Source organism: Phycodurus eques, chromosome 10, assembly GCF_024500275.1.
Source record: "Phycodurus eques isolate BA_2022a chromosome 10, UOR_Pequ_1.1, whole genome shotgun sequence".
NCBI lineage: Eukaryota > Metazoa > Chordata > Actinopteri > Syngnathiformes > Syngnathidae > Phycodurus > Phycodurus eques.
Window position 1 is genome coordinate 4,832,555 of NC_084534.1, and position 144,179 is coordinate 4,976,733.

The 144,179-nt window shown below is 40.7% G+C and overlaps 1 protein-coding gene across 1 annotated transcript; it reads right to left on the reverse strand.

Moving 5' to 3' along the window:
* Positions 1-19,459: 19,459 nt before the first annotated feature.
* On the reverse strand, positions 19,460-113,452 carry chl1b (cell adhesion molecule L1-like b). Its single transcript, XM_061687656.1, is given in 27 exon segments — positions 19,460-20,797; positions 28,596-28,668; positions 29,474-29,605; positions 36,922-37,063; positions 37,065-37,102; positions 40,542-40,664; positions 40,785-40,989; positions 41,212-41,327; positions 47,379-47,601; positions 48,209-48,279; positions 48,515-48,712; positions 48,983-49,084; positions 49,940-50,064; positions 50,174-50,339; positions 50,423-50,589; positions 51,675-51,786; positions 53,512-53,652; positions 54,388-54,519; positions 55,117-55,298; positions 55,509-55,620; positions 55,743-55,772; positions 55,976-56,146; positions 59,396-59,518; positions 61,303-61,493; positions 61,688-61,796; positions 68,041-68,229; positions 113,314-113,452. Coding segments are annotated over 26 exon segments (3,498 nt in total). The 5' UTR covers positions 68,150-68,229; positions 113,314-113,452; the 3' UTR covers positions 19,460-20,592.
* Between the last annotated feature and the right edge of the window lie 30,727 nt (positions 113,453-144,179).

The following is a 144,179-nucleotide window of genomic DNA, read 5'->3' on the forward strand; positions in this document are numbered from 1 at the left end:
ACCCCACTGTCTTAACTCTGTGTACACCTTTGGACTGACATGTTTTCATGTCAGTATTACGTATCGTGGTTCGACTGTCTTTTGTCCATTTGCTTTGTTCTGGATTTACAGGGGAATCCAAAATGACCCCAAACATCCGATTTAAAAGTAAAAGTCACTTGCTTCCCACAGACAGTTAGTGCAGGCTCCTCCTGTCACCATTAGTCACCGTTTTGTTGTTGTTTGGTCGAACGCGGCTTCCATCCATACACGAATCACACGCAAATCACTGGCCAGGAATTGAATCGAGTCAAAGGATTTGCTGAATCGATATTGACACCTCCCTTGATATTCCTCTCACATCCCAAAAACATGCATGAATTGGAGACTCTAAATTGCCCGTAGGTGTGAATGTGAGTGTGAATGGTTGTTTGTTTACATGTGTCCTGCGATTGGCTGGCAACCAGTTCCTGCCCGATGATAGCTGCGATTGGCTCCAGCACGCCCGCGACCCTTGTGAGGATAAGCGGCTCAGGAAATGGATGGATGGATGGATGTATAGCCAAACCTTAGTCCTTAAACTCTGACGAACTCAAAGGGACTAGGGTTGCACACTTGTGCAAACTGCAAATATAGCTACCTAATGTTCTTAATATTATTTTTTCAGGCTATATTGATTTTATATGCTGGTTGTTGATTTACAGAAATCAGAAAAATTTGTTCACATATTGTAGTAAATCTGTAGATAGATCATATTCTGCATTCAGTGTAAACGACTTATTTTCTTCTACAAATTTTATGAACGCCAATGTTGGATGACCAGGAAGTGTCCATGATGCCAGAGTTCTGAAGGTTTCAAATATGAACCTGTTGGCAGTGAAAGGAGAGCTTTTTCCACCAGCGAGTTGATATTAAATTCTGTTAATCATTTACCCATTCTGTTTTTGTGAATAACTTTCGTTTAGTTTTACCTTGATCTAAAGATACTAAACTGATAATAGAAGTTTAAGTATCAACGATGCTGCTTGTTGACCCCACTTACCCCACTCCATGAAACTGGCTGTTCAAAGGGTACACAGACAAAGGGGCTTTGACAGCTGAGCAGAGGTACTTCAATAAGCGTCACTGCAGAGCCAGAATGACTGTACATTGTGCATTTGGTTGTCTGATGGGACAGTGGAGGTGTTAAATGCATGAATGAGGACATATCCACTGTCCCCACCATTATAGAGGCATGCTGCACACTTCACAACGTTTGTGGAAGCATGGGGAAGCTTTTGAGGAATCTGGCAGAGCTGCACCTCAAGAAGAAGGACAAGCAGGTGGAGGGGTCTTACCAGATGTGGAGCCAACAAGAGGACTTACTCAATTATTTTATAGCCATAAACAAGATGACAAGAATACACAATGAACTTAAGTGTCACATTACAAGTCAACAGTTTTGAGTTCAATAGACACAAACAGCAAAGAAATGGGGATTTAGTGTGAAACTTATTGTGAAATATTAGGTGTAGAAATGTGATACTCAAAGGTCTGGAAAGCATGAAAATCAGAGGACATATTTTTGTTGTATTTTTCCATTCAATCCCATTGTTCAGCGTGTGGCAGCGGTGGGACCAGGCCATCACATCGCAAGTCATAAGTCAGTCTCCAGTCTTTGCTCTCAAGTCCCGAGTCAAGTCCCAAGTCGAGAATGGCAAGTCTCGAGTCAAGTCCCATCTCAAGACAGGCAAGTCCTGGTTCAAGTCGCAAGTCCTAGACTTTGAGTTTCAAAATCTACGACTTATGACTTAACTTTGAGATCAAAGCCTAGGACTTGTGACTTGAATGCAACTTGAAGTTGCGACAGGTAAGTCCTATGTCAAGTCACAAGTCCAGTTTCAAAGTCTGGGACTTGACTCAGACTTGCCTGTTGTGACTTGGGACTTGACTCAGGACTTGAGGGCAGAGACTTGAGAGTTCCTTGTGACTTGGAAAGCAATGAATTGATCCCACCTCTGGCGTGTAGCACGTTAAAATTTGTCAAAATATAGTGGATGAGGCTGGCTTAATTTTTAACTGAAACCGTAATAAAATTCCACCCCAAAAAAGGTTGTTGTTTGGAAAAAATCATAAGAAAATACAGCCCTCCCTCCAGCTGCAGGACTGTGTGGGCGTGCTCGCTGAAGGCACTGGAAACACGCCCCACTCATTTTTCAACTCTCAATCAAATATCTATGTAATTGTACAGTATGTACTCAAACTGTAGTCAGCTACAGGCTGAATAACATGTGCAGCTGTGCAAACACTGTGTGTGTATGAACAGTTAACTTTCCTTCAAGTATCTTTGACCCACATAACTCAGAGAGGCGACATATTACGACCACGCCACCGGTCTGCCTGGCATGTTAGCTCACAGGCTCCAGCTGTATTCACCGGAGGTCAAGGTTTGCTTTTTTACTTGTCTTTTTGTTTGTGTGCAACTATGTTCGTCATCTTTGGGTGATTAGAAAAGTTATTATTATTACAGATTGTAGATTTCACCAAGCAGCAAGATCACAAAAGAACACCATCCTCATTTCATTGATGACATAATTTTTTCGATCATAATTAGATTCCTAACAACACTATTGATAGTACTTTTCCTTTTCTTAAGCGCCATTCAGAGAGCTAATTAAAAGCAAAAAACAAAAACAAAAATAGACACATATTCAATGATGGCTACACAGCTCTAGAAGAAGTACAACAGATCCTACCGCTCGTCCATGCCAAGAGCTTCCTAACATTATCATTATCAATTTTCTGTGTCTTATATGACATTCTGAGGGCTAATTAAAGACAAACCACATAGCTGTGCAGGAAAAAGCACAACATATCCTCCTGCATGTCCATGCCAAGACAGTTTCAAATAAAAAATAGTTTGTAAATCAAGGTAATTTCTCTTGAAAAATTGTGTCATTTGATTTGTTCAAAATCCAGGTCATTCATATCCTGGGGTTTCACTGTATTTATGCATAACCTGCATATATAATTACATACACACCATTGTGGCTGGCAGGGGAAAGTAATTACTGTGTAAGAAGCTAAGTTCCGTCACAAATTTTAGCGAGGGACGAAGAAATTTGATTAAATAGTTCTGGCCAGTGATGAACTATAAAGAAAAAGCAAAATGTTCATGTCAGATGGATAGTCACTAATCTTGGAAAATGTTCACTCCCTGAACTGTACTTGACGGAGCGAAAGCGAAATAACATTTTAAAAGTATAAACATCTTACATTGAAAATGAAGCCTTAAACTCCAAGCATATTTGATTTCATGCACAATTTCCTTTATTACTGTTTCACCCATTGTCTTTTTCTGCTGAAGGCCAATCATAGACCTAATCTGTTATGACTGCAGAGCATTTTATACGTAAATGAAAATGGAAGGATATAAACCACTGGGTAGGGTAAGCCACATAATTGGACAAACACCACAGTGCTCGCCGAGTATAAAACAAGACACATTAAAAATACCTAGTCTAAGGACCTTATTTTTTTTCACTCAGGTGTCATTGACAGTGGAGGTAGACTTGCGAAAAGACATCATACTTCAGCATCTATTTTTGTATGCACTGTATAACTATATTTTATGTCAAGCCTAGTGAAATCCATAGCTGATAAATACATGCAGTTTGATTTTATAGCAGATGTAATTTTTTTCAGGATTTCTATGCTTGTAATCTACTGCATTTTGTAATCTACTGTAGCCTTCTTTGAAGAACTAGTCTATAATAATATAATATTTTATTTGGAGCAAAAATCATGGTGGCGTGATACATCTTGAACAAAATACCAAGATGAAACAAGACAAACAAGATCAAAAGGGCAGACAGTATCACATAGGGCATACACTAATTATTGGTGTCGTGCCCCTCTTATGCCCTGTGGCTGCTCTCTAGGTTGTTCCCCCCTTATCATTCCCTTGTCAGATGCCCCTATCCGCCCTCCTTTCCACCCATCAGGGGACCCAGTCTCGCCTTCATGCTGGGCGGGGACTGGCTACATTGTGGGCCTAGCGGGTTGGTGGGGGGCGGCGGTGGTGTCAGGGCACATAGGGCGAGGTGGAGGGGTTGGCTGGGGGGTGGAGTTGTGTCACTCCAGCCTCCTCCGGGTAACTGCCCTGGATCCCTCGGTGTGGGAGGTGTCCCGTGCACCGGGCCGCTCTTGGTGGACTCCTCGGCCCAACCCCGCCTCTCGATTGGGTCGGGTGGGGTCCTCAGCCACTGCGGTGCAGGCACAGCAATTACAGGACACTTCTGACGGGTATTGTGCATGCGAAACGGTGTCAATTCACTTACATTTTGTCTGGAGACACATCCGCCTGGGACTTATTTGCTGGGTGCGGAGCCCCTCACTCATTGCGACAAATAACATAACTATGCAAATTTCTTGGGTAACACCTCACTTACAGTCTGGTCCTAAAGATATTCATAATTTACATAGCCACTCCCACCACACTTCAGTTGTACAGCCAGGTCCACGACCCCTGTCCTGCATGCTTCCCCTCCTGTCCCTGTCCTGTCCTATATTGTCCTGTCCTTCCCTCACAGGGAGTAGCACTGCTAGCCCATACAACATTCCAATGTGTCATTGTACTAGTTATATAATGCTTTACTTTCCTCATCTTGTTTACAGCCAGTGCTGTCTTTTATTGTCTTTTTTTCCTACATGATTTTTTTTTTTTCTACATGATTTATTTACCTTTTCACTCTCTGTCCTGTGTTTTTTCTGTCACTCTCCTTTAAAAACTTTGTTCTCTTTGACTGAACGACTGTAAAGGCTTCTTTATACTCGTACTTTATACGACATGACGTCACTGCGGCTATCCCACGCGCAGTTTCCCTTTATACTCGAGTGCAACGCACGCGTGCCGTTTTGAAAATGTGCTGCAGTTCTCTTCCACGTCGGGGGTGTTGCTACAGCTGGTATTGGCTAGGACACCACCACAGGGTGGAGTTTTCTCTGCATTTATGGCCATTTCTGGTAGCCGTTTTTCATTTCCTTTACAGAACATGAAACAAACCAACAATGGCGACCGTGAGACAGTGCCTGCTAGAACAAATGGACCTAGATGACCAGATGATACATTTAATTATCCTGCAAAATCGATCAAGAAGGCAGCGGCGTAGGTGGTATGTGGAATCAACGGGAACGCTGAGTACGTCATCACAGCATGTGTCTAAAACGGACCAATCACAAGAGATGATCTCCGCGGCATTCTGCGCGCGGCGATAATTTGTGCCGTGTGCGCGTCAAGTGCCGCTAGGGGCCTTGCAGCCTTATGCGTCGGTCACGTGATGCAATGCAGGCGCTGTTGGCTGAGCGAGCGCAGGAGCATAAAGAGGCATTAATTCTCAAAAAATATCCATCTAAAGCAAAGTAACCACAGTGGCAGCGTAAAAAGGCCACTGTTCCGGTATAAAAGGGATATAGATCTTCCTTTCTGCTTGACCTAACACCTGAACAGGACAAACAAATAAATAAATAAATAAAATTAAAATTTAAAAAAGGGGTGCGGGCACGGTGGTCGACTGGTTAGAGCGTCCAGCCTCACAGTGAGGACCGGGGTTCAATCCCTGGCCCCGTCTGTGTGGAGTTTGCATGTTCTCCTAGTGCCTGCGTGGGTTTTCTCCGGGCACTTCGGTTTCCTCCCACAGCCCAAAAACATGCATGAATTGGAGAGACTAAATTGCCCGTAGGTGTGAATGTGAGTGTGAAAGGTTGTTTGTTTGTATGTGCCCTGCGATTGGCTGGAAACCAGTTCAGGGTGTACCCCGCCTCCTGCCCGATGATAGCTGGGATAGGCTCCAGCACGCCTGCGACCCTAGTGAGGAGATGCGGCTCAGAAAATGGATGGATGGATGAATTCAAAAAAGGTGGGGGGTCATCACTTGCCAACAGTAATCTACTAAATACCCCAACCAATACTGTGTATTATCTGTGTGACTGTATACCATCACATTTACCTATTCCCAGATAGATTCACATTTCACCCCCTTCATCATATTTCACCCTGTGAAAACACTATTAGCTGTATCTGTATAAATTGAATGGATTCAAATTGGAAGGACACGTTTGGAGGGTAATTGCAACACATATGGCAATGGCACATGAATACACCACCATTTTTCTAACCCGCTACCACCTTGAATGCATGATTAAATTTAGGCACAAGAGGGATAAGCAGTCTTGCCATGTTATTTTATTTTTTGGTTTGACTATTCCCCGTACATAATACAAAATACAGATTTCGTCTATTGAATGTGGTGTTTTCAAACCTTTGTTGGGTGCTTTATTTGTGACTAATTGTATGAGTGTTAAGCAGAAGTGGAATTAAGTCACATCCACTATGTTTCCAAAAGTATTCGCTCACCTGCCCTTGACTCAGAAATGAATTTAACTCATTCACTGCCAGCCCTCCCAGTTAACATGGATATTTGCCTTCTAAAGCCGTCATTAAGTGACATCCCATTCTTAATCCATGGGGTTTAATATGACATCGGTCCCCCCTTTTGCAGTTATAACATCTTAAACTCTTCTGAGAAGGTTTTCCATAAGGTTTACGAGAGTGTATATGGGAATTTCCGACCATTTCTCCAAAATGTGTGAGATTAAACACTGATGTTGTGCAAGAAGGCCTGGCTCAGTCTCCAATTCATCCAAAAGTGTTCTATAGGGTTGAGATCAGGACTCTGCAGGCAAGTCGAGTTAGTGTCGGAGGATGAAAAGGTTACACACTCAGTTTTATGAAAACAACCCCCCTCCTAATTCTCTTGTTTGGTTATAATTGGATTGCTCTAACACTGTATATAAAGCAGACATTCATTTTTGCCAATAGGTGGTGCAATAGTTCAGCTGTGGATCCACGAGGGAAGATGTCTCTCCTGCACAAACTCGGATTAGTAACACGCTAACTTTGTGTCCTCTCTATATTGATCCACAGGTAAGATAAAATGTAGCGGTGGGCAAGTGAAGCCTCATGAAGCAGTGAGGCTTTCCTAACAATTGTGCCGAAAAAGATTCAAAGCTTCAAGGCTTCAGTAACAGTGACATCTTGAAGCCATACTGAAGCCATAGGACAACTGAAGCCATAGCAACCTTTAAAGCACACGACTGAAGCACTGGCACTGTTTCCCATGACAGCAATAAAAGTTCAGAAAAGTCTGTATGGTCATTCAAGTGTTTTGTTCATTGATACCAAATAATGATTATATCGTCATTACAATAAAATATGCAGATGCTCTCTTCCATACTCTAAAACAGATTACAGATTAACCCAAAGAATAAATGAAATGCCATGAGCCAATGACACACACTGAAAGACTATGAGCCAATGAAAAGCTTTGAACCATTTTGAAGGAATGAAGCGCAAAGCGGGCGGCACGGTGGACGACTGGTTAGAGCGTCAGCCTCACATATCTGAGGAGCGGGGTTCAATCCCCAGCCCCGCCTGTGTGGAGTTTGCATGTTCTCCCCGTGCCTGCGTGGGTTTTCTCCGGGCACTCTGGTTTCCTCCCACATCTGAAAAACATGCATTAATTGGAGACTCTAAAATTGCCCATAGGTGTGACTGTGAGTGCGAATGGTTGTTTGTTTGTATGTGCCATGCGATTGGCTGGCAACCAGTTCAGGGTGTACCCCGCCTCCTGCCCGATGACAGCTGGGATAGGCTCCAGCACGCCCGCGACCCTAGTGAGGAGAAGTGGCTCAGAAAATGGATGGATGGATGGATGGATGAAGCGCAAAGCGTTACAGCGATGGCTTCGAATGCCATCGGTCACGTGACACTGGTGTTTTGATACACAGCGTTACGAATCACTCCGCTTCAGGCAAGCTCCAAAGCCTCGGTATCATTTGCCGATCACTAATAAAATGCAATGCTCTGCTTTGAAAACACTTAATTTAGCGAATGTTAGGACTTGTTATTGTTGGGTAATGCTGTGATGTGGGAATAACAGGCTGGTTTAGAATGTTATTGATCCAAAGTTTTTTGGCAAACTACATGTTTTTTTAACCAAATTCGGTGGGAATACAGTGTTGATAGTATGACTCAGCCGAACATCATCCTTGGGTAACAGCACGAAAGGTGTTAAGTTATTGTTAGGAGGATGAGTTAGCAATGTATATTCGGTTTCAAGAGAAATGTGGTGTTCCATTGACATTCCTCTTTACGGAGCCCTCTCACCATTTGGGCAATTCTTGTACGTACATTGTGGTGTGAGAGAGCAATCTCTTAAGATTTTGGAATTAAATTTGGTTCTAAGATAATATAAAATAAGAGTAAGCAACAGTATATGTGGATAAAGTCCATTTCTGTTATAGCACAAAACTCCATTTTATTTATTTTTGTAGGGTTTATTTATTGTTGTTATCTTGATTACACTGTATTTTATTTAATTGAGTCCACAATATTATTAATTGAATGGATTGTAACTGTCAAAAGCAGATTAAAAGTGTTCACGCATGAGTAACGCTAACTTTGTGTCTTCTCTATATTAGTCCACAGAGTTATCAAATGTATTCAGTGGTTACACAGTGCTTCCTAGCCAATGCAATCCTTGCTGCCAGTCCAGATTTCCACTAAATCTGAGGCCGATAAGAACTGTGAGCTCATCCGCGATCGGATATCTTTACGGTCGGGTGAATTGAGTCTGCGACAACAGGAAGCGGTGCTAAAGCTTCAGGGAAGCCTGAAACCCAGTGCGTCCTCCAGAGCAGAGAAGCCACCAACGTCACGTCAGAATGACACCAGTGTCACCCCACGGCGTATGCTAATCTACAAAATCCAGAAGAGTCTTTCATACTTTAGTGTGGACCATCTTTTGGCAGTCGTTAGTTCAATTGACGATGGCAGCACAATTTACAGTGTCAGCGAGCTGAGTGAACCAGAACTGTTGAAGGCCTGGGCCAACTCCTTCTTCTGGAAGATACGCTGAATGACCTGCTAGCTACAAACAGTGGAGTAAGTGGAACAATCCAGACCATACATCCAGAGTGATCATTCACCTTAACTATCCATGACAGTCACCTTTAAGTTGGACAGCAAAATACAGACCCTCACACCCTCTCAGAGCACAGAAACCTTCCCATGACTTCAGCACCTTTAGGAAGAGACATTGGATCGCCAGCTGGGAATTTCGCCTCTTCTATCGGTGCCAAGCCACTCACCACAGGAATGGGTGGTGTTCCTCATGATAGAGTGAATCTGTCTTCTTGCATTGAAGAGCAGGTACTGAGGAACAATGATTATTACCCCCCTGCTTCCAAGTAGAGAGTTTCACCTCGATGATCAGACATGTCTTACAGTAACCTTTGAAAACAAATAGATGAAGGATTCCAAGAAGGGTTTACTCAGAGGGAGGTAATTCGTACTGTAATAAAAGTTCTAAAAGCCAGTACAATCCAAGAGATATTAACAAGTAAGAGTGACCTAACTACTTATGATATAAAATGGTTCCTCCCTGAACACATCAGAGACGAAAGTAGTACTGAGCTTTTCCAAGAACTGAGTAATGCTAAACCACAAGATAAAGAGATTCGGCATGACCTTAAACCCCTTGTCACCGACTTCTCCTCGATCTGCTAGCGATGAGGCAGAAAGGTTTCAACGGCCCTGGCATGATAGATAAACACAGACCAGTGACTGTAAACCCTGCTCAGCTAGACTGCTCGACACAGTGCAGTTGACACTGCCATCCATCCATCCCTTGTCTTCTGCTTATCCGAGGTCGGGTTGCAGGGTCAGCAGCCTCAGCAGGGAAGCCCAGACTTCCCTCTCCCCAGCCACCTCCTATAGCTCTTCCGAGGGGATCCCAAGGCGTTCCCAGGCAAGCCGAGAGACATTGTCTCCCCAGCGTGTCCTGGGTCGTCCCCGGGGTCTCCTCCCGGTGGGACATGCCCGGAACACCTCACCAGGGAGGCGCCAAGGAAGCATCCTAAACAGATGCCTGAGCCACCTCATGTGGCTCCTCTCAATGCGGAGGAGCAGCGGCTCTACTCTGAGCCTCTCACAGATGACCAAGCTTCTCACCCTATCTCTAAGGGAGAGCCCGGATACCCTGCGTAGGAAACTCGTTTCGGCCGCTTGTATCCGGGATCTTGTTCTTTCGGGCACACACCTTGTTCTTTCGGGCACACACCCACAGCTCGTGAGGGTAGGAGCGTAGATCGACCGGTAAATTGAGAGCTTCGCCTTTTGGCCCCAGACCTCAACCCCAGAGATAGGAGAGCCCGAAATGAGGAGGTCTTCGAAGTATTCTCCCCACCGATTCACAACGTCCTGAGTCGAGGTCAGCAGCGCCCCATCCCCACTATACACAGTGTTGATGGTGCACTGCTTCCCCTCCTGAGACGCCGGATGGTGGACCAGAATTTCCTCGAAGCCGTCCGGAAGTCGTTCTCCATGGCCTCACCGAACCCCTGGTGCATTGGCACAAACAACAGTCAGGACCCATCCCCCGACCCGAAGGCGGAGGGAGGCTACTCTCTCGTCCACCGGCTGAACCCTAACGTACAGGCGCCAAGCTGGGGGGCAATAAGTATACCCACACCTGCTCTGCGCATCTCACCGTAGGCAACTCCAGAGTGGAAAAGAGTCCAACCCCTCTCAAGAGGACTGGTACCAAAGCCCAAGCCGTGTGTGGAGCCGAGCCCGACTATATCTAGTCTGAACTTCTCAACCTCACACACCAGCTCGGGCTCCTTCCTTGGCAGAGTGGTGACATTCCACGTCCTTAGAGCCAATATCTGTAGCCGGGGATCAATATCCATCCATCCATTTTCTTTACAGCTTATCCTCACTAGGATCACGGGCTGCTGGAGCCTATCCCAGCTATCTTCAGGTGCAAGGCGGGGTACACGCTGAACCGGTCGCCAGCCAATCGCAGGGCACACATAAACAAATAGCCATTCGCACTCACATTCATACCTACGGACAATTTAGGGTCTGTAATTATCCTACCGTGCATGTTTTTGGGGATGTGGGAGGAAACTGAAGTACCCAGAGAAAACCCATGCAGGCACAGTGAGAACGACTGTGGTGTCCTTGAGCAAGACACTGATACCCTGAAATGCTCCCCGGGTGCTTCAGCTGCCCCCTGCTCCAGTGTGTTCCACTAACATGTGTATGTCCTCACTGTGAAGGGTTAAATGCAGAGAATAAATTTCGTGTGCATGCATGCATGTTCATGACAATACAAAGTGATTCTTCTTCTTCTTCTAACATGCAAACTCCACACAGGCGAGGCCAGTGTTACGGGTATTGTCCACCGTGATTGTGACAGCAAGCTCAGTGTGTGTGGGCATGTGCGTCGATGTGTGAGTGAGATGGGACTGAGCAGGCGTCGTGCGGAGGGGGCTGTGAAGAAGGACCGCGTGCAGGTGCGAGTGTGTACAGTGGCAAGTGTAGTGACGGCAACCGGGGAAGAGTAGAGGACCAGTTCAGGGTGTACCCCGCCTCCTGCCTGCAGTTGGCTGGGATCGGGTCCAGCATATCTGCGACCCTAGTGAGGATAAGCGGTTTAGAAAATGGTGGATGGATGGATATTCTGTGACTATAGTCCATGACAATAGCAATGTCAATGGCTTAAACATGCTTCATTGTGTGTCCATAAATTCACAGGAATAGCAACGAGCCGCTGTACACGCATGGACATCTACCAAGTGATGGATGGACAGAAGGCTGGGTCAATGACTGAAAGAGAAATATTGCCTTTAAAGTGTACCAGTGATTTGAGAGAACTTTTCACCATATCAAGCTCTTCAACTACAACCCCAATTCCAATGAAGTTGGGACGTTGTGTTAAACATAAATTAAAAACAGAATACAATGATTTACAAATCATGTTCAACCTATATTTAATTGAATACACTACAAAGACTAGATATTTAATTTTCAAACTGATCAACTTGATTGTTTTTACCAAATAATCATCCATCCATCCATTTTCTGAGCCGCTTCTCCTCACTAGGGTCGCGGGCGTGCTGGAGCCTATCCCAGCTATCATCGGGCTGGAGGTGGGGTACACCCTGAACTGGTTGCCAGCCAATCGCAGAGCACATACAAACAAACAACCATTCGCACTCACATTCACACCTACGGGCAATTTTGAGTCTTCAATTCACGCATGTTTTTGGGATGTGGGAGGAAACCGGAGTGCCTGGAGAAAACCCACGCAGGCACGGGGAGAACATGCAAACTCCACACAGGTGGTGCCGGGGATTGAACCCCGCTCCTCAGAACTGTGAGGCTGACGCTCTAACCAGTCGGCCACGGACGGTGCCGCCCAAAAAACTAATTAACTTAGAATTTTATGGCTGCAACACGTTCCAAAAAAAGCTGGGACAGGTGTCAAAAAAGACTGAGAAAGGTGAGGAATGCTCATCAAACACCTGTTTGGAACATCCCACAGGTGGACAGGCTAATTGGAAACAGGTGGGTCCCATGATTGGGTATAAAAGGAGCTTCCCTGAATTGCTCAGTCATTCACAAGCAAAGATGGAGCAATGTTCACCTCTTTGTGAACAAGTGCGTGAGAAAATAGTCAAACAGTTTAAGGACAATGTTCCTCAACGTACAATTGCATGGACTTTAGGGATTTCATCATCTACGGTCCATAATATTATGAAAAGGTTCAGAGAATCCGGAGAAATCACGGCAAGGCCGAAAACCAACATTGAATGCCCGTGACCTTCGATCCCTCAGGCGGCACTGCATCAAAAACTGACATCAGTGTGTAAAGGATATCACCACATGGGCTCAGGAACACTTCAGAAAACCAATGTCAGTAAATACAGTTCGGCACTACATCCGTAAGTGCAACTTGAAAGTCTACTATGCAACACAAAAGCCATTTATCAGCAACACCCAGAAACGCCGCTGGGCTTGAGCTCATCTAAGATGGACTGATCCAAAGTGGAAAAGTGGTCTGTGCTCCGACAAGTCCACATTTCAAATTGTTTTTGGAAATTGTGGACGTCGTATCTTCCGGGCCAAAGACGAAAAGAACCATCCGGAGCGTTATGGACGCAAAGTTCAAAAGCCAGCATCTGTGATGGGATGGGGCTGTGTTAGTGCCAATGGCATGGGTAACTTACACACCTGTGACTGCACCATTAATTCTGAAAGGTACATACAGGTTTTGGAGAAACATATGCTGCCATCCAAGAAACACCTTTTTCATGGACGGCCCTGCTTATTTCAGCAAGACAATGCCAAACCACATTCTGCACGTTTTACAACAGCGTGGCTTCGTAGTAAAAGAGTGTGTGTACTAGACTGGCCTGCCTGCAGTCCAGACCTGTCTCCCATTGAAAATGTGTGTATACACATATATATATTTTTATATATATATAAATACAACAACGGAGACCCCGGACTGTTGAACAGCTGAAGCTGTACATCAAGCAAGAATGGGAAAGAATTCCACCTACAAAGCTTCAAAAATTAGTGTCCTCAGTTCCCAAACGTTTATTGAATGTTGTTAAAAGAAAAGGTGATAAAAAATGATACCACAGTGGTAAACATGACCCTGTCCCAGCTTATTTGGAACATCTTGCAGCCATAGAATTCTAAGTTAATGATTATTTGCCATAAACAATAAAGTTTATCAGTTTGAACATTAAATATCTTGTCTTTGTAGTGTATTCAATTAAATATACGTTGAACATGATTTGCAAATCATTGTATTCTGTTTTTATTTCAACTTAATTGGAATTGAGGTTATATATCCATCCATTGTCAACACCGCTTATCCTGGTGAGGGTCGCGGGGCGCTGGAGCCTATCCCAGCTGACTTCGGGCGAAAGGCAGACTACACCCTGAACTGGTCGCCAGTCAGTCGCAGGGCACATATAGACACGGACAACCATTCGCACTCACATTCACACCGTCACTGAGTGGGAACTGATTGTTCTCTGCTCTGAAGGCTTTATATAATTTATAGAGCTTCTAAGCTCCTGTGCCAACTGTTATAGAATGTTGACTCTTGTTCATCAATGTTCATCTTCAGGGACGTCTAACTGAATTGGACCCAGAGATCTTTGGAGCTACCAAAAAATCACTTTTCCATGTGAGATTCATTCATCACTGAATTTTTATTTATTTTTTTGGAGAAGAAACTTTTTTTGTGGAATTGTTTTATCTGTCAGGCTCATACATTCCTCAAGGTATAATACTCCTGCTCTCACCTCCAGCAACATCATTTTTCACCACTGGAAAATTAAATATGGCATGAAAATACAAGTGTCTCAGAGCTGATACCTTTCAGTATACTTCACACAACGTTCAGGGGAGGCAGGGTAGTCAAAGCCTCTCCTGCATCATTGAAGAGTAAAAAAAAAAAAAAGAGTAAATAAAATGATTGAATAAAATTCTTTCCCATTTTTGTTCTCATATCTGTGATTTAAATAGATTTTTTTTTGGAATCCAATAATGATTTCATATTGAAAATTGCTGAATTTGAGTATTTCCTATTTAATTACATGGGTGAGTCTTGAAGTGAGAGGCTCGCCTCACCTGAGATTGCCCAATCTACTGACTAAAAAGCAGAAATAACACAGAGCAACTGCGTTATCTATTTGTAAAATTATTATACCACAACAAAGGAGGCAATTGACAAGTGCCTGTTCACATCTCCAACATAATCTTATCAGACTCTTTAACTTTGCACTCTAAATATACATAGTCAGGGTACTAAAACATTTCATATGTTACATAATTAGTTTTGTTGCTCTTTACAAAACAGCTGCTCAAAGCACAATTTAAGGCAGACAGTATTCTGCCTCACAAAAGCGGAATACCATGAGGCAAACACAAGCAATTGCCTGGGGCCTTGAGATTTTCAGGAACTCCCAAACGTCTCATAAAAACTGATGGGCAATGTTTTCTTGATTTATTTGAGTCTTAATTTACATGCTTAAAGACACAGGAAAATGGTTAATCTATCATGATCACTTCGGCTTTGTTCGGCTCGTACTGTAAATTTGTAAATGTGCTTCACCAGACCCCACTGGCACATCATTGTATACAGCTGACATATTAAATGGATTTATATTAATTTTCTAAATCTCACTTGTTCACCCATAATAACACTGACTAAAGTGACTCAAGTGAACAAGATCTCTCACAACAATTTCTCGTGTATAATGTGTAATTTTTCCCTCAAAAAATTGTTAAAAGTCAATAGTGCGCATTGTACATAGGAATAGGGGAAAATGAAAAAGCTTTCACATTTTATAAATTTAAGCCGCAATTTAGATGTTATCAAAATGTTGTACACTTTAATTCCAATATGCCACCGCCACCTAGAGTTTACGAAAAAGGTGTACACTTTCATTTGAGGATTAACTACTATACCTTTGATCACCATTAAAGACAGTAATTATTATTTTAATGTCTTTATATAAATTCTACCTTTTTTAAAAAAAAATTATAATATTGAATAATGTCAAATGTTACTTAAAACATTCCCTGTACAAGTAGTACAAGGTTGTATGATGGCCACAGTTTTACCCTGGGTTCTTAAAAAAAAAAGAAGAACAAAGAGGTTCATATATAGAGGGCCTAGAATTGTTCATGTTCTATTTCACTGTTAACATGTATTTTATTGTAACAAATACAACACTATTTAAGACGTGTGGAGTATGTTTAGATATAATTCTTACAGTATAATCCTTATGAATTCAATATTAACAAGAATTCCCCTAAAATTATACAATGCATAAGCATGTATGGGGGTTGGCTGGGGGGGGATGGCATTGGGTCCCTGCGGCCTCCTCTGGGTGGCTGGTTTTTGGGCGCCTTGGTGCGGCCGGTGGACCGCCCTGGGTCCCTCGGTGTGGGACATGTCCCTGTACACTGGGCTGCTCTCGAGTGGACTCCTGGACCAGACCCCAGCCTCTCAATTGAGTGGGTGTGGTCCTCATTCCCCGCGGCGCAGCAATTACAGGACACTTCTGACGGTCATTGTGCAGACGAAACGGTTTAAATTCACTTGCAAGTGTCCGCAGACACACACCCGAGGGACTTATTCGCTGGGTGTGGGCCCACTCACTCATTGCGACAAATAAATAACTATGCAAATTTCTTGGGTATCCCCTCACTCACACTCTGGTCCTACAGACATTGATAATTTACATAGCCACCACCACCACACTTCAGTTGTACGTCCGGGTTCACGACCCTTGTCCTGCATGCTTCCCCTCTTGTCCTTGTCCTGTCCTATCTTGTCCTTCCCGCACAGGGTGTAGTACTACTGCACTCATATCTAATGTGTCATTGTTCTAGGTATATAATGATTTACTTTCCTCATCTTGTTTACAACTAGTGCTTTGTCTTCTGTTGTCTTCTTTTCTCACTGCCCTCTAGAAACCTTGTTCTGTTCAACTGATCGATTTTGATTTTCAATAAATTGATTCTCAATAAATACGTCATGCCTTGCCTCTCTCTATCCCCAGCAATCAGCATTACCTTGGCCGTGCATCTGTCTTCAATCAGCACTTATCATTGCCTGCATATAAGACTGCCAGATCCAGGATTTCACTGCCAGAGCATTATCACTCAATTGTGGCACACAGCCCGACTCTCACACTCTTGTTGTAAGTTGCTCGACTTCCTGCAATCACACTTCCCTCCTTGAGTTCTTCTATGTCTCCAGTGCTCCTTCCGTGCCCCTCGCTTCGCTGTCCACTCCAGCCACGCTGCCAAGCTCTCCCATAATATAATAAAATAATAAACCATTCTCCACTACTCCCTCCGCCGCCATCTGCTTCTGGGTCAGTCAACATTGATAAGATTGTATCGTGACAGAATACTCTGGTGCTCGTGGACCCAGCAACCCCAGAAGCATTAAGGGAAGCGCTCACCCACCAAGGTGCCCACATTGGTAGACAGGACACAATTCTTCGTAAGATTATGGACTCTTTAAACACCCTCTTCCAACAAGTATCCTTCATATCTTCCCAAATGCCAATTCCTCTTAAATTGTTCCTTAGCATTCAATCTGCTACCCTATTGAACAATCCAAAGTCGCATTTCTCACCAATCTCCTACGCGGTAAGGCTGCCAAATGGCATAATTCCTCCCCGGTACTCGCATCATTCAACTACTTTTTGGCGGAACTTAAAAAGGTCTTCGACCACCCCGTTCAGGGCCGGGAAGCTACTCGACACCTCCTTACTCTCTCTCAAGGCTCTAGTTCCGTGGCGTCCCTATTCTGTAGAGTTTAGAATTCTGGCGGGTGAGTGTGGGTGGGATGATGCTGCACTAAGGGGTATTTTTTAAGTGGCTTTCTGAGCAGCTCAAGGACGACCTCGGAGCCAGGGACGAGCCCTCCTCACTCAAGGACTTAATTTTTATATCTATCCGACTTGACAATCGCTTAAAGGAATGAGCACGGGAGAGGGAGGTGAGAGCTCCCAGACTAGCAACCTGCGCGGGCACATCGCCGTTAACTATTCTGCCGCATCCTGAAATCCTGACCACCTCCTCATCACACCCACTGCTTGTGAACCAAACTAACACTTCTCCCGGCTCTCCCTCCCGCCTGGCCGTTTCCTCATTTATCTTGGGCCCTGATTGCAATACTCCGGTTCCCGCTTTTATCGACTCCGGCGCCGACAATAGTTTTATTCGTGAGGGTTTAGCACCTCAGCTCCATCTTCCTCTCAAACCCCTCCCTTCTTCAAAAAAGGTCACAGCCCTGGACTGGCGACTTATCTCCCCTGTCACCCACCAAACAGCTCTGTTTACTGTACTCATCTCAGGTAATCACCGGGAAACCTCCCCTGAGACTCTGTTAGTCCTCAGGATCCCCTGGCTCAAAAGAAGCATAACCCCATCATCAACTGGACCCACCTATCGATCACCGGGTGGAGTCCTTTCTGCCATTCATATTGTCTACTTTCTGCCATTCCCCCCTCCACCAAACCTCAGCCACCTGCCACACCTGTCGATCTCTCCCGTGTGCCAGAAGAATACCACGACCTCTCTGTGGTCTGCAGTAAAGATCTTGCCATCTCACTACCCCACCACCGCCCCAATGACTGAGCTATCGATCTCCTGCTTGGAGCCCCTCTCCCCTCCAGCCATCTCTTTAACCTTTCCCGCCCTTCGAAAAAATCTGTGGAGGACTATAATCCGTGACTCCCTGGCTTCTGGAGTCATCCGGCCCTCTTCTTCCCCCGTGGGGGCTCCCTTCTTTGTTGAGAAGAAAGATGCCACTCTCCGCCCCTGCATCGATTTCCGTGGACTCAATGACATCATCGTAAAAAATAAATCCCCCATCACCCGCACCATCCAATTCGTACAACAACACTTCTAGTGGCCCAGCCTGGTGAAAGACACCCGGGAGTTTGTCCAAGGCTGCTCTGTCTGTGCCCGAGGGAAGACTTCACATCTGGCCCCAGCTGGTCTGCTGCACCACTTACCTATTCCGAGACGCTCTTTGTCCCACATCGCCTTGGACTTCGAATCCGACCTAACTCCCTCTGAAGGTAACACTTTCATTCTTACCATTATTGATCGGTTCTCCAAATATGTCCATTACGCACCCCTCCCCAAGCTACCCTTTGCCTTTGAAACCACTAACCTCCTTGTCATTCATATGTTTGGCTTGAACATGCCCACAACTCCCTCACCAGCTCCGCCACAGGTATGTCTCCTTTCATGGCATGTTACGGTTTCTAACCTCCGTTGTTTAAGGAACAGGATCATACAGTGGCGGTGTGTGGACACCTGTGACGGGTCCAGTCTGTTTGGAAGGACGTCAAGGTGGCTTTGACTCCGTCTGCCGAGAGGAATACGGGGCTGGCGGATCTTCGGCGCTCTCCCACGCCTGAGTACAACGTGGTTCAGATGGTTTGGCTTGACCTGTTATTGGCATCTCAGGGCGGTGTTTGCACCCTCTTAAACCTGTTGTACATCAATTCCTGAGAATGCCGGCGATACAGGTGTTATAGCCTGCGGCTTTAAAACTCTCGCTATATTCTGCAATATTATTGCCCGCGAGGATGTTCAAGATTTGAGCTGGTTCACTGGACTCTGATGGCAGGTTTGGCTGTATCGCTTTGTACTTATGGTCTGTTGGTTCCATATCCCTTAGATAGTACGTTTATGGGTCCTTGCAAATGTGCTCAAGATTGTTTTGACTCCTTTTGTTATGACTCCTTGGATTTCTCTTCCTTTCTCATCCTCTGCATGTACCCATTCCCATAAAGATAAGTTTGAGTGCAGCTGGGTGGAGCTGTTTGTCTGAGAATGTTCTGGTAATGAGAGGGGTGTACTTTTTTCTTTTCTGTTGCTCATTTTCCGCACAATGAAGGTGATATTTTGCTTGCTCTTGACGGGTACAAGTCGTGACGACTTGTACCTTTTCCTCTCTTTGCAAAGATTTATTTCTTGTAACAAAAAAACACAAAAACAAGATTGCTTCCTTCATTATTACTTTCCGAAAAATATTCACCAAAACATTGGTTACAGTAACACAGCAAAAAGGAAAATCTATCTTCAATTTAAAAATAGTCATCTTAATTTATGCTAAATCCTGCCTCTTTTATTAAAGATACGTAGCTCTAGAAAGGGGAGATTTCTATCCATGTTGTCATCTAAAGATAGTACATGGGGTGCAATGTACCAAGTGCATCTGACCTCAGAGAGTCAACAGGTGAAAAAGAATTTTAAAAATGCAGGAAAAGGCAATTTAATACATCAAAAATCACAAATTAATCTTATCAACATGCAAAATGGCAGATTTTTTTTAATAAAACAATGCAGTTACTATGGTGGTATGTAAAATATCAAAATCAAAGTGTCAACTGTAACAGTGTTTCTTTTTGTTAACACTAATTTTTGTAATATTTTGACACATTGATATTATGTGAATTGCACACAAATTTTGAAATCAGTGTCATGAATTTGTAATCAATAACTATTCTATACAATCATCATGTGACATTTTGTAAACTGGGCTGTTATAGCAAACAAACAATAATAACCATATTCCCTATGATGCATAATGACAAAATTTTTACTATCATCACAAGAGAATAAGGACTCACAAATATTTAAATGTCCAATAAAATATCACTGGAAAATGAACGACAAAATATTTTGTCTGTATGTCTGAAACAAAACAAAAAAAATAATCACAAATTTCTCTGACAAAAGAATGAATTTGAATTGATATACAGGTATTTGTGTTTATCAAAATAACATTGAGGGCAAAGTTTCCGCAGGGAGGTGAACTTATTGTAGATCCAACAAAAACAACAACAATAACAATCATAATAAAAAATAGTAATTAAAAACAAGCCCTCTATATTTTATTGTTGTAATAATGATAAGCAATGACACTTCACGTGCAATATATTATACACCATATATACACAGGTATTTATTAATGGTCATTGAGCTGCAATCAAACAAACAAGGGCTTTATAAAATGAGAATGGCAGTACCATTGGCAATGACGCATTGCATGAGACACAAAACGTGTGCTCTGCATCACTAACGTCTGTGTTCACTTCCATTTGTCCCTCTGAGCAGATTTAATGAAAACAGTGTGCATGGTGGAAGATGGATGCAAGTTGAGCTGCTCACGCCGGGCTCTGAGTGGTGGCTTTGATCTCAGATGACACCCTCTTCTCCTTACGGCCCGCATACTCGCCTATAAAGGAGCCATCTTCGTTAAAGTGAGTGTCTTCTTCAGCGTAGTCTACCAGGCTGTCCCCGCTGTTTCCTGCTTTGATCTCTCTGCTCAGAGAGCGTTGGCTGCCTTTTAGTGGTTTCTCATCGTTGTCGCTGTTGGAGAAGCACAGTGGAGTTAGATTTCTGCCATGACTGGATTTATACTGTATGTACATACAAAAGGCTTCAAGGAGAGCAATTTTTGTTTTACCATTTCCAAAAAACGCATCAGTGCATTTGGACAAAGTATTGAATGGGTGCAGTTTTAAATTGTTTGGAGATAATTTATTATGTGGTCCCATGATTATGTATTCTCTCCGAATACTTACGAAACTTAATAAGTAAAAATAAGAATAACATGTTCTTAATTGGATAGTTGTTAATAGTTTTCACAAAATATGATAATTTTTCAAAAAGTAAAATTTAAAAACAATCAATTTCAGAAAAGTAATGTATGACAGTTAGATTTAAGTAGCTCCATAACATATTACCATAAATTAAGATCTTGCAAAGAAAACATTTTCAGCTAAATATTGAGTCTTAGCCGGCACGGTGGACGACTGGGTAGCACATCTGCCTCACAGTTCTGGGGACCGGGGTTCAAATCTCGGCCCCGCCTGCCTGTGTGGCGTTTGCATGTTCTCCCCGTCCCTGCGTGGGTTTTCTCCGGGCACTCCGGTTTCCTCCCACATCCCAAAAACATGCATGGTAGGTTGATTGAAGACTCTAAATTGCCCGTAGGTGTGAATGTGGGTGTGAATGATTGTTTGTTTCTATGTGCCCTGCGATTGGCTGGCGACCGGTTCAGGGTGTACCCCGCCTCGTGCCCAGAGATAGCTTGGATAGGCTCCAGCGACCCTAGGGAGAATAAGCGGTACAGAAAATGGATGGATGGATATTGATTTTTATTAACTTTAATCTATTTGAAGTATCTATCCCAATACTATTAATGACCTAAAAGCAGAGCAGCCAGACTATAGAAATTCACTCCCAAGACAAATCTGTTCAAAATTTTGTCAAGAACATTACCGCGGAACAGTAGTATATTTTGGAATAAGATCAAAATAATTCTGCATAATGTTAAATTGCACAACATGATCATTACTCTATAATCGTAATCGTTAATAAATTACAAGTTCAATATTTGTTATTTTAATGTTTTTATTGCAGCAACCTTGTAATGGCGGACACAGTTGCATCCTGATTCAAAGTAAATAAGATTTCAATGTGCCATTGTCAAAAATATATGTGTCTATGGATTAATTTGCCTTCACAAATTCTGTTTTCAACCGTGGTGAGAAAACAAAATACAAAAAAACCCTCAAGTCTATAAAGTCAGATTAATCAGATCTCAAAAGTCAATTGAAACTCAGCACTCTATTTTGTAAACAAACAAATAACATTGCCGATAGATTAAATTGGATAGTTTATGACAATAGTTTAGATTTTTGTTTTGTGAATGTACTTGTATAGATGTCTGCTCTTGCACGACTTTATATATATATATATATATATATACACACACACGCACACACACACACACACACACACACATACAGTATATATATACTGTAAATATACTGTGTGTGTGTGTATATATATATATATATATGTGTATATATATATATAATATGCTGTATATATATATATATATATAGTATATGCTATATCTATAAACACAAATAAACTTGAAAAAAATATTTACTACTTACATAATCAACAGTTCACCAATAATTTAAAGACTTATATACAAATTGCTCATGCAGTGGAAGTGAAAATTCTCTCACACCAAGACACATTTTGCTTCATACTGCCTTTGTGATGTGTAGATCCCACTGATTGGGAAATTATAGTATACCACAACCCATGCGGTGGTAGTCTGTTATGAATTGGACCACTACAGGATTAATGAAACGTGCACAGATAATCAAACACTGATTGCTTTCAGCTTCCTGCTGTGTACTGGGCACTCTGTGCCCTGTGCCATCAGAACAGGAAATGGCAGCATTTCAACACTGCAACAGCTCCCTTCAGGATGCAATGTCTATAAAAAAAAAATTGTGCACACCACACTGTTAGGCGCTTTGTGACCAGAGGAAGTTTTTATAGTTTGAGGAAGTGTTGGCTAAACTACAATCCTTTTGCGTGTGTCCAGCAAAAACTAGGGAAGATACTTTTTGCACAACATCCCCGTTTCCACCAAGCAGAACCGGTCAGATTAGCCACAATTTACAGATTAAGATAGATACTGCCAATCCACGTATTCCTGTGCATTCAAATAAAAGGTCAAGAAGAAAGAAAGCTAAATACTAGCGTTCCTTCAATGTTGCTTTTTGATTACAATCACATTTACACTTCGTTATCAAATGGGTATGATTTCCTAGTATTTAGATTGCTCCTTTTGCTTTTACACTCCATTCTTCAAGATACATGTAATAAATACAATCCAGTTCTGCGTTCAGCGTGTCAAACCATACAGTAGCATGCTGAATTGAACTGTACCAGTTGGTGGAAACATCACTCATGGCTTGAGGGATGTTGTGGCATCCTCCATCTTGTTGTGTAACACTTATAAATTGAGTACAGAGCTTTTGTGTGAATGCAATCAGAACTACAGTGGAAGGAAAAAGTATATAAACCCTGCATAGATTGGTAATCAAATGTAGTCTGATCTTCATCTAAATCACAAGAATAAACAGTTTTTATATTTTTATAGAGCTTACACTATAAACGTTCACAGGAGAGGGAGGAAAAAGTAAGTGAACCTTTGGATTTAATAACTAGTTGACCTTCCATTGGCATCAAGATAGAGATACCAGGGATTTCTGGTGTGAATGGCTCTCTTGAAGTTATGCCACTGCATCGCTATTGGGTTGAGGTCAGGACTTAGACTGTGCCACTCCAGAACACATATTTCCTTCTTCTGAAGCCATTCTGTTGTTGATTTACCATAATTTATTGTGCATAATGCACATTTTTTCCCCTTCAAAATCTTCTTAAGTCAATAGTGTGTATTGTACATAGGTATAGTAAAAGTTAAAAAAAATGAATTCATAAGTAAATGAGGTGTACAGTATTAGTAGATATGTGTTTTAGAACGGACAATTTTGTTTTAAAATCATATGACTTTAAAATGTTGCATTCCATTTAAGTATATGTTTAAAAATACTATAATTTAACTACCTCTATATTACATGTTTATGAGACTGTGATGCACCCTTGTATTTCATTTTCATAATGCGGCTTTACGGAGGTATTTTCCACCTGGTACGTGGCTATCAGCACGTGAGCCGTCTAGACTCTGGGAAACCCCATTAAAACATGGCGGCTAGCTATCAGAGGATTTCCCAGCGTACTTAGCGGCGTTGTATAATTTCTAAAATTCTGGTTTATGTCAGTTAGCTTTCCTAATTCCATGAATAGTTGTAATAATGTGAACGTCGTGGGCGGTGTGGTTGGGTGTCCCTGGGCAAAACACTTAACCCACATTGCCTATGAATAAATGTCGTTGGATGTTTGGTGGTGGTCGGAGGGGCCGTAGGTGCGGAATGGCAGCCACTGCTTCGGTCAGACTGCCCCAGGGCAGCTGTAGCTACACAAGCAGCTTACCCCCATCAGAATATCATGTATATAATATAATAGAATATCATAGAAACATTTATTTATTTCCATTTGCCGTGACTCTGACCCAATTGCCATAACCTCCCCCCACGTGATGGGCTGCATTATTCCAGGCTGCCCTGCTGTGGGACTGCCGCAAGATCACCTACTGGACCCTAAACTAATTAACATCCGACCAAGAAGTCTGAACTCACAAGCATGAAAGGCCCCCAGAACGTTCCCACCGGACCATCTGTCTTTGAATAGGAACAATTACTGGGACAAGGCAATACCCGCTGGCGCTGAGAGGAACTGCAAAGCCAAACCGTGAACTCGCACTTGATGTTTAACCAAAGGAAAATTTGTGTTTATTCAAAATGTATGCCTTAATGTCTGTGTCAGTGTGTCAATGTTACAAGCGCAGCTGCGAGATTTTAAGAACTGTTTATCTTGATTTGACTCCAAGCAGCATAAAATGTGATTTGAACCATAAGCAGTTGATTTGTCAAGACTAAAGTATAAACATATGCTATATATATATATATATATATATATATATATATATATATATATATGCTGGACCTCTGAGTAGAGAGTACAAAGTTGAGGGTATTTTATATTAAAATATGATTTTAAACCCATTTTATGGGTCAAAGTCGGAAATGAAATTCACGCTGATGGGGGTGGGCTTGTCTGGTCCTCGGTCGTCTTCGACAAGCCCCTGGGGTATCCCACCTTCTCGCTCTCTTGTGTCTGTTCTCTCTTCGTGTCCTGGTTGGCTAACATCGCCCCCACACCTCTCCTTTCCTTGTTCGGGCTACGCGGCTCGGTAACCGCGGGCCTTGGGGATGGAGACCCGGCTCTCGAGCCTCAGGGATCGCCGCTCCTAAGCCTCTGGAACAGTTGCTGCTGAGCTACCAGATACCCTCCCAGCCAAATGTGAGTTCTCTGAACTTGCTAGCGGATGCTGGAAAGCAGGCGGGAAGAGAGACAATAACAATCCCCCAACGAGGCATGACGAACAACGATTTTTTTTCTTCCGTCTCTTTTGTTATTGTTTCATTTTTCTGCATCCTTTTTCTCATTCGACCAAACCTGTCTCCGTGCTTCCTGAGACAACTGAGACAGACGCCCACCACCCCATATACCAGCTGATCTACGTTCGTGAGTAACACACCAGTGTTTGCCAGACTGCACAATATTAGTGCCTAATAATTTTGGGGAAATTACAAGCTTCACACCAAATCCTAACTTTGTCCTCTCTCTCCCTCTCTACCATCCAGCCGCTCGTGTTTTCAACATGCTGCAACACGTTCCAAAAAAAGAACATGCAAACTCCACACAGGTGGGACCGGGGATTGAACCCCGCTCCTCAGAACTGTGAGGCCGACGCTCTAACCAGTCGGCCACGGACGGTGCCTCCCAAAAAATCATTAACTTAGAATTTTATGGCTGCAACACGTTCCAAAAAAAGCTGGGACAGGTGGTAAAAAAGACTAAGAAAGTTGATGAATGCTCATCATACACCTGTTTGGAACATCCCACAGGTGAACAGGCTAATTGGGAATAGGTGGGTGCCATGATTGGGTATAAAAGGAGCTTCCCTGAATTGCTCAGTCATTCGCAAAAATAATGAACAAGTGCTTGAGAATATAGTCGAACAGTTTAAGGACAATGTTCCTCAACGTACAATTGCAGGGAATTTAGGTATTTCATCATCTACTGTCCCTAATATCATCAAAAGGTTCAGAGAATCTGGAGAAATCACTGCATGTAAGCGGCAAGGCTGAAAACCAACATTGAATGCCCGTGACCTTCGATCCCTCAGGCGGCACTGCATCAAAAACCGACATCAATGTGTAAAGGATATCACCACATGGGCTCAGGAACAATTCAGAAAACCAATGTCAGTAAATACAGTTCGGCGCTACATCCGTAAGTACAACTTGAAACTCTACCATGCAAAAAGCAAAAGCCATTTATCAACAACACCCAGAAATGCCACCGGCTTCTCTGGGCCCGAGCGCATCTATGATGGACTGATTCAAAGTGGAAAAGTGTTCTGTGCCCCGAAGAGTCCACATTTCAAATTGTTGTTGGAAATTCTGGACGTCGTGTCCTCTGGGCCAAAGAGGAAAATAACGATCCTGACTGTCATGGATGCAAAGTTCAAAAGCCAGCATCTGTGATGGTTTGGGGCTGTGTTAGTGCAAATGGCATGGGTAACTTACACATCTGTGAAGGCACCATTAATGCTGAAAGGTACATTCAGGTTTTGGAGAAACATATGCTACCATCCAAGCAATGTCTTTTTCATGGACTCCCCTGCTTATTTCAGCAAGACAATGCCAAACCACATTCTGCACGTGTTACAACAGTGTGGCTTTGTAGTAAAAGAGTGTGGGTACTAGACTGGGCTGCCTGCACTCCAGACCTGTCTCCCAGTGTGGCACATTATGAAGCGTAAAATAGGACAACGGGGACCCCAGACTGTTGAACAGCTGAAGCTGTACATCAAGCAAGAATGGGAAAGAATTCCACCTACAAAGCTTCAACAATTAGTGTCCTCAGTTCCCAAATGTTTATTGAATGTTGTTAAAAGAAAAGGTGATGTAACACAGTAGTAAACATGACCCTGTCCCAGCTTTTTTGGAATGTGTTGCAGCCATAAAATTCTAAGTTAATGACTATTTGCTAAAAACATTAATGTTCATCAGTTTGAACATTAAATATCTTGTCTTTGTAGTATATTCAATCAAATATAGGTTGAACATGATTTGCAAATCATTGTATTCTGTTTTTATTGATGATTAACACAACATCCCAACTTCATTGGAACTGGGGTTGTACTCGAGAGCATATTATACACGAAAATTTGCAATACTTATGTGTTTTGGATCATTGTCCTGTTGCAACACACATCCTGTTTTGAGCTTCAACTGTTGGACCCCAGAAGGCCTCAAATTCTGAAAAATATCTTGATAAACTTGGGAATTCATTTTTCCATTTTTGATCGTTAGCTGTCATGGTCCTGAGGTAGTAAAGCATGCACAAATTCAAAAGTTCCATTTTGCCTCCACACATGGCAGTGTATTCCTCCCAAACAATTCAACTTTGGTTTTATCTGTCCACAGAATATTTTCCCAGTAGTGCTGTGGAACATCCAAGTGCTCTTTAGCAAACGTCAAATGTGCAGCACTTTTTCTTAGAGAGCAACGGCTTCCTCCTCGGTGTTCTCTCATGAACTTGTTTTATTTTTTACGTATAGTAGATTTGTCAACAGAGATGTTGGCATGTGCCAGTGATTTCTGTAAGTCTTCAGATGACATTCTGTTTTTGTGTGTGTGTGTTTTTTTTAATCTCATTGAGTATTCTGTGCTGTGCTCTTGAAGTCATCTTTACAGGAAGGCGACTCCTTGGAAGAGAAGTAAAAATGCTGAACTTTCTCCATTTAGAGACAATTTGTGTAAATGTGGACTGATGAACATAAAGACTTTGAGAGATAATTTTGTCAATGAATTTTGTCCTGACCTCAACCTGATTGAGATGCTGTGCCATGACGTCTAGAGACCTATTTACACCAGAGATATCAGGAATCCTGCTGAACTGCAACAGTTTTGTAAAGGAGAATTGTCCAAAATTCATTCTAATCATTGTGCACGTCTTATCTGCAACTATCAGGGAACGTTTGGTTGAGGTTATTGCTGCCAAAGGATGGTCAACCATTTATTAAATCCAGGGGTTCACTTACTTTTTCCTCCCTGGCCTGTGAATATTTGTTATTTTCACTAAAAATATGAAAACATATCATTGTTTCTGTCGTTTAGTTTAAGCAGACTCAGTTTGTTTAGCATTGTGATTTAGATGAAGGTCAGACCACATTTTATGAACAATTTATACAGAAATGTAAGAAATTGCAACGGGTTAACATACTTTTTCCTCCGACTGTATTCCCAAATGTTTGCTTTTGGGAACGTTAAACAGCATGCTATTCAACAGATAAATATCTTTCCTCGCTCTCAATGGTCAGAAACCACCTTGTGTCTAATGATAGACCATAACTACAGTAGATGCAACTACAACTGCAACAACACTGATGTGCAAACGGCTAACAAAGCTATTGCTGTTTATCACGTACATTCCAGTTCCCCAGCACCATCAAAATTCTTCCACAGAAGAAGTATGAGGCTCCGTAGCAACCTCGTGAGTGTTACGTTCTCTTTGCAGCAATAGGGGAAATATAAAGAGTAGTACTGAGAGAGGAGGAATAGAGACTTTGATAGTGAAATACTGCTCTAAGGGTGTCACTTACCTGTATTCGCAAAATGTGTCGTCATTCATACCCTGGGACTCCACGTCTGGATGAAGGTCCTCTTTTTCTTTTACTGCTCACAAAATGAGGAAACAGCGTCAGACATATGCTTAAGAGCTCTGCAAATGCGCTCCCATCACAAATTGCAGCCAAACTCCGCACATTCAGATTGTAGTGAAACTATATACAAGATTGAAAACAGGTCAGAGAGAACTGTTCTTTGAGGAAAAATTCTGCCTCTTCAATTTAGATGTAACAGACAATTAAGTGATTTACACTGTACACAGGGGCCTATTAGTTTTACACAAATAATACCAATTTGAGACAACAATAATGGGATCTTAATGAGAGAACAAACAACTGAGCTGTGTATCCCTTTTGTTTTCATGATTGGGTGAATGCTACCCAGACACCAACCTGAGGGCCATTAGCTGAGGCTGTGAATAATAAAGGCAATTACAGACTCTCGAGATCCCAGTAGAAGGACAAAAAACATGAGATAACCATAAAGCTTATGTCATTATTAACTACGCACAAACAATATGCAGCATTTGCATCTTGGGCAGTGGGCTCTGTATGGAATGCTGCTGGAAAATCTGAGTGTGTAAATAATGCAACATTCAAATGCAGGACAGAGAAACTAATTTCCTATCACTACACAACACGCAACCATATTTTATGTATAAATTTACATAGTTTTGAGACCTAATACTTGTTCTACAAAAATAACATTGCTCTATTCATTTTTTGCATAGCTTCTGTAATAAAGAAGATATTTCCATAGCATCATATATGCCAACAGAAATGCAATAATAAAGGAATAATCAATAGATGGAGTAATGGTAAAAGTTTGTGTGTACATGTACGTGAGCACATACCTGAATACTTTCCTCCTTTATTTCTGTTGACAAAACAGGCAATCAACACACTGAGTGTGAGTAAAGCGATGGCACACAGCAGGCCAATAAACCAACCCTGGTTAGATATTCCTCCGTGGATGCTGGGAAGACCTGAGGAGAAGAATACTCAGTGACTTTGACACGCCTTAACCTTTTTATCGGACGGCTTGATTGAATGTTTACATCGACAATGACGTCCAGTATTAATATTAAACAGCTAATTCGCCTGTCTAATTAATCAAGTATGGAGCACTACACAAATGGAATTCCTTGATCCATGCCGCCAAATTAAATCCTTCAGACAATGGAGGACCACGATCCTCAAGGACGCACCTGTAGTCAGTAAAAAAGGAGAGGTCATTTCACTCTACTACTTTTTGTTTGATTAATGAATGGATGGATATATATTTTTGGAATCCTTAAATGGATCTTGTAAAGAAAACATTATTAATTAAATCCAAGGAGCAGAGTGTCAGTGGGTAAATGGTTAATCTTAGGTTTCTACACATATATTAACCTGTGCATCGGTCAGCAAAAGATGCTTGGAAGAAGAGCAGAAAGGATGTCAGAGGAAGAACCCCATTCTTACAAATGCCTGTGATGTTTACAGTTATACAGCTGACACAAGCCAGAAAACTCAATTTTCTCTTAGCTTTGTGCAAAACTGTCAGTCTAAAACAGAAATGTTGACTCGCAACATTCATATCATGCAAACATGGCCTTAGTGGCATGTTTGGCAGGATGGGGTACACTTTCACACGTGCAATTTGCTTTATTAGGTTTAAATAAGTTGTCAACAGTCTACACTGGTTCCATTCGTCTTCACACAATACAAATTGCAAAGCGTACCAAAATGTGTCAGAATAAACTGTGCGATATTTCTTAGCAGTCACAAGAATATAAACATGATGTACGTTTATTGGACTGATCAGGGAAGTAATAAGACAATTAAGCAACAAAAATAAACATCAAATAAAGCAAAACTGTTCTGTTGATAACTTGGGCAATCAACCAGGCTACAATACACCAGCAAATAGCACTTTCAAAGCACGACTAGCGCTTATTATACTTGTTTGTTAAAGAAGACTGCTATCAGACATCCATGTGGGGTGCAAACTACAAACCAAAGACAAACTTTAAACTTTGGTAAAAAAAAACAATAAATGTTGCTTGTGGGAAAGCAGCAGATGCAGTACATACTTTACACAAGATCAAATTGTGCAGAAATGCTTTCCATAAGTTTTGTTAGCATCTGTCAAAACATAGTACTGGGGACTGAGCAATAGTGTCATGAATACCTTCCCACAAATAGAACTACAGATTTTGGGAAAAATGGTCAGCACAGAGAAATTAGTGTTATACAAGTTATAAGTGTTATGAAGTTATACAGATAGTACATATACTGGCAATCTTAGCTAATTGAATCTCCTGTTGTTCAATAAAATAATACAAATTCTGCTTAAAATGTATAAACTGATGGAGAAATAGCAAGTTACCTTGGGCTTTTTAATCACATTTAGTTATACATTTGCTTTTTGTAAAATTAAAGTAATTCTTTATCATCTTCATTAGAATTGACATTGACAGTTTTTGTCTGAATCTCTTCTCTAATTTGCACCATCAAATTTAGACATATCAACTAACTTGGCCGTTTGCTTGCCAACCGGGGAGGAACAACTTCTAATAATGTAGTGAATGATGTGCATCATTAGTATGCCTTGACAGCTGCTGTCTGAGGAGGTTGACATCAATCCACTTCATTTCCCCATGGCAAACATGCAAATCTTCTGTCGTGCCTTCAGCTCAGGTGCTTTATTTACTCAGGTGATAATTCAGCACACATGAACACCTGCGTCTGTGTAGCCCATCCCAACCAGTGCAAATGACACTCTTTGACTAATGTTGATGGATTAGTCTGCGACTATGGTAATTCCAATCATTGGACCAGCACAAGTTTGACTAAGATCAGACATCAGACCCTGGGCTAAAAATATCCCTGGGCTATCTCCTGTTTATTTTATTTATTTATTTTCTTGTCATTGCACTTCTTCTGCACTTCACAGCTTGTTATAAAAATACTGGCGAAAGACCACAGGGAGTTGTTCAGACCACAGGGAGTTGCTATATAAGATACAGCGTCAAAGTCCAGGAGATTTTTGAATAAAGAGATGCCACCAAATATTCTGATATGACTACTTTTAACATGCCTTCACATATGCATTTATCTCACTGACCTATAAATATCACCCTTCCCAGTACGTGCTCACATGAGGACATTTCTCCTCATTTTCTCTCCATTCAGACAACTTCTTGTCTCACTGCGGTACTGCTGCTTAGGCAGTTGAGGATGATATGGAGATGTCAGGTGACTGTTGGGTCAATACACTGCCGTGTAGAGTGGGGACTGGGGCCCAACAAATCAATCACTGACAATTAGATGTGTTTGTCCCATTCAAGTGATGGCACTCTCCAGCTACACCGTCTGGCTAGAATATAGATCTTGTCTCTTTTAATTCCCATGGTACAGCAGTGAAATGAAAAGTATTCGAACCAAGTGATCCGTAAGTATCAGTTCTAACTCTGCTCATAATTACTTACGGCAGTAAATTATGCACACAAGGGCTGCAAGTAACGATTATTTTTAATAATTGATTAGTAATTTTTTTTCAAATAATCGATGAATCGGATTTAAAAACATTTTAATTTACATCCCTTAATTAAAAAACTGAACATTATTCCAAATCGACTAGTTGTTTGTGCGTATGCACCAAACAGCAGTTCAGAGTACCCACCCTTTTTGGAGTCCTTGGAGGGGGTGCTGGGGATCGCTCCTGCTGGGGACTCCATAGTTCTGCTGGGGGACTTCAGTACTCACGTGGGCAATGACAGTGAGACCTGGAAGGGCGTGATCGGGAGGAACGCCCCCCCCCCACCCCCCTGATCAGAACCCAAGTGGTTTTCTGTTATTGGACTTCTGTTCTCATCACGGATTATCCATAACGAACACCATGTTCAAGTAGAAAGGTGTCCACACGTGCAGTTGGCACCAGGACAGCCCTAGGTCGCAGTTCGATGATTGACTTTTTGGTCGTGTCATCGGACTTGCAGCCGCATGTCTTGGACACTCAGGTGAAGAGAGGGGCGGAGTTGTCAACTGATCACCACCCGGTGGTGAGTTGCCTCCGATGTGCGGAAGATGGTGCCGGTACGACGTGGCAGGACCAAACATATTGTGAGGGTCTGCTGGGAATGTCTGGCAGAATCCCCTGTCAGAAGGAGTTTCAACTCCCACCTCGGACAGAACTTCGCTCATGTTACGGGGGAGGCCGGGGAAGATCGAGTCCGAGTGGACCATGTTCCGCGCCTCCATTGCTGAGGCGGCCAACTGTAGCTGTGGCCGTAAGGTGGTTGGTGCCTGTCGTGGCGGCAATCCCCAAACCCGTTGGTGGACACCAACGGTGAGGGATGCCGTCAAGCTGAAGAAAGAAGTCCTATTGGGCCTTTTTGGCCTGTGGGACTCCTGAGGCAGCTGATGGGTACCGGCTGGCCAAGCGGAATGGAGCTTTGGTGGTCGCTGAAGCAAAAACCCGGGTATGGGAGGAGTTTGGTGAGGCCATGGAGAAAGACTTCCGGTCGGCTTCGAGGAAATTCTGGTCCACCATCCAGCGTTTCACGGGGGAGAAGCAGTGCACCATCAACACTGTGTAGAGTGGGGATGGGGTGCTGCTGACCTTGACTGGGGACGGTTGTGAGTCGGTGGGGAGAATACTTTGAAGACCTCCTCAATTCCACCGACACGCCTTCCAATGAGGAAGCAGAGTCTGTGTTCTCTGATGCGGGCTCTCCTATCTCTGGGGTTGAGGTCACCGAGGTGGTTAAAAACCTCCTGGGTGCCAAGGCCCCGGGGGTGGATGAGATTCGCCCGAAGTTCCTAAAGGCTCTGGATGTTGTGGGGCTGTCCTGGTTGACACGCCTCTGCAACATCGCGTGGACATCAGGGACTGTGCCTCTGGATTGGTAGACTGGGGTGGTGGTCCCCCTTTTTAAGAAGGGGGACCGGAGGGTGTGTTCCAACCACAGGGGGATCACACTCCTCAGCCTCCCAGGTAAGGTCTATTCAGGGGTGCTGGAGAGGAGGGTCCGTTGGGAAGTCGAATGTCAGCTTCAGGAGGAGCAGTGTGATTTTCGTCCTGGCCGTGGAACAGTGGACCAGCTCTACACCCTCGGCGGGGTCCTCGAGGGTGCATGGGAGTTCGCCCAACCAGTCCACATGTGTTTTGTGGACTTGGGGAAGGCATTCGACTGTGTCCCTTGGGGAGTCCTGTGGGGGTGCTTGGGGAGTATAGGTCAGACTCCTTTGTGGTGAGGGTTGGACTCCGCCAAGGCTGCCCTTTGTCACCGATTCTGTTCATAATTTTTATGGACAGAATATCTAGGCACAGCCAAGGCGTAGAGCGGGTCCGATTTTGTGACCTCAGTATGGCATCTCTGCTTTATGAAGATGACGCGGTTCAGTTGGCTTCATCAAGCCGTGATCTCCAACTCTCACTGGAGCAGTTTGCAGCCGAGTGTGAAGTGGCTGGGATGAGAATCAGCACCTCCAAATCTGAGACCATGGTCCTCAGTCGGAAAAGGGTGACGTGCCCTCTCCAGGTCGGGGGTGAGATCCTGCCCCAAGTGAAGGAGTTCAAGTATCTTGTGGTCTTGTTCATGAGGGAGGGAAGAATGGATAGGGGGAAATTGACAGGCGTATCGGTGCAGCGTCTGGAGTGATGCAGACTTTGTATCAGTCCGTTTTGGTGAAGAAGGAACTCAGCCAAAAGGCGAAGCTCTCGATTTACCGGTCGATCTACGTTCCTACCCTCACCTATCGTCACGAGCTGTGGGCCGTGACCGAAAGAACAAGATCCCAGATACAAGCGGCCGAAATGAGTTTCCTCGCAGGGTGTCCGGGCTCTCCCTTAGAGAGTGGGTGAGAAGCTTGCTCATGCGGGAGGACCTCAGAGTAGAACCGCTGCTCCTCCACATCGAGAGGAGCCAGATGAGGTAGCTGGGGCATCTGATTCTGACGCCTCCCTGGTGAGGTGTTCTTGTCACATCCACCAGAAGGAGACCCCATGGACGATGTAGGATACACTGGAGATACTATGTCTTTCGGCTGGCCTGGGAACGCCTCAGGATCACCCTGGAAGACCTGGATAACGTGACTGGGGAGAGTGAAGTCTGGGCGTCCCTGCTAAAGCTGCTGTCCCTGAGACTCGACCTTGGATAAGCGGTAGAAAATGGATGGATGGATGGACATAGGCAGTTTGCTTTCATGGAGGACAACAGAAATCAGAGAATATTTACTGTTGAGAGAAGAAGATTTGGACCATTTTAAGTTAAATAAGATCTCAAAACGATTAATCGATTTGCGAAGTAGTTGTCGAATAATTTGATAATTGATTAGTTGTCCATTAATTGATTAAATGTTGCACCGCTGATGCACAGAAACCCGTAACCATGCCGATGTTCATAAATTATGAATAATTCACTTTACAGGAAGACAACATAAAGGTCCAGTAAACAAGTAATCATGTTTCAAAATGCCCTGACAAGACTTTTGTTACTTTTTTTGGAATTTTTTTTTTTTTGGAAGACTTATTGTGTCAGTATGTCCTGAGGTTCTACCTATGGTGGACTGAGTGGATTTGGTCATGGGAGACTTGGGAGTACGTGGAGGTGAGGGAGAAGCTGATTTGCCTGAAAAGAAATATATACCTTAAGGTTATTAATTGTGATAGGGCTCATATTACTACTTTCTAGTGTTGCAATGCATGCTTTTTAACTACCCAATGGCTTCTCACTAGATTAGTGACTAATCATGCTGCTACAGCGGAAGACAAAATGAGAATTATACATTTAATGTTGTTTATTTAGTCTGGTATGATTCTTTATTTTTTCAGTTTTTCAGACATTTATGTATCACTGCGGGGACAAGGTTAATATCATAAGAGAATTAATTAGCATTTAGACTGCTAAATATAAGAATTATTAGGAGGTGATTAGAGGTAAGAAAAATATGTTATTATTTTCTTCATAACAGTATGCATCGAGTGCTTCCTGCTGATGGCAAGGACAAACAAGACACAAAGCCAATTATCTGCACACAAATTATGTTAAAAATACATTTTGTCCAAATAATAGAAACAAGTCAAGTATGCCCTTGAATAAGGTATAGCAGGATTTTCAATATATTTAGAACTATGCCCAAAGTTGTGGATTACTATTAATATTATAATTAGCTTTAAAACAGTGTGTATGTGTATACATGTATGTGTGAAATGCCATATATCTACACTGCTCTACATACTGGGGCCATCAGTGGGAGCCCGAGTGGGAGCTGTAGGGGCGGAAAAATAAATGAAAGAAAAAATACAAACGGGGCAAGCCAATGCATTGCTAAGCAAGCGTTGGCACACATTAGACATTGCATGATCAAAGGTTCCGCTTCGAAGCGATTCAACTTTTACTGTAAGCAGCACGACAGCGAGAAGACAACAAAAAACAAAGGTGCGCTTTCACAAGGCGGTAGCGAATATGGAACTAATACCTTTAATACTTACTGTAGTTGTTACACATGCAATGATGTGATAAATTGAAGCATAACACAGAAAAGACAATTCTAGTAATCATTTATCTTTGCTTTTCAACATTGAAACAAACAATCACAGACAGAGAGACAATTGAGTTTCTCTTCGCAGGATTGGCAGCCAAATAACAATAACGTTCATTATGGCAGAGTGATAGTAAATTAAAAGCACCATCTAGTCATCTCGGATGCCTACGGTCTGTTTTTATTGAAACTTAAATACATTTCTGTTTCATTTCCTCTCTAACTGTTCACACCACAGTCGAGTCCACAGATTGCTTTGACTCGAGGTGTGCCATGTAATCCTCAGCAAATGATATGTCATCACAAAGACACAATTACATGCTACAAGTTGGATCATTATGCTGACTTACCCAGCGTCTCTTTCATGATTGCGCAATTAATTATCTGAACCTTCAGTTACTCCCTGCACAAAGCAATTTTCTTTCTTTCCTGATTGTCTCATAACTTGCACTTTTCATCCAATCAATAAGCACTTGCTCTGACAGTGACAAACGAAAAGCGACAGTACATATATTAAATTGCTTGTCCACAAATATAACTTAATAGGACATAAGAAAATCTTGGCTTCCTAGGTTTCAGCTTTTGCAGACTGAATGCTGTTTGGAAAACAAAAACAAAAAAAACAAAAAAACAAACAAACAAGTCTTTGTTAAGCGCCTCACTAAACCCTGATTATAGTGAACCAGTTCTCTGCCATAAATCTAATGTAACAGAAGCACAAAACATTTTATTCAATCCAGTTTAAACATTGCTGCTTCCACATTTGACTTACTTGCTTCCAGGGTGGTGGTGCTCTCCTCACTGATAATGGGCCCACAGCCTACTGTGGTGCAGGAACGCAAGTGGAACTTGTATTTGCTTAAAGGCTCCAAGTCCCGCAGGGTCCACTTGGTTGTGTCGGGTTTGCTGATGTCGAATAGTCTGCAGTTGTCCGACATCCTCTGTGTTGTTAACTACAGTCAATGATAAATTGACAAAAACAAATGTTCCACTTGGAGATTTAATCCACAGATGAATTGTAAAATACTGACACTAAAAGATGTAGTTAGGAAAATGCCCTTTCATTAAACGTATTGAATCAAATTTAGTTATGAGCTTTAGAAAGTGTTGCAAAAAGCTGCCAAATACATTGTAGAGGCGAGTACTATAGGTAAAGTAAATAGTATATGGCTGTGTGTTTTTTTAAAAAAATCCAGTATTTTAGAAAGGATTGTTGACATCTCAGCTGGTAACAGCATTGTTTTATGTGTTTTACATGTTTTTTTTTTCAAGGGCAACGTTTGGTCCAATGATAAAAATGCCATTGTGAACGCAAAATGAACCAGGACCAAGTATGTGACTCAAAATAAAAACAGTAATCCGGTCTGAATCAGTACACTAAACTACAAGTGCGATCACAGCTTAAAATCAACTGACACCAAGGATAACAGTCAAATCTATCATTGAATGTGATTGTTTTGGGCATTAAGTTTTGGACTAAAAAGACATTTCTGACCCTTTTGACCTTTTGGGGACACTTCTTTCTCGTGAAAAGCAGCAAAAACTGTGAACATTCTTCAGCCCAACTCACCAAATGGGTTCCTTTGAAACATAGACTTACATATGTCGAGGTCATAAATCTCCCTAACATCCACTAACACGCTTATGAAAGCAAGAGGAAGTACTTGAACCAAACTCACTTTAAATACAAAGATGGGTGATATGGACAAGAGCACTGGAACAATTAGCAATTTCATCTCCACATACCAAATATGGAGTCACATTCCCCTTTCTTCCACAATTCTGGGAATACTTTGGACAGGATTCTGTGTCTACATTTGTACGGACACAGTAGTTGACCTTGTGCAGATTACTTTTCCATTTATTCTTTTTTTTTTCTCCTTGTCCCAGTTTACATTTGCTGGTTGTCATTTGATTCTTGACCGTATATATTCTTTCAGCTTGACTAGAAGAGGGCCTTTTCCAGTTGACCTATTAGATCACGTCAAGACAAGGGAGCAATGGGTTGCGAGTAATACATTGGCACCACGCTGAGCAGGGAAATGGATCAGCTTTACTGCTGTATGTATTGTTGGTGATCATTTTACTCACTGAAAATATGTAAATTTTTTTGTGTCTTTAGATATTTAGGGGCACATTTGTCATGGTTTTATTGCACAGTTGATACAAGGTCAACTGTGCTAAGGAAACCTTCAGGAATATAAACATTAACTATAAATAAACATATACCATATGTCATAAGGCATCAGATAGTAGCCCATAAGCAGCCAAATGGGAAAATGTAATTTTTTGTGTTTATTTTGATGTGGTTGAACCTAACATAGATTTGCGTAGGTGTCTACTTAAACCTGCCGTTCTTGTGCTAGTGATACATCTACATCATTCATTTTCATCTGTTGCAGCTTGAAATCTCATTGTTTTTTTTCTGTCCATCTTGAAATGTTCATCTTTCGATGTAGTTTTTGCCATAGTGTCACCAGATTCATCCTCGTTTTCTCTTGTGCATTTAATGATACTGGTTCAAATGCAGCTCATTTCGGTGAGCTGGGGACAGGAGCATGCGTAGAGAGACTTATCCAATTTAGGGCCCATCTAACCTTGCACATTCATTCACCTCTCAAAGCCATGCTTTTTACACTGGGGCATAGTTATTCTGTAAAACAGTTTTTGCAAATTTGGAAACATAGAATTGTTCAAAATAGTTTAATGAAGAATTTAGAGTCAGGGGGAACTTAAATGTCGAACCCAACCCATGATTAATGTCAACTTGATTAAGAGGTGTCTCAAGACTTCTATTCTATATAGGACTGGTCAGTTGCTGAATCACCAGGAATACTGATTCAAATATCTGTATTTAATCAGGACACACGAGTCTGAGGTCTCTATTAATTGAGAACACGAGTCTTCGGGCTGGCTGCCGCTAAGGACTCAAGGCGAGTTACGGGCTCACAAAAGGCAGCAGACTTTCAGACGATTTGGTTTACTGACGCACTCCAGACATACTTGAATTAACGAACTCATTGCAAACATGTGACTCGAGTCATTGCAATGAACCGGACGGTGTGATTCACTCAGAGTAAAGTCCATAAAATGAGCAATCTGTTTCCCATCACTACATCAATATAGCACACTCAATGAGTCGTCCTGAAAAGATTAGTGTCTGAAATGACTTGCTATTATCAAAAGGGAGGTAGGCAGCGATTAACAAATGTAATGAGGAAAAACAACCATCACTTCCACAGCAGCTGCTTGGATGCTTTGGATTGATAAGCCAGTGATGATTTGACATTCATTCATTCATTCGTTCATCTTCCGTTCCGCTTCTCCTCACTAGGGCCGAGGGCGTGCTGGAGCCTATCCCAGCTACCTCTGTGATGATCAAAATATTTTACGCAGTATCCGTTCTACTCCATTGCATCTTCAATGTTAAAATCTAGACACACTAATATTCCTGCATATAAAATGATGTTACAGCAGACCTGCCAGTGAAACTTTAGAGATGTAAAGCCATTAAAGGCTGACGTGCGGCTGGATGTAGCCCTGTAACAGCTGCTGCTCAGTTTCAAATTTCACTTGTGTCACTGAAGGTACCTTGGCAGCTGGCTGCATTATCACGAACTTTTCGCACATGGCTTCCTTCAAGGGGACTTTAGCATAGTCACACTTCAATGAGTCCATCAGCTTTATCGCCGAGGCACACTGAAAGTGTCCTCTCCTGAAATACACTGTGACATTTGGCCCTCTTCCCCAGCTGCCAAATCAAACTCAATTAGCCAGGAAATGTGGCAATAAGATGATGTTGGAAGTTACTCCTGAGCTTTACTTTTACTTTTGTTTGAGGACAACAGTGTGTGTCAACACGTGGGATGTGCTCTGTGAATCAAATCCCTTTGGGACTGGGAGCTATCGCGGTGATGTGCCCTGTCGACACCACAGGCTCAGTAAAACGGAACCCTAACAGGCTATGACATAGTGGCCTTGCTCTGCATGAGTCAAGGAATGATCAGGACATACAGGCAAGCAGACATCACCCTGACATCCACCTGACATGTTCCTATACACACATTGTGACTTCAGTCCCATTTATAGGACAGAACGATTTCCCTTTCTGTGATAGTAATCATGGGCTAGATGACAATCAACAACATAAAGTGCTGCAAATATTTTATGTGATGTGGACGACAAGCCAAGACGTTCTAATGCTGTGGTACACTGTATACAAAAATTGCACATTTGTTATGTCTATTGATTTGCTTCCTTGTTTAAATATTGTAATGCAAATAGGCCAGGGACATTAAGATTATCAATCAAAGGGAAACATGCTCTATTTTCTTGTGGTAAGATCATATCAAAGTCCCTTATTATTATGAAGTGATTGGATACTGTACATACCTAGCTGATATTCTAAAAGATATCCTGTCAAAATCCCATTAGGCTCTGATGGTGGGGCCCAAGCCAGAGAGACAGTGTGCTTCTGTGTATGTGTGACTCTGAAAACGGGATTTTTCTCAGGAACTGCGGGGGAAAGAAAGTTGATAAACACAGTAATCAGTTGAATTCTGCAAGCCAGTTTTCCTTTTATGATATTGTGTATTTAAATAAATATAGCTTTGTGTTGTTTTTCCACAATCCTACCTCCCTCTGGGGTTTTAAAGTTGACAGGATGGCTCCCGGGACCGTTGCCACGACCGTTAAAGGTCATGACGATGAGACTATACTCGGAGAAGGGTTGCAGTCTGGGTATGATAGCATGGTTGCGATCGCCTGGTAATGTTAATGTCTGTTTGTCTCCGTGGCTTTTCTTCAAATCCACCAGACTCCGCAGACGCCACCAGTTTATCTACAAAAAGAAAGAGAGGCCCAGTACCACCTCAGTAAATATCCAACATCACGTAGTCCCCTTTGTATGTGTGACATAATGTTGAGGAAGGTGTGCAGAAGTGCATTGTGTTGAAGAGGATGTATAGGAAACAGAGGAATGAGAGCACCAAACGCTGAGACCAGGTCAGGGTCATTTCTTTTAAACTGTGGCTGAAAACAAGGGTCTGTTTTGAGGTATTACCCTGTAGCCTCCCAGATGTCCATGCAACTTGTCCTTGTTTACACGAGTCCAGCTGACCTTGACCACTGAGCTGTTGATCACCACCACAGCTACATCATCAGGTGCTGCGGACGGAACTGCAGAAGCAAACCCAATAGAATACTGTATATAGCATGCTGCATGTACATAAGACAGGAAGAGCTACGAATTTGGAATACAGACAGGTATTGTGACAAAATCCAATTTAAAAGCTACATCACAAATGAAAAACAGACAATACAGGTATCGATACAGTATATTGGGAAAACACATAACTACAGGGATGGAGGGGCTCTACCATCAGCCTCAGAGATGTGTATAGTAACATAAAGGACCATTTATCTTGTAATCTAGAGGTCGTGACCTGTGTTGGTCTCCTGGCGACAAGTCCAAAAGAAAGCTACCGGTAAACACAAGAAATACAGTTGGTTGGTTTTTGTCCAGAAAACATCAAAGTACATAGCCTTGAAAGCCAAACCCATACTAAAATATTTCAATCAAATGTTAATGAATAGCTAAATAGTACTGCATACAGATTAATTAGTGAAGGTGAAATAAAATGACTTATTTATACATAATCTTTTTCTTTATCGTCCTTTTTATATTCAAACAATAGATCACAAACACACTGGCTGTAAAAATTTGAATTAATTTACACAAAGGTAATCATAAACAAATATAGCAATGCACATTTTGCTTTGTAATTGGCCAACATGCATGAAAACTACTGAAATTTAAATTACAACAATGACATTTTGACTTTATTTGTGAATAGTGCATCTTTCTTCCATCTATCCATGCTCTACCACTCCTGTTCTGGGTCACAGGGAAACTCCAAGCTATTGGGTGCCATTTGAAAAGCCCCATACTCTGAAAATATTGCAATCACAATACCATAACAAGAACAAAAACATTTTCTTGCACATTTAAAATATTTGTAATTGTAAAGATATATTGAATAGTTCAATCCAAATAATAAATGCTACACCGAAATGTTTAAATACAAATGTTACATCTAAATATCATTATATATGTTAGAAGATAGCTGGGATAGGCTTCAGCACCCCGCGACCCTAGTGAGGATAAGCGGTAAAAGAAAATAGAAGGATGGATGTATCCTAAATGTAATTGTAAAAATAATACGAGAGGAAACAGGTGAAAAAAAAGGAGAGTGGCTATTTGAGACATTCATTGACTACTGTTGTGCATTTTAGCGAATCTCCCGCTTTTTAGCCACAAGCATATATGAAATTCTGAAAATAGTTAAGTGCTATTGTTATTTTCCACATGATCCCCTTCACAAATGGCACTACATACGCAGCTGACTTTGGGGAAGAGGCGGGGTACACCCTGGACTGGATGCCAATCAAGCACACAGGTGATATAAACAAGCAACCATTCACACTCACATTCACATCTATAGGGAATTAAGATTATTCAGTTAATTTAGCATGCATAATTTTGTAGTATGGGAGGAAACTGGAGTACAGTACTCGGAGAAAACCCACTTAAGCATGTGGATGCATTAATGTATCAATTATGGTTGTTTTAGCCAAGATTATTTTTGCAAGATCATTTATTTTCAACCACATTAAAGTCCCCTGTTACAGACTAACAAAACTTTTTACACGTTGAGAGTGATGGTAATTTCTGAAAATTCCCATTCATCCCTGTCAACGTAAATAGTGGGTCAATATCTTTAAATACATTATTCCACAGAACGCAATGTTATCGCTGTATAAGTTTGTTCTGACGCAGTACCTGTATGTTACAATGTGCAAAGAAAGAGTTGCTTATTACAGTACATCCAACAAAGCTATGTTTCTAATGTTTGAAAAGAAAAAGACTATGTTTACAAGTTGTGATCTCCCATATGGTTTACATGTTACACTGGAAAATCTCAAATGTCATGAATGCTGCTGCTTCTATTAAAACTAAGACAATCTTGAGGTGACATAGAACACCGAGGAGGAGCACAATGATGGAAAAGACCTCTAAATCAAAGTGTAGGAAAGCAGAACGTAAGTGGAGAAAGACTACACTCCAAATTGCACTACGACCTCTACAAAGTCTTTGTAAGTTTAACCAAGAGTTAGTCAGGGCTGGACAGCAACACCTTTCTGAAATAATCAGTAAGAACTTCAACAATACTAGCCCTCTGTTTGCTGTGGTTGACAAGCCACCACCCGAGTCAGATCGCTCCAGAACTCCTAATAGGGGATAAAAGCAATGAATTTGCTTCTTATTTTTGTGGAGAAAAATACAATCCATCAGGTTAAATACCAGTACAAATCAGCAAAATGATAAAATGATAAAATGATAAAAATCTACAGTTGACCAAAAATCAGTTCAGCAGCTGAAACCATCAACGAGCTGTCTTGACTCAATATCATCTGACTTTTTCAAAGCTATTGCGAAGTCTGTGCTAGCTGATTTACAGCATATATTGAAACGCTCACTTCCGTCAGGCGAGTTTCCTAAAGCTCTTAAAGTAACTGCCATTAAGCCTCTTCTAAAAAATAGAATGCTGGACGCTTCCATGTTAACAAGCTGTAGACCTATCTCAAATCTCCCTTTCATAACCAAGATTGTTGAGAAAGTTATTTTTAATCAACTCAGCAATTTCTTAAACCTAAATGGACTTTTGGACAAATTTCGATCAGGTTTCCAAACTCATCACAATACTGAATCTGCTCTTATCAAAGCGCTAAATAATATAAGGTTGAATACTGACTCAGTAAAGGTGCCAATTTTGGTCTTGTTGGATCTCAGTGCGGCTTTTGATGTGGCAAATCATAATATACTGCTGAACAGTTTGGAAACGTGGGTAGGACTAAATCGAACAGTCCTTAATTGGATCAGGCCCTACCTGGAGGAAAGGAGTTATATTATAACCATTGGAAGTGTTCAATCTCATCAAATGGCAATGACCTATAGGGTCCCTCAAAGGTCAGTTATTGGACCCCTCCTGTTTAGCATGTATATGCTACCCTTAGGTCAAATTCTTCAGAACTTTAATGTTGTAATGGACACGCTCTCGCCCGATGGCACTGTGACCCCATAAAAACTCCAGCCCAAGCGGCACTGCTCCCCCGCCTGCCGAGGTGGACGACCATGGATCACGGCAGATTCAACTTCGCACACAGACACTCAGTGAATTACAAGCCTAAGCATCAAAGCGGAGACACAGATACTGGTTTAGAATGCGGACGCTAAGTGAATTACAAGCCCACGGAGCATCAAAGCTGAGACAAAGCCATCGGGTTTCACACTAGAACGCAAAATTAATTAACTTCCACCACCAGCCAGCCTGGAGAGCCTCAACAACAAAGACTTATCCGTCCTGCTGTGTGCTGTGACACCTCATCTGGGCTGGGACAATGGACGATACATGAGCGACCCCCACAGGTGGCGGAAAGCCATTGCAAACCCGGATTAACTGATCACAGTCTTCACTGGACTTGAATGTGATCTAATATTTTACGAACTTTACATGACTGCCACTAGTGACTGTATTTCTGCAAACTTGAATGTCTGATGTCAAAACTGTTGTCAACTGAACCAGATTAAATGTTTCACCCCCACAACACGAATGCCACATTGCAAATATTAGTGTTCCCAACAATCACATACACTTGAAACATTCATTACCAGGATTAAAGAGGATGGGCGCAGGACAATGCAAAGCGGAACAATGGTCTCGTTATCTTAAATCCAATAATAAATATTTTATTCCACTGATTTTAAACCACAAATTATACTAAAATGAAATGCGATTCTAGAGGCGTGGTATGCCTTCCATCCATCCATCCATCCATTTTCTGAGCCGATTCTCCTCACTAGGGTTGCGGGCGTGCTGGAGCCTATCCCAGCTGTCATCGGGCAGGAGGCGGGGTACACCCTGATCTGGTTGCCAGCCAATCGCAGGGCACATACAAACAAACAACCATTCACACTCACAGTCACACCTATGGACAATTTAGAGTCTCCAATTAATGCATGTTTTTTGGGATGTGGGCAAGCATTGCCACTGCCAGTGCACCGGCCAACCTGCACTTGAAGTGCGTCTTTTTCTCTTTCCTTCCTTTTCCTTCGAACCATCCCTCGTGAACGCTCTTACCAACCCCCAGAAGGTCGACCTGCCTGCCTGAATTGGTCAACACACGTACGTCAAACTTGGGGTCTACTAAAAGTACCGATTTGTGCATGTTCGGGTTTTAAACTAACGAGAACAGGAATTCCAGCTACACGCATTGTCATCCCATGCTCACTACCAACCACACATCACAAGTCAGTTTCCTTTGCCAATATTCGTCTGTCCTTTGTTTGTTTTGTGGGGTTTTTTCTGTATTGTTTCCCTGTAGATTCCCCATGTTTGATCATTAAATTTTCCATCAAATTCACTACCTGCATTGTTGTGTGTGTTTGGGTTCGAGAAAAAACCTCTGGTCGTCTAGAACTCTTATCTAATTCATGTAGCAACCTTCAAATTGCAAGACTGAGGATAGGTTTTAAAAGGTTTGTCGTCACTTTGTCCTGAAATTTTATACATCTAAAAAGTGATGTGGTGCCCCATTTCTATGTAGAATATCTTGATTTATAATGCTGTAATTTAAAAGTACGCAAAACTCGAAGTAACGCAGGTGTCGCTTCCAGCTTACTTTTCTCCTAAATTAATTACATTTTTATTCAACTAATATACGCTACAATGTTGACTATCATAATTATGCAGATGACACACAGTTATATCTTGCAGTGTCTCCAGATGACTACAGTTCAATTGAGGTGTTGTGTCACTGTGTAAAACAGACAATTAACTGGATGAGCCAAAATTTCTTCAGTTAAACCACAACAAAACTGAGCTAATTGTTTTTGACAATAAAGAAAAGAGGATTGTTGTAAGTAAAAACCTGGAGTCACTCTCTTTAAAAACCAAAGCCCAAGTCCGAAACGTTGGTGTGCTGTCAGTCATATCAAATCAAATACTAAAATAGCCTTCTATCATTTGAAAAACATATCCAGAATGAAGGCTTGCATGTGTCAAGCAGACCAGGAGAAGCTCATCCATGCTTTTATCTCAGTAGACTTGACTATTGTAATGGTCTTCTGACTGGACTCCCCCAAAAGAGCATTCAACAGCTGCTGCTCATTCAGAATGCTGCAGCTCTGGTTCTGACCAGAACAAGGATGTCATATTACTCCAATTCTAAAGTCTCTACACTGGCTCCCAGTTAGCTTTAGAATAGATTTTAAAGTTCTGCTACTGGTCTATAAATCACTAAATGCTTTTGGTCCTGAATATATGAACGAAATGCTAATGGCATATAAACCAAGTCGGGCTCTGAGGTCTACAGAGTCAGGTCAAAAAGTGGAGCACAGAGTCCAAAGCAAACATGGTGAAGCAGCATTTAGCTATTATGCTGCACTCAAATGAATAAGTTGCCAACAGAAGTGACGTCAGCCCCAAGTGTCAATGTTTTTAAAACCATTTTTTTCCTCAGGCTTTTTAGAGCATTTCCACTTTTAAATATTTCTACCACTGTACGCTGTATTAATTGTACTTTTATTTTTCTCTTTATTTTAAAGGTTTATAAGATGTTTTTATTCTTTGTTTTTAAATGCTTTTAATCATGTAAAGCACATTGAGTTACCTTGTGTATGAAATGCGCTATATAAATAAATTTGCTTCGCTTTCCTTTGCTGAATTGCTTGAGGACTCTGCATCATTTGCACAGTTGTCATTGTATCAGCATTACCACGTTACTGGCAACCCTTCATTGCTAGGTGACTCTCCGTAGTGTGTTCTTATGTCCTAAAAGTATGTTTTGTCACAATGGGTGTCTGTCATACTAGAGCGGCTCCAACCACCGGAGACAAATTCTTTGTGTGTGTTTGACACACTTGGCAAATAAAGATGATTCTGATTCTGATTTGCTGCAAGGGGTGAGATAATAAAAGTTGCAGCCTGCAGCTGTTTGAAATCAAATTGAAACAGTATAACCAAAACACTTGGTTAAAGCCAGTGTCTTTAAACATTACTGGTAATTATTCTCGTAAAAGCAATGCCTCCACATTAGATACCTTTGCTTGTAAGGATTAAAAACCAATTAGCGCAAGTTTCAAACCAAAATAAAAGAGTGAAGACTCACAATCTTCGCTGGAGTAGCCTGTCACTATGGTTGGCTCTGGGCCCCAACCCTGATTGTTCCTGGCTTGGATCTTGATCTCGTAGGGCACAAATGTGGGTGTATTCTTCACCACAAACGAGTGTCTCTTCACCATGTGTTCCCTCCAGTTGTCCTCCAAGTCCTGCCGTCTGTGGCTTACTTTGTACTCGAGACCTGGCCCGTTGTGTTCAATTGGCAACAAGGGCTAAATAAAAACAGTGAATTGCAAAAAAAAGAGGCAGCTTTTAAACTTGGCTTCCTTTATTGTGTAAAATGCCACTTGTATTTCTCTTACACAGTGTCACTCCTTTCGTTTCATTAAAATGACAAGTCAGTGCTTGAAGCACTTTCAGTGTTTTTATCTTGCAATCTATTAAAAGAATGGACTGAGTATGCTGCTGGAGCGAGGCTTTTCTTAAATTTAGGATCTGGCTACAACATAATACAATTTATCTCTGAATAGAGGACAGTCTGAAAGAAATAGAATGAGGTACAATAATCCACAAAAGCACATTATTAACAGAGGGAGAGCTCATCAATCAAGGACTCAGAAGCCATCTTTTTATGACACAGGAACCAGCTAATCAGTCTGAAGCAAGATTTATCTTGCTGCAATAAAACAGAATAGGAGCGTTGTCTTTCGCTTGGACAGCTTTCAATAGATTCTCATTTAAATAAAGATCTAAGCCAAATAATTGAAATCAATGTATTTTTCTGAAACTTAAAAGGTAGTAGGTGTGAGTTATTCAGTTCTTCCACTCAACAAGATTTGCTGTAAAAGTAATAATGAAAAGCCTATAATCTTTTCTCACCTCCCAGTTGATAGCCATTTCATGCGGCAAATGACCTTCGATTTTGATATTTTCCGGGTTCTTGTCAGGGGCTGTGGAAAAGAGTGAGTATAGATTTTGACAGAATTGTTACAGTCGTGTGAAAGAAATCTCAAGTGAAATAGGCACACAAAAGAGAAGATTCTCAACAAGAGTGGAATCAATTATGTCACAGCTTGGAATGTTTTAAAGTTCACGCAGAGCACACTTTGGGCAGCTTTAGTGGCCTCAGGCTCCTTATCCAGAAGTATAAAGTATAATAAACAATACACGGAGGATGCATTAGACCTGTTGGAGGGGTTTTGTATCTCTCTGTGGGCTCACTGGGAGGGCCCCTCCCCACACCGTTAATACCAGCCACACGGAAACGATAGTCGACATGACCGTGGAGTTTGAGGATGGACGAAATGTGATTCCCCGGTACCCGGAGCAGCTCCTTCCAATTTCCAGGCTCCCACTGGCTCTCCTCGTATTGAATAATAAACTCTGTTGAAAGGCAGAAAGACAATCAGCTCCTCACTGCTGTGGTTCTTGCCAAAGAATTGCTTATCTAACCGCAGGCTGTGCAGTGCTCTCCTCACTCTCTGCTTTGGGCTTGTATATTGTACAGAAACACTGATCACAATTCATGCTTAAATGGATCAATAATTGATACATGTTGTATAACATGTGCTAAACATATCACTTGCACAACATTATAAGAAAAATTAAGAGTGTTGTATTAAAACCTGACCGTAGCATGGATATTCCTTTTACCTGTGGTTGAGCTGTTGTGATCGTCCCCTGGGGTCCATTTCAGTTTCACACTTTTGGTCTTGTGTTCTGACAATACCAAGTGCTCAGGTGCATCAGGGACATCTGAAAACCATGACATGAGTTTGGAAAAATCACAGACACATCAATCGCAGGATGCAGAAAAGACGGCCAAGGGAACAATTTTCGATCAACTCATCACAATAGTGACTAGATGTGGAATAGCCTGCCTAACTATTGCTCATGCTTATTATACACCATGTATCACTATTAAAGCGATGGCATACTCTGCTGTGACTTGCTGAGATGTTGTTCTGTTCTCAAATGTCACACATCAAAGGTTCCATGTTTTACTAAACCAACCTTTTCTAGGATTTGGGATGTTATATTGGCTCTATGGTGCTTCAGTAAACGTGAACTATGAATTTAAAGTCATCCACACATTTCTGAGTTCCAGACGTTTTTCTGCCGAGAGGCCTGAAATCAGGGCATTCAAATTTCTCGAGCTTATCTACGTCACTAGCGAAGATTTCCACCTTCTCTTTCCACTCCCGAGCCAGCACTGTCAACATAGCAAACACATGCTCCCACAAGAGGGTCTTCTGTGTTCACTGTGATGGGTAAAATCCAGAGAACAAATTTAATGTGCATGCATGCATCTCCATTACAATAAAAGCTGATTCTTATTCTTCTTCTCCATGGAGGCAACTAGAGGAAAGGGGGCGGTTTTTGCTAAACATGGACAAAGTGGCTACAAAACTGGGTCAAGCAGAAGTACATAGCTGTCAGAGGGGACAAAACAGAGGTGTTTTTTTTTTTTTAATGAAATTGATACTTTTATATTAAGTTCATGTCAGAGAGTGAGTCTATGAAGGTCTAAATTGCTAAAATATGGGACCTTTAATGTATTATCTGGGTTTTCTGGACTGGATCTGAAATAGTATTTATAAGTTAACTCACCTAATACCATGAGCAATGCAGAGGCAGTGTCCTGGTCCACTGGTGTTCTTCCCACACATGTGTACACACCCTGGTCCCTGTGGCTTACGTTGAAGATTTGAAGGATACCATTCTCCACAAAGTATCTGTCGACAAGAAGATGGAGACACAATATTGATTGACAAAAGTAAGCGCTAGAATTACTTTCCAGCTGGGAATACGTCTGTAATACAGTACATAAATCCAGTACACTACCTTGAATTGTCAGTATAATTTAAGCCTATGTCCATATCGTCTTTTTCCCACAGGAGTTCAAAGTCATTGCTGAAGGACTTGTCGTATACTGCCAGGCATGAGAGCTGGGCTCTGGTGCCTATTAAGATCTGCTGGTCTTCCGGGGCCACCGTAATTCTTGTAGGATCTTTATAAGCAGGACACTATTTAGTTTCCTCCTAAAGGAGGACGAGGAACCACTACAAACACATCAGGTACAAAATACTATACCTTTCACATAAAGGGAAGCTTCAATGGCAGATGACCCTTCTGTGTTTTTGGCGTAACATGTATATTGTCCGGTATCACCTTTTTCTGTGGTGTAGATTTCCAATGAGCCATTGTCATGAACGGTAAACCTCGGTCCCACCACAGATTCAGAGGAATCATCCTTGTTCCTACATACAATAAAGAAATGAAAATACGTCATCCTCTAAACATTCTTTGAAGAACTAATGGAAAGGCGAAATTTTGCATCATTTTAGTTTAAAATCAACTTTACCATTTTTGAAGTGTCTGCCATCACCTTCTCTAATGTTCTATTGAGTTGTGCATAATGATTGCGTAAACTTTGTTGTGAGCTAAAATGAATGTACTGTATGTTGATGGTGATACGAAGACATGATGATATTACAGAAGCGTACTACTGCCACACCAGTAAAAAAAAGTTCAGTATCATGTTATAACGTGATAAATTTCACAATTTAACATGGTTAAAACAATTTTTACAAACCTTTGATATTTGATCAATTTCACTTTGACTTCCACAATCAGCTCATCAAAATGAAACAATGTCTTCCAGTTCAGGTCACTGGCAGTCCTATGAAGGTATGTGTGTCTTCTTTTTAAATCTTAAAAGTTTTTAAATAGTTGGCCGACTTTTGATTTTTTTGACAGTATTACAGAAGAGCAGCGTAATTGCTAACTTTGATTTATAGGACACTAAAAGAAGACACACATACCTTCATAGGGCTGCGCAACCGGAAGACATCGCTTCGTTTTGTATTGCCGAATGCAAAAGTGAAACGCATCACGTTATAACTCGATAATCTAACACATTAAACCATGACACGTATCACGTAAAAATGTAAAATTTATCATCAGAATCAGAAGCAGAATCATCTTTATTTGCCAAGTATGTCCAAAACACACACATGTTACAATGTGAAACTTTCTGATGTTGAAAGGTGAATCCTTAACTTTTTCTCTGGTATCATACGCTTCAGTATGGTACAAACCTGCAGGTTTTCTTATTCTTCAACATGTAGCAATTGGTGTGGCTTGTTAACTACGCACTTTGTCTCTGTCAGTTCTATTCACTTTAAAGGTCATATATGACACTTTACATATGTACAGGAGCACATAAAAACACCCTGGAAAACAAAAGGTTTTAATGAAGGATGTTGATGGTGTACGCATCCAGTGGTTGAACTCTACTGCTCCCTGTTGTTGCGAGGAAGAATAGCCCACCCTGTCCACCCACCAAGTGATCATAGATGGTGGAGAGCTGAAGACTTTGCAGTGCATCATCACTCCCCTCCCTTCGACAGCAGAGTAATCCTCCGCCTCCTTTGTAAGAATCATTGGAGGGAGATCTGCAAAGCAGTAGATTTGAATGAGAAACAGTTTGCACGAGCTTGTGATGGGAACAAAACTACTCTGTGAACAAAAGAAGGCGTGGCATTTATCTGCAGCACTGTGCAGTATCTGGTGTACCGACTAGAGTGAAACAACTAATATTGGTTGGATTTGGGGAAATTCTGTGCCTAATCAGGAGTAATTGTGAGAAGAATACGAGGAGGACACAATAAATCAATGAACATACAGTACACCTAAACAGTTTTAGCCAAGCATCCTACTCAACTGTCTCGCCTAGTTATTTAGCTTTCTGATAGTGTTCACCTTTTTTAACTCCCATATGTCACTCAGAACAACCTGCCCCAAATTCATTTTCCCTCATATAAGTCATTTTCATAAAATTTCATCAATAACGATAAAGACTTGGCCCACTGAATTTCCTTTTAAAAATACATTTGACTGAAATGAGCATTTAAATTATTGGCAGTAGTTTGCCATCAAAATGTCATAATTGTTTCTAAGAAAAACATATTCTGAAGTAATATGTTTCAAACTTTTAATGCCAAAATGTCTCAACTGTTGTTCATCTGAAAAACATCTGAAAAACGTGTCATGATTTGCAACATGTTTTCTGAAGATGCAAATTATATTTTTGGATGCATCGGATTATTCGCCTTTTGCTTAAGATGCCTTTTCCATGAAAATGAATACAAATGTATCTTATTGTTTTCAGGGTTCTGTTTTTGTTGTTGTTGTTTTACAAAGGGTCCTTCTTTGTCACTGAAGCTGTTTTTACCGTTAATGCCACTGGAGAAAGCCTCATTATGTTGTTGCAATACACCAGCGAGAACTGTGAGTTGAAAGGCCAGGATGAGGGAGCCATTTTGCTGTCACACAATAGCAGATAGCAAAATAAATTGTGTTATTTTTTTTTAGATAAAAATGAATTTGTGGAAGTGTTGAAACTAATGCATGTTTTTACCATTATTACCGTTGTATAAAGACAAGAGTCTAATGGGTTTAATGAGTAGTGGGGATCATTTATGCACTTGTATCTGCAGAGTTTGAAGGGCAACACATGTAACACGATTTTGTGAAGTTGTTTGTCTTTACTGTTACGCACTTTTGTCTTTTTACTCGTTATAAAAAGAAGTGTATTTCAACGGGTCACCACCATTTGCTCTGTCAATAAGGGTTGCCTTCACTATGAATGCCTAAAATTTTAAATCATCAATAATGTTTTGAAAACAGGACTTTTAAGCGTGGCTGTTTCAGCATGGGAGACATACATATAAAACCAAGGCGGCATATATATATATTTTTTTTTACAAGTTGTTGATCAAATGATATGAAAATAACCCATATACACTTCTACAACTTGTACTTAGGACAACATGCTCGGCTTAAATTGTGGAATGGGTGGGAACTTGTTAGCATTTAAATGGCAAGCAACAGAACTTGTCCTTCCTCTGGGAGTGCAAATAGCTGCAATGAAGGAGTGAGGCTCATCAACAGCTCTCCTGCCCTGAGCTCCTTTCAGCATTATGGACATATGCCAACATCAGTACCAGCTTTCTAATGAACACATCAGTCAGCAATCTCAACATGACTCACTGCCAAGTCTGGCATTTAATCCAATATCGTATCAAGGGAAACCTTGCAAAATGAAATTACAAGATTAATTTAAAACAGAGGATGTTAAAACAAAACTTTTGAGTCCAGTACATATAAAACATACTTACTCATAACCATGATGTTTGCATTAGCGAGGAGGGTTCCATGTCTGTTGGATGCTTGGCACTGATAGACTGCACTGTCAGATGCTTTGGCGTTGTGCAAAATAATGGTGTCATCAAATACCTTCCTGTTTGCTGCAGGGGCTTCTGGAAGTTAAAATTGAAGAGCAATTGACAAAACAACAGCGCTCTGTTTATTTATTTCGGTACATAAACAGGAAAACATTTTGGGAATAATCGTATTTACTTTTGATTAATGGATTGCGCTGACAATTATGCTGGTGTCAATGCAAGTACATTGTGATGTCAGTGTTTAGCTTCTGACCCAATAAAACCAACCTCTCATTAATTGCATATTTGACACCAGCATAACAAACATAGCACAAATGATCCAATGTTTCTGTTTTCTATTATCTTGTTGTTTGTTTATGCAGTCAAAAAATAGCTCCTCCTTTAATAATGCATATATTAAGATGCCATCTTCCCTCCTTCTCATATTGTATCACTTAAAATCAGCCAGCACATTTCATCATGAGTTGCAACACAGTGCAAAAATAGGTTTTCCTTCATTTTAGATACCATCTTTGTATCGCAGTAGAGAGATTTCTATTTGGCGATTCTATTATTTGACGAGTTGGTGACAGCTCAGGACTAAGCTCAAAGTATTTCAAAGTAAATTTCTGTCATCCTCTGAACATTTGATAGTTCACTACCATTCCAGGCCGCTTTTAAGCACTCTCTCCACCTCTTTGCTCTATCATGCACCTATCAGTTGCGGAAAGTGAAAGAAAAGGGACACATAACTGTTGATGATTTATAAATTCAGATACAGTAGATTAGGTCAAACACGAGACAAGTGACATGAAGATCTGTGGGACAAACCATGCAGAGGCAGACCGTTCACCCTCCAAGATATAGTTGGCTGGGGAGTTCCAGTCGCTGAGCACTTGATGAGCACATTTGAGCCGATCATACTGAGCTGACTCTCAGGCTCCAACACCCACTCTGGAGGCTCTGGGAAAACACACAATCAGGAGGCTTTTCCTCAAACTACAGCACAGATGTTAATCAGTTACAAGGAGAGAAGAGAGGAGCAGTAAAAATATGGTTCATTCAGTACAAGAGCACCGTTGCAATAAAGACATGGGTGTCAGACAGGCAAGGCAGACACAGTGTTGTCATTAGAAAACTAGTTCAAAAAGCTCTATTGCAACTGAAGGTGACCCTCTATTTTTTACAGACATTTTGACTGCTTTCTTGACAGCGAAGTACAATGAAAGTGACATTCATCTACCAGTCACAACAAAATGACCAGTTGTATGATATCATCGTATCCGAGGTATAACTGTATCATATATTCTGCCTTTACAAAGGTAGCAAAACTCAGCTTTTTATTTTTTTTATGCCTCAGATGCTTTGCATATGTGATGTGCCAATAACTCCAGATATTTTGTTTCAATCAAATTCCACACAAACAACTACTTTATCTTATAATAAACTCCATTCGACTCTTTATTAAATCTTGTTGTAGCACTTGAAGAATGAAGAGTGTTTTGATCAGATGAGATGCGACTGCAAAACGTCTACATCATCACGACACATTTTATTTACCTTCCACGGTTATTGTGAAGTAATGGACTACTTCTCCCAGCCTGTTCTTAGCCTTGCACATATACTTGCCGCTGTCTTCTTGTTCAACACTTGGTACAATCAGCAATTTTCCATGACTCTCCAGTTTGGCTTTAATTGGAAGCTTATGACCCATTTTGACCCATTCAACCTGTGGAGTTGGACTTCAAGAAAATGACCAAAAATTAGGCGTGTAAATACACCGCAGAAATTTAAGACCATTATTTATTTTTCCAATTAATTTTACAGTCTAAGAAAGCACATTAATTGATGTCAAACTATAACTATACTGTTGTTTTATATGGCTATATGTTTTCCTAAATGAATGATATATACAATTCTAATCACTCTTGCATACATGTAGTTTAACTCACAATCCCTCAGGAATGCAGTCCAGTTTCATGTCATCTCCCCTGACAAAATGTTTCTCTGTTCTGACACCAGATGGCGTCATAAGCAAGGGTCTCCGCTGCAGGATGGCATTGGCTAATAAGATATGAATAAGGGATAGTAGATCAGGAGTTTATTAAAGATTACAATAATACAGCTGCTGTGTATGTTTCTCTCACATGTAACACGAAAAAGTACACAAGAATCTGAAAACTCACCAATTTCAGGACTCATGCCATGACTTTTTTCTGAAATGTAGCAGGATGGGATGAAAAAAAAATAATCATAACACAAAGTGGATGCAAAATTACGAGCATTACTGAGTTCACAAACTAGAACCAAGGACATGCATATGAATAAGAAAGTATGGCACAGGTATGGCTGTATAATTGCATGACTATGAATGTGCAAATTAATCATGCTGATTTAGGAAGAAAGAGGTGACACCTACTGGTCTTGACAATGACCGACATGGCTGTCTTCTGAACGATGGTTCGTATTCTTGGGAAGGCGGCGAAGCAGCAGTAGTCCCTCCTGCTGTCCTTGTCCACCGCGTGAGAAAAGTACAGATCTCCATTCAAGCCCATAGACACCCTCTCATCTTGTTCTATATGTTGAAGGTCTGAGCGTACAGAATGTACACAAATTATTCGCAAATGAAAACAGTTATTTGGTGTTTCTAATCACACACGTAAAGAAAATTAGGGCTATGGAAAGCCGTTTGAGCCTTTTAATCAATATTCTTGATTCTATTCTTCTTCAATCTCTTGTCCAACATGCTCTTCATCAATTCAGCGCACTAGTATAATTTTTGTTCCACTCACTACCCGTGAGGACACCGCGCATACGAGTACATTGACCTTAAGATGGATATCAAAGATATCGAACAAATGTCTCTCCATTTTATTCTATTTAACAGGGGTGTCAAACTCATTTTTGTCTCAGGCTGCATTGTAGTTATGATTTCCCTCAGAGGGCCATTAGAACAGTGAAACCATATAAATGTTTAATCACCAAATCATATTATTACCATTACACAACAAATTGAGGGATAACTAGTTTTGCAATCAGAAGACAAGGATAATAGATTGTTCAATTAGTACAACCCCAATTCCAATGAAGTTGGGACATTGTGTTAAACATAAATAAAAACAGAATACTATAATTTGCAAATCATGTTCGACCTATATTTAATTGAATACACCACAAAGACAAGATATTTAATGTTCAAACTGATACACTTTATTGTTTTTAGCAAATAATTTTATGGCTGCAACACATTCTTAAAAAGCTGGGACGGTCATGTTTACCACTGTGTTGCATCACCTTTTCTTTTAACAACATTCAATAAACGTTTGGGAACTGAGGACACTAAATGTTGAAGCTTTGTAGGTGGAATTCTTTCCCATTTTTGCTTGATGTACAGCTTCAGCTGTTCAACAGTCCGGGGTCTCTGTTGTTGTATTTTACGCTTCATAATTTCAATGGGAGACAGGTCTGGACTGCAAGCAGGCCAGTCGAGTACCCGCACTCTTTTACTATGAAGCCACGCTGTTGTAACACGTGCAGAATGTGAGTTTGGCATTGTCTTACTGAAATAAGCAGGGGCGTCCATGAAAAAGACGTTAATTGGATGGCAGCATATGTTTCTCCAAAACCTGAATGTACCTTTCAGCATTAATGGTGCCTTCACAGATGTTTAAGTTACCCATGCCATTGTCACTAACACAGCCCCATACGATCACAGATGCTGGTGAGGTGGATGTTTTCGCCTATGGTTCCGAGTCGAAGGTCACCCGGGAGAACTCCGACGTCCATCGGGCATGGGATGAATGAAGATTTCGAGACACTTGGCGTTTGGGCTAATTCGATTTATTGAACAAGCCTTAGTGTCATAACAGCTGCTTACATTGCCAGAACAACAAAAAAGCCCCCGAAAACCCCCTGGACCTCAGTTTATCAAGATCTAATTCTCTGGGCGTGGAATTAGCCCCTCCCTGGGTGCACCCGGCAGATGGCTGTTCCTCATGACCATATTTGGAATCAAACCCGCCTGCTGGCGCCTCACCTTCGAGCTACGCTCACAACCTGGTTCCCACATCTTGTAAGATGCAAAACAATCATCTTTGCAGACCGGGACGCCTGTTGACATGTTATTATCTGGGTGGAGAATGAAAACCCTAATAAACATACAAATGGTTGAAGGAAGTCATTTGATGTAGAATTTCAAAGAAAAGATGGTTGGCTTGAATACAGATCTCCAAACATTTGGCCCTTGCAAAGGAACTCTGATTGTGGTACTACTGAAATATACTACACTGGCTTTTGAACTTTGCGTCCACAACAGTCCGGATGGTTCTTTTCCTCTTTGGCCCGGAGGACACGACGTACACAATTTCCCAAAACACTTTGAAATGTGGACTCGTCAGACCCCAGAACACTTTTCCACTTTGCATCAGTCCATCTTAAATGAGCTCGGGCCCAGAAAAGCCGGCGGCATTTTCTGGGTATTGTTGATAAATGGCTTTTGCTTGGCATAGTAGACTTTCAAGTTGCACTTACGGATCTAGCGCCGAACTGTATTTACTGACATTGGTTTTCTGAAGTGTGGTGATATCCTTTACACATTGATGTCGGTTTTTGATGCAGTGCCGCCTGAGGGATTGAAGGTCACGGGCGTTCAGTGTTGGTTTTTGGCCTTGCCGCTTCCATGGAGTGATTTCTCCAGGTTCTCTGAACCTTTTGATCATATTATGGACCGTAGATGATGAAATACATATATTCCTTGCAATTGTACGTTGAGGAACATTGTCCTGAAACTGTTCGACTATTTTCTCACGCACTTGTTCACAAAGAGGTGAACCTCGCCCCATTTTTGCTTGTGAATGACTGAGCAATTCAGGGAAGCTCCTTTTATACCCAATCATGGCACCCACCTGTTCCCAATTAGCTTGTTCACCTGTGGGATGTTCCAAACAAGTGTTTGATGAGCATTCCTCAACTTTCTGTCTTTTTTGCCACCTGTCCCAACTTTTTGGAACGTGTTGCAGCCATAAAATTCTAAGTTAATGATTATTTGCTCAAAACAAATCAAGTTTATCAGTTTGAACATTAAATATCTATTTATATTTATATATTTGTAGTGTATTCAATTAAATATAGGTTGAACATGATTTGCAAATCATTGTATTCTGTTTTTATTTCTGTTTAACACAACGTCCCGAGTTCATTGGAATTGGGGTTGTATTTAATTTACTGTAGAAGGTTTTGATAACAGAAAAAGGCAATCATTTTAGCAAAAATCACGGAAGTTGACGAGCATGATTTGCTTTCGCGGGCCATAAAATCATGTGGCGGGCTGCATCTGGCCCCTGGGCCTTGAGTTTCACACCTATGCTCGACTAGTATGTAATTACACATCATTAGTGCATGACTAAACACAGCTAGTAGGACATTTCTGTAACATGTATGACATTTCTGCACACTAGTAATACTACTAAAATTAAAAGATTATAAAATCAAGTAATAAATGTCGACGAGCCCACAGTTTTGCCTCCTGAATAATATCTCGTTGTTCAACTTGTAGGCCAAAGTTGTCCTAATAGTGTGCAGAAATGTCATTTTGTAGTTGATGGCAATAGTGGAAAAACATTACTAGTGGAATAAATGTTACTAGTAAGACAATCGTTCCACTAGTGTGCTTAACTGTTTTACGATAGTGAGGACAAAGCGTATGCATGGACAGTAAGCTGGATATCAAGAATTTTAAATAAATGCTCAAACGGCTTTCATATGAAGACACAAATAGTGTTAACCATCATTCGTGGAGATAATATTTGCAGAGGCTATATTAGACTGAAGTATTACTTACTGATTGTCATCCAATAGATCTGCAGAGGGGGTATTCCTTTCGGTGGCTCACACTTTAAAGTAAAAGCCTGGCCTTCCTCCACCACAATAGGATCGAGCGTTTCTTTTGGAAACTTCGGGACATCTAGAAAAGTAAGACAAAGATTGCAGTGAGTCAAATAGTGTCCTATGGGTGGAAATTATTAGCAAAATTTTGTTCTCCCCGACTCCCAAAGCTTTTCTAAACTGCAGGTCAACCGAAGAGTGTCATTTTCATATAATTTGATAAATAACAGTCAGGTGTCAGGAGAGTAGCCCAATATTGTACTCAAGTAAGAGTGCTGTTACTTCAAATCCCACAAAGTGATATCAGTTAGTTTGTGTGTAGTTTTAAATATGTATTTTGTTACAAACGATTCTTGCGGGTTCTGTAAAGTATGCAAGAAGTAGGTTAAATTGATCCACATCCGGTTTGACGACTAAAAGTATAATCCATTACGTCAGTCGGAAGGTTATCGATGCAGTTGAAGGTACAAGAAGATTTGTTGTGATTTTGTGCAAGTATATTGGACATTTTTGAACTCATTCGTTTCCCTTTTGGATATGTGCAACCAGTGAGGTAGATCTTTTGTTTTTGAACATTTATGTTACGTGTATGATGTAGTTAAGTTTTTTTTCCACATTGTTTACTGTAGGTGTAATAGTTCGACGACAGAATTAATGTCAGAATGTGACAACATTAAGCCATTACATTAATCATTGACAATAGAGCTGCAGTGTCCTGTGATGTACAGTATCCACGGGAAGGAGTGATAGTTAATTTCGAATAATATGACTCAAGTAAAAGTAAAAAGTAGTTTTCCAAATCAGAGCATGAACATCAAATAAAATAAAAATAACTGGATAAAATATGAATGTGCAAATTCAGATATTGCTGAACAATATCACTGAATCTAAAACAATAAAATATACTCTTTGCAAAATAACAAATTAAGGCAAATTCAGCTCCAATAAATGGTCTTATACTATATTGTTTCTACTTGTTAAACAGCACAACCAGACTTGTGAATAGTATGTGTGTAGGTGTGTGTGTGTGTGTGTGTGTGTGTGTGTGCGTGTGTGTGTGTGCAAGAGAGAGAAAGAGAGAGAGAGAGAGAGAGAGAGAGAGCAAGAACACAACAGAACGTACCCCAGAAGATGCATGTTTTAAACTTGTGATGAAAAAAAGAGCTGATGTTGTCATATGCACAGTCGAAACAACAGCAAATGTTAAAGCTGTTGTTTTTCGTAGTCTGTAATGTAAACATGAGTCGCGGCGACTGTCACGACTCACTTTGATGGGTCCACGAAGCCCAATACAAGACTTTGTGTGCGGAAAATTTTCTTTCTTGCCTTGTTTGATTGGTGAACTGGAGTCAATCATGGTGGATTGGCGCAACGGCGCCCGATCCGGAAGTCGAAAATGAAAGTCTTAAAAATAGATCGCGCACGCAATTATTGATAAACGAGAGTAGCGTGTGGCATGTAGATTATTGTAACGGAATAAAAGTACTGTTTCTTCTTAACGTAAAAACTTGCGTAAAAGTAAAAAGAATGCTTCATTAAAAATACTCAGACAAGTACAATTTATTCAAAATGTTACTTGAGTAAATGTAATGGAGTAAATGTTGCACGTTACTACCCACCTCTGATAACGGTAAAGACATTGCCCACTGAATTTCCCTTTGAACGCCTTGGAATCCTTTCCTGTTATTGATCAAATTATATGACACTGACCCTTAAATGCTTTCTGCCACCTCAAATTGACTCACAATGGAGAGGGCTAACATGACTGGACTGCTCTGAAAAAGGTGTAACAAAGCCCCCCCCCCCCCCCCCCCACACACACACACACACACACACACACAGGCAAGTGTATATGTTACTCACGAGGGACAATGAATTCAATCTCCTTGGATGTGGCTGTACCCAGTTTATTTGAGGCGTAACAAAGATAGGTTCCCTGGTACTCTGTAAGGTTCCCATTATTGGGTATCACAAAGGTCCCAGACTCCTCTTCTTTCATCAGCCGGGGATCTAAAGAGGGGTCGAATTCCTGGCCATTTTTCATCCATCTGATTCTACACAATGAAAGTTGTGAAAAGGCAATGCCTTCAGATGAGATTGCAGTTTGCATGTTTCCCACTATTTGTGCTGACACAAAGTCAATATTTATCACATTGTTGGCAACATGACATTGTCTTCATTTGGCTGCTATCAAGCTTTCCTTCCTCTCTGTCCTTCAAGCTGAAGTGATGCAAAACTTGCTACTCACTCTGGCTCGGGATTCCCTTTGGCCTCGCATGTCATGGGATAACTCTCATCAAAAGGGAAGGCGATGAGGGAGCTTGGCGACTGGGCAGTGATGGTGGGCAGCTGCTCAACTGGGCCACAAACCAGAGCACATGAACATTTGAGTAACTCATAAAAGGTTATATACAGACATTGACAAGTATCACACAATCAATATAATTTACAGAGCATGTTTAAAGGTTCGAAGGTTGGATCCCAGCACGAACATTTCCCCTAACAGTCATTCAATTTGGTACTTTTTCTTTCCAGATTATTCATTCTATATTCAGATGCAGTGACTTCTTACTCTAAATAATGTCACTGTGTTTTGACTAAGGTGGTCTTTATAGCTATCTCTAATTGTATCGTGAGACTTTTTCTCCAAAACATATCACAATACTGTTGCGCTATAATTTTATTTATTTGAAAAAAAAAAATAACACATCACAACTGAAGTATGGACAATATGGAGAAGTGTAGTCCAATGATAAGTTGACTTGTCTCATTTTATTTCATGAGCAAGAAAAGCAGACTACCATTTCAGAACACACACCACGGAACAAAAAGTCATTTGAATTTACTTAATTTGAACATGTACATTGGTTACACATGATTAAAAGGTGTTAAACTAACATACAGTGTTCCCTCGCTATATCGCAGTGCACCTATTGCCGATTCAGTGCAATGCGGGGTTTTAAAAAAAACATTTTTAAATATTCATTATTTTGAGTGTATGCTGTAATTTTTGTGAATAAAATAAATGCTCCCTAGCCTAAAACATTAAAACTGTAAAAGAAAAAAAAAAAAAAAAAAAAAAAAAAGTTACGTGTTCATTGTAACACATTCCCTAATTTCTCTTTCATACACATTTTCTTTCCTTCTCAAAAAATTATCAGAAGTCAAAAGAGCGTATTACATAAAGTAGGTATAAAGAAAATGAAAAAACTCTTCCACATTGTATAAATGCATAGCAGCACCCAGGGGTTGTGATTTTTTTTTTACTTTCATTCTAATATGATATGATATTTTATGTCTAAACTTACAAATGTATATTGTGGTAAACTTTCACCGCTCAGCCGCGAGAGTCATGCAGCCCTCGAAGTCCATATTGATGTAAAATTCACAAAATACAAAATACTGGGGATTTCGTTCTGATATTTTCAGATGCAGAAGGGGGCATAATTAGAGATGTCCACATAAATTTTGGTGACGATCGGTCGCAGTTTTGTGACTTTAAGAGACGTTAAGATTTTCTCTATCGTGAGCGCCTACGAAGAGGGAAAACGTTTCACGTCCATAAAATCCAAAATATTATATTATTATATATTATTGTATTAAATATTGAATTCTCATATTTTCAGAAATTGAACTTGGCATCGGTAGATGGCCACATACATTTTGGTAACTATTGATCGCTGTTTTGTGACATTAAAGAGACATTGGCTTTTTCTCTATAGTGAGGGTTTATAGAGAGGAAAACGATTAACGTCCATAAAATATTAATGATTTCATTGTGATATTTTCAGATGGGGAAGCGGGCATACTGAGAGATGTCCACATAAATTTTGTTGACAATTGATCGCAGTTTTATGACACTAAGCAACATGAAGATTTTTTACATTAAGCTTGGACTGTCCCAACGCGGGGGATAGAAAAATGCACGCTATTGCGTGGATTTCACCGATTGCAGAGGTAGTCCTGAACCTAACCCCTGTGATATGCGAGGGATTGCTATACAATATTTGATTAGTTTTTAGAAAAATAACATAAAATTACATCAATTTACCACATTTTAATTGTGTGCTACAGAACATGAACTTTTTTCAGTTCATTAAGTGTGGTGTGCTGGCTGAGCCGTGATTCTCTGTTTATTCTTCTCTTTTATAACAATAGTTATCAAAGATTTCTTTTCCTACTTAAACATCAAATCATGATATCAAAACATGACATTCGTTAACCATGGTTGTCTTAAAAAAAAGAGAACCAAGTAGGGGACAATGGAACCACAAAAAGACATTTTCTTTGGTCATGAAAGACTGTTAACAGAACATAAATCGATACACAGAACCAACATCCCATGTTGGTGTATCACTACTGTACCGTGAGTGATAATATTGTTGCAATATTGATATTTTGTCAATATGATGACAAAACGACAGTTACGACATAAATCTAAAAAATAACACAACATCCATTGTATGTTTCAATGAGAAAAACAATCCCACCATGGAATGAAATGGGCTATTGGTGAACTAAATATGGTTAATAACAAATGTGCTGCTCAACAACATGACAGTAGATGAACATATGAGATGGGGATGGAATTCCAATAACACAAAGCCACAGTTTTCTTGTTGAATAGACTTACTGTTTACATGACCTAAAACTAGAAAATCCAACGCAGCAATGGAAAGATATTAGAAAAAGCAAAAAGAGTGAGTAGTTTGGGATTTAGTCCTTGTTCTCACATGCTATTCCCCCTTAAGACTGAGCTGCAAAAAGTTGTTTTCATTTTTAGAAAAACTGTTTGAACTCCTCTTTATCGAACCCTACGAGACAGTCTTGAATAATTTAGAGGGAGGGATTTGCTATGCGTTTCCAAGGAAACTCAAATCCACAAACATTAAAGATACAAGAAACATGATACAAGTGAGATAATAGCTGTAAATATATTCCATTCACGCAGTGCTTGATGAAAGTAAGCGTACTCTAAATTATTCAACGTCTTTGTTTTCCCAATGAGGATGGATTATTTTCCCATTTGTTTATCTGTATATGACTGTGAGCAAAAGGAATTGTAAAAATTATAAATAACCTTTCCTTGTACAGTTATGCATTTAGTTAACATGTTTTCCTCACACCACCACTGTTTAGCTGCAAGTTTTAATTTATTTTGGCTCAAGTCTTTCTGTGTGTAGTTTGTATGTTTTCCCTGTGCTTTTGTGGGGGTTCTCCATGGTCAAACTAATTGAAGACTAAATTGCCTGTAGGTGTGAATGTGAGTGTGAATGGTTGTCTCGATTTGTCAGCTCTGTGATTGAAAGGTGAGAGTTGAGGTTTTACCCCACCTAAATTCAACGACTCCACCTTCCCTGCAAATCTGAACACAATGGAATTTCATTAGCTTGTATGCCATTTTGATATGCATTGAGTTTGATGGCTGCTAGATTCTTCATGTTTTCATCTTTTTATCATCAGTTCTCTTCTGTGTAAAATATATTTTATGTTACATTATTTCTGATGATAATGGCATTTCTAGTGGGCAGCTCCTGCCTTAAAGCTTAATTCAGCGTTGTCAAACTCAAATTCGCATTGGGCCAAAATTAGAAATTGGGACAAAGTCGCGGGCCAAACTCAATATTTATTGTAATTGACTTTGATTGTGTTTTTCCTTCTCTCCAGATATGGTATGCAATGTTAAACATTATCATATGACAAGACAACTTAACTAAATTGAGAATAAGTAAACTTTAATATTATGAACACGAGAAATCAAATGTGCAATAAAAGACCCATCAGTGGTATTTGTTTCTGATTTAAATAGGTAACATCTGTCGATCTAAAATGTAAAATCTGTCGTGAACCTTCTACGAACCTACCTCTCACCTGTCTTGAAAGCTTTACAGCTTTCGTTTGGCAATTTGTGGGAACGGGAAGTACCGTAATTTCTCATGTATAATGCGCTTTTTAAAAAAAAAAAAATTGTACCCCAAAACTTTCAAAAGTCAATAGTGCGCATTATACATAAAAATGAAAACAACTTTCAGATTTTATAAATGTATGCTGCCTTCTAGAGGTTATGAAAAAGCTGTACACTTTCATTCCAATATGCGACCTAGAGGTTATTAAAAAGGTGTCAAATTCTGCCTGGGTAATCAAACATGTGAGCACAACTGTGTGTTTTCTCATTTACTAAATAAAAGTAGGGCTGTGAATTTAAAAATAAGAGCAAGTAATTAAAAAAAAAATATTTCGTGTTCAAATAAAGTGCTTACCTTTAGAATAATTATTTGAAAAAACATCATACATGGGTTCGCATTATCCACGAGAAATTACGGTATATAATTGCTGGAGGACTCTAGTAGTGTAGTTGCTAATAACTAATAACAGAAAAAGAGGGTGCCCTTAACTAAATCTGTAATAATAATAATAATAATAATAATAATAATAATAATCTTGACTGATGCGCTAAAACATTAGCAATGCATTATGGGATTTATAGTATTAGCAGCGCATTCGCTATTAACTAGTGGGCCAGCTTTAATACACATTTGATATGGTCTTGGTGGCCAAATATAATTACATCACAGGCCGGATTTGGCATCCAACCCCAGGGCAAATAATCCTAAACATGTCTGTCTGGAATTAAAAAAGACATTGTGACATGATGTTCCACCCCCAGTACCTACTGCTACCCAGTGGGTAGCAGTAGATACACCCAGTGGGTAGCAGTAGGTACTGTGCATGTGTTGGCTAAGTATTGGTTGTATGGGTGTATTTTTTTGGTTATAAGTATTGGGTGCCTAGTGCCACACGCCGCAATTGTTTCAGTGAAGCTCCCTCAGTTGGATCTGGTGGGCCCCACAAGGCACCCATGTAAGTGGAAAGTAAATTAATTTTTCAATCTGCAGCAGAAATGGTCCGATGCTTTCTTGAACTATTCCATACAATTTTAAACAGTACAGTGGGACCTTGACTTAAGTTTAATCCATTCTGTGACTGTAATAAGAAAACTAGCAATACAGTATTGTACTATATGAAAACATACAAACCATAAACGCATACAAAAATTAAACAATTTCAGCTCATATTTTTTACGCTCTAATTCAATGGATATTGTGCTGCTACTTCTGGTGTACACACTTAAGGCTTCTTTATACTTGCGCGGCCGGTGACCGCGCTGATGTCATTGCGGCTATCCCGCGCGCAGTTTGCCTTTATATTCGAGGGCAACCCACGCGCGCAGTTTTGAAAATGTACTGCAGTTCCCCTCCAAGTCAACGGTGTCGCTACGGCTGGTATTGGCGAGGACACCACAGGGTGGAGTTTCCTCTACATTTTTTGGCCATTTCCGGTAGCCGTTTTTACTGTCCTTTTTTGTAACAAGGAACAAAGCAACAACAATGGCAACCGCGGAACAGTGTGTGATAGAACAAATGGACCTAGATGACCAGATCATACGTTTAATTATGCTGCAAAATCAATCAAGAAGACGGCGGCGTAGATGGTATGTAGAACCAAGGGGCACGCTGAGAAGGTCATCACAGCATGTGACTAAAACGGTCCAATCACGAGAGATGATCTCCGCAGCATTCTACGCGCAGCAACAATTTTTGCCGTGTGGGCATCAAGTGACGCAGAGGGGCCGCGCGGGCCAATGCGTCGGTCACGTGATGCAATGCGGGCACTGTCGGCCGCGCGAGTGCGGGAGTATAAAGAGGCCTTTAGTCACCAGGGGGACATTATAATACATACAGGCACATATAAAACAAGTATTGCATAATTGATGGTGGAACACAAAAAAGATTAAGCTGCAGTAACATTAGTTGTTTCTATTTATAATAATATATGCTTGTGAGTATTGTTATAGTGTCTGTGGTCATGTGTTCTTGTACTGTTGGAGTTTGAATATCCATTGTTAAAAGGTGTAAAACCATTCCAACACTGATACTAGTTTCGTTAGCTTGTCGATGGCATTTTTCATTGCATTGCGCTATGAGACTTTTGTAAGGCAAAGTTATGTGATTTGGTTAAGTACAAGATGTGTCATTCTCTGTATTGTATGTTTAGTTTTACAGTAAACTTGAACCGGGAGTGGCAACAAACTAGTACACTTGCATAGAGTAATGCAGACCAGAGCATAATTTACTCTCCCACACTTCACTATTTGTAAGTTATTGTATTTGGAAGAAGTCTGATAAAGTAGTCCTCTTCAGAAGAAGAACTTTAAAATGATTCATATAAACAGTTGGAAGCAAATTTATGGTTGAAGTTTGGTATTCTTACAGTCCAAGTCTTTTTGGTTTTTGGGATTCAAAAGATATTTTGCACTTTCAATTAGAGCAATGGTACAGTGTTTTGTCACGTACAAGTAGTAATTTAATTTTAAATATTTGATCTAATATATTTGATTTTTCATTTATTTTTTTCATTTTAACAAGTTTACAGAAAATTTCTGTAGTTAAGAATTTTAACAATTTGTTTCTGACATCTTGGATTACTTTAAATTACTTAACATGTAGTCATGATAATTTTTTTTAACCTCACATCAAGTTTATTATATGTGCGTATGTAGAAATAGAAGTTTTGATATAAAGAGTAAAAGATATCACTAACCTTCCAGGGGGATATCAATGGCTGTAGAGATACGAAAGACAGAGATAAAGGTGACTGAGGCAAGAATGCCAATGATTCTCCAGCTTCTCTGTAGTGTCATGACTTTCATTGTTGATCTTAGATGTCAGGAAAAAAGTGCTTTCCAAGGTTTCCTCAGTTTTTGTCTCTGGAGCACTGAAGAAGTTGTACCTTTGAATGTAGAGCAGACGGAGAAGCCCCCATGAGTCCACCCACGTGTTGGCAAAGCAAAAGGCAAACCCCAGACACAACAAATCCCTCGTGACTGAGAGCTCTCTCTCCCTCTCTATTCAGTCATGCATAACCAGGAATCTCAAATATATTCATTTACGGCAAAAGGGACTCTGCTCAACATGTAAATTTTGATGAAATATTCACATCAAAGTCTTTTACCTGCCCACTCAAGTGAGCCACCCACACACATATATACCCTCCATCATTTGTCTCTCAGTATATTTTGTAAGTTTGATGCCTAAACCTGCATAAAGAGTATTTTCTTTAAGACCATGGAAATAAAATGATAGAGACTGTTGATTTAATGATGCTTGACAAATGTTCAACATCATTCTGGTGTTAATTTTACATTCATTTGAAATTCAAGTTAGTCACTGACGGTCTAGTGATTCACTGACTTCAGTGTAGGCACTTCAGCTCTCACTCAGTTGGAATGTGAGTGTGAAAGGTTGTCTGTCTTGACTGGTGTCTTGACCAGGGGATAGTCTGCCTTTCAAATGCAATCAACTGGGAATGGCACCTGCTCGCTGTGACCCCACGCAGGATATCCATCCATTTTCTGAGCCGCTTCTCCTCACTAGGGTTGCGGGCATGCTGGAGCCTATCTCAGCTATCATCGGGCAGGAGGCGGGAGTACACCCTGAACTGGTTGCCAGCCAATCGCAGGGCACATACAAACAAACAACCATTCGCACTCACAGTCACACCTACGGGCAATTTAGAGTCTCCAATTAATGCATGTTTTTGGGATGTGGGAGGAAACCGGAGTGGGTGGAGAAAACCCACGCAAACACGGGGAGAACATGCAAACTCCACACAGGTGTGGCCGGGGATTGAACCCCGGTCCTCAGAATTGTGAGGCAGACGCTCAAACCATTGTCTACCGTGCCGCCACTTCAAATGAAGTCCTGATAAAAGTAAAGTACATCTACACATAAAGCTTTTGTTCAATTACAAAGCATAACATCAGACTTAAACAACTTAAAATCAATGCCAATAATGTGATGATGCCTCTCAAATGTATGGTTAACAAACGAAGCAATGAGGCACTTGATCCTAACACACAGTGGCAGTTCTAAATAACAGGCTAACGGAAATTAGCATCACAATCATGAACATTGTAAATGTACTTATGATCATTTATTTATTCTATGGAAAATGTTTGTTCGTTTGTTTGTTTGCTTGTCCATCCATAGTTTGGTTAGCAGAAAACGTCTGGTTTCACAGAGGCTGACAATGGTTCTGTACCATTTTGGCTTCTACGTGGAGGATGACAGGGTGTTTGTAACTCAAACATAAATATTCCTCTCACAAAAGAAAAAAAAAATGTTTCAGTAGTTTACATTGCTTGGTTTATAATGTGTTCAATTGTATTGTTTTTTTTCTAAGCAATTAAAAAGATATACATCACAACTCATAGTACAGACTATTTTTCCACTCATATCTCCGTCTATTGACCTGATTGCTGCGTTATCACTGTGGCTGTTGTCGTAACATATATCTTTGACCTTGGCTGAGGTCTTCACCAGCCCTTCTGTCTAAACATATTGATATTCATAAAAGCACAATCACTCTATCAATCTGCGAGACAGAGATCTAATACAGTACAATGAAGCAATAATGAGGACAGGATAACCTCAATAAAACATTAAGGATGGATGGCGGAATGTCACATTTAAAATATCATCCATTCATCCTTTTTCTTTTTCGCTTATGCTCATTAGGGTCACAGCTGAGCAGAAGCAACATTGAATCTGGGCCAGAGGGCTACACCATGGACTGATAGGCAATTGCAGGACTTTAAAAGCAACATAAAATTCATAAAGTCTGTTTAGGCGATTTAATCAGAGAGCTGTTTGAGGGTCTCCACATCTGATAAAAAACGTTTCCAAATTAGCATGCAGTAACATGTATCATTGGAGTTAGTATTGCTGCTTGGGGTTTTGAGTGATAGTTAAATTGTTGAAAGACTGAAGTTTGGCTGCTTTTAGCGTCAACCATCTCGGCTGTATGTTCACTTGTCTTCCTCATGTTGACAGTAACCCAGCGCACTATATCATGCTTGAGTAATTAGTTTACCAGATAACGCTCAAAATATGGTAACACTGAAAGGGATATTTATGTTAACACGGATATGGTAACACTGAAAGGGATTTTTTGCGAAATGGCATAAATGTAAGGATTGGATTTATTTATTTTTTCCCAAGTTGCAGAGTTCGAGAAATAGTTTGTTTTCCATCTAGGAAATATGCAAGTGAAACCATTCGGAAAAGTCCAGGCAGGTCAGTGGGCAAATGTGTTTTTGTCCCAACCATAATGGGTGCGTAAATTATAAGGTAATTCTAAACTGCAATAGACATTCTCTATCTTAATGAAAAGAAAACCAAAACAAAACAAATCATTGTAACAAGGATACGCTCATGGAACAAATAGTGTGCGGTTATATCTGATGATGTAAGATCAATTGTAGAGATGCAAGAACAAAAGCCCCTGATGTAAAAAAAATATATATCTTTTTTTCATATGACAACAACATTTTAAATATTTGACAAAAACTGTTGAAATGGGTCTCAAAGTGGAAGTTTTGACAAACCAGCAAGCCTTTCCTTGCATGTGCTATGCTCATGATATTTAGCTTGATGAGGCAAATTTTTCAGTGAAGATTAGCAGGTGCGTGACCAGCTGACACACAACTCAAAACATAACACATGGTACTGGCACTGTAAGCAACATTATACAGTAACATTTCCAGGCGTTTTTTGTTTGTTTGTTTGTTTGTACGTCCTTGTGAACGGGGATACTATTGACGACATTTTAATCTGAACGTGAAACCTTTTTTAAAAAAAATAAATATGTGAAACGTTTGAAAGTTAGGTATTATGTTTTTACTAGATTGTTATTGTGTTAATGTACCCTAAAATGAACAAATCTACATCAAACAATTAAAAAAGAATAATTGAGCATTGCCATTGTATTTCTCTTACAGGGACTGTGCACTTTGTATAATAGCTTAATGCTCAAAGTGGTTGTATGATTTCAGTCGGCTTTTTTCAAATCTGAGAATACACTGGGGTCAAACTGCTATAGATGCAATTTTAATTCATGATTGACCAGAGACCAAAGAGCAAATTTATTTAATTCCACACAGACTTATTTTCAAATGAACATGCCCTCTGAACGTAACAATAATTCCTCAAGTTAATTACCTAGGGTCCTCGTGGGTCAATAGCACAATTTAAACCAGCCTGTGACCTCAGCTCCACCCACATATATCAGCAGCGGGGTTCAAGGCTCTCGGTTAGCATTACATACAACACACTCAATCACAATTCAGTGCTATTGACCTTATCTGGAACTGAAGATTGGTGTTTCAGTGTTATAAGTCACCCTGAAAAAAAGCCTGAGGCATTCTTTTGTTTCAACGTTTTTCACACATTTTGATTTATGTTGTGAAATGCGGAATGAAATCAAAATGTAGAGGCTTGCTGTAGTTGGTTCATGCATTGTTCATGGGTTCGGCATGGTTTAAAGAGGAGGGATAGGAGGAGTTCCAATTCCCCAAAGCCATTGTTTTCTTAATGTCCACATTTGCAATGCAGCAAAGGTCGCTCCCCACCTCACACCACTTTGCATGGTTTACATTTTGTTCAAACTGTGCTTAGTGATTTGCCTTCTAATTTAATTTGTTACCCCCCTATTAAACATTTATTGAGAACTAACACTGCCATCTGGTAGTGGGAGGTTCGCTAAGGACTTGACTATGGCAAGTGATAATGTCTACATAGAAGTCACGTTTATGCTGCCTATTCGACGTATATGATGAACACGAGGGGCCCCCTAAAGCTTGCCTGATTTAAAGACCACAGGGTCTTCTTAATCCCCGCCCCATTCAACAGTGATCAGACCAGCCGGAGATTGATGAATCTGGCAGGAGGTTAAAGGCTGTTCACTGTGGGAAGGCCAATAAAAACCCTAACTTTAGTTAGCCAAGACTCAGAGGGGACAGACGCGCTGCAGTGGAGGGGGCAAGAAAAGGGAAACAGTCGGAGGCAAATGAAATCATTTTCACTACTTTGAAAGTCTTGGCGTGACGCTTGTTCTTGAAAACAGTGTCAAAAAGTCAAGTTGCAGAAAGACAATTCAAATGTCGACAAATATATATAAAAAAAATCTGCTCGTGGGGTGCTTTACTACTACTTGCCTAGTTTATCATTGTGCATCATGCCAGTGGATGGCAAACTACGGCCTGCGGGCCACATCCGGCCTGTTGATCATTTTAATCCGGCCCACCAAAGATTGGTACAGAATCGTGCAATCATATCAAAATCATGACTACATTCATTTGACCTTGTCCTGCAATGCCAAGTGGTTCGACCAGGTTGTGCTGTAATGCCCAGTGGTTTCACCAAGTTATACTGTAATGCTCAGTCGTTCCACCAGGTAGCGCAATAGTTACAGTGATACATTGAGTTGACTTTGGCAGTTCTTTTTTTAATCTGCCACTGCTCTGAACCCTTCTTCAACCATTAGTGGGACAAAGAAAACAAAAGTCGACAGTGAGTGCCAAGTGTTTAATATAGAATGGACTACTAAATACTTTTCCACTGTAGTCCAGTCAAAGGCTCTATGTCTAATTTGTTAAGACACCATTGGGGTTTTAGAGGAATATAACATCTGCTGTCACTTTTCTACCAAGCATGCTGATTATGCTAACAGCCAATCAACGCAGTAACTGATGGCTACGGCTCAGCGGTTAAAATCAAGCTTGCAGGCTCAGCAAAACACCTTTATCTGACAAACTGCCATCCAAGATTCAGTCACTCAAGACCTTGAAACAGCGCCACGGGACCTGCAGATGCAACTGATTGATCTCCAATGTGATGCTGTCTTAAAAGGGAAGTTCAACTCACAAACTGGATGAGTTTCAAGCTTCATTAAGTGCAGACAAATTCCCCAAAATCCAGAAGATGGCACAAAGGATGCTGGTAGTGTTTGGCTCTACATGTGTGTGAACAGACTTTTAAGTGTGATGAACACCAACAAAACATCGTACAGATCCCAGCTGAGTGATGAACACCTCAGATGTGTTCTGAGAATTGCCACAACAAAATGAACACCAGACTTTAATGCAGTGGCGGTTATTAGTGAAGCATAAAAAAATAAATTGGTAAAAGAAAAGTATATTACTACTATAGCTATTATAAATGTACCATAATGATTTTATGCCATTTAAAGTTGATTAAAAAGGACCACAAAATTAACAAACAGTTGGCTGCTCATTTTTCATACATCTATTGGGGACATTTGTTTGAATGCCTATCCGTTATTTGCACAAAGAATTTTTTTTGTCAGAATGAGGTTTCTCTTATTAGTTTCTGTGTAAATACTTTTTCAGCTTTAGTTCATACCACTGTCTTTTTTAGTATATGTATTTTTACATTTTTGCTGCAAATCCTTTATCTCTATGACACACTCAATGACTTATTGACTGTTGAAACAAAAATTGGCAAACCTGTTCTATATTTTTGGCAAGCTCCGTCATCATATTCCAACCATCTGTCCTGGCCTTGCACCTTGGCTTTGACCCTCTAACACCTTACACATTACAAATTCACAATACTGTATCATTACTCACTTTAAGGGGAAAGAACACAGACAAGTTGTTTTCTAGGGAATTCCACACACTTGCGGAAATGTTGTTGAGGGCGGTGTGGGGTCCAAGAGAAACCATGCAAAGTTCAGTACAGCAGTCTCTTTAGCTGGCACCATCTGCTGCTTTCCCACATAGAGACAACAGACAGGCACGTGTGGACCTAGTGTAGTTTACTGTGAAAGCCTGAAATAGGATTAAGCAGCTCTTCATCTTGTCTGCCTGGATTAAAATATTGCCTTTGCTTAAGACCAGTGATGGAGCTTCACACTCTTCTGACATTCATAATAATAGTTCCACACCAAATCCTGTAATCATTTATCATTAAAGAAGAACCGCTTAATAAAGAGCCTGAATTTTCTTCTCTGCAAGCGTGAAGACGGACTGTTTCACACATGGTGAAAAAAAACACATTGTGTATTTATTTACAGTATTTTCCAGATTTTGTCACAAACCAGTCTTTCCTTTGGCAATAATAAGCGCATTCAATTTGCTACTACAAGCTTGGCCATGCAAGTCATCTATTATTAAAAACATTATTGGTAGGACAAAATCTGAAACAAGACACTAAATGAGATTGGGAAGTGGGAACAAAATTGGATAATTTGCCTCTGTAATTGTTCTATTTTGCTGCACTTCAGTCGCGTGACAGTTCAATTATGCCACCATTAATATTTCAGGAATGTGTAGCATTAGTAGGCAGAGGGAACTTAGAGGGTCTGTAACCTGTGTGTTCTGTATGAATTGCTGAAGAGTGACCTCCCCAATCCAATATGAACCCTGGGAGGCAGCAAGAGTCGATAGAGCTGCTGTCACAAAACAGCAAGAAAGCAGGAAGTGTCGGAGAGTAATATCCACTTATTTTGACCCATTACAGGGGTGCCTGAGTTGAGTTCACTGCCACCATACAGCATATCTGCACTCACAATGAAAGCAAGAAAATTGGCAGAATGACAGCTCATATCGCGAAAAACTCGAAAGACTAGTGACTCGTGTCTCAAGGCACCACCATATATGTTTCTGCATACTGCGCGATGGGGTCGAACCTGACTTGGATCGGAAAAGACAGTTGGTGACTCACACCTGCACATTGAGCGATTTGATTTATGGACGCCCCGAACACTTGGATAGACTTTTGAGGCTGCACATACTTACTGTACAGTATATTGTACTTTATCACTTTTATTAAACCATAAAAAGATAGAGTGACAGTTAAGGAAGAAACAGGTTGCTACAGAAAGGATGTGGGCTAGAATAAAAGAGAAGAGTGGGGATATTGAATGGCTCGGCCTCGCTCCCATTCGCTTGAAGGTACTCGGCATGGTACTTACATCACTCGTGTACATTTTGGCGACAGAGACTGCGAGCTTCGTTATTTCATCAAGAGGTAGATGTGGAATTATAAATATAGTTAAGTATTGCTGTAAAACATGTATACTTTATATACTCCGGCTCAGCGGGGTCTCGCCAGCGCAAAACCAGGGAATGTATTTTTAGCGTGCGTGAAAGCTTATATGCATTTTGATTGCCTGCTATCTGTGAGTTGCTACAATGTGCAACTCCGCAAAACCAGTGGCCGAGTGATGGACTATGCATCGCTCGGTTTGCGGCAGGCTCAAGGGACTTTTTTTTGTTTGTTTGTTTTTTGTTTTTTTAACCAATAACAAAAAGAACACAAGAAAAGATGTACTTAGTCTCTTGGTTTGCAGCTGGCCGTATTGGAGCAACACAGAAATCAGGAACATAGCAAAACCTTTCCGCTCTCTTCTCCACATTGACAAAACATTTCCGAATTGAAATATGTAATCTAATTATTTGAGCATGCTGCATGCACGTCAAAACAAAGCCAATGCTGTCCTCACGATAAACCTGTTAATATGTTTAAGCTAAGCTGAAGGTGTGCCGCACCTGGGTGTATCACATCTTACAGCTTTTTTTTCATCATATTGCTTCTGATGTGGTCTCTTTGAAGCACCACAGGAGTGCCCCCTTCCTAGGACAGTAATCACATTAGTGTGGGAGCATTGCCCAGTGGCCAGCAGAGAGATGAATTCACTAGCTGTACTGCACTGACTGGAGTAATATTTTTGGGGAACAAGCACAGCATTCTCCTCTCTGCATTCATTCACTTGGGTTGAGAAATGCTGACAATTTCCCCTGACGTATCTATGCCACAGCAGGACATGATTAATGCCACTTGTATTTCAAATCTTTCCCTACATCAAAACCTGACGCAATGTATTTTAGTTAACCACACTAGATTTCTGATTACAGTCAGAACAAAAAAGAAGAAAATACATACAGTGCTTATATGAAATGCCTGTTCAAAGACATAACATAATTACCAGTGAAACAAAAGCTTCGGTGTTATAATTCAGTGCTTGAATTTCCTGTTCTGGTCCTGAGCAGAGCATCTGGACAATACTACAGAGGGTACGCTGTATAATGCCGCTATCAGATATGTGACCTACTTCCTGTCATAGGGTCAAGCCGAGGTTGTGTTGAGACAAATCCAGTGGAATGATTACAAGACTAGAAACTCAAGATTTACGTCACAGTGACAGTATTTATACTGAATAATACAGGTTTATAAACATTGCAATACTGAATACTGGAGGTTTATATTATTGCAACACTCACCCATTCAGCATTTAGTCAGCATCTACATTTGCTTGTTATATGGAAATTGTTTTCAGGTAAAGAGTAAAAGTACGAACTGTATCACAAATATTTCTGTCAGACAAGAAATTGCATGACATGTTTTAACAGACATACATGGCAAATGAAGTACAACCATTAGAGGAAACATAATTCTGTGAAACCAGTTAAAATCTTCTGGTTTATTTACTGGTTAACTCTAAAAGTAAATGAAATCACAATAATTATCCTTGGAAGATGTCAAACACATTAATAGAAATATTGAATGAGATGGTATAATTATATTTCAGAAAATGTCTATGATTTCTTAGTATCATCAATCCTGCAATTAACGATATTATAGACATGCTGTTCTGAGCAAAACATGAAAATAAAATTAGATAAAGAAATTATTAGTAATTCAACTCTCGCTCTCTCTCTCTCTCTCTCTCTCACACACACACACACACACACACACACACACACACACACACACACACAAAAAAATCAAAATGATCCACCTTGAAGTGAGAGAAAATGCAATGTTTCGGTTTTATATTAGCTGAGCATGGTAAAAAGAAAATATCCCAGACAAACATGAAAGCTTACTGTAAATTTTCATTCATCAATTGAAATTAATTACCAACATATTCCTGGAAATATTAAATTTTATAACGTATATCATTTCCCTCTTAAATACATTACCAATTTGAGGACAATTTTAACACATTGCATTGCAATGATAAATACTTTATATTTGTACAACTAAAACAGACATGTCAATCTCCCAGCCCGCGCGGCAATTTTGTCCGGCCCGCAGGATCAAGTTTGAAGTCACCATGACACTGGCCCTTATAACCGCATCAACCAAACCTGTGCACATAATTCCATGAGCAGTCTTCTTATTTGTATGAACTATACAGTACTCAGTGTTGGGGGTGTACATAACGACTCTGCAAGTGAAGTCCCACGCCGCCACTGTCTCGCATTGGGAGACGAGAACGCTGACCGTTGAGCTAATAGCCCGACCCGCCACCTCAGCGGCCAGTACCCTCTTTAAGGATGGGAGAGTGAGGTTTATTAACATGCATCTGCAAAGCCGAGCTTGCTCCCGTTACACAGGAACCAGTTTCAAAGGAGCCACATGGCTACTTATGCGCCACTCGTGCATTTTAAGTACTAGTAACTGTTACTGTACTGGTAATTTTGGAAGCTCTGTTTGTCGTTGATTGAATGAAGATGCATTGCAGAAGAACTCTGAGCTGTGTCAGCGCAAATCTGACTGCAAATATTTTTTTTCGGCATCAAAAATCAAACGTTTATCGGATTTGGAAACAATAGAATACTATATGGTGTAGCGGACATGCACGCCGCAACTTTGAGGTGTCACAGAAACTCGCAACCACCTGAGAACCCCCACTCCTCCACACTGCCCTGCTGTAAGACGGCAACTAGGACAGGGCCTGGTGTACGTCAAGTGGACCTTTACCTATTTAGCAGCTTCTCGTCAAATTTTGATTCCTGTCTTCAAAAGACTCCTTCCCCGACCAAAAGATTGGAGGGATACTCCCTTCATATTCACCCATGCGCGTGAGGTGCCACCCACTGGCGTTGAGAGGAACTGCAAGCAGATCTTGTGGACGTGCCTTTGATGTTTGTTAACGGAAGATAAAATGTCCGTTTTTGTATCTTGCAAACTAGAAATATTCCAAATGCATGCCTTCGTGTTTGTGTCCCCATTCTCACTTTGACAGGTCCTCTGCAAGGTTTTGAAAGCTGTTCAAGATTTGAAATCAAACAGTACGAAATGTTGTATTGAACAATAAGCAACCCATCTGCCACGACCAAAGTTTAAGCAATGATTATATGCGTGAGAGTACAAAGTTGGAAGTGTTTGAGATTAATGTTATTTAAAAACCCATTTACTCAAATTTGCAGACAAGATTCAGGCTGGTGGGCGTGGTCTTCTCCAAGTCTGCACTCCCTCTTCCTACACCCCGCCCCTGGGGTATTTAACTCTAAGCTCACACCTTTCTGAGGAGGACTGGAGTAGAGTAGAGTTGAGCTGAGTTGGGTTGAGGCTTCTTTTTCCTTCTGTGCTGGGAGCTCGCCAGCTGGGTGGCCTCCTTCTTCTTTTGTTCCCTTTTTGTCCTCGGGGTGCCACCGTGTGCGCGAGCAACCAAGCTGGCGGTGTTTTCGATCGAAGAAGTCGAGCATGCGGGTCCGATTGCTTTCCCTAGCCACGATCGGTCGGCGGGGCCTCAACGAGCAGCTGCTGGCATCCCTGACGGATCTCGCAAGCCTCTGAGGGCCAGAGCTTGGCTCGCCACCAGGTCAACCGGCAGGGAAGTTATGAGCGGATCCCAAACGGGACAACAACTTTCCTTTCCTAATTCTTTTTATTTTTGTGCATCTGGTTTTTCTTCAACCGAACCTGCTTCTTTCCCGCTTGAGGTCCGGACGAACACCACCCCAAAGACCAGCTGATCAGCATTCGTGAGTCGGCACTGCAATCCTAACTATGATGTACAACATCAGCGCGTAATAATTTTGGGGAAATTACGAGCTTCATACAAAATCCCAACTTTGCATTCTCTCCCTCTGACTCAACGCATTAAACGCTCACACGCTCATTTAGTTTAGCCCAGCGACCACACACAATGTCCTAATTTCCATTTTCGTACGCCTTATTTTTTTTCTTTCATTTACCCTTAGTGTTATTTTCTTGTTGTAGTTTGTAGTTGGAGTTGTGTGTTTAATTAAATATACCATAGAATTCCACTCGTGGTCGTATTTCGTGTGTGTTCTGAATTTAAGTAAACCTCTGTAACCTGGGACTCAAAATGCCATAGAGTGTAGCAACCTACAGATCATGAGACTGATTTAAAAAGGTTTGTCGTCATTTCGCCTAAAGTTAAACTTGAAAAATTTGACATTGTGCCCTTTTCGAGACATTAGTTAGATTTTTAATAATTAATTCAAAATTACAATAAACGCCAACGTCGCTCCCGGGTTATTACTTCATCCTAAATTAATTACAATTCTTATTTAATAAATAATCGCACCAATGGACGTGATTCAATATTCTTGTTTTCTGTGAAGTTTAAAGTAGCTCTGACGATGCGCTTGCTCTCTGTGTGACCTGGAAAATGAGATGGATCGAGCGCACCCCACCTTTGTCTGTTGTTTAACGGTAGCTAGCTAAGTTAGCTCGGCGGCAACTGTCGTAGTTACAAACTCAAAATCACTGTGCTGGCGATCATGTTAATTACTGTGGCTATTGACTATGTTTAGTCTTGTAGGAAATTATTTTGCTGAAAATATCAATGACTGTCTCAAGCAGCCGCCGCTGCCGACATCCCCATTAGCTTGTGCTGTAGCAGTTTCCTAATTTTCCTGGGATCCACATATAATCAGCAGTGCAAATAATAGATTAGTACAGCACATAGTACATCAATAGTGTAGTTACACGTTTCATTGATACAGCAGTTTCTCAAAATACATGCTACAGAGTTGAACAAGTAAAAAACACAAAAGACACCAATTAATAATTTCATAAGATATGAAAGCAAATACTGTTAAAACAAATAATATCTTTTAATCCTCAAGCAACACCTCTCAGATGAAAAGAGTATCAAGTGGATAGAATAAAACCAGAGCAGGCATGTCAAACTCGCAGCCCAGGGGCCACATCCAGTCCGCCACATAATTTTATGTGGCCGGTGAAAGCAAATAATTTGCTTCAACATCCATATTCTTGTTAAAATCTGTACCAAAATTTCACATTGTAATATGCAATACATTAAAAATGTTGCAATATTGTAATTATTTTTTTGGTTACCAAACCCCTTTTTACAGTAACTTGAACAATAGTTGAACAAACTATTATCCTTGACTTCTGATTTGAAACTAGGTATCCATCATTTTGTTGTGTACATATAATACAAATGATCAAGTGATGAAACATATGGTTTCACAGAGATAACTACCCTCTGAGAGAAACTGTACTAACAGTGTGTCCCGTGACAAAAATGAGTTTAACACCCATGAACTAAAGCATTTCAGATAATTCTAACACCCAACATTAACCATTAAATACAACATTTTCTAACATAAAGACAGGAGTTTTACAATAAATCCAACATTCCAGAGATAAGCATCATATATTAACTTTTGTAATGCTATGGTTTGGCTTTTCAGTTACAGTCAATTGTAACGCGGCTTTGAGCTGCTGAAGTGTTGATCTTGAAAGCATGACAATTATTAATGGTTTGGTAAATATTACACATACATATTTAAAGTACATTTTAATTAGGTACTGTATATGTCCCTTCCATGCAGGAAAAACTTTTAAAATAATTATCATAAGACAAGCATTTCTTCTATCATTAAAGCTGCCTGATTGTGTTATCCAAGGATGAAATTCCTCAATATACATAAATGTAAACCCAATTTGGCATATATAAATATTACTTACAACAGGTGGCATCATCCTTTGCTCTGGCCCCCATAAGGAGAGTATATAGTCCTTCAAAGGCAATAAAATCCAGTATAAACAAGTATTTATTAGTAAACGACCAGAAAAATGCAGACAGCTGAGCTGGCTTTGTGTTGTGCTATGCAGGCTTGATATGGAGGAACATGAGCACTGAGCACTGTGGTCACATATGTTGCCTAAAGCCTCTACCTTGGTTAAGGCGCTCATTAAGCCTCTGACAATCAATCCCACAAAGCCCCATGTAAAAGGCTATTCACATGGAGCGTACAAAGGAATTGTGGAATGCAACTTCCACTCCCCAATCTCTCCTTGTGGCACAAAACTAGAGATGAAAATGTATGAAATGTCATCACGATTAGAGTGACCAAAATGATCAGTTATCAGTACGATTTTGATATTGCTATAGTAAAAATGAAAAAAATCCAATAAAAATAAAAATAATACAATAAAAACACAGTGCCATAAAAAAGTATTGGCCCCTTTCTCAAATTCTTATATTTTCCCATCGTTTCCCCACTTTAATATTTAAGATCATCAAACAAATGTAAATATCAGACAAATATAACCCAAGTGAACTTAAAATGTAGTTTTTAAATGGTGATTTCATTTATTAAGGGGAAAAAAAACTACCATCACAAAACCACCACCATGTTTGTCTCTTAACTGAGGCAAGGGATGTCTGCAGTTCTTTAGAAGTTGTTCTGAGTTCCTTCGGTCTCCTGTATGAGTCATTGATGTTCTCTTGGGGTAATCTTTGTAGGCCGACCATTCCTGCGAAGGTTCACCACTTAACTACTTAAAATGACTAAGATGACAGTGACTTACACTCCCCACCAAAAAAGAATTGAATAGTGAGGTCAATTATTTCTTTCCTTTTTCTGTAGACCAAAAGCATGTGGGTGTGAAATTAAAGGATGACTATGAGGCAAGAGGTACACATTTCAACTTGTATTTCCATATGTTTATATCTGGGCCTGATGCATACCTTAGAAGACTATTGTTTTAATGAAACCACCAAATAAAAGGGTGAGCAAAAGTACTGGAAAGGCTTTAAGTGAATACGTATTATTATTTTGGAAATTTTTTCTGTTAATTTTTTTATACAATTCGTTGGGTCTCTGGAGTGCATGCCACCCAATCAAGCGAGAAATTAATTGTACATATTGTTATGGTTACATTATGCAGTGGTGGTTACCTTTTGATAAGCTGCACTTATCAAAAGTGATTGCTCTGTTAAATTGACAACTTCTTGTTAAAGAGTTGTTTTTTATTTTCTGAGCAATACATTATGATACCTTAACTAATCAATTGTTTCAGGGTATTTTTTTAAAGCTCACAAAAAGTTCATCAGCTGCTGTTGTTATTATTGGTAGACCTGACCAAACTTTGTTAGTATACATGTTTTTTTCTTCTTTAGGATATTCCTTATATAACCTCAATTCCAATGAAATTGGGACGTTGTGTTAAACATAAATAAAAACAGAATGCAATGATTTGCAAATCATGTTCAACCTATATTTAATTAAATACACTGCAAAGAGAAGATATTTAATGTTCAAACAGATAAACTTGATTGTTTTTAGCAAATAACCATTAACTTAGAATTTTATGGCTGCATCGTGTTCCAAAAAATCTGGGACAGGTGGCAAAAAAGTTGAGCAATGCTCATCAAACACCTGTTTGGAACATCCCACAGGTGAACAGGCTAATTGGGAACAGGTGGGTGCCATGATTGGGTATAAAAGGAGCTTCCATGAATTGCTCAGTCATTCATTCATTCACACCTCGTTGTGAATAAGTGCGTGAGAAAATAGTTGAACAGTTTAAGGACAATGTTCCTCAACGTACAATTGCAAGGAATTTAGGGATTTCATCATCTACGGTCCATAATATCATCAAGAGGTTCAGAGAATCTGGAGAAAACCCTGCATGGAAGCGGCAAGGCCGAAAACCAACATTGAATGCCCGTGAACTTCGATCCCTCAGGCGGCACTGCATCAAAAACCGACATCAATGTGTGAAGGATGCAATAACACCCAGAAACGCCGGCGGCTTCTCTGGGCCCGAGCTCATCAAATATGGACTGATGCGAAGTGGAAAAGTGTTCTGTTGTCCGACGAGTCCACATTTCAAATTGTTTTTGGAAATTGTGGATGTCGTGTCCAAAGAGGAAAAGAACCATCCGGACTGTTATGGACGCAAAGTTCAAAGCCCAGCATCTGTGATGGTATGGGGCTGTGTTATTGCCAATGGCATGGGTAACTTACACATCTGTGAAAGCACCATTAATGCTGAAAGGTTTTGGAGAAACATATACTGCCATCCAAGCAACGTCTTTTTCATGGACGTCCCTGCTTATTTCAGCAAGACAATGCCAAACCACATTCTGCACGTTACAACAAGGTGGCTTCGTAGTAAAATAGTGTGGGTACTAGACTGGCCTGTCTGCAGTCCAGACCTGTCTCCCATTTAAAATGTGTGGCGCATTATGAAGCCTAAAATACGACAACGGAGACCCCGGACTGTTGAACAGCTGAAGTTGTACACCGAGCAAGAATGGGAAAGAATTCCACCTACAAAGCTTCAGCAATTAGTGTCCTCAGTTCCCAAACGTTTATTGAATCTTGTTAAAAGAAAAGGTGATGTAACACAGTGGTAAACCAGACCCTGTCCCAGCTTTTTTGAAACGTGTTGCAGCCGTAAAATTCTAAGTTATTGATTATTTGCTAAAACCATTCAAGTTTATAAGTTTGAACATTAAATATCTTTGTAGTGCATTCAATTAAATATAGGTTGAAAATGATTTGCAAATCATTGTATTCTGTTTTCATTTATGTTTAACACAACGTCCCAACTTCATTGGAATTGGGGTTGTATATAAACAGACACAAGTATAAACATGCATATGAATATGGACAATGTTTTGGGAATGGATGTGATTGATTTTCTTCTCTCAGTTTCCAAATGTTTCTCAGCCATAGACACCTTTCTGGTTTTCATGTCAGTTGGACGTAGAACTGTAAATCTAGCATGGACAGGCTAAACTCAAACCTTAAAATGATTGTAGGCATTCAAAATGTTTTTAGTCTACAGCAAACATAAAGGAATTGGGCTCACTGTTACTTTAGAGGGGAAATGTTAAAAGCAAACTTGCCTTCATGTTTCATTTTGGGATGTGATCACAGAGTTTACAGAAATGTTCATCAAATACAATAGTTATCAATTGAACATACTCTATTCATATTCATACTATCTATCTATTCATACTAGCTACCCTTTTGAAGCACAAACAGTTTGTTGCACGCCAAGGGCATTATGTCGATAAACAAATGAACTAATCGACTGGTTTAGGCTTTTGGAATTAGACAGAATCTGATTGTTGAACTCTGAGGAACAGGGAGCTCAACTCTATGGCTATACAGATGGATTGAGGCCGAGTGACATGTCAACAGAAAGCTCAGTGAAGTGCTGAGACTGTTGATACAAACCTTCCACGAAAAGCACAAGCTCTCTCCCCCAGCACAAAGAGTGGAGGAAGGGACAGCACGAAGGGCGCTCAGTCTGGATGATGTATGATGGAGGGACTGGTCTTATACTTGTGTTTTACCAAGGGGAAAGGCATAAATGAGAAGGGGGGGTTGGGGTCAAGCTTGAATAATGCTGATGTGGGGGATAATCGCAGTGGAAAACCAACCAAAGCTTGGTTGGTTCCCTCACCAGAACTAGCAGCAACAAATAAGGTAATTTTTTAGCCATGTTTATGGATAATGGTTTGGAATATGCAGCAATGGAAAAACTGTTCTATGATGTAGTAATCCTTTAGTCATTATTTACGACACTGTGAAGTTTGCTTTGAATCCTATAAAAAAAACAGACTATTTATTCGACTACCTTTTCTTACAGTGTTTTAACAAGATTAAAAAATAGGTGACACTGGAGCTGGTGAGGGGCTTGTTTATTGTATGTCAGGTTTGAGGCATTTCGGAACTGCCTTTCGGTGGAGGGTGGGGCTCCGAATGAGTGCAGTCAGCCAAAGTCAGTAATTGAGAGCACTCCTACTTCTCTGCAGTGCCAGATCCTCAGAGTTCATGAGCACTCATTAAGCCACAACAGGATGGAGCTGCCATTAAGGCCACACAAATACAGGGAAACCTTGTGAACGCTACACAAATGCTTAATGCTCTGTGGCTGGGCCGCCCTGGAAGCTGAGTGAGATGGGTGACTACCAAGACAGGCAGTTCCGAAATGCCTAGTGTTCATGCATTTGTAGCAGGCAAACCTGACATTGTCCTGGGCACAACTCCAAGGGAAAGTCACTCTTTCCACTCGTTGTGCTACTCTTGCAAGTTACTTTGAATCAATTGTTAAAATACCTGAGAAGAAAGCAGGTAGAATGCATAAGCACTCTATTTTCGAACAGAATTTTCTACGGGATCAATATTGTATCTACCAACCCCACATACATACCTACCGAAGCACAGCTAACCTCATAAACTCTTTTTTTTCTCTCATTAAAATAAAGCTGTCTGATGTCACCACCCTCACAGTCACAGTTCCCCATGCCATAGTTTAATGTAATCTTTCCAAAAAAATAATCTGCTCTACTGCCAGAGAAAATGCTTACAACATCTTTAATTTATGACATGCCTCTTATCTCCCTAAAGCAGCAATCACTAAATATTATCAGAGTGCTACAAGATGGAGGTCCGCAAGTGTATCTTTCTGGTGGGATTTCAATAATGCTCTCTTGACCTGCTGCCCCTCCTCAGGCAAGCAAGCCCAAATAACATTTAAAAAAACAATAACAGGCAAATTCCGACCTGGAGCTATGTTTCTGCCTGTTTTGAGAAACATGCTACACTGCAATTCATGGCTCCAATTAATCGAAAGTGGCCATGTGTTAGTCATCGTGTGGACTGAAATGGTCGTTCCACCTGTCCACAAATGATAAACGCTATTGCCTTGGAGAGAATTTCAAAAATGAGTCAGGGTTCAGCCATTAATATTCCTGACGACTGCTGAGGTAGGGAACACTTTCTCCCTTTTACGTCAGCTGGCAAATGTGCAGCTATACACAGTGTGAGGCTATAAACTGAGCTTGGGGCGAGCAGCCCTTACCAAGAAGAAGTTGTCTGTTACTCCGGCTGTCAAAAACTACCAATAAATCTCAATCCTGGCACATACAGACATGTGTGTCGACCTGCCCTTGGCTGATAAAATATGTTCTGTACCTACCATACTGAATACAGTTAACCTCCGTTTTTATTACAGTCCAGACGTTCTGTGTCGTACAGGACAGCTAATTCACCATCATCACCGCACAAATTTCATATTTTCACTGGTAAGTCAGCTAAATTGAGTTATCATACTGATATTTATTCTTGTGTTCGTCTTTAGAATGCGTATGAGAAGTGTTTTGCGAGGGTAATTTGGGGATTTTATAGATATATATAAACACACACTTCTTTGTTTTCTTTTAAATAACCCCCGCGAAAGACCTACTAAGATCTATTGTATGACTACATACTGAATCAATATGGAAACCAAAATTTTCTGGGGATGTTTTCCATTTTATATACAATAACTGATGTATAGATTAAATGTTCTCCGGTGTTGTTGCCATGTTTAATTACATAAACCTGTGTGAGCTCACTGTTTGTGAAATTACAAAAACTAATTGAAATGAGCAGGCCCAGCAGATCACGGCTTTCAATGTGCATGGTTCTCTTAATGATCTGTGACTGCAAATGAAAAACCAGCAGAATTCAAGCACTATATTGGCCACATTTGGATGAAATGTGCATTTTGTTTCTCATCTGTGATGCTTTCATTGTCTCCTCAATTATTTCCAGATCCGTGTTGACGGGATTTATTCAGCAGCACTACAAATTATCTGATCAGACAAATATCTCTCCTAAAAAGCCACATCAAACAACTTGCTGACATTCTACAATGGATCATCAGTTGCAGAACATGTTGGGTGTTCTGGTTGCGGTTAAGCTTAGCAAGGACTTTGAGCACATGTTGAGAGTTTCTATGCTAAAAGTGTGAATGCAGAGTCCCGATTCCAGTCACACATGACAGACACTTCCACACTTTTTTCCAGCTCTCTCAGCCAGCCGTTAGAGCATCACAGATGGCATACTTAGTGACTGTAGTAGTTATCTGCACTCCTGATACCACACCTATTGAACATCTGCTTCATCTCTTGCAGCACAAAACCTGCACTATGGTAATGATTATATTGAAATGTATGCTATTTTCGTTATAGCACAACTAAAATATCCAAATTGTTGTGGATTGTGGATGGGTAAGAATATGTGTACTGACATTTAATGCATGTGTGCAATAGTAGTCGTGTATTATCCTCTGTCTGTCTTAATTCCTCTATAAAGGGCTACACATTTGCCTTGTCTATGAGTGCTGCTAGACAAATAAACCTGCGTAGAACTCAATTTCAACATGCGACCAGATCAATATGCTATTTTTCCAGGTCAGTGAGGTCACTTTCACAGTGGAAAAGGCCCCTGCTATACAACTATTTGGAGTGTGTACACAGCTGACAGAAAATACAGATGCAAACATGAGCTTGAAAATGAAATCATTCAGATAAATGCAGTGCTGCTTAGTAAAGCAGGGAGGCATGGTAACTGTTTCAGTTGGACAGCCTATGGTGATCAGCATGCATACATTCATACATGCATCTTTAGAAAAAGATAATGAAAAACACACTTACATGGAGAAACTCATATCACCTTTTCTAGGGTAAATTACTCATTTCACTTTTAATTAACAATATAGGCGAGCATGCTGGAACATGTGGTTGCCATGACTGCCTTACAGTCAAAGGTCCTGGAGTTGAAGCTCGACTTGGGCTTCTCCGTGCGGAATTTTCATATTCTCCCTATGCTTGAATGAGTTTTTCACTCGGGTTCTCAGTTTTCCTCTTATATTTGAAAAACATGTTACATTAATTAAAGACTGGCGACCAGTCCAAGGCGTACCCCAGTTCTCACCCAAAGTCATGTGGGATGGGCTGCGGCTCACCTTTGACAGTGGACAGAATAAACTGTAGAAAAGTAATAGATTAAAAATATATAGTAATAACACATTGAGCCATTGGTAGTGTAGCGATTCACAAAGCTGACTACAATGCAGCTGTCAGAATATGCTTAGTTTATGTATTAATTTTTACTTGAAGTGTGAAATATTAAACAAACACTTATAAGTATGATTATTTCCATCAACAGTAGCTCGTCTGTCAAAGAAAGTTTATGAGGAATCATTCAAACCACTGGCAACTTGCTATCCTTAATCCTGTTATGTCAACAAGAAGGTTTAATTATATCCAGAAAACAAGCTTTTTCCTTCTTATGGTCTTATAACAAAGAGAAGCAGAGCTGACCATTTACTTGGACTCTCCCTCACAATGAGCAGTAAGGATCCAACAGCCTTTAAAGGAGTGTCCTTCTGGCCATTTGCTTCCACACACATCTTGGGTCAACCCTTCAGGATCACGAGGGATAAGAGGCCCGTCACACTACACAGCTAATCCTGCAGTGGAAAATGTCGCTGGGATCCGTCTCACATCAGCACACAGCAAGAGATGAAGGCCAGACCAATATTTGAGACCATTTACTGATTGTGTGTGTGCCTTTGTGTGTGGAGGGTCGTGGGTGCGGTCATGTCTTTGTGTGATTTTACACAGATAGGTTGTCAAAAGACAGGCTGGCCAACTTTTCATGCCTCATTCTCATTTCCATTCAGTGGCTACATAAAGGCAACACAGGGAGGTCTATTTTAGACCATGTGTGGGCTAACAGTATTGTTAAAACATTATACAGTATTGCAATGTTTGGGCATGCTTAGAATAATTGATTTTTACTTATTTGTAATTAAAAGAAGGAGTATGTTTGCAGCTTCATAGACCATCTATTTAATGTCCATGCTTTTGAAAAATCAATCTTACTGTTGTGGGAACCCTGTAAATATGTTCTTCTCAGAGCATCTTTGATAGCCAATTACTTCGTGTCAGGTGCCATGGCCTAGAGGCACATTTATATTAAATGCCAGCAACCAAACTAGCATTATGTTTTCTTTCTCGCTCCATTTTATGTGTTACACATGCATGATTATTGTCTTGTTAATTTTTTTTTTGTCATTAAAGCAGGCTCAGGATAGTTGGTATATAGGGCTGTAGAGACTAATGTGAAGTATGGATCATTACACATTTGAGGAACATGTACTTAGTATATGCCCACAACTATATAAAATACATGCTTTGCTTAGGCGGCATGATGGGAGATTGGTTAGCACATCTGCCTCACAGCTCTGAGGAATCTGGGTTCAAATCCGGCCTTGCCTGTGTGGAGTTTGCATGTTCTCCCCGTGCCTGTGTGGGTTTACTAAGGTTTCCTCCCACATAACAAAAACATGCTTGGTAGGTGATTTAAAACTTTAAATTCTCCATAGATGTGAACGTGAGTGTGAATGGTTGTTGGTCTATATGTGCCCCGCGATTGGCCAGTTCAAGGTGTACCCCGCCTCTCGCCAAAAGTCAGCTGGGATAGGCTCCAGCGCACCCTTAGCTCAAGTGAGGAAAAGCTGTACAGAAAATGGATGAATGGATGCATTGCTTAAAAAATCATAGGTTACCCAAGGAAGGTAGAACGGTCACAAAAGCAAACTGTCTTAGTTGCTATCATATGTGATGTCACCAAATGGTCACGTGGTGTCACGTGGTGTCTCGGTTGGCAGAAAGCCTAAGGAAGTCAATAGCTGGACATGAGTTAATTGGGTTATTCATGCTGTCATGCGTATTTCCATTAATTAACAAATGGTAGTGTCGTCTTGCATTATGGACTGTACATACAGATTGTAAACGAAGGATTCTAAGAGCTTTTACGGCGTCCCATAGCAACATGAAGCTCATTGAAAGCTTACGTGAAGCCACATTACGTAACAAATGTAAACCTGCTGATTGACCATGTTGGCGTTCAGCACTTAATATAGTAATGGTAAGACACCTAACTTTATATTAACTTGTTTTGCAATATGTTCCAATATTAGATGCCATATATTGTTCATATTTAATGATATTTGACACTAAGGCAACAACATAAAATTAATCATCCCATATTACGTAATAAATTCCATCTCACTCTTAAATACTTGATACCTCCATTATTTTTCGTGATATTTTACCTTTTATAGTAGTCCTACTATCATATACAAGCTACAAATTGATATGCGATATGCGCCTTATATTTCACTACATACGCAAATGCACATTATGTATGGAGACCTTTCGCCGTCTGAACATTTTCTAATCAACAACTGAATGATTAAAACGTACTTTTGTGAGTCAAGAGACTTGTAGAGTTTCATTAAATCTTTTGTGTTGGCCGAAATTAAAAGTTGTCGATCAAATACACATCCCCTCTGGTCAGGCCAGTAAACGGATTTGGGACATATTTGTCCGTAACGTTGTATTTAAGGCAAATTCTGGTTGCCGCTATTGTACAGACGTTTGGCTGCTAGGTTTGCTTGGCATCAGGTGATCCAAATTTGCATACTGCGATAAAAAGTCATGAAAACGAGGTTTTTAAGCCAATATTATATGGAAGTGAACGGGGCTTCTGCCACTGAAAGTAATGCGCATGTGCCCAAATTATGTCATGATGACGTTTTGTGAACGCTCCCTTTGATAGGAATGGCTGAAAATATTTAGATTCTACTCCTTCTAGTTCCAGTTGTTCAAGGTGGAAATGCTCACACCTGGAAAACTCATATTGATTGCATGACTTCATAGCGCTTGTAGACGTGCAGTATGATTGCTTTGCTATTTATCAATAATACACGATGAAGTTGGATCACTTCAAGGAGTATTAAAGGAATAATATGCACAAAATGTATGAAATGAAATGAAAAAGAGAGAATACCATTCCTTCATTGGCCACTTTGCAATGCTCTGGGTATAGAGTAACACTGTAAATCATGTTGTTAACAGGTTGTTAAAGCACTGGTAATGATTTTGGCCATGATTAACATCTATTACCAGACCTCAGAGTCTGTGTTTCATTGTGCTAGAGTATGCTGCGGTGTTGGTATGTTTCATTCAATGTTTTGATTGAATTATTCAATTATTATTCAGTCAAGAAGCCTCAGGGGTCCATGCTTGTCCATGGTTTGCATTCATCATGCATGCAGAAATTAGATAAATGACATATTTACAATCTGCAATGATTGCAGTGTATCAAGCCAATAGTAAAAAAACAACGGAGTCATTATTACACTAAATAGTATCATATTAAAAAATCTCAGAATTCTCATTGCACTATATGGTTTTTATACTGCATGATTTATAATGAAAATGATGACCATACAAGGACTGGACTTGACGATCAAATTTTCCATGCATCCATTTTCTGAACCACTTATCCTCACTAGGGTCGCGGGCGTGCTGTAGCCTATCCCAGCAATCTTTGGGCGAGAGGCGGGGTACACCCCGAACTGGTCGCCAGCCAATCGCAGGGCACAGAGAAACAAACAACCATTCGCAATCACAGTCACATGTACGGGTAGTTTTGAGTCTTCAATACAAACTCCACACAGGTGAGGTCGGATTTTGAACCCGGGTCCTCAGAACTTTGAGGGGGATGTCCTAACCATTTTTCATCGTGCCGCTGATAAAATTTTGTAACGCATAAAAATCTTTGATCATTTGATTGATTTCTGAGTCACCATTCATATTAAATATTGTACAGTATTCGTTTTATTGTGTATGTGTCAGTATTGAAAATATGTGGTATAGTCAAACAAATGTAATTTTTTATTTATACTGTATGTTTGTTTTAAATCATTAATATGGTTACCTCAAATAATAAAGAACATGTCTGGAATGCCAAGATGTGAGAAGGTAACTACGAAAATGTTTAAGAGAATGTCAATAGTCTTTTGTTAAAATATGGATATGCATCACCTTGAACAATTTATTCCGGGACAGCATATCATATTCGTTGCAGTGTAGCATTCAGGCTAAAATCAAATTGAACATGCATCTCTCATGCGACATTTGTCTTGTACTTTCAGGGGTCGCAATAGAGAGTCACTCACATGATTTGTTTGGCACAGTTTTTACATCAGATGCACTTCCTTATGCAACATTCCCATTTTTTTTGTTTATGTGGGCTTGTGTACTACCAGCTGTGGTTGGGTTTTAGGGCACTGATGAGCAATTGAACCTGTACCAGTACACCAATGTTGTCCAAATCCTGAAGCCATCTAAATTATACCAGCATGAAAGTGTGTGACTTTTAGAAGCATATAGTTAGATTTATCCAATATGTAGGGGTTGCAAAGAAAAAAAATTCCCATGATCCATTTAGGTTCTGTCTACTTCAGCTTGAGCTGCAAACAAACATTGTAACACACCGTCACTCCATCGCTTCTTTCTAAAGATTGCTTTTCAGTCAGGAATGCAAAGTTTAAACAAGTAAAACCAAAGCATAAACTTGAGGTCGAGCAACTAAAAGTCTGCATTTGATCTTAACTTCTAACCTGTGACTGGAAGAAAATTAGCATAGCCACTTGTCCACAAAGGGTACTCAAAAGACTATTCCAGAAAAAAGCATTCCTCCGTGATCCATGAAGTAGTATTCAGGGTCATTGTTGGTGTTGGTCTGCAGAAATACAACAAGCATATACTGGATTCTGGATTGTTATTTTGGTTACTCTCGTCAAGCGTGGAAGATATGAGGTAAGGTTATGATTGGTAAGTTAGTTTGTTTTAATAATCAGCTCGCTCAAGAATATACTTGTGGAACCATTTACTGACAGCACCTGTGCTATCAGTCATTTTATCAGCAAAATCACATTGTTCACGATTACTACCCTTGATAAGACTGTTGTAATATCAGCCCATGCTACATTCTGAACAGATGTTTCATTGTCTAAAGACAAATCTCACTATTCAATGTAGCCATCCATGCTTGCATGCATCTTTGAGAGAGGAAGAACCAGGGTCAAATGCCTGGAAACCATCTGCCTTATTTTCATAGTTCTCATGCTGAGTCATAAGTCTGTCTTTAATGCAATCCCAAGTCAACATCAGTTAGTGTGGACTATTCCATGTCACGAAACGGGAACCATTATGAATGTATTAAGATGCGGCGGCAGTGGTATTAGCATTTTGGACACAAATGAATAGATGGATTTGTTCCTGTGACCCCTGAAAGACTCTATTAAAAGGACGTTTATGAATTACTCTTTGAACTTAGTGAAATTTGGGCACCACAGTAGGAACCATTGACAAGCTATCCATCCATCCATTTTCCGTCCCACTTCTCCTTACTCGGGTCGCGGGCATGGTGGAGCCTATCCCAGCCAAATCCGGGTGGGTACATTTCCTAATTTTAGATTTAGTTTGTCATTTGCCTGAAACCCCTGCCTACAACTCTCAAATAACATTCGGAATTTGTTGAATGAATGCTACTAACTGAGTTGACTAATCCCACATTTCTACTGCATTGTACTCTTTTGGACACCATGGCTCGTTGACAGTTTTTCATTGGAAAAAGAAGGTAGTGCTCCGATTTTTAGTGCCTGTTCAGTTTCCAAGTGTGCCAAATCAATACCATATGGGTAACAAACTACTTCTGATTGTTCATTGGTCAAGCAGAGTCATCACTGCCGCAAAATTGTAACTTTTGAGGAAACACTGCTTAAGAGCGTAGCTTTCATCTCAAGATCCACATTAGTGCATGTGTTATTGAATAAGTAACTGTGCCCAAAGGTTACTCTTTAATTGAATATTGTACATGCATAATTCAGAAATTCAGAATATTTTTAGCATAACTTAGATGGATTCATTGATTGAATTACTTTGCTTGCAATCCAAAAAAATAATCACTATCACTTCCTATTAAATAACTTAAACCCATTTTTCTACAAATTGCAGTTTTATTTCAGAGACTGGAATTGTGTGTGTTTTTGTTGTCCATTTGAAATTGTGAATTGAAAAGAATTTAACTAAAATACATGCACTGATTACTATCTTGGAAGTGACATAACTAAAAAAAGACCAATGGTGTTATAACATTTCAAGACCAATGTTATCATGATATCATCTGAGCAAAAACAGGTCAGGTTTTCATTTAATCATTTAATCTAAAATACCGTGTCTTTTGCTACAAATTGTCAAAGCAAATGAATTTCCAACCATACAACATTTTTACTGAGAATGTTTAACAAACTCAGATGACCAATTTAGGTCAGGCTCCAACTGGGTGCACTACTGGAGATTCTGACCTCTGCTTTATACGGGTGACTGATCCCATGAACAATTGGTATTGATCTGCATCAGGTAGGACAAAGTGTAGCCACTGGGCTGATCATTATCAATGACGCTCTATTTTCCACAATATCATCAAATTCAATAAGATTGATTGATTTATCTAGGAATAAATTCTTGATATACAGCTTTTTTGGTGTGCAGCAAAAGGGGGTTTGCAGAATAGACGCTAAAACAACGCCACTTTGCAGTGTTTTTATGTATAATGAAATAAATGAATTAGTTCTTGTGTTCTGTTCAACCAATGATATAAGAGGTAAATATTGTACCAGAAACTCTCAGGAGCGCATTGAGTTCAGTTACTTTGAAAGCATATTGATTGAAAAAATCAAGAGAAATCTTTGAGAAGAGGGCAATGTACAAAAAACTAGAAAAGCACCCAGAAATATGAGTCCAGGCTCATCTATAAAGAGTTAATTTGGGCAGCTGAAAATCTCTATTTTCAATTTTGAAACAAAAGCGGGATAGTCCTACATACCCATATAATTGGAAAAAGATAACCATGTAGGGCTTGTCATGTTTTCTGAATAAATAAAGAAATGTGATCAATGTTATTGTCCTGACCCTGTATAGATTTTCCAAATATTGCACTCCCATACCTTCCAAAGGAAAATAGGCAATCCATCTTTATGAAATATGGTTGCACACATTTGACTTTGCAAATTTCAATGCAGAAATATTTTGTTTCGAAGATGCTGATGATGCTATTTCAAATCTGAAACACAATTCAGAGTCATTGCCTCCACATCCACAACCCATCAATTTTACCAGGCCCATCCCCCAGTTTAACACTGCTTCCTCTGTTTCCTCCCATCTACTCCCTACTCAATATTGAAACATCATGTTTTCAAGCTCTTAAAAGAAGATAAATGAAGATAAATTCCCTAATTAGTCTCCTTTGTTGATTTAGAGTGGTTTTAAGAGGGTTTATTGTATGTCTACTGCACACCACAGGTTTCTTCTTAAATGTAAGTTATGAACTGTGAATTCGCCTCAATGATTTAATGTGTTCACACCATGAAGTCTTGTATGAGCCATCTGAAAGTGCAGAGCAGGCAGTACAGTAACAGCCATTTGTGTTCAAAGCTCTAATGATGATGGTTGTGGATTTGCTGTGGTCTGCATTGTGGGTACCAGAGCCTCTGACACTGGTCAGTGGAAGTATTCCTCAGCATGCTCTTTGTAGATGCATTTACTGTGCCAAGGCAGGAATCAAATAGAATAAACATGATTTCTTGTGGTTTCCGCTTATGAGAACACAACCTATTCAATAGCAATAAATGTGATTTGATCTGTTGCCTTTTTTCCAGTTATCATGACTTGTAACGCTGTCATTTAATTGACTTTAACACACCATAGTGTGTGTGGCAGGGAAGCATTTTGAGAGGTGCCCATAGTATGGGTAGTATTCTTACAATTTGACAGAAAATTAACAAATACAGTAGATCTAACTCAAATGACAAAACTGAGAAAAAGTATTTTCACACACAACCATAAACAGTGCGCACAATATTGGGGTGCAGTTTAAACAGCAACACTTTCAACTCCATCTGCTGAACTGTATCTGTCAATCCATCCAAGTTTTGAGTTACATGGAAGCCGGTCATAATGACAGTAAATTAACTCACCTGTGGGGATCTTTTACACAAGGTCAACATTTGTTTTTAATAAAAAAAAAGATAGCATTTTATACCTAAAGAGTATTATTTATGTGATAATAGGGTTCGATTCTAAAAATCCAGAAGTAGTACTACAGTATGTTGAGTAGTAACTATGAGGATGAAAAAAATCATAGGGTTAAAAACCTGACAGACTTAGTTTATTTTCTCAAAATACATAGATGACAATTGGATACAGATGAGTTTTTTTATGAGGATCTATTGTCACAGTGTGTTACTGAAACACTTCTTTTGATATACATAAAACACAGTTATTCCGTGAGGATATGCCAATAGATTTTCTACGTAAACTAAATGTTTTCCCCACTATTTCAATAATTCTTTCCATCGCATGGCAAGTTTCACATGGGAGGAAAAACAAAACAGTTTTTTACAGGACTGAGATAACCAAAGACAGTCCCAAAAAGACCCATTTGGGTTTAAACAGCATTGGAAAACGAGGGTTTTGTAAAACATGTCATGTTTGAGAAATTTTTACGCAGAGGAATGCAGTTTGCTATGTTATGAGCAGCAGGAGAGTCTCATGCTTGCTTGGCCTTCACAGAATGACACAATAAACAAGGTTAATACTGAACCTTTTGCCACACTTTTAAGTCTGGCTAAGAACCATCCACACTGCAAGTGGTAAAGGAAAAGAGGCCTCCACGTGGTATTAATGATACTGGCCTCTAAACAGCAGAAACAGACTTTGAACCCGCCACACCTCCTCCACTGGTGAACCACAAGAAAAGGTACAGCCATCTGTAAATTTGCTTGGGGACATAGGGAATGCTCACTGCTTGTGGACATGATGCTAATGTTTCAAAAGCGGGTGAGTTATACCACACAGCACAGCTAAGGGGCCTATAAAGCACCAGCTAAACAAGAATAGACACCCTGGGGGAGTCAAATCCGTGAACAGGCCCTCATGATTTGTGAAATGCCAACCCGCCTCACAGTGTGGAGAGGATAATCACAATTCCATGACATAGGGTGCAAACTGTGGGTTCAGCTGGGGCAAGCAAGTTTTAGAAAGAGATTACTGAGGTATAAAATGGTTTTAAAAAGCAGGTATGCGTTTGTTGTTCAATGCAGAGAGCAGACAACCGTGAATTCAACAACTGTCAGAAAAGTGACAGGCCTCAACATTACTGCCATCAATTATTTTGGCTTTCTGAAAGGATCTTTGAAAAGACAGCTCAACTGTCACTTCAAGATCTCTGCACTCCTACTAATTTATTATGACCCCTGCTGAGACTTTTTCTTTTTTTTCAGTAACTGAATAAATTTTAGGTGTCATCAATGTCACAAAAACATGTGTGATTACCCTTTCAGTGAGACTCAGTACATTTGTTGACATCTGGCAGGACTTCACATCTCACAGAATTTTTAGGCTCAGATTTCACATCCTGCCCTCAAATTGGTATCATAAAAAAAAAATACCTCAGTGTGACACATTAAATAAGCATACAACTTTAGATCCCATGTACAATCGAATGAAATCTCTGCCCGTCCACCACCCACAATAAAACCAGATATTTACAAGCAAAGCTGTGACATGAACTGTCTGACAGTTTCAGTCAGGTGGACTTTATGTTGGTGTTGGTGAGTGAGTGTATTTTCGTCTGAAGAAAAGGGTATGTGTGTGTGTGTGTATATCTTAATTGTAATAAATAAATCTCAATTAATTGTATCACAATACTTGGTTTTACTTACTTACTTAATACTTGGAATTAAGTTCACGACTGAATCAAATAATTGACACAGTCAGGAATATTGTTAACTCTGGACATAATATAAAGCAGTAGAAAAACGAATAGAAAATATCCCTGGCCAAAATTAATCAGACCTAAAGTTGAAGTGGCATTTTAGGACAGTTTTTTTTTTTTTAAAACTGTCTTGCCTTTAAATGGTTTCTGCGTGGTAGTTGAAAGCAGTTGTCGGAGGGTTGAAGTGCTTCAGTGCTAAGAACACCCCTTTTTGCCCAACTTGCACAAAACCACACTGAACAAAGCTTCCATCAGGGAGTATTTTTGTAATGAAATTAGCCGCCAATCAATCCGAGCAACGCTGTTTCATCCAATTCCTAAATTTTTGGTAGAAAAGCTCTGAGGTGTGCGTCAGTGTAATCGGTGTACCAGGAAATACTGCACTGACAAAGGTTCTGCATTGTTTGAAGCAGAAAATGTGATTAAAGTCTGTTATTTTTAAAAAATTATTCATGTTAATGCAGCCCTATGGGGGGCACAAGCCAGCGCAAACTGTAGGCCGGTCCCAAGCCTGGATAAATGCAGAGGGTTGCGTCAGGAAGGGCAACCGGCTTAAAACTTTGCCAAACAAATATGAGCATTCATCCAAAGAATTCCATACCGGATAAGGTCGTGGCTCGGGTTAACAACGTCCGTCACCGGCGCCATCAACCTGCAGGGCGCCGGTGTAAATTCAGCCGCTGTAGGTTGAAGTCGAAGAGGAAGAAGAAGAGGTGGAAAGCGTGTTCTTCGGCAGAAAGAGAAGAGGAAAGCACAGAGCCTAGAACTGAATGTGGGAACTTTGAATGTTGGGACTGCGAAATCTCGGGAGTTGGTTGACATGAAAAAGGACAAAGGTTGATATATTGTGTGTCCAGGAGACCAGGTGGAAAGGAAGTAAGGCTAGAAGTTTAGGGGCAGGGTTTAAATTATTTGACCATGGTGTAGATGGGAAGAGAAATGGAGTCGATGTTATTTTAAAAGAAGAGTTGGCTAAGAATGTCTTGGAGGTGAAAAAAGTATCAGATCGAGTGATGAGGCTGAAACTTGAAATTGAGGGTGTTATGTATAATGCGATTAGTGGCTATGCCCCACAGGTAGAATGTGACCTAGAGGTGAAAGAGATATTCTGGAAGGAGCTAGACGAAGTAGTTGTGAGCATCCCAGACAGAGAGAGAGTCGTGATTGGTGCAGATTGTAAAGGACATGTTGGTGAAAGAAAAAGGGGTGATGAAGAAGTGATGGGTAAGTAAAGCATCCAGGAAATGAACTTGGAGGGACAGATGGTGATAGACTTTGCAAAAAGGATGCAAATGGCTGTAGTGAACACTTTTTTCCAGAAGAGGCAGGAACATAGGGTGACCTACAAGAGCAGAAGTAGAAGCACACAGGTGGATTACATCTTGTGCAGACGATGTAATCTGAAGGAGGTTACAGACTGTAAGGTAGTGGTAGGGGAGAGTGTGGCTCGACAGCATAGGATGGTGGTGTGTAAGATGACTCTGGTGGTGGGGAGGAAGATTAGGAAGACAAAAGCAGAGCACAGAACCATGTGGTGGAAGCTGAGACAGGACGAGTGTTGTGCAGGTTTCGGGAAGATGTGAGACAGGCTCTCTGTGGACAGGAGGAGCTTCCAGAAAACTGGACCACTACAGCCAAGGTGATTAGAGAGACAGGCAGGAGAGTACTTGGTGTATCTTCTGGCAGGAAAGGAGAGAAGGAGACTTGGTGGTGGAACATCACAGTACAGGAAATCGTACAAGGAAAAAGCTTAGCTAAGAAGAAGTAGGCTACTGAGAGGACCGAGGAGAGGCGAAACGAATACATTGAGATGCAACATAGGGCAAAGGTAGAGGTGGGAAAGGCCAAACAAGAGCATATGATGACATGTATGCCAGGTTGGACACGAAAGAAGGAGAAAATGATCTAAACAGGTTGGCCAGACAGAGGGATAGATATGGGAAGGATGTGCAGCAGGTTAGGGTGATTAAGGATAGAGATGGAAATATGTTGACTGCTGCCAGTAGTGTGCTAGATAGATGGAAAGAATATTTCGAGGAGTTGATGAATGAGGAAAATAAGAGAGAAGGGAGAGTAGGAGAGGCAAGAGAAGTGTGGTGGACCAGGAAGTGGCAATGATTAGTAAGGGGTAAGTTAGAAAGGCATTAAAGAGGATGAAAAATGGAAAGGCAGTTGGTCCTGATGACATTCATTTTTTTTTTGTCCTGTTCGGCTGTTAGGTCAAGCAGAATGGAAAATCTGTATCGATTTTATGCTGAAACAGTTTTACTGTGTCACAGTGTAGTTTTTAGGGTTCCGCTGTGGTATTATAATTGAGTTTTATTGAGAATCAGACTTGATCAGTCAAACAGAACAAAGTTTCTAGAAGGGAGGAAGAAACAAAGACAAAAGACAAAGCACTAATTGTAAACGGGATGAGTAAAGTAAATCATTACATTATCTACAACAATGAAACGTTAAATATGAGTGTTGCATGGGGCTGCAGTGCTACACACTGTGAGTGAAGGACAGTAACAAGACAGAACAGGACAAGGACAGGAGAAGAAGCATGCACGACCAGGGTCGTGAACCCAGCTGCACAACTGAAGTGTGGTGGCATTAATTATTTAAATTATAAAATGGTACAGGACGAGAGTATAAGTGAGGGGATACACAAGCGATTTGCATATTCATGAGTTATTTGTTGCAGTAAGGATACATGCAAGTGAATTGACACCGTTTTACATGCACAAAGACTGACAGAAATGTCCTGTAATTTCTGTGGCCGCACCGCGGCGGCTGAGGACCCCACCCAATCAATCGAGGGGCGGGATCAGGACCAGGGTCCACCCGAGAGCAGCCCAGCGGACAGGACACGTCCCACACCGAGGGACCCAGGGCGGTCCGCCAACCCCACCGAGGCGCCCCAACAACAGGGGCCGCGGGGACCCAATGTGGAGGTATGAAGCATCGAGGAGAGGTGGCTGTGGAGTTTTTGACCAGCTTGTTCAATAGAATTGTAGCGCGTGAGAAGATGCCTGAGGAATGGAGGAAAAGTGCGCTGGTGCCCATTTTTAAGAACAAGGGCGATGTGCAGAGCTGTGGGAACTATGGAGGAATAAAGTTGATGAGCCACACAATGAAGTTATGGGAAAGAGTAATGCAGGCTAGACTCAGGACAGAAGTGAGTATTTGCGATATAGAATAGAATAATACAGGACATGTACGAGGGCAGCAGAACAGTGGTGAGGTGTGCTGTAAGTGTGACAGACGAATTTAAGGTGGAGGTGAGACTGCATCAGGGATCAGCCTTGAACCCCTTCCTGTTTGCAGTGTTGATGGATAGGCTGACAGATGAGGTTAGACTCGAATCCCCGTGGACCATGATGTTTGCAGATGACATTGTGATATGCAGTGAAAGCAGGGAGCAGGTGGAGGAACAGTTAGAAAGATGGAGGCATGCACTGGAAAGCAGAGGAATGAAGATTAGCCGTAGTAAAACAGAATATATGTGCATGAATGAGAGGGGTGGTGGGGGAAAAGTAAGGCTACAGGGAGAAGAGATAGCAAGGGTGGAGGACTTTAAATACTTGGGGTCAACCGTCCAGAGAAATGGTGAGTGTGGTCAGTAAGTGAAGAAAGGGGTCCAAGCAGGTTGGAACGGGTGGAGGAAGGTGTCAGGTGTGTTATGTGACAGAAGAGTCTCTGCAAGGATGAAGGGCAAAGTTGATAAAACAGTGGTGAGGCCAGCCGTGATATACACAGATTAGAAACAGTGGCACTGAAGAGACAACAGGAAGCAGAGCTGGAGGTGGCGGAAATGAAGATGTTGAGGTTCACTCTCGGAGTGACCAGGTTGGATAAAATTAAAAATGAGCTCATCAGAGGGACAGCCAAGGTTCGATGTTTTGGAGACAAAGTTAGACAGAGCAGATTTCGATGGTTTGGACACGTCCAGAGGAGAAAAATTTAGTATTTTGGTAGAAGGATGATGAGGATGGAGCTGCCAGGCAAGAGAGCTAGAGGAAGACCAAAGAGAAGGTTGACGGATGTCGTGAGGGAAGACATGAGGGCAGTTGGTGTTCGAGAGGAAGATGCAGGAGATAGGCTTACATGGAAAAGGACGCCGCGCTGTGGCGACCCCTAAAGGGGCAAGCCGAAAGGAAAAGAAGAACGTTAAACGTTAATAATGTTAAATACTTACTTATTTCAGCCACTGTGTGTGTGTGTGTGTGTGTGTGTGTGTGTGTGTGTGTGTGTGTGTGTGTGTATATATATACACATCCATCCATTTTCATTACCGCTTATCCTCACGATATATATCCGCACGTGTGTACACAGTATATACAGAATGTGAAAACTTTTCTGCTCTGGCGAAGAATAATTCCTCTGCAATGTAGTCACGCATGACTGAGTCGAGTTGAATCGGCAGTTCTGAGAAAATTTGTCAAACACCAGTTGTCTGCGCTTTGCCTATAATATGAAAAAAGTTTGACTAACTATTCAATGAATATTAATCCACCTTATGTTATCAAGCAACAGAATTAGAAGCAAAGTCACTGTCAAATCTCTGTCACTCTCTGAAGAATTCAATCAGAGAGCCATGAAGTCAATTTAAATGCAAATGAGACAACAAACTTTCAAGGAGGTGTGGAGCTTCTCTGTGAATTACTGCTTTAATGTCCATGCCAGGAAGATGACACAGTGTGTGTTAGCTCATTGATGACCCACCTCCTGAAACTCTAAGGGTCATAATTAAGCCACATTGATGGAGGCCTCGATACAGAGATAAAATCTTGCGTCATCCATCCATCCATCCATTTTCTGAGCCGCTTATCCTCACTCGGGTCGCGGGCGTGCTGGAGCCTATCCCAGCTGTCATCGGGCAGGAGGTGGGGTACACCCTGAACTGGTTGCCAGCCAATCGCAGAATCTTGTGTCATATATATCAAAGTTGGATTTCACTGGGACCGCTGCTATTGATTTGTTTTTGTCCTTTATATAGAATCACTTCAAGCCCTTAAATGTGGTAATGGTTCAAAAAATTAAATAGTTCAAAGCTGTTTGTGGAAATTGTTACAGTGGAACCTCAATTTACAAATGACACTGTTCACAAAGATTTGCTATTCAATATAAATTTTTGAAGAAAAATTACCTCGGTTCTCGCACTATTTTCGGTTCACGAACAGTCCGGCATGAACTCGAAGGCTCAGTAGTGCTTTTTCTCGCACTGCATAAACATCATTGGCTGCTGATTCAAACATTGCAGGTGTCCGTGTTCTTGTTTTGTTTTTGTTTTTTTTTCTAAATCAGGTGGCACTAAAGCTTGCAGTCTTTAACTTATTACATTTGAATATTTTTTTTATTTATCGAAACAAAGTTTTCCTTCCTTCCTTCGAAAACAAAGTTTTCCTTCCTTCCTTCTTTCCTACTTAGTAGATTCATGAGGATTTATCCGAATTTACATTTCTCAAAACAAAGCACCCAATCAATAATTAGCACAGACATTGCAACTAATTATTATTAATTAAACAGCATTGGAAGCAACCCGGGGATTAGCCTTTTGGTTAAAAAAAAATCATCTCCGCGAATATTGGATATAATTGGTGGTTCACTAAACTAACATATTACAGTACACCAATCATTATTTAGCTAATATGCAATGAAACCTTATTCAGAATATAGCTATGGTATACTGATAGTGATTTAATGTCAAAAGATGTATACCAAACTATAACTATGATAATTATGTTTTCTGATTTTAAATTATTTTCATCCTGACACTAACTGGATGACCTCTAAGAGGCCATAAAAATATATTTTGTCAGAAGCATATTTCTTTCCAGAAAGAATCTGCCCATACAAAACTAATGAGGTCACACCAGTCCGTAGTTCATTGGGGGGTGTGGGGAATGCTCTGCTAAGGAGATGAATGAATTTGGAAATGAACCAGTTTGGCACGACTGTTTCATTCATCAATTGTTCAACGAAGCAGGGAAGTATACTGACCACGAGACAAGATAAGTCTTGCACTTAGTAGGAGATGCTTAAAAATGACTGAACGACTCTTGGATGCTTATCTTACATTGATTAACTGGTTAAAGAAAGTTCAAGGAAAGTACATCTAAAAAGGTCCAAACATATCACAGTAGTGCACTAAATTGTCCCAACTCTGCTACAGGACCCAGCTGGAACGTTTTTGTTGTTAGTAAGCTTTCTACAATCCTCTCTGCCCATTAGGATGAAGAGATTAGGTCGTTTGTTGTTCATGAATTCCCCAATAAATTAAATGAGTCAACAATGGGACTGCTGTTACAGAAAACAAATACGGATTACAGACCTTGTTCAGGTGGTAGCCCAATTAGCAAATTGGCCACTCAGCAGGTCAGCCTTTGGTTTCATGAGTCCAATTCAGCTTGATTTGCTCTAATCTTCACTTTGCAAAACAGTGTTGTGTTAGACCTGAAGTTATCATTGTCCAAATAAATAGCCACTTACTATGCAGACACAAGGACTTGCTCGTTCACACCAAATCAACGTGGCCGACATGGGTCTCTGCCTGCTGCCATCCTTCTACAAGACCCATGAGAGAGCACCACATACATTAATGAGATCCCAGGGGAAGCATGTGGACGCACAACCGACCTTGTCATACAGACACCTACTATACAACTCATTTTAGGCCCATTGTCACAGTAGCTTCAGAATGACATGACAAGTTAGCAACCTGTGATATGGTTCGAATAAATGTTACCTCTACGTTTTCCACTATCAATGGGCTCTTTGCACATAGCATAGTGATATATTGGAGATAATACAGTTGACCGTTTTACGGTTCTGGAAAAGCGGTGTTTTAAGCTACCGCAGGTTTCACAGTGATGTTAAACTCACTCATGATTACGATTACGTGTACTGCACTGCCCCAGAACCTGATTTCCTGGACACAGCATTGCATGAAAAAAATCATTTAAAAGGAGATATAGACTTGTTAAAGAAAGACTTCCGTAAATTAAAAATTAACTCTACATATGAATTGCAATTATTCGCCTCATCCAATGATGATGTTCGATTCTACTGTATACAAAAGCTACCCATAGCATTAAGCAGACCTCCATTTATACTATAAGGTTTTACGTGCTTCTTCAGAGATCTGAAGCAGAAAGCCCAGCCACCTCCCCTGTCTGACACAATCTTAGCTATTTTCTGCATTAATGACTGGAGATGACAATAAATAACTGGTTCGTAATAACATTAATACTGAGGCGTCAGAGACTCTTTTGGCTTGGAGAAGAAGAAGCTTTAATGAAGGGAAGTGGAAGGCCAATGTTTACCACAAAACCCACTGTCAAGGTTTCATGAAACATATCAACCTTGTCCGACATATCGCTAAGACACACACTCATAATACAGGCAGGAACAAATCTGAGTAAAGAGCAACGTTTAGTTTGTTTTACTACAACTACCTACAGAACGCCGCAAAGCACACTGGGACTGCACGGTTTCACCGTCACTACAGTACATTATCACATGCGTATTCTATCACTAATCGGGTTTTTATATTAGCATATTGATAACCTGACTGTATCTAATGTAACCTCAACATCAGGAAGAATATTTACTTATAGCTTCACATATGTGAATGTAACAAGATGCATACATTAAATCCTTTCTCTAATTTGCTGCTCAGTGCTTTGGAGAAGGACTTGCAAAGATGATGTACGTCTAGGATGGTTAGTTTGGACAAGTCCCATAGACACCATATGTAGAATAACACAATTGTTTGAAACTGGAAAAGACCGAACCGAATAAATGAATGATAAAATCTACTATACATTTTTTAAAAATCATGTAACATATCCTGCACATTGATTTGATTGCATATTTGATTAATATGATTTAAAAGATTAATTCAAACTACATTTAACAGTGGTAAAATAGCATTTGTTGCCTGTCCCTCCTTCCTAAAAAATTACTTTACCATGAAACGTAATCATTTAAATCCTTTATAAATGTTGTATTTTTTTACATGTTTGTGTTACTCCTTATCCCAACTATATTTTAGTTTATTTTGTCAATTCTGGTACTTTCATTCCTGTTACTCAAATGAGAAATTTCAGTAAAATAAAAGACTGACCAAAATAATCATAATAATAATAATACGTTGCCTGAGATAGGGCAATACACATTTTCAGTAGTTCAATTGTATTATTAGATTTAAAGTTATAATGAGGCAGAAATTGAACTTTATTTTGAAAGAGTAAGAACAAGCAAATGGCACCGATTCAGTGAAATGGCCCATATATAGTGTATTCGTACATTTCAAACATGAGTCTTTTATATACAAATGGGAATCAAATTGTCTTTGAGATCTGCGCTTGTTCTTGTAAGGAGCAGACTTGTGAGCGCCGAAAAACGATGTGAAAAATTGTATTGTAATTAAATTGTATTTCATGTCATTTGGCCCTTTCTCCAAGCCAAACCAGTGAAGCGAGACATTGTACTATATTGTACTATACTGTACTACTATTCAATACTATACTATGCTATACTATACTCTACTATATTTTACCACACTACGCTACATTAAATTACATTACACAATGAATCAACAAGATATTAAGATGTAATAATGTTTCTACTGATGGAAATTATTTTGAATTAATTTAACTGTCTCAATTGAATGTTAGTAAATGCATGTATTGAGATTAGTGTTTTTTTTAAATGGAATAATTCTGTAATTCAATTTGTTGATGATGATGAGCAATTACATCTGAAGAGTGTGAGAATAATATGAGGTGTGTATAACTGCGGCCCGAGTTCATCCTATATGCCCTCTGTCTGTCACATGTGTCCTCCCTCCTCCTGGGTGCCCTACACTTCCATGTCCCACGGGTCCCCCTTGGATCCTTATCCATGCAACCACACACAATACCCTTCATGGAACACAAAGCTAGTAATACCGTGCTCTTCAGTTCTATTCTTTACATTTGTCACTTTTATTCTATTGCTCTTTGTTCGTCTTACCTCTGTATGCATGAGTTGTCCCAAAGTCAATCTGCAATTGAAATGGAAATTTTTGCTTTTACCAGTGACTTAAGGGCTATAACTTCTTTCTCGTGTGGGCATAGCTGTCATGTTTGTAGTTCCTTGGAGAGTCTGGTGGCAGTGTACAACAATGTTTTTTACATAAACATTGAATTTTATGGATATGTGCTGTCCAGTGCTGTCAAATTTCCGTTTTAAGTCTCAGCTGAGAAACTTGGCTCAAATCTGAAGTTGACAGCAATCTGAGCACATTGGGATTAGAAGTACAGACTTTCACTAAGCATACCCCTTTGTTTCTCTTTTTTTTCCCTTTTTCTTGATTAATCCAGTGATTCCTAACCATTGTCCCGTGACACATTAGTTTGCGGTTCAGGTGCACTGCGGAAATGTATCCAATTTTACTTAATTGGTCAGAAAATTATTTGTCTACAACAAATACTGTACATTTGTTCATCTGGCTATGCCAGTGACGTATAGTGACAGAAAGAACTAATACATGCTCCTCTGTTAGATGGCAGACAGTACATAATTGACTTATGTATCCACTTTTTGTGACATTTTGTCTGGTGGTGTTCCGTGAGATTTTTCCAAGGTAAAATATGTGCTTTGCCTCAATAAACGTAGGGAATAAGTGGATTAATCAACCCCACTGGCTCTATTCATAATTTAGAAAAGTTTTGCAGCATACATTTTTATGCAGTGGAACCTCTGTTCACAAACGTAATCTGCCATAAGACTCTCTTTATGAATCAAAATGTTTGCGAACTGATGTAATGTTTTTCCACCCATTCATTTCCCATATCGCTTATCCTCACTAGGGTTCCAGGCGTGCTAGAGCCTATCCCAGCTGACTCTGGGCGAGAGGCGAGGTACACCCTAAACTGGTTGCCATACAAACAACCATTCGCACTCACGTTCACACCTACGGGTAATTTTAGAGTCTTCCATTAACTTACCATGCATGTTTTTTGGATGTGGGAGGAAAACGGAGTACCCGGAGAAGACCCACACTAGCACGGGGAGAACATGCAAACTCCACACAGGCGAGGCCGGATTTGAACCCCGTTCCTCAGAACTGTGAGGCAGATGTGCTAACCAGCCCAACCCCAGTCCCCTTGCTGGGTTAATGTTTTTCAAAAATGTGCCTCGCCCAACCTCAACCTTGTTTACAGGTCTTCAGAAGAAACAATTCAATAATAACAAAAGGTGGTGGCAAGCACCCAAGCCCACCAGTGAGAGCTGACCAGACGTCGCCGGAACTGCAACACTTTCCAGAGCTTCCTCATTGCACAATCACTTGCACTTTGTACTTTCTTGGGAGCCATCCTGAGGACTAATTTTCAGCAAAAACAAAGATACCTGAAACAGTTGACGCAAAGAACTTATTGTGTTTACGCAGTGTGAGAGAACCTACAAAGAGTGTTGCTTTGGGTTCACCACTATTCCCAAACTGAAGCAATATTCGTCAAATGTTTTTGCTCTTAAACTGATTTGTTCGTGAACAGAACTGAACTCAGGTTCAATTGTACATGCCATGTTTTGTTGAAAGTGTTAAAACAAGTGCTTTTTCATTCTTTATACTACGGATAAAGTAATGGGTGGAAATATGAGCAAGATAAGCATGACTAGTCAAACACAACATTCCAATTAAAAATCTTTGTAAAGTAGACTGAGGTCGGGGCAAAATAGCACGTGTAAAATGTGCAAAGTTTGATGCTTGCGCAACAATAAGAAGAAATGTGTATCTTGAATGGCTTGGTTTGTGGCAAGCTGCAAGCTGTGTAAAATATGTTGTGAGAAAAATATTCTCTGTACCCTAAGTGAAGGACTACCCTCGGGCAGATGTGCATGCACATGAAGATGGCCAGCAACTAACCTTTTATGCTATTCCAACATGAGAAAGAAGTGCTGAAAAAATTGCATACCATTGAATTGCATGCCAGTGCACTGATTAATTTTGTGTGTTGCACAAAAAGCCATTCATCCCATCCAGTGGCCCTGTTTATACAGTATGTTATAATCAGCAAGAAGTAAACCTTTATTCTGCTGGTCAACACCTGTCCTATATTCCCTCCATTCCATCTCATACATCTTTTTTAAAGGATGCAAAAAAAATATATTTTTTTCTGACACCCCTCTGTAGGTCTTCTCTGACCCAGTCCGGTATCACGAGAATACAGTTGATAAATTTGCACATTATTAGAAAGCAGTCAGGGAAATTAACATTTTATCTTACTAAACACACTTCCAGGTAAATCAGTCCCTCTGCGCATGTAGCTTGTGACTATCATGAAAAGAGAGGGCTTTGATATTGCAAAGCACCGAAGTGCTCGAAGCCTGCAGCTGGGATCATGGGTCACCAATATAATTGCTTGTAGCGCTGCAGCCTGAGCTGAACCTCAATTAGGATCTGGGTACTTGCTAGGTGCCACATGTCACTTGATATGTCTGCCAGTCACACAAGGGAATACTTTTTAACTTCTCAAAACCACCCGGTTTCAGTGCTATGTTCTCGGTTACTCCTGAAATGACTAATTGACTCTTAGGGCTCTATTTTCGTGACCGGTGTAAATTTATTTGTAATTTCGCAGACATGTGCAACCCGGCATATTTAAAAGAGTGGTTGTCTGCGATGTTGTGGGTGTGAACACAGCCGACTTCATTTGCCGTCAATCAAAGTGGGTCCTTTCATTCTCTTTAAATGTGGAGCAATGAGTCTTGCATTGAGACGTCTCTGTGTGGAAAAGAGATCCGTGCACAATTGGAGCCTTGGCCAGTGTGGCAACAGACAGTGTGAATGAGTATCCTTATTAGATACATTATGAGCTGGTGATAACTGCTGAATATATCCGTGGACATCAAGTGTCTACCCCCAACCCCGATCGTTCGTGTACCCCCCATACCTGCATGCCAGCCAGTGTGATGATTTAAAATATATAATAATGCTAATAACAATAATACGGTCATTGAATTGATTTCTAGAATGATTCAGAAGGTTTGAAGCCTGCTGTTCACATATTTATGAATTAAATACATCTGACATTCACAACACATCCACAGACCTCAGAATCTGTTTGGCTATGTCCCGATCACATTCACCAAAATCGGGTTAGACCAGCGGTTTACCTACTGCGCGAGACTTATTTAGATGTGGTCCCAGCAGGCATAAATTTAGACTTTCAGCCACCAAATTGTCATATGCACCGGCCGCATGTCAAAGCACACACCCTCATTGCGTCCGTACGCCCAACATGTAGCTGACCGATATGCTAAATTGGTAATCATGCACAGATAAAATCAGAATCTGCCCGCATTTGCGCCCGCCGCAGATGCGCTGTCTATGAAAATAGAGCCATTAGTGTGATATCTCAAATAACTGCTGCTCACTGATCTCAGCTAAGTGTATCTAAAGTCTGCTGCAGAGATGCTTCGGAATCCATCTGACATGCCACATTGCAACAGATATATTTGCTGATGTTGATACAAGATGTACACCAATATAATGTTGGCCGAGTTCATCCTTCATTCTGTCTGTACAAAGATAACTTTTTTTAAGGTAAGCTGCAGTTGATTTGACCATATGTGGTGTTGAATGGAACATTCTTTTAGCTGTAATGTACAATTAAATTAAATTAAATGTGTACACTCTTTTCTCTTTAAAGCCACTTGATTTAAATTGATCTAGGACAGACCTGATAGTGTGGAGGTGGGTTAGCCTATAATCAATTGATCATCATCATCGATCCATCCATCCATATTCTGAACCGCTTATCCTCATTAGGGTCACGGACGTGCTGCAGCCTATCCCAGCTATCCTCGGGCGAGAGGCGGGGTACACCATGAACTGGTTGCCAATTGTAGGGCACATAAACAAACATTCACACCTACGGGCAATTTAGAGTCTTCAATCAACCTACCACGCATGCTTTGGGGATGTGGGAGGAAACCGGAGTGCCCGGAGAAAACCCACACAGGCACGGGGAGAACATTTGCATGCTCCACACAGGTGAGGCTGGGATTTGAATCCCGGTCCTCAGAATGGTGAGGCAGATGTGCTAACCAGTCGTCCACCGTGCCGCCTGATCATCATCAATCATAGTTTTAGTTCATGTTTTAATAATAATAGTTTTAATAATTCATTAATAATCCACTTCGTAGCAAACTCTTTAATAATCTACTTACTTTCAAGGTAAATGAAATGGAATGTTACAAAACCACGATCAGAGGCTTATAAATTCAAACCAATGCATATACTGTACAGGATAATGTACCGTAACATACATTGTGTGATCCATTATTGTAAGTGTGTGCTTATGGGTGAGTAATGTTACTATGCACAAACACAAGAGGTTTCTTCACTGGTCTAGCAATATTATAGACCACTAAGGTAGGCTGATTCAGCGTTGCCATGGTGATGACAGAGACAAGCAAGTCTCCTTTTTACAAGCCAGTGTACCATCCACATACACTGAAGCTATCATTCTAAGGTACCATTACTACTTTATATTGTTGTGTCTTACCATACATGTGTATCGTTTAAAGCTTTGGAGACGCCGCCTGCTCATAGAGAAGGGAAGTCTATGTTTCTTTAGGCTATGAATTCTCTCTTACTCTTAATTCAATGCAATGCACGAAGGCACGCACACACTGTAATCACAGGTGTGTCTGCTGCAAGGTAAACACTATGTGAACAGGTGAAGCCTGCTTTTATCTCACATCTTCAATGCACATTTACCTTCAGAGGCCCTTTGTGAAGTTGTGCAATCACAAAAACAAGAAAGAAAGGCTCATTTGGAACACTTTGTGTTTGTGAGTTTTAGTGTGGATGAACCAAAGGGAGCTGAACACAACACTGGAAAACCTCAGTGATGTAGCCGGAAGTTAGATCTCTAACAGGGTGTTTCCTGACGTTGGAGGAAACATTTGATGTGCATTCAGAGTCAACTGAGTGCACTAACCGCGAAGATATGAAAAACGAGCTTGTCTGCCATGACAAAGGATGTTCTGTTTGGTGCATTTTGTGATCTAACTGATTAAAAGCATGAAAAGGCCCATGAAATGCATCAGGTTGGAGCTGAATATTAAGAGGCTAGGGACTGGCTGACATGGGCTCATTGGGAGATGGTGGACACTTTGCTTGTCCAATTACTGGCTCTTGCTCAAATTGTTTGGTGAGAAACATTCGACCTACTTCTGGACACAAAGCACCACTGCCCTGAATAGTGAGAGGCTGTGGACCATGTGTGATGACAAGTGCTATTACAAGCTCTTGTCTTTGGCCTACAAATTAAATTCCAGGAACCATCCAGGTAATTATTGTCTATGTGTGCTTATATATGTTTGAGGTGACCGTAAATAGGATGTGCTCTACTTGAAGAGCATCTTGAAATGATTACATTAATTAATGTCAGTCTGACCTTCAGAAGGTCTACATGTTAAGTAATTGAGCCATATGGAGTGGGACAATATTAGCTATATTACATTTCTCTAAATTAGCATTTTATGAAAACAAAACAAAGACTATTACATACAATATAAACCCGACAGATGGTGTCACAAACAGCAGCAAGTGAAAAACATAAAAAAGAAGAAAAACTTTAAAAATTAGGCTTTCTTTAAAGGCATCATTAGTAATGAGAAACCACGGAACCACTGACAACATCTGAAATTAGGTGCTCACTGTGCTACCCAAGTGATATACATCTGGTCCATAAATTCATCAAGGGCACCAGCTCAGTGCACAGCAGTTACACACAGCCCATCAATTACAGGAATATAAGCAACAACCGCTGCACCAATTTCTTATAATGTGTTTTTAATCACACTCACTAAAGTCTCATCAGTCATTGTAAACTTGTGTCACACATTTGCAATTGTAGCATGGCAGGCAATGGGAAAATACCATTGTTTATTTAATAGCATGTTTATTACAATTTACCTTTTCACTTAATACCATGATAACTCGAATGCTGAAACTTGCTAGTTCATGATATTTGCCCAATCTTATGATAACTCTAAGTTATGCTGCTGATTAAAAGCTAGAATGAGTAAGTTGAGTGTCAGGCCTGTATTATCTGTAGTATAAAATGAGTGATGCGATTCACTGGCAAGATAATCATACTTATAATTTCAGTACATATCTCTGCTCAGAAATGTATTATCCTTGAAATTATAATGTAACACAAAAAAACCTGCTAATCTGTTTTTGCAATATTTTTCATTATTTTTAAGAAGCAAAATATTTATCTGTACAGTATATCCAATAAACATATGTATCCAGCAACCTGCCTTTAACAGCAGCCACACGTCCTCAAATACTATCATAAAGTGCAACAACTAATTTAGAAAAACTAACAAAAAATGTCAAAATGTTTTTTAAACAAAAGCATGATCGCCGGCATTGTCTTTTGGAAATAATAATTCGTAAAACTAACCTTCAGGTGCAACATAAGGCAGTCCTTAACCAAGTTGGCTTATATCCCCCCAGCCAAGGAGAGCAGATGGATATGCAGCGGCGCTTCGCCTGGCTCGCAGTGAGTGGGTTTTAGTGGTGGACCAACCTCCCCTCCTCCTCTCGTGGATGCTGCTTGTGTCACTCCCACCCGCCTCTGGAAGAAAAAAAGTAATAGCGGTTTCTTCCTCCGCCTCCACAAAGACTGACTCAAATAAAAGCGGGGACCCTGTCCCAGTCAATAGGTTTTAGAAAAACCCCATGGCAACACAGAAACAGCGGTGGGCAACTTCCCCACGTTGTGACCCGGTTAAAGCCCCTCCCCTGCAGCCCAAACGCGACGTTATTCTCCGCATGGCTCCAGAATGAGCAGGTTTTATTGGGTGGAGGTGCAGTGAGGTGAGCGTTAAACTCAGTGGATGAGGATGCTTTTCATTCGTGAATGGGAGTGAATAGCATTAAAGAATGAACTGAATATAAATCCATGCTCACGACATCTGGTACACTTGCACAATGACCACTACCGAATTTAGAGTTACCTATTTGTCAGCAGATTTACAAAGAATGCTAATTTTTCATTGACACTGTAATTGGTTGTAAGGGTGGAGCTGTCATAAATGTAATGTTGTAACATTTAACCAGAGGTGGGTAGAGTAGGAAAATGTTATACTCAAGTAAGAGTACTGTTACTTGAAAATAATATGACTCAAGTAAAAGTAAAAGTACAGAGTAACTAGTCACTCAGATTTATTTTTTAAATCAGAGTATAAATAAAAATAACTCGATAAAACATTAATATGCAAATTTAGATATTGCTGAACAATATCACTTAATCGAAAACATAATAAATAAAATCTTTATAGAATAAAATCTTTGTAAAATAACAAATTAAGGCAAATTCAAATTCTATACTGTTTAAACAGCACAATACTGTAGACTCACCGAGCAGATTACAAAAACAGGAAAGAGGTTGCAGTGGATATGAAAGGTATACACACCCCTGTTCAAATCCCAGGGTTTTGTGTTGTCAAAGACTCTTGAGCAAAATAAATCATTTTAAAAACTTTTTTCCACCATTAATGTGACCTAGAATTTGTACAACTCAACTGACTTATTTTTTTATCTTTTTGAGAGGGGAGATAAAAATAAACAACGGAAATAAACTTGAATTAAAAATAAACGTTTGTTTGTTTGTTTGTTTATTTAACTTGCTGCTTTCTTGGCCAGGTCACCATTGCAAAGGAAATACTGTTTTAACCGGTCTTTCACCTGGTTAAATAAAGTTTAAATAAAATTCATAAAAATGAATTGGTTGCACAAGGATGCACTCCTTCTTATACAGTCACTGGCCATGTGGCTGTGTTCAGAAGTAACAGATCCCATTCAAACTTATGTTCAATGGGAGTCCAAACACACCGACCACCATTTCAATTTTTAAGTGGAAAAAAACAACAACAACGAATGCATAGGGCCTTATAGAAACATTATTTTCTTTATTCAATAAAATGACTGAGTGAAGAAGTCGTTTGCTGACCAGACATATTGATAAAGCGTGTGTGTGTGCGTGTGTGTGTTTGTGTGTGTGTGTGTGTGTGTGTGTGTGTGCGTGTGTGTGAGAGAGAGAGAGAGAGAGAGAGAGAGAGAGAGAGAGAGAGAGAGAATATGGTGAATTTCAAGTCAAATATCACGGTGGTAATCACGGTGGATTGGATCATGGTAACGGTTGTACAAGTATCGATTCTTCTTAACATAAATACTCAAGTAAAAGTGAAAAGTATGCTGCATTAAAACTACTCTGACAAGTACAATTTATCCAAAATGTTACTTGAGTAAATGTAACGGAGTAAATGAAATGCGTTCCTACCCACCTCGAGTTGTAACTACATGAAAAACATATTGGATACCTCAGTATGACACAATAAATTGGAAAATTCATATACAACCCCAATGAAAAATGAAGTTGGGACGTTGTGTTAAACATAAATAAAAACAGAATACAATGATTTGCAAATCATCCATCCATCCATCCATCCATTTTCTGAGCCACTTCTCCTCACTAGGGTCGCGGGCGTGCTGGAGCCTATCCCAGCTGTCATCACCCAGGAGGCGGGGTACACCCTGAACTGGTTGCCAGCCAATCGCAGGGCACAGAGAAACAAACAACCATCCGCACTCACATTCACACCTATGGGCAATTTAGAGTCTCCAATGAATGCATGTTTTTGGGATGTGGGAGGAAACCGGAGTGCCCGGAGAAAACCCACGCGGGCACGGAGAGAACATGCAAACTCCACACAGGCGGAGCTGGGGATTGAACCCGGGTCCTCAGAACTGTGAGGCTGACGCTCTAACCAGTCGGCCAACGTGCCGCAGATTTGCAAATCATGTCCACCTATATTTAATTGAATACACTAAAAAGACAAGATTTAGTGTTCAAACTGATAAACTTAATTGTTTTTAGTAAATAATAATTAACTTCAAATTTTTGGGCTGCAGCACGTTCCAAAAAAGCTGAGACAGGGTCATGTTTACCACTGTGTTACATCACCTTTTCTTTTAACAACATTCAATAAACGTTTGGGAACTGAGGACACTAATTGTTGAAGCTTTGTAGGTGGAATTATTTCCCCTTCTTGCTTGATGTACAGCTTCAGCTGTTCAACAGTCCGGGGTCTACGTTGTCGTATTTTACGACTCATAATGTGCCACACATTTTCAATGGGAGACGGGTCTGGACTGCAGGAAGGCCAGTCTAGTACCCGCACTCTTTTACTACGAAGCCACGCTGTTGTAACACGTGGAGAATGTGGTTTTAGATTGTCTTGCTGAAATAAGCAAGGGCGTCCATGAAAAAGACGTTGCTTGGATGGCAGCATGTTTCTCCAAAACCGTATGTACCTTTCTGCATTAATGGTGGCTTCACAGATGTGTAAGTTACCCATGTATTTGCACTAACACAGCCCCATACCATCACAGATTCTGGCTTTTGAACTTTGCGTCCATAACAGTCCGGGTGGTTCTTTTCCTCTTTGACCCAGAGGACACGACGTCCACAATTTCCAAAAACAATTTGAAATGTGGACTCGTCAGAGTACAGAACACTTTTCTACTTTGCATCAGTCCATCTTAGATGAGCTCGGGCTCAGAGAAGCCGGCGGCTTTTCTGGGTGTTGTTGATAAATGGCTTTTGCTTTGCATAGTAGAGTTTGAAGTTACACTTACGGATGTAGCGCCAAACTTTATTTACTGACATTGGTTTTCTGAACTGTTCCTGAGCCCATGTGATGATATCCTTTACACATTGATGTCGGTTTTTGATGCAGTGCCACCTGAGGGATCGAAGGTCACGGGCATTCAATGTTGGTTTTCGGCCCTTCCGCTAACATGCAGTGATTTCTCCAGATTCTCTGAACCTTTTGATGATATTATGGAATGTAAACGATGAAATCCCTAAATTCCTTGCAATTGTACGTTGAGGAACATTGTCCTTAAGCTGTTCGACTATTTTCTCACACACTTGTTCAAAAAGAGGTGAACCTCGCCCCATCTTTGCATGTGAATGACTGAGCAATTCTGGGAAGCTCCTTTTATACCCAATCATGGCACCCACCTATTCCCAATTAGCCCGTTCACCTGTGGGATGTTCCAAACAGGTGTTTGATGAGCATTCCTCAACTTTCTCAGTCTTTTTTGCCACCTGTCCCAGCTTTTTTGGAACGTGTTGCAGCCATAAAATTCTAGGTTAATGATTAATTGCTAAAAACAATCAAGTTTATCAGTTTGAACATTAAATATCTTGTCTTAGTAGTGTGTTCAATTAAATATAGGTTGAACATGATTTGCAAATCATTGTATTCTGTTTATGTTTATGTTTAACACAACGCCCCAACTTCATTGGAATTGGGGTAAATACAGAAAAGCAGTGGCAAACTGCACTGTGTAAATAAAAAAAAGTACTTTGTTTTTATTAAATTGCATATTGTTTCTAACTGTGTTCCTTCCTGTTGACCACGGCTGTTGGTAGCTCTGGCATGTTTCCATTATTTCTGTTTGTGAATGGCAGTTGCGCGATACAACAAATAACTGTGATTTGGTTGGACCGTTTCACAAAATAAGAAATATTTCAGTCTGTACTTATGTGACCACTGTCCACCAGAGTGTAGCGATACAGTATTTAAAAGGGGCTAAAAAAAATTATATTTAAAAACACTTAGACGCTTTTAACTACATTCTTGACCCCAAGTGTGTTTTGACTCTAACCAGCTGTTTGCTGTAATTTTGAATGATTTTAATAATTTTTAAACTCTCTGTAGTACTTTGAGATTTCTTTGAAATGTAAAGTGCATTACAAATCAAATATATTATTATTATTATTATTATTATTATTATTGTGTAATGCAAAGTCTCTCCATATATAACCTCCTATAACAAGTCGTGTTTTAGTGTTAGGTCACACGCTAAAGCACTGGTGTCAAACTGGTGGCCCGGGGGCCAGATCCGGCTCACCACATAATTTTATCTGACCCGCGAAAGCAAATCAAAATTGCTCATTGTGTTCTGGTGTAATAACATTGGGATATTTGCAAGCATATTTTTTTTACCATTCCCCCTTTGAAAAGAAATGTAATAGTTGATAAACATGTTTTTATAGGCTTCTGATTTCAAAACTGGTTATTCATCAACATGTTGTGTATAGTGTATCTAATTATATGACGTCATCTTTCATTTATATGGGTTCACAGTCATAACGGCCCGCCGAGGAAAGTCGTAACTCCAATGTGGCCCATGACAACAATGACTTTGACATCCCTGCTAAAGGAACTCTATCAGCTGAATCATTGTCCCGTTTAATAACTTAGAAGGAGATACAATCACCATAGCAACCTCCAAGTGCATTTAGATATTTGCCTTTGATGTTATCTTCTCTGATTGCGAGATTGTCCAAGACCTTTTATGGCAATTCTACCAATTGAACAATCATTTGTTCACTGCTTCCTTTTTTCATTGGACTGTTGTACATTCACATAGTATGTTAACATTGTTGCATCATCCCTTCTGTTACACTGTGTTCTCTCATTTCATCTGAACACCGACCTATTGTATTGACAACTAGTCTCTGTAGGGATGTTTGATTTCAGCATCTCTGACCGCACCAGATCATTAAAAACTCTTTGAATCAGAGGAGCAGTCAGAAAAGGGCAGAGAGAAATCAATTCATCCAGTGACCTCAGACGCTCCGAGAAATTGAGTGGATTTTCTAACCTAAAAATGACGTAGTGGGAAGATTTCATCACCATTGCTAGTAATAAGAGGCTCACTTTCCATCCGCCATGACTCAATGAGTCACTGTGTTGATTACCCCAGTACAGGATGACGGGAAAAAAACATCTATCATTGGGAATATTCCGCTGCATTCAGGGAAATGTGCGTGACAATAACATTTTGCCGAAAAAAACAAGAACATTTCTGCTTCTAAGTCCTACTTAGGGAAATAACTACTGATTCCTGCTTCTATTTGGAAAAAAATATAACAGGACGGAACACAAAAATAGAAACATATTTAATATATTTACTACAACAGTTAATGTAAATGACAGTGGATGTGGCAGCTGTACATGAATACACTGTGGTGACTCTGACGCTGTTGCCAAAACCGTGATGGGCTGCATTCTTCCAGGCCGCCCTGATGTGAGACCCCCCCAAGAAGGCCTAGTGGACCCTAAAGTAAATAGCATAAATCTTGGATTACAGTCATCAAAGAGTCATTTTCTTTGTTTGAACTGGCAGCAGCCCAAGAGGGGACCGATCGACGATGTGATGCAAATACGGCAACAAACTATTTGCTTAATATCCAAACGTGCATTCAAGGCGCCACCCACTGGCGTTTAAGAGTACTGCGACTCGTGAACTGTCATTTGATGTTTAACCAAGGATAAATGTCTGTTTTGATATTTCACGAACTCTGCAGAAATATTCCAAATGTATGCCTTGATGTCTGTGTCAGTGTGTCAACTTTACAAGCGCAATTGAGAGATTTTGAGAATTGTTTGCCTTGATTTGACTCCAAGCAGCATGAAATGTGATTTGAACCATAAACAGTTGATTTGCCAAAACTAAAGTTGAAACTGTCACTCGATATGTTTGACCTGTCAGTAAAGAGTACAAAGTTGGGGTTATTTTCTATGAATATATGATTTTAAACCCATTTTATGGGTCAAAATTGGAGTCTATATTCAGGCTGATGGGTGTGGTCTTCTTCAGGTTTCTCCATCCCTCTTGGACACGCCCCACCCCCGGGGTATTTAACTCCTGGCTCCCACCTTCTTGGGCGCTTGTGTTTTTTTATCCTCTGGCTTCTTAGCTCTTGTCTTGGTGGCATCTAGCCAGCTATGGGCTGGCCTCGGCCACCCCTCCCCCCTGCCCTTTCTTTGTTCGGGCACACAGCTTGGTAACCGTGGGCCTTGGGGATGGAGATCCGGCTCCCTAGCCTCCGTGGACCCCGCTGCTAAGCCTCCCGAACAGTTGCTGTTCGGCTCCCAGCCAAGCGTGAGTTCTCCAAACTTTCGAGAGGATCCCGGAAAGCAGGTGTGGAGAGAGACGGTCATATTCTCCTAAGGAGGCGTGACGAACAACCATTTTTTGTCTTCTGCCTCTTTTGTTTTTTGTTTTTATTTTTCTACATCTTTTTCTTCTTCAACCAAATCTGTCTACGTGCTTTCTGAGATGCATCCAGAGAGAGACCACTCCCAGAGGCCAGCTGAACTACGCTCGTGAGTAGACACGGCAAGTGTTTGCCAGACTGTACAATATTAGTGCCTAATAATTTCAGGGAAATTAATTGCTTCAGACAATATCTCAACTTTGTCCTCTCTCTCTCTCTCTCTCTCTCTCTCTCTCTCTCTCTATATATATATATATATATATATATATATATATATATATATATATATATACATATATATATATATATATCGTCCGGAATGGACGTGTTAAACGCGAGCGTTTTCCACTTTAGTCCAACACACGATGTTCTATTTCCCTTTTCGTATGTCTATTTTCCTTCTTCTTACCATTATTAGTGTTATTTTCTTTCTTTAGTTAGAACCCTTTGTGTGTTTCCCGCTAGATCCCTTGGAGAGGTCATTAAATATTATATAAAATTCCACTCTTGGTTGTATTTTGTGTGTGTTCTGAGTTTAAGTAAGCCTCTGTCATATATAACTAAAAATTTCACAAAGTGTAGCAACCTTCAGATTACGAGACTGATAGAAAGGTTTCTTGTCACTTTCCCTAAAATTTATGCATAGAAAAAGTGAGGTGGTGCTTACTTGATACATTGCATGGTGGCCGACTGGTTAGAGCGTCTGCCTCACAGTTCTGTCGTCCGGGGTTCAATCCCCGGCCCCGCCTGTGTGGAGTTTGCATGTTCTCCCCGTCCGTGCCTGTGTGGGTTTTCTCCGGGCACTCCGGTTTCCTCCCACATCCCCAAAACATGCATAGTAGGTTAATTGACAACTCTAAATTGCCCATAGGTGTGAATGTGAGTGCGGATGTTTGTTTGTTTGTTTGTATGTGCCCTGGCACCAGCTGGCGACCAGTTCAGGGTGTACCCCGCCTCTCACCCGAAGATAGTTGGCTGGGAACCAGTTCAGGGTGTACCCCGCCTCCTGCCCGATGATGGCTGGGATAGGCTCCAGCACGCCCGCGCCCCTAGTAAGGAGAAGCGGCTCAGGAAATGGATGGATGGATGGATGAGCAATCTGAAATTTTTAACGAAAATGATTTCAACAATATTATGAACCAGTGAGCGTGCGCCATTCAGTTTTGCAAACTTTGTAAATGTCTACAAAGGTTATGGCAGTCCATCACAAAAACAAAAAGGTTACACCAAACCAACCTCTTATAAAGTGAAGCTTTTGACTGAAATTTTGCAATATTCAGTGTCTTAAAATATTTTTCCAGGAGTTTTTTTTTTTTTTTCCCCATAGAACTGTAGTGCAAAGGTGGCATATCATTTTATATTAGACTAGTGTGCGCCTGCAACTTGCCATCGTTTGGTTCAATGTCATTTAAGTGTTTTCAGTGCGCTCTTTAATTGACAAAATTAGCAACAACAGTTTTATTTATTTATTTATTACAGTAACAGTGAATGTGTTCTCCATCCCCATGGGTCTAATTGGACCCCTGATGGGCCAGTTCTGGCTCGCAGTCCGTGTGTTTGACACCACTGGGTGAACTGACAGTGTTTCCACATAACCTACTTTCTGGAATACCCCCATGCTTTTAGTGAAAAGGATTTTGAGGTTTTTCCTTCCTGCACTCCTGGTTGTTATTATTGTTATCCACCGACCTAAGCCATAGTCACCTCTCTTCCTTATCTTCAACAACCTTGGTGCTATATTTGTACCTTTGTTAGTAAAAGTTAAAAAATGAAAGTAAATGTGAACTGTAACATATTCATGAATAGGGTAGAGCTATAGATCAAATTGCATTCCCTCTTCTCATTGGTTTCATCCTTAGCACCATAAAGAGGAAGCATGATGCTCTAGTTCTGCAAAGAAAGAGATCGGATTCTAAAATCTGATTATGGTTATCATAATCACATTGAAATTATTACAAAATGGAGTAAATGAGCCATACATGTAAAAAGATACTTTTGTGAGGTTTTCTGAACTTCAATGAGTGCTCTGATTAGATCAAATTAGATTTGTGGAGCATCTGCTTCTTTTTTTTCCAGAAGGAACTCCCTGATGTCTAGGGGGTGGATGCTTTACAAGAGCCTGAGGTCTTCTTTCAACTGACCGAGCAGATACTTGGTCAAGCATTATTTTGAGAATAATATAATAAAAACCCGGCACGGTGGCACGACTGGTTAGCACTCACAGTTCTAAAGACCGGGGTTCAAATCCCGGCCCCGCCTGTGTGGACTTTGCATGTTCTCCCTGTGCCAGCGTGGGTTTTCTTCTGGTACTCTGGTATCCTCCCACATCCCAAAAACATTCATGGTAGGTTAATTGAAGACTCTAAATTGTCCATAGGGGTGAATGGTTGTTTGTTTATATGTGCCCAGTAACTTGCTGGCGACCAGTTCAGGGTGTACCCCGCCTCTCGCCCAAAGATAGCTGGGATAGACTCCAGCATGCCCACGACCCTAGTGAGGAGAAGAAAATGGATGGATGGATAGTAAACATCAATCAATAAATAAACACTAGTCTAATTATATATTATGAGGTAAACAACAATATACATACAGTATATTAGGGGAAATCCAACCCGGGGTGTCAAACTAATTTTTGTCACCGGCCGCATTGTAGTTATGGTTTACCTCGGTGAACAAAAGGGTGGGTGAGTACCAATACCAGGAATCTTTATTGAGCTGATACCAGCCTTATTTCAAGGTATGGGGTCCTCATGAAGGCTGCCGATACCAACCACCAATACTTAAGGAAAAAAAATCTGACCGAGTAAATCCACCTAACCAGTAGTTGCCCCTACACTGCTGTTTGACACATTGGCGAATGATCATGTGCGTCAGTAAGAAAGAAAGGAAAGAAATTGATTGAAAGTGGTATCGGTACTTGGTATAGTTGAGTACTCAAGTGTGAATACTCATACGAGTACCAGTTTAAAGAAAGTGGTATCAAACATCCCTCCCGTGAACCCATATAAATGTTCGATCACCTAATATTATTGCATATGCAGTATAAACAAATTGATGGATAACTAGTTTTGAAATCAGAAGCCAGCAAAAAATATGTTCAACTATTACTCCATTTATTTTAAAAGGGGGATTGCTAGCAAATAAATGCTTGTAATATTATATATTTTTTATATTTAACATTTATTAAAAGTGAAGACAGTCTGCAATTTTGGTAATTTTTTTGAAGTCAACGCACATGATTTGATTTTGCAGGCCACATAAAATGATGTGGCGGGCCGCAGCTGGCCCCCGGGCCATGAGTTTGACACAGGTCCACCAAGGATTTCATTATGATGGCACAATCTGGATCTGGCGGTGAGGGATAAGAGCTGCACATGTTTTTAGTTGTTTTTTTTTTTCAGTTTAAATGGAAGTCAGACAACATCTTGCTTTCAAGCAGATAGGGATAATGTCAGAGATTAAATCTGGCTTTGAAACATCCTCAGTGGGGTGGAGCATGCTTGTTGAAGAAAAAGTAATTCACTGGCTAGAAATACACACACATATTCACATTATAGCAATCCTATGATGTTAGGTGCTCACGAATGGCGCGGAATGAAGTAGTTTGCGCCCCTTCCAGTGTGCATCCCAACCAGAGGAGTAAAGGTAGATGTACGGAATTATTCTTTTTTTTGGTTCCTTTTCTAAATTTAGCTCGCCATAAAAGTGTCATGGTCTGCGTTTTGGTTTGGGTTGTGTTTAGTTTTGTTCCATGTTTTCCTGTGTTCCATGTTTGTCGTGTGCTCATTAGGTTGTTGTGTCCACCTGTTCCCGTCTACTTTGTGTCGACCAATCAGCTCTCTCCAGCCACTCATGTCTTGTCCAGGTGTTCCTCGTTGTCTCGTCAATTTGTTTGTATTTAGTTCCCTGGTTTCTTTCACTTCTTGTCGGTTCATTGTCGTTGTCACATGTCTTTGCCATGTCATAGTCGCCAGTTGTCTTTATCATTGTGGTATGTCATTGTCAGGTGTCATTTTCCTTTTTTGAAGATTAAATATTATTTTGAGACTCCCGCCTTACCGCCCTGCTTCCCTGCAATTGGGTCCACCATGTTCTTGCCTTGCGTTACTCGCCCTCGCCCTAACCACGTACGTGACAGAATGAACCGACCAGAACAGGACCCAACAGGAAGAACATGGCGTCACCCTGGACACCACCAAACTGCCTCCCACCGTCCTCAGCCTGCCATCCATACCTACCCTCCTCCAGTAAGCCCTATCGTTCAGTCTTTTCTGTCCTTTTCATCGGGTCCCCCCACTTGTCCTAGTTATTTACCATGCCCTACTATTTTACATCCACATGTTTCTTTAGATTCTGATTTTTCTGATTGTGAAGATGGGCCTGATTTAGTTAACCTTCTGTCTGATTCTGACTCTGACACAGACTTAGATTTTTCTGGTTCCTTCCCTAGTTTATCCTGTCCTCGTCAGTTTTTGTCACGTCTCCCCGTTTCCAACCCCAGTGAGTCCAAATCCTTTCCCTCGGACCTTTTCTTGGGCACCCGTTTGGCCATCTACCCGGGACCACCGCGTGGTGGCCAACAGAGGCGCCCAAGTAAAGGTCAAATTTTACCCCCTTGTTGTTTTTCCCCTGTTCACAAGTCTCTTAATTTCTCACCTGTTCCCACACGTTGTTCCACGGCTCCAATTAAGTCACGTCTAGTCAAACCTGCCCCCAAGCCACCATGTTCAGTACCAGCCATTTTTCCTAGTTCACCTTCCCGAGACCTTGTGCACTCTGCCACTCCCGTACCCTCTACTCCCAAACCTCAATGGCGGCAGGCTGAGGAAGCGACTGCAGGTCCTGTTCCTGCTCCTAGGCAGCTGCGGCAGGCTCCTGTTCCTGCTCCTCTGCAGCTGCGGCAGGTTCCTGCTCCTCGGCAGCTGCGGCGGCGCTCTTCCAGCGGCCGCCACCCGACCCGCTCCGGCGGTGTTCGTCCAGCGGCCGCCACCCAACCCTATTGCCTGGCCCCTGCATTACCATTGGGTTTGGCCCCGTGGCCGGCCACCTGAATGGCTCTGTAAAGACCCTGGTGCTTGGCGTCCTGGACGACCTCCTGAACCGCTCAGCCAAGCACCTCACCTCGGGTGGCCTGGATGGCCACCAGACTGACCTGAGGGGTCACATGTCTTTGCCATGTCATAGTCGCCAGTTGTCTTTATCATTGTGGTATGTCATTGTCAGGTGTCATTTTCATTTTTTGAATATTAAATATTATTTTGAGACTCCCGCACTCCTGCCTTGCCTCCCTGCTTCCCTACAATTGGGTCCACCATGTTCTTGCCTTGCGTTACTCGCCCTCGCCCTAACCACGTATGTGACAAAAAGTGTTTCTTATACAAATATTTATATTGTCCATAATACATTTGGATAGTGGATGACTGGTTAGCACATCTGCCTCACAGTTCTGAAGACCCGGGTTCAAATCTGGCGTGGTATGGCGTTTACATATTCTTCTCGTCCCTGCGTGGGTTTTCTGCGGGTACGCTGGTTTCCTCCCACATCCCAAAAACATGCATGGTAGGTTAATTGAAGTATCTAAATTGCCCGTAGGTGTGAATGTGAGTGCGAATGGTTGTTTGTTTTTTGTGTGCCCTGCGATTGGCTGGCAACCAGTTCAGGGTGTACCCCGCCTCTTGCCCGATGATAGCTGGGATAGGCTCCAGCACTCCCGCGACGCTAGTGAGGATAAGCGGCTCAGAAAATGGATGGTTGGATGGATCAACTAAATTGCCCATACAGACACTTTCCAAAAAATTTGAATATTATGGAAAAGTTTATTTCCATAATCCCATTCAAAAAGTTAAACTTTCATCGAATATCGATTCAGGGCACACAGTTTAAACAAGTTCAAGTATTTATTTGTTTAGTTTTTCATAATTTGGGCTTCCACCTCACAAAACCCACAAAATCAAGAATTCAAAAAATTTTAAAACTGAAGTAATCAGCCCAAATTCTGCAGGCCATAAATGTTTTTTAACGGAGTGTCACACACTAATCATCGACTAAACTCAAAGGACCTGCACAGGTTTCCCAGGTGTCATTAAATTGCTTCAGTTTGGTTCAATTGTCTCAGTTGGGTTCAATATGGGTAAGACTGCAGACTTGACAACTGGCCATTGATAACCTCCATAGGATGGGTAAGCCTCAAATGTCCAAGGGCGTCCAAAATCCTCTCGGACCGTCTGCACCCCGGTCACCAGCTCTTCCAGCTCCTTCCCTCAGGTAGGCGCTACCGATCAACGCAAACTAGAACTAGTAGACATTCCAACAGCTTCTTCCCTCTTGCGATCAACTTCTTAAACACCTAACCTATCATTCCATTACAGCAAGCTGGCAATTTTTTGACTTGAGTTCGTTGTCACATTTCTGTGGGGCCAATTATGTATTACTCGTGCACTCACTGTAGTTGTCTCGCCATGCTGCACTATTTGCATATACTGGCCACTCATGCCAGAGTAGCATCTGCTCCATTTGCACACTGATTGAGGAGTATCTGTAACATTTGCACAACCAACATTGTCCCAGATGATCGCACTACTCGTCACTTTAAACCGCATACTCTCCTTGAAGTCTCAGCGCCCTTTGCTCAATGGTCATTGCACCGGACTATTGCAATATTAGTCATTTGAACTGCTCTAAGTGCTAGAGGACTCTGCATCTTTTTGCACAATTGTTTTTTGTCAATGTCTTTATGTCCCCAAAGTGTTCTGTAAATGGACTGTCTGTTGTAGTAGAGCGGCTCCAACTACCGGAGACAAATTCCTTGTGTGTTTTGGACATACTTGGCAACTAAAGATGATTCTGATTCTGATGTTCATAGCTAAGGAGGCTGACTGTTCACAGAGTGCTGGCTGTGTCCAAGCATAATGGAAAGCCTAGAGCAGGAGTGTCTCTCATTTTTGTCGCGGGCCACATCACAGTTATGATTCCACTCGGAGGGCTGTTATGGCTGCAAACCCATATGAATGTATGATTGCCCCATATACACAAATTGATGGATAATTACTTTTTAAATCAGAAGCCAGTAAAAACTGTTCAACTACAGTGTGAATCAATTTTATTTTGAAAGTGAGGTTGGTAACCAAAAATGCTTGAAATATCGCAATATTTTTAAGTGAAGACAATTTGCAATTTTGGTATTTTAGCAAGAAACACAAATTCGATGCACACTCTCGCGGGCCACATAAAATGCCGTGGCGGGCCAGATTTGGCTCCCGGGCCACCAGTTTGACACCTGTGGTCTCGAGGAAGGACAAAATGTGGCAGGAGAAGATGTTACAGTAAAAGAGATGACCGTGGGCTTCAGAGGATTATCAAACAGAGAAGATTCAAGAATCTAGCAGAGATGGCTGCCGACCGGTTCAGGGTGTACCCCGCCTCCCGCCCGAAGATAGCTGGGATAGGTTTCCTTATTTTAGACCCAATAATTAATATTTTATTCCCACTGGTTTAAAACCACACATAATCCAAGGATGAAAAGTAGTACTAATAGGTGCTGTCTATCTCCCTTTTGGTCCCCGTGGGGGGACCACTCCCTCGCTCTCTTTTATTCATAAAAGGCTCTCGCTTGCTCCTTCACCTTGCCGAAGAACCTGGCTCAGCCAGGAAGCCCCACCTCTCACCATGAGGTGGCAAGGATGCACCTGACCTTCCCCCACTGCAGGGGACCTCCCTGCATGTGCTTGGGCAGTTTACTGATTTAGGGCGAGAGGCGGGGTGATTAAAGATTAGTATGATTTAAAACCCTAGTTCACTTGCTGTGGGCATGCTATAATTTCAAGCGGTATATTGTGTATTGCTTATACTATATATATTGTGACATGTTACAGATCATATTAAATCCATCCATCCATCAATTTTCTGAGCCGCTTCTTCTCACAAGGATCGCGGGCGTGCTGGAGCCCATTCCAGCTATCATCGGGCAGGAGGCGGGGTACACCCTGAACTGGTTGCCAGCCAATCGTAGGGCATCATATTGAATACTTCAGCATACTGACTCCAGGGATGTGAACTACTGGGAATCATAGTACCACCACACAGCAGGGCAGGCTGAGAAGAAAAGAATGAGCTGGTGCCATCGGATACCCGGAAAACAGAGGGTAACTCTGTCAAAGGTGTCAAAGTTCACATGCAGAGAATGAATGCACCCCCATTGGTTTGTTTCCGTGCACTTGTTCTCTCTCTCTCTCTCTCTCTCTCTCTCCCCCTCTCTCTCTCTGTCTCTCTCTCTCTCTCATTCGCTCTCCTCTCGCTCGCTCTCTACTCTAGCTGTCTCTCTCTTTCTCTCATTGAATCACTATGGGGCAGAAATCCCCTCACTGATGTCTGCTGGGCTGCATAATGAGAATAAATGAGCTGGTAGTAAATAAGCAGGCTGTGTGTTGCTTAACACTCCATACCAGTCACATATAGCCTTTCATCAAAAATGAAGATGGATTATGTTGGCAAAGGCTCAACAATAGTACAGTGTTCTGTGAGTGAACCAGAGAAGAACAACTCCAAAGCCTTTTAAAAAGACATAATACATAAATTGTATACCAATGTATACAATTTATGTATTATGTCTTTTTAATTCTGCCTTTTTTGTTTCATTGATTTTTGATTTTCTTTACTGCTTGTCCTCATTGCAAATAGTTTTTTTTTTCATGAATAATTGTGGATAGTTTCCCTAAAAAATTGTGAACAGGTGTATTTGCGAATGCCAAACTGTAAATATGCGCGGTTCCACAGTATATGGAGTCTCAGACACCTTAGAAATCTTGTCATTACCGACACTTTACACAGCCTCTGTTGCACTTGGAAAAAAGGAGCACCAAACTCCACCATTGGATCTCTTGAAAGTTAAGAGGTGAAATTAAGTAAAAGGAAACAATCATGCAATAGATAGTTGCATCTGTGTGGTATCTCCACCCAACGTCATAATGGGCACCGTAAAGATGGAAGACTAATCTCATGCACAAAGAAAGGGGCAGAACAGGTCGACTGGATTTAAAAATAATGATGTTATGCTTATCATAACTACATTGAAATGATTACACAATGGATATACGTATGTGACAAAGATGCTTTTTTGAGGTTCTCTGTGTTACACTGTGTGCTTTTGTCATTAATCCAGCCATCCCTTTTGTGTACCACTTGTTCTCATTACGGTTGTGTGTGAGCTGGAGCATATATATATATATATATACATACATACATACACACACATAAGAAAATCTTAGTTACGTTCTGGAATAAAATTAAGCTTCAAGTAAAAAATGATGCCCAGGTTCGTTATACACTGTGAGTGTATATCTCTGCCTTCAGGACCTATAACTAAAACATTTTGTCCCAGTTGAGATGTAGGAAATGCACTGCCAACCATGACTTAATATCTAAAATACAGTTAAGAAGGGTATCAATTGGCCCTGTATAATCAGGAGACACGGCGATGTACAACTGTGTGTCATCTGCGTAACTATGGAAGCTGATGCTGTGTCTCCTGATGAAGTTCCCAAGGGGAAGCATGTATCGATTAAAAAGAATTGGACCTAAAATTGACCCATGGAAGACCCCATACTCAACCTTTTGTTCTGGAGGAATATGTATCCATTCCTACAAAGAAACTTTAATCTGTGAGATAGGAACTGAACCAAATAAAAACAGTACCAGAGAGGCCGAATAGGTTTCAGTCTGTTTAACAAAATGTGTTCTAATGTATTGAAGATCCAGTTTAACCAAGACTGTGAATTTCTGTGAATCTGCAATATAGCTGATGTCATTTAAAATCTTTAAAAGGGCTGTCCTTTTAAATTTTTGGATTGGATAGAAAATTTTAAGTCACTTAACAGAGCCCTCAATGGACGGACAAATTAGTTTTAGGCAGGCATTCCGTTAGGAAAAGGTTTTGAACTGATTTATCTTGGTCTCAAACTGGCATTTGAACAAGCCTTTGTAGACTTACTATATTCACTGTATATTAACTGTATAATTTCACTTTGTAAAGAACGCTCTTGGATGAAATATATCAGAGACTGTGGGTCAGGCCCTCTTGTCACAAATGCTTTGAGATTTACTTGTAAACATAGAGACAGTCCAAAATCTTGGAAAAAGTCTACCCAAAAGAGTAGGAGAATTACAGTTACAAATGTGGACTGACATCATATTTGATTCTGCTTTCAGGTGTTGTTGGTTTAAAAACATTGTTTGGTTTGGTTCAGTCCCACTTGACAACATCATATTTATGATTTTTCTTAGTTCCAAAAATGAATTGCCCAACAACAAATAACTTCTTGGTGTTTGCTGGCTTTTAATGTAAACCTCAATGAAAGTGGTAGAGTCAACAGAAACCAGTTGTTGCACAGAGATTCTGCACCATTTTTGTGTGGAATAAAACATCTGTAGGCTATTTTACTAGAATGCATGTATATTGGTGGTGAATATTGAGTTGGCATAGCACATACTGTGTAACTATTTAGGGCAGCTGTGACATATGTCTTGTAGCCTTTCTGCACAGTGAGGCACACTGCCTGTAAAAAATACTTGCCAAGAGTTTAATTCTCACTGCCTGTAAAAAATACTTGCCAAGAGTTTTAATAAGCATTATCTATCAATTTCATCTGTAGGAATGTGACATTAGCTTTCCTGCTGCTCTTGTGAGTTGTCTTGTATCTTCCGCCTGCATCCATTAGGGATGTATACCACAACCTTATTTTCAATACATAATTAATATCAGCAGCAGGCAGGATGAGGGAGTTTTTCCTTCGGCAGATTGTGCCATGTGTAGGTGCTCTCTGGAGACAATGTTGAGCTCTGTTGATATGGCTTAATCATATGCCTTTGTGGAACAATTTCCTTTTTATGAGAGTAACAAGGCACATCCCCATGCTAGATATTGGTTGGGAGATTCGGAGATGTCTGGGAGAAGGCAAGTAGGGGGCTTACTGTATTGAATCTGTTACCATAGCAATCCACATATTGCCGTTCTAAAATGTGAGCTGAGATTGGAGACTTGTGCCAGAGTCTGACAGAGTCTGACATTTTATAAATAAGGGAATGGAGAATACAGCGAATACGCTGCTCGTGTCCTATAGTAATACATCTGTCACACCCTATGATAAAGATGAAGTGTTCTCATTAGATATGTGCATTTGGGTTTGGCAAAGTTGTCTTTTACTGTTTAGCACACTGTTAAGAGATCATTTATTCAGCAGCGCAGAGATCTATTCTGCACCATTCTTTTGTCTTTATTGAGAATCATGAGACAAATGAATACAAATAGACGATGGCTTCATTTCACCATCATACATATTTAATTAGCAAAAACAACATTTCCAGGTTTTCTTTCATGCATGGGGTCTAACCTTCAAGATTAAATCATTTCATAAATGTAATTGACCATGTTATGAAAGACATGAAAAAGAACATAAATGAGACCTTTCTTCTCCAGCATGAACGAGATTTGACGATTAGATAATTAAATTTCTCTGGAATTGGATGAACACAATGGGGGTCTGATCATGCAAATAATTGTAAACAACTCCATGAGAAAGACATAGACGTCACCCTTACCTTTGACTCCTGCACTGGGCAACATGTAAGACTGTAAAAACATTTGACATTGTTTGAATGAGAATGAGAAATGGTGCATCAGTAGGAAGGGGGAGTAGTGTATGATGGTAACATAATTGTGCCCATGGGATAACTGTGTTGGTTATTTTGTTTCAATTGAATCTCTTCAGGAGCCTTCAGAGGGGCGACTAAACATTTGGTAGCTACACAAACGCTGCCCACAAGGGAACAAGAAGGATCAATTGATAATAACCAGCAGAGTGGCTGTGAAGGAGTTTACCAACAGATCAATCATTTTAGATCCAGAATCGAGACTTAAGCCCTGGAGCAATTAAGAAGAGTAAAATGTGAATCGACAGAAATTATCCTTTTTTATTTGACTGTTTTGTTTGTTTTGTTTTGTTTTGTTTTACTCTTGGTCTTTAATATTAGAGGATTAGTCAGAGAGATAATCTTATCGTCTATGAATAGATTGTTGTCATATGCAGCTGTGATTATTACAGTACAAGTACATATAAAATAGTATGTTTGGGACAGATTTCCTTTGGTGTCAAAATCCAAAATAAGTGGAGAGTGTATCGTTTGTTTACTTTTTTCAAACTTTGTTTATTGGGTTTTACAGCTGAATACAATTGTATCAAAACATTATCAAATTGTGCAAAGTTTACCAAAAAAAGTAAAAACAGAAACAAGTGTTCATTGGCTGGTAATAAAGCCAATTGGTTGTATGCTTTAAACAGTCAGATCTAGCAACAAATAAAGTGTGTTTATTCGGAGCAACTGTCTGGAGCATTTTGTTTTGTCAATTTACTGCATGATCTTTAGTAGCCTATTTCCTGTACCTGCATTTGGATAAGACATCCTGGATCTTGTTACCCGTCTAATGGAGTTACGTGACCTGATCTATAGGAGTTGGGGGTCAACTTGTCAGTGAGGGAGAGGAAATCACACATGTGCCGGCAAGGAGGCGAGCAGCAGTGATTCAGGCCTGACTAATGTCACTTTGACAGAGAACAGAAAGGACTCTGTTGGTCTCAGCAGGGAACCAGACAAGCCAACATGCCAAGATCCTTCTTCTACTACACTATCCACTATTAATGGCCTTCACCTCAAAGAAACCCCCAATCACACAACCCTATGGGAGTCATGAATGCATCTTTCCCACATTTACAACTCGTAATCGTGTGTTGCATTGATTAGCCCTCATTATTCATTCAATATTATATTATGGACATAATATTATCAATCTATTATTTAGAGGATGAATATGGGCTACAATAAATCTCACACCCAAAAATAGTAAACTCAACAAAGAACAAAAACTTTCCATGGGAGTGTGAAAAAGGATGGCTGGTTTTGTTGCCATGGAGATCAAGCTTACATGGAACTCGGGAAGTCAATTAGCAATCTGGCTGCATCTCATTAAATGTTGTCTGGCAGCACGGAGAGGCTGGCAGTTTCAACATTTGAGGCCTGCCACCAGTGGGAAGGTTAAACACTTAGCTCTATTTAAATGCTTTAATGGAACTCTTGTAAATCTTAAATGGGGTAAAATCAGGACAGACCACATGTTATTGTCTCCACTCTCTTTGCTGTGTGCAAAAATGTGTTGTAAACTGGGAACAGACAGAAAAGACCCCACTGATAAATCTGCCAGCGCAGCTAAGTCCTCAGCAGAGAGACACACATGAACACACACACACACACACACATGCACGCATGCGCACGCGCACACATACACTTGATTTGGATGAGCTTTCAGAAATACACAGAAGACATTGCTTAATGCTCTCTCTGTCTTGCAGCTTTGTTGTGTATCTGGGGATCAAGTGTGGAACATGAACACTGAGCAACACCAATGAAGTAACCTCCCAGATGCAGCTCACCCCCCTGAAACTTCCATTTGAATTCCAAACAGCATCAAACCCCTACGAATGAAAACCAATATTTATTTGCCAAATGAGTTGCAGAGCTTGTTATCAGTCCAGGATATACCAGACTGCACATTGCAGGTATCTATCCATCCATCCATTTTCTGAGCCGCTTATCCTCACTCGGGTCGCGGGCGTGCTGGAGCCTATCCCAGCTGTCATCAGGCAGGAGGCGGGGTACACCCTGAACTGGTTGCCAGCCAATCGCAGGGCACATACAAACAGACAACCATTCGCACTCACAGTCACACCTACGGGCAATTTAGAGTCTCCAATTTATGCATGTTTTTGGGATGTGGGAGGAAACAGGAGTGCCCTGAGAAAACCCACGCAGGCACGGGGAGAACATGCAAACTCCACACAGTCGGGCCGGGGATTGAACCCGGGTCCTCAGAACTGTGAGGCTGACGGTCTAACCAGTCGTCCACCGTGCCGCTTGCAGGTATCTAGGAAAATACTAATGCACTCTGTTCATTATTGCCACTGACCAATTTTATTGTAGGACTTGATGAATCCGCCAGTAAGGTCCATTCAGCAGCATGGCTTCCTGTCATCGTGTTTGACAAGCAGATGACTTCAGTGTGACCGAGGGCAGCTGTGTAGGGATGCAGCATATCTTCCTCATCACACAAAATAAAGGGGATCATGTGTCAATCACCCCCCCCACCACACACACACACAAACGCGTGCACGCGAAACATTGTCTCACAACTGAAGACTTCCATTTCCCCAGTAATTGAGTTTCTGTCTTGCCTCTCGTGTTCAGAAGAAGCGCAGCTGAAGTAACCTCTCACTAAACCGTACCCCACCCCCCCTTCTTGAAATAGAATTCCACCTCCTAACCTTGTTCGTGTCGAGTACTCCTGTCCCACTTCAGTACACAATGAATATTAAATAGGAACCTTGCTTCCAGAAAATTTTGGTCAATTGAGGAGGGTGGGTGGGGAGTCTTGGGGCATCCTGCCGGAAAGCCAGGGGGCCCACCAATGTTAAAAACCGCAGGACAGTTGTAACACCCCTGTTCAACAACCCTGCTTGTTATAGTGAAGTAATTTACGAGAAAATCATATTTTGGTCATGTTTGGACATTGTAGTGTCCTAGTTATTAGCATGTCTGTCCCACAGTGTTACAGCTTTGGGTTTTTGAGGTGTTTGTGTGGAGGTAAACGTGAAGGACCCAAATGCAGGGAAACAGGAGAAGTGAGGCAAGGGATCAGGCTTATTCTAAAAAAAAATGTTTTTTTAAATAAGTATTTATTCACAACAAATGCAGGAGAAGAAAGGCAAGGGAGCAGGCATATTCTCCAAAAGTATTTATTCACAAAAAAACGCAAACAAGGTATGTAGTAGAATCAAAACAGTAGTGATGTTACGATTGGACGCGAGTGTCAGGTAATGGAGGGGACATTTCTGCGATGCGTATATCGAGGCTTGATTCATTTAGGGGAGTAGCCGAAAATGATGACATCGGAAGCCTCGCTGTTCAGCTGTACTACATGACCGATTGGGGAAGTGCTTCAGATATTGCCGCGAGGTTTGACAGCAATATAAACCCCTCATGCAAGCTCTATTCAAAATGTGCAAGTTTATTTTATGGTCGAGGTCCACTTGAGTTTTTATAATTTGTTTAGTAGAGTTTGCAGCATGTTTATATAGTTTTGGTGATAGTTAAGAGATCTACTCAAGCAGAGAGCTCAAGCGAGTATAGCGTACTGTATGCCAGCTCACACCAGGCAAATGTACGCTGGACACTTCATTCCTTGGAATCCTAAAAAAAATCATTGTGCTCCCTGCTAAACTGAAGGCTTAGTCTTTCAATCCAGCAGTTACTGTCATCCTGGTGGACGGTTGTCAGGTGGTCTCAATTTCTATAATCTTGAACTCCTTTGGAAATTGGATATAACATTGGGAGACAGATATCCAAAATAGAAAAACAACATTTTTTTTAAATTTGCATTTTAAAATAGAAAAAAAATATATATTTTCAAATTTCATTACTAAAACGAAACTAGAATATAGCATGGGACACAAATCCAAAAATGGTCTGTATATTTGTTTTGGATTGGCAGAAGTTGTCACTGACAAGAACAGTGCTCATGCTGGCCAGTAGAGGGAGACAGCATGATACCTACACATGCCAACCGTTGGAAAACACAGAAGAAGAACGAGGGGGCGCAATTAATAGCCTACAGTGATGGGAGAAATCAAATTACTGGTACTCAGTAAGCAATTTTGAGATGGAGATGGAACATTATATTGTCTTAATTTGACTTCTCTCCCTCCCACAACTTGAGCCTATGAATATTATTAAATTGACGACTCGTTTCCTGTTTACATACATTTAAAACAAAAATAATAATTCGAAAATAGGGTCGTTCCGTGTTTTTTGTTTTTGTTTTGTTTTCCTACATCAGAAGCAAAACTGAAAGGCCACAAAGTACACGGACCCTGAAGAGAGGTAATTTTAAAAATGAATCAATTAAAACCCAAAACTGTTGAGAAATCATTATTTCTGATAAAAAAAACAAAAAAAAACTTTTACCCTCTTCTATACATCATTTTCCAAGTTACACAAAAATATTTTGTGTCTTTTTCCTGGTTCCACAAGCACTTCTATCCTCTTGTTTTCCTTCTGTGTGCCATCTTGGCGCAGGACTCCCTGGAAGAAGAGACTTTGTATCTAAATGGGACAATTCCTGAATAAAGGATTTAAAAAATGGCAATGCATTTTTTTGTACTTCATTGTCATTCTCAGGTGCCAAACCATGAAAGAATTCAGTGCATCACACATGGTTAAGATACAGCTGCCTGTGATTATACATATAGCCAGCAGGTGGTTTTGTGTGCACATGCATTGGGAGAACAATGCCTCATGAGGCTTAATCTTGCCATCACTACAAAACACTAACAGAAAAACAAGATTCAAAACAAATCACTCACCACTGTAGACTAAGGACAAAATGAGATGACAACGGAAACGTGACGTATGGCGATAGCAATGAACTGACACAGACTGAAATAAAGCAGTGAACTTAATACAAACAAATTGATGAGACAACGAGGCACACCTTGACAAGACATGAGTGGCTGGAGGGATCTGATGGGAAGACACAAGAAACAGGGGCTGTGGAGAACAGGTGGACACGACAACCTAACGAACCTACAAGACATAAACAAGGGAAACGAAAAATCAACAAATAAAACTAAATCACAGTCAATGTAAAAAAAAAAAAAACAGATCATGACACATAATTCTGAGGCTCTGGACTTCCGGTGTGGAGTTTGTATGTTCTCCCTGTGCTTGTGTGAGTTTACTTATGCTTGCTTCCTCCCGCATTGTAAAAACCATGCTAGGGGCACCGCCCTCTCAGTCAGCTGAGTCAGTACATTGAATAAGAAAAAAAGTTAAATAGTTAAAATTAAATATTATAATAAAAAATATTACAAATTATATGTAGTTTTAGTTGAGTAGAATAAAATCTACTTCTTTTCCTTTCAGCTTGTCCCGTTAGAGGTCGCCACAGCGTGTCATCCTTTTCCATGTTTCCTATCTCCTGCATCTTCCTCTCTAACACCAACTGCCCTCAAGTCTTCCCTCACGACATCCATCAACCTTCTCTTTGGTCTTCCTTGAGCTCTCTTGCCTGGCAGCTCCATCCTCATCATCCTTCTACCAATATACTCACTCTCTCCCCTCTGGACGTGTCCCAACCATCGAAGTCTGCTCTCTTTAACTTTGTCTCCAAAACATTTAACCTTGGCTGTCCCTCTAATGAGCTCATTTCTAATCATATCCAACCTGCTCACTCCTAGAGAGAACCTCAACATCTTTATTTCCGCCACCTTCAGCTCTGCTTCCTGTTGTCTCTTCAGTGCCACTGTCTCTAATCTGTACATCATGGCTGGCATCACCACTGTCTTATAAACTTTGCCCTTCATCCTAGGAGAGACTCTTCTGTAACATAACACACCCGACACCTTCCGCCACCCATTCCTGCCACTCCAAACTTCTGCATGCAGTACCAAAGTTCCTCTCTGGGTACTCTGTCATAGGATTTCTCTAGCTCTACAAAGACACAATGTAGCTACTTCTGACCTTCTCTGTACCTTTACATCAACATCCTCAAGGCAAATAATGCATCTGTGCTACTCTTTCTAGGCATGAAACCATACTGTTGCTCGCAAATACTCACATCTGTCCTGAGTCTAGCCTCCACTACTCTTTCCCATAACTTCATTGTGTGGCTCGTCAACTTTATTCCGCTATAGTTACCACAGCTATGCACATCACCCTTCTTCTTAAAACTGGGCACCAGCACACTTTTCCTCAATTCCTCAGGCATCTTCTCACCTGATAGAATTCTGTTAAAGAATCTGGTCAAAAACTCCACAGCCACCTCTTCTAGATGCTTCCATACCTCCACAGGTATGCCATCAGGACCAACTGCCTTTCAATTTTTCATCCTCTTAAATGCCTTTCTAGCTTCTCATTTCCAGTTCCTGCCTCCCACTTGCCTCCTCTACTCTTCCTTCGGTCTCATTTTCCTCATTCATCAACTCCTCAAAGTATTCTTTCCATCTGTCCAGCACACTACTGGCATAAGTCAACACATTTCCATCACTATCCTTAATTACCCTAACCTGGTGCACATCTTTCTTATCTCTATCCCTCTGTCTGGGCAACCCATAGAGATATTTTTCTCCTTTTTTAGTGTCAAACCTGGCATACATGTCATTATATGCCTCTTGTTTGGCGTTTGCCACCTCTACACGTCTTGCCTCTCTTGCCCTACGTCGCATCTCAATGTATTACTTTCCCCTACCCTCGGTCCTCTCAGTGTCCCACTTCTTAGCTAACCTCTTTCCTTGTATGAGTTCCTGTACTTTGAGGTTCCACCACCAAATCTCCCTTTCCCCTTTCCTGCCAGAAGATACAGCAAGTGCACTCCTGCCTGTCTCTCTGATCACCTTTGCTGTAGTGGTCCAGTTTTCTGGAAGCTCCTCCTCTCCACCTGGTACCTGTCTCAGCTATTCTCGAAAAGCCGCATAACACTCTTCCTTTCTCAGCTTCCACCACATGGTTCTCTGCTCTGCCTTTGTCTTTTCAATCTTCCTCCCCACCACCAGTCATTTTACACACCACCATCATCCTATGCTGTCTAGCCACACTCTCCCTTACTAGTACCTTACAGTCAGTAACTGCCTTCAGATTACATCGCCTGCACAAGCTGTAATCCACCTGCGTGCTTCTACCTCCACTCTTGCAGGTCACTTTATGTTCCTGCCTCTTCTGGAAAAAAGTGTTCACTACAGCCATTTCCATCCTTTTGGCAAAGTCTACCACCATCTGTCCCTCCAAGTTCCTTTCCTGGATGCCGAACTTACCCATCATTTCTGCATCACCCCTGTTTTCTTTACCAACATGTCCATTACAATCTGCACCAATCAAGACTCTCGCTCAGAACTACTTCATCTCCAGAATTTCTCTTTCACCTCTAGGTCACATCCTACCTGTGTGACATAGCCACTCATCACATTATACATAACACCCTCAATTTCAAGTTTCAGCCTCATCACTCGATCTGATACTCATTTCACCTCCAAGCCATTCTTAGCTAACTCTTCCTTTAAAATAACACCGACTCCATTTCTCTTCCCATCTACACCATGGTAAAATAATTTAAATCCTGCCCCTAAACTTCTAGCCTTACTTCCTTTCCACCTGGTCTCCTGGACACACAATATATCAACCTTTGTCCTTTGTCATGTCAACCAACTACCGAGATTTCGCAGTCCCAACATTCAAAGTTCCCACATTCAGTTCTAGGCTCTGTGCTTTCCTCTTCTCTTTCTGCCGAAGAACCCGCTTTCCACCTCTTCTTCTTCCTCTTCGACTTCAACCTACAGCGGCTGAATTTACACCCGCGCCATCAACCTGCAGGGCGCCGGTGACGGACGTTGTTAACCCGAGCCACGACCTTATCCGGTATGGAATTCTTTGGATGAATGCTCATATTTGTTTGGCAAAGTTTTAAGCCGGTTGCCCTTCCTGACGCAACCCTCTGCATTTATCCAGGCTTGGGACCGGCCTAAAGTTTGTGCTGGCTTGTGCCCCCCATAGGGCTGCATTAACATGAATAATTTAAAAAAAATAACAGACTTTAATCACATTTTCTGCTTCAAACAATGCAGAACCTTTGTCAGTGCAGTATTTCCTGGTACACCGATTACACTGACGCACACCTCAGAGCTTTTCTACCAAAAATTTAGGAATTGGATGAAACAGCGTTGCTCGGATTGATTGGCGGCTAATTTCATTACAAAAATACTCCCTGATGGAAGCTTTTTTTTTGTAGCCTTACTGCCTTTCCACCTGTTCTCCTGGACACACAATATATCAACCTTTCTCCTCGTGATCATGTCAACCAACTCCCAAGATTTTCCTGTCATAGTCCCAACATTAAAAGTCCCCACAGTCAAGTCAAGGCTCTGTGCTTTCCTCTTCTCTTTCTGCCTCAGAACCCGCTTTCCACCTGTCCTTCGTCTTCGACCCACAGTCGCTGAATTTGCACCGGTGCCCTGCAGGTTGACGGTGCTGGTTGAGGACGTTGTTAACCTGGTCCACGCCCGATCCGGGATGGAATTCTTTGCATGAATGCTCATATAAGTTTGGCAAAGTTTTAAACCAGACGCCCTTCCTGACACAACCCTCTGCATTTATCCGGCCTTGGCACCGGTCTACAGTTTGCACTGGCTTGTGCTCCCCATAGGTCTAGGCATTAGTAGGATTCATTTAACTGTATACAGTCTTCATTTAACTGTATACAGTTAAATGAAGAGGAAAAAAAACCATTTATTGCTGCAGTCTCATTATATGACCTTAATTCCGGGCTAGGAACGCTCAGACATTTTTTGGTAAACTCTCATTAAAAGTTTGACATGTGCACTAGTAATGGTCACGGCAGTTCTTTTGAGTGTACTGAATCATTAGAATCAGTTTGTTAAAAAGATTTGTTAAAAAGATTCATTCAAAAGATTCGTCCACCGAATTGTTCAGTTCTTTTTCACAAAATCATTAAAGTACTTCCTCATTCAGTTAATGATGCTTCCCTGAGTTTCACGTTCACTCAACACGTTAACCGAAGGACAATGCGTTGTTGTTGTCCCATATTGTAAACTAGGAAAGTTGGGGAGAATAAAAAAAACTAACAAAAAAAAACCACAAGATAAATTATCACCTAGAGTACCTATCTCTCTCTCAGCAAGATCTTGAACACCCGTCTTCGGTTGTGACTCATGAACATGCGTGCAACAAGATCAGCTACCGAACATCCTTCTGGATCCCCTAAAATCCAGCTAGACTCTCACTCTTTTCTGCGTTCCACCGTGGTGGACAGCATCACTGACACCAGCACCCGCCACCTGTGCCTCCTGCTCACTCATCTTATTGTTATTGTCATCTGATTAGTGTAAAGCGTCTTTGAGTGTCTTGTGAAGCGCTATATAAGTTGAATGTATTATTATTCCACAAAAAGATTTAATAATTCCATTACAGAGGGGGTGATATGTATGTGTAAATATATACATTATATTTCTTGTTAATATTTTCTAATAAATCTCTGCCTTTAAACTCCCTGCTGCTGCCGCTTCAGCTGGTCTTACACTGGCAAATGAAACTCGCATGTCGGTCTCCTGTCCTCTCATGACTTTATGTGCATTATGTTAAGATTATGAAGACACCTGCCGACCCACGCCCTGTGTTTGCGCTTCTTTCCGTGTGCTTAACTGACTAAACATTAGCCGTTAGCTTGAAGAAACAGCTGCTAGTGAAAGCTATCGCCTCAAGGACGTAAGGACTTTTAAAATCATTCGAGTACGTTTACTGCGGAGTACATTGTTCCTTGCGCAAACGAATCACTCATTGTACAAGTACATCGCTCCTTAGCGGATCACGTACAAAGACGTTCAACGAAGTTCAATGAACAAATTCCTCTAACGGATCACGAACGAAGATGATCAACGAACAAATCATTCTTCAGTTCTTCAGTTCACCAGTACACTAGTACATTCAGTTCAATTAAATCCCTCCCCCGCCTGCACGGCGCTGCCTGACGCTGGCTGCTCATTGGTCATTCGCCAAAGTTTTTCGTCAAAGTGAGTGACAATGCTGGCGAATATATATATATATATATATATATATATATATATATACACACACACACACACACACACACACACACACACACACACACACACACACACACACACACACACACACACACACACACACGGTGGACGACTGGTTAGACCGTCAGCCTCACAGTTCTGAGGACCCGGGTTCAATCCCCGGCCCCGCCTGTGTGGAGTTTGCATGTTCTACCCGTGCCTGCGTGGGTTTTCTCCGGGGACTCCGGTTTCCTCCAACATCCCAAAAACATGCATTAATTGGACATTCTAAATTGCCCGTAGGTGTGAGTGCGAATGGCTGTTTGTCCAGGGTGTACCCTGCCTCCTGCCCGATGACACCTGGGATAGGCTCCAGCACGCCCGCGACCCTAGTGAGGAGAAGCGGCTCAGAAAATGGATGGATATATAAATATATATATATATATATATATATATATATATATATATAAAATACACACACACACACACACACGCGAGCGGGCCCTGGAGGAAACTCCACCAGCCACCACTGGTAACAACATATATGTTATCTTATTTGAAGACTCTAAATTGCTCATAGGTGTCAATGTGAGTGTTAATGGCTCTTTGGCAATATGTCCCTGCAATTGGCTGGCGATCAGACCAGGATGCCCAAAGTCAGCTGAATTAGGCTGTTGTTTAAGAATTATCTTTTGTGCGGTCAATGATGTGCCAATAGAAAGAGAGAAAGAGAGAAAGAAAGAAAGAAAGAAAGAAAGAAAGAAAGAAAGAAAGAAAGAAACCTCCCTCCCTCAATGCTTTGGAAAAGGACACAATTTTGCTGGTGAACGTTATGTGCTGCTGCTCTCTCTTGGTAGAATTAAGAGTTACAGTTTGTGGGCCCAAAATTCCATCTCAGTATTTTTGCTGTCTCACTCGCCCTCTGCAGACTGTCAGGGTTCCTACAAATTACACTGCAACAAGGGGTTAAGGGCTTAAATAATCACAAATTGTACCCTCACTGTTCGTATGCTTGTTTGTCATTACAAATAGATCCCACGACGATGATTAGAGCCAATGACAGAGACCTGGTGTACAATTCAGCATAATTTTTCAATTTACAATTTTTTTTATTGCCTTCACACAAAGGGGGAAGAGAGCTGACTCTCCCATGAAAATACATGACGCTTTTGAATTTCACGTTCTTTTCATACTCCCCTTGACTTTGAGCTCCCCTTGCCACTGGGGTATTGCATTATTTCCACGGAACATTTTCTCTTGAATATAATTAAAGTCCCCTTTTCTCCTGTGTCAGCAGGGGATATTGTGCCGGGTCAATAGACCACTGATTTAACAGCATGAAGATGAATCAAAGGAAACTCTCACATTCATACCCTTGAGCAAGGTGCTTGTTTTTACAAATGTAATTGCCCCTGAAGCAAAGATACAGCTGTTTTCCATGTATAAAACACAATATACGTCAAAAAGACGTATGGGTTAGGTGTGTACTAATGAGCTCGAGCAGCAGCATCCTATTTTGTGGTAGCAATAAGATAAACGAAATTAAAATTTTTCTTAGTGCTGTTGCAGGACTAAGCAAAGTCGAGTTGGTCATTAATTTCGGAGTACTCAAAAATTCTGGCACAGGTGTTCTTCCCAGGGATTAAAATGGTGCACAAAAACACAGTACTTGTGCTGACTATATTCATTTTTTAATATAAAAACAGCACCTTCACCCAAGGTGCTGTGGAAACACAGTTTGGACAAACAAACGTGGTACATGTAAATATAGGTGTCATGTCTTCATGTCTCCTGCTGACTTGTATGAATATGATTTTTGCACTCCACTGTCTGTCCACAGCATCTTCACACCAACACAGCCTCCTGCCATGTGTCAATCCCAGTCTAATCATACACCCCACACCATCTGCCGTCAACCCTCTGCATGGGCATCCAGATCTCTGTAGTGAGGCACTAAACATGCCACGCACACCTCTATACATATTGGCCAGTTTAACTTAAGTGGACTGGCACATGTAACTTATTAACCACGACACAGTGGTCCAATAGTAAATTATATATCAATAAAGCTACTGCACCTTCCTCTTGTGGTTAAATAAAGCATCCAACAAGAGCCCCTTGATTCCCCTAATTACCGACACCAAGCTCGAAAAAGCTTGGTGAAGGTGAGAGGCAGGGGCAATTCTAGGACCAGAGGTTTAGGGGTGCTGAGCTCCTGGTCAGGTAAGATAAATTTCACTCTTTTGTACATTTCAAAGCAATTTCATTCCCACTTTTATGAACGAGAAGTATTACACTTTTTAGTCTGTGACTAAACCATCATATTTGATAAAGGCTATTTAAATTTTGAGCTACAGCAAAAGAGGAATGGATTGGCTTTATACATGTTAAACAAACATATTGTAATCCTACTAATTCCTAGAGGATGGCAACACATTTTTATATAAACAGCACGGTCTCCATACATATTAACAGTATGGATTTTTTCTGGAGTAAACC